This window comes from Aythya marila (genome assembly GCF_965140915.1).
Source record: "Aythya marila genome assembly, chromosome: 28".
In the NCBI taxonomy this organism is placed as follows: Eukaryota; Metazoa; Chordata; class Aves; order Anseriformes; family Anatidae; genus Aythya; species Aythya marila.
The window spans coordinates 1,117,270-1,239,787 of record NC_139069.1 but is presented as its reverse complement, the minus strand read 5'-3'; the positions used below and the strand labels follow the sequence as shown (position 1 = coordinate 1,239,787).

At 50.7% G+C, this 122,518-nt stretch overlaps 11 protein-coding genes and 1 pseudogene across 12 annotated transcripts; 6 read left to right on the top strand and 6 right to left on the bottom strand.

The window, feature by feature from the left end:
- Positions 1-5,886: 5,886 nt before the first annotated feature.
- LOC309888211 (olfactory receptor 14C36-like) lies at positions 5,887-6,843 on the bottom strand (the record flags this gene model as incomplete). Its single annotated transcript, XM_082780450.1, has 1 exon — positions 5,887-6,843. The coding sequence occupies one exon, from the start codon at positions 6,841-6,843 to the stop codon at positions 5,887-5,889; it is 957 nt and encodes a 318-aa protein (XP_082636576.1).
- An 11,150-nt stretch (positions 6,844-17,993) lies between these two features.
- Positions 17,994-18,935, top strand: LOC309888210 (olfactory receptor 14C36-like; the record flags this gene model as incomplete). The annotated part of the gene is made up of 1 exon (XM_082780449.1): positions 17,994-18,935. One exon carries the CDS (start codon positions 17,994-17,996, stop codon positions 18,933-18,935), a length of 942 nt encoding a protein of 313 aa, XP_082636575.1.
- A 4,618-nt stretch (positions 18,936-23,553) lies between these two features.
- LOC309888209 (olfactory receptor 14C36-like) lies at positions 23,554-24,492 on the bottom strand (the record flags this gene model as incomplete). Its single annotated transcript, XM_082780448.1, has 1 exon — positions 23,554-24,492. One exon carries the CDS (start codon positions 24,490-24,492, stop codon positions 23,554-23,556), a length of 939 nt encoding a protein of 312 aa, XP_082636574.1.
- A 6,158-nt stretch (positions 24,493-30,650) lies between these two features.
- Positions 30,651-31,643, top strand: LOC309888208 (olfactory receptor 14C36-like; the record flags this gene model as incomplete). Its single annotated transcript, XM_082780447.1, has 1 exon — positions 30,651-31,643. The coding sequence occupies one exon, from the start codon at positions 30,651-30,653 to the stop codon at positions 31,641-31,643; it is 993 nt and encodes a 330-aa protein (XP_082636573.1).
- Positions 31,644-43,081: 11,438 nt separating this feature from the next.
- On the top strand, positions 43,082-44,074 carry LOC309888207 (olfactory receptor 14C36-like; the record flags this gene model as incomplete). Its single annotated transcript, XM_082780446.1, has 1 exon — positions 43,082-44,074. One exon carries the CDS (start codon positions 43,082-43,084, stop codon positions 44,072-44,074), a length of 993 nt encoding a protein of 330 aa, XP_082636572.1.
- A 7,466-nt stretch (positions 44,075-51,540) lies between these two features.
- Positions 51,541-52,473, bottom strand: LOC309888206 (olfactory receptor 14C36-like; the record flags this gene model as incomplete). The annotated part of the gene is made up of 1 exon (XM_082780445.1): positions 51,541-52,473. The coding sequence occupies one exon, from the start codon at positions 52,471-52,473 to the stop codon at positions 51,541-51,543; it is 933 nt and encodes a 310-aa protein (XP_082636571.1).
- An 8,972-nt stretch (positions 52,474-61,445) lies between these two features.
- LOC309888204 (olfactory receptor 14C36-like) lies at positions 61,446-75,106 on the top strand (the record flags this gene model as incomplete). The annotated part of the gene is made up of 2 exons (XM_082780442.1): positions 61,446-61,988; positions 74,657-75,106. The coding sequence occupies 2 exons, from the start codon at positions 61,446-61,448 to the stop codon at positions 75,104-75,106; spliced, it is 993 nt and encodes a 330-aa protein (XP_082636568.1).
- LOC309888135 (olfactory receptor 14C36-like) lies at positions 67,007-67,945 on the bottom strand (the record flags this gene model as incomplete). The annotated part of the gene is made up of 1 exon (XM_082780377.1): positions 67,007-67,945. The coding sequence occupies one exon, from the start codon at positions 67,943-67,945 to the stop codon at positions 67,007-67,009; it is 939 nt and encodes a 312-aa protein (XP_082636503.1).
- Positions 75,107-83,308: 8,202 nt separating the features above from the next.
- LOC309888203 (olfactory receptor 14C36-like) lies at positions 83,309-84,250 on the bottom strand (the record flags this gene model as incomplete). The annotated part of the gene is made up of 1 exon (XM_082780441.1): positions 83,309-84,250. One exon carries the CDS (start codon positions 84,248-84,250, stop codon positions 83,309-83,311), a length of 942 nt encoding a protein of 313 aa, XP_082636567.1.
- A 13,352-nt stretch (positions 84,251-97,602) lies between these two features.
- Positions 97,603-98,523, top strand: LOC309888202 (olfactory receptor 14C36-like; the record flags this gene model as incomplete). The annotated part of the gene is made up of 1 exon (XM_082780440.1): positions 97,603-98,523. The coding sequence occupies one exon, from the start codon at positions 97,603-97,605 to the stop codon at positions 98,521-98,523; it is 921 nt and encodes a 306-aa protein (XP_082636566.1).
- Positions 98,524-105,839: 7,316 nt separating this feature from the next.
- On the bottom strand, positions 105,840-106,781 carry LOC309888200 (olfactory receptor 14C36-like; the record flags this gene model as incomplete). Its single annotated transcript, XM_082780434.1, has 1 exon — positions 105,840-106,781. The coding sequence occupies one exon, from the start codon at positions 106,779-106,781 to the stop codon at positions 105,840-105,842; it is 942 nt and encodes a 313-aa protein (XP_082636560.1).
- Positions 106,782-118,354: 11,573 nt separating this feature from the next.
- LOC309888199 (olfactory receptor 14A16-like) lies at positions 118,355-119,297 on the top strand (annotated as a pseudogene). Its single transcript has one exon. The product of its transcript is annotated as an olfactory receptor 14A16-like (transcript).
- The last annotated feature ends 3,221 nt before the right edge of the window (positions 119,298-122,518 follow it).

Here is a 122,518-nt window from a genome sequence, read left to right as displayed (position 1 = left end):
AGGGGCTCAGCGGCCAAGAGCCCAGCTGCCACATGCAGGAGCAGCCCTGGTGGTCCTCGGGGCTGCCCCTCACTGCCCGCTGGGCTCTGCCTCTCTGCTGCCTGTGGGTCGGGGCTGCTGCTTCCCTGGAGCCATGGCCATGGCCAGCAGCAGGACGTGGCCTTGTCACTGCTGCTCTCTTTCAGCTTCCACATTATGCTTCTTTCCGTGTTAGTCTTGAGGTCTCATATGCCTTGGTGACAGTCCTGTTGTGTCTCCAGTGGTATCCCTGTGGCTGCTGACAGCAGCAGGCACTGTGCAGCCCTGGGTCACTGCTGAGCAGGGGCTTGCAGTGCGGGATGGATGGGCTGTGCTCAGCCATTCCCCAGGAGATGACCTTGCTCTCTTCCTCCCCACCACTCCCCACACGGGGCAGGCCCTCAGGAAACACCCCTGAGCCTGGAGATGCACCAACCTGCTGCGGTGAGGTGCCACTACTGCAGGGGCAGAGGGGAGGGTTGGAGAGACACGTGGAGCCTGCAGGCAAGAGTGGTGTGGCCTGGGGAAGTGAGTGGAAAAGTTACCCTTATCCTGGGTAACTTATCCTGGGAAAAGTTACCCTGGAGCCATAGGAGCCATTCTGGAAAGAAAAGTTGTAGGCAGGAAGTGCACTTTTGTGATGGTGCCGAGCTGCTGGGCACATTGTGCAGGGTGTTTCAATGGACTTTTATGTCCTTTTCCATCATGTATTAAGTGCCACGTTTCTCAGGAATAGAGTACCCAACAGAGCAGTGACAGATACTCTGAGATCATGAAAGCCACCAGAAAGATATCCCTAAGAATATGACTGATACAGTGAGGTCAGGAGAAGCCCTGGTCAGGAGAAATGTGAGATTTGGAAGAGAGAATAGGACTATCCAGCAGAAACTAAAGTTTTTGTAAGAGGTAGCAGGGTTCAGGCTATGCGGAAGCTGCTGTAACCGTGTCTTAAAACACTTATATGAGGCTATTCCCCAGCTTCAAAGAGTAAACTTAATTCCTAAATTTAAATGCTACTCCACACCCAGACAGGAATCGACTACTCCTATGCCTGACCTCTAAGTATGCACTGAAACCAAAACTCAGCCCATAGCCTTTTTTCCTTACCCTTACTCTCTTGCTTACATTGATCCCTGTCCTTAACACTAGATTTAAATGCTCATTTTAAGCCTAGAATTATTGGAAAAACTAAACAAACCCCAAATCATGAAGCTTTTCCATACTTTAAGCACAGACCTGATACCAACGCAGAACACCAAACCCTCCCAATAAATCTTTCTTTAAACTCAAACTCAGAAAGTTGAGCCCTAGTGCCTGATCCCATGCATGAACACCTAACAGCTGATTCCCTTGTTCGTGTGCATTGACTTCCTCACCTTCAGCCCCTCTCCTAACCCTTACCTTTAGGTAGTGTACTGGGTCTGGCCCTTGGTGCAGGCCAAGAACTGTGAGGTTACTCTGCAGTCATATGGCATGCAAAGATGGATGTGAGGGGTCATGGGTCTGATCAGCTTCTGGGCCTCAAGGAGGTGGGTGGGAATGCTCTGAGGAGCTCAGCTCTGCCTCAGCATTTTCCTGCCCCAGCACGAGGAATGTGACTGTGGCAGGGACTGTGAGGTCACTTCTGTCTCTGCACTTGATAGGGCAGCAGCAGGAATGTGTCACAGAAAGGGACTGTGAGGTCACTTGTGTCTGGAGGTGGCAGGTCAGCCTTGACTTCTCCCTGGGAGCTGCACTTTTGAGCTGACATCTGGCAGTGGCCCTGCTAGGCCAGCACAAGGCACCTGCTTGGCATGCTGACTGGGGGATCCCCTCTGCCTCCAGAGCCAGGAGGACCCAGGCAGAAAGAAGGCCCCCAGATGGGTTGTCCTGTCCCTTCTGCTTGAGTCCATGAGTGGGCAGCAGGAGGCACAAGGCTTGGCTGTGTGTAGCCAAGAAGCTGCAAGGCCAGCAGCAGGCCCCTGGCTTGGAAGCTGTTGCTGAGGTGACTTGAGTCTGGTTGGCTGAGAAGCCTCAAGGAGCCTGCTGGGTTGGGATGCCTACTTCAGGAGTGCTTTCCACCCTGATGGAGCTTTCTGTGGTAGTAGGAAAGAGCAGGAGAGAAAAATGACCATGGAGTATACATTGGAAGTTACACATTGGCCACGAGGAGGAAGAAATTTCTCTCAAAGGGTTGTGCTGTGGTGCCAGAGGTCACCCTTTGATCAGACCCTGGCTTTGTGTTTCAAGGAACAGCTGGTGAGGGATGAGGAGACATTGGTGAAAGCAAGGGATGAGAGCAAGATGGTGAACAGAGATGGGTGTCTGCAGACGTCAAGGAAATAGGGGAAAGTGTGGGACAAAATAGGAAAGCCTTCAGAGGAGAAGGCAGAGTGCTGGTAAAAGTGGAAGGCCCCAACAGCCCTAAGGTTTTTGTCACCTTGGCTAGAGCTTATGAGGAGATATGCTATATTCATTGTGATGGGGCCTCATTGATTTCTTTCAACCCTGTGCATCAGCTTGGAATTGTCATACCGCTGTTCTTCTCATGGCATCACACTGCCCACCACATCCCACAGATCCCTAGGAAAAGCCCTGAGCCAGACGTGGGGGAGCAGGATCTTCTCTCCCAGTAGCTGGTGGCAGGCTTCAGCCCTTCTGCTTTATCAAAGCAAACAAAGACCTTTCTCTGCACAATGCTTTTGCCTGTCTGTAATCATGGCCTCCAATTATCTGCCCTAACAAGTCTCTGGGGAGGTTGTCTTAGTAATAACCCTCAGTGGCGCCCATTAATACTCCATGTAACTTCAACTTTTCCTTCTGACTTTACTTGCTCAAGCGGTTACATCATTGTCCTCTCAGTACCTGAGCGTCACAGGCTCAGCACCAAAATACAGCATGGACCTCATTAGAAGGAAGAAACTCCTAGCATCTCCTCTGTATTTTTGTCCAGGACTTCAAGACTTGTACAACTATTTGGAGAGTTTTCATGGTATATTTAAGGATGAAGATTGCATAAAGCACCTAATAAAAATCTCTTCTCATCTTAAAGGATACATTTAGTTGAATTTCAGTTTGAGGTACTACTCTCTAATTGGTATTGATCCAGGGTGTCTCCTTCGGAGATATGCTTGGGGAGGAAAAGTAGACTCTGGAGGTCTGACACTGCATGGACAACCTTGCTCCTCACCACCCCAGCCCTGCCATTTCTCTCAATGGCCACCTGGTGCTTGCTTCTCATTTCCTTACACCAGACTTCACTCAAGGCTGCAGCTGGATGCTACGGCCCCTTTGCAGCAGCTTCTACCTGCTTTCCTAAGAGATGTGGCTGTACACAGGTGCAGAAGGGTCTTTTAAATTTCCAAGCAAAGAAAATGAAAACATGCAGCAATTTAAAATAAAAATAAAATAAAATAAAATAAAATAAAATAAAATAAAATAAAATAAAATAAAATAAAATAAAATAAAATAAAATAAAATAAAATAAAATAATAAAACAACCTTCTCATCTTCTATTCCTTCTCTGAGGTTTACCTTCCCAAAAGATTGAATGTACAAGAAGTATTTTATAGTGATCGATATGAAATTATGAACAATAGTATTAGCATTGATCTATACCATATGACTTCAATGATGAAGTATGAGGTTCTTGCTAAGGAAAAAAATTACAGGCTGCTGATAGATGGGCAAGCTGGGCTGCTTCTACCTGAAGCTCAAAGCAGCAACTGGGTCAGTGAGAGCAGTCTGAATGATCAGATGAAGAGGAGGGCAAACCAGAACCATGGGAAGTGCATAGGTGCAGACAGGCATCTGGAAAAGCTACATTGAGCATTGTCTGTTTAATCAAAACTTGTGGATGTGCCTGGAAGATGAGGGAGCACATCGTGACAGACTATGAGAGGACAATGCAACTACAGATGAACAGCAGTATTTCTTCTCCTGCGATGAAAATACATCCTGAACATTCACATTTCTTCATGGTATAAACTACACCGTGTGACATTTTATGGAAGGGATTGAATCATTTGAAGTGATGAGTAGTTGCTCTATTAGTTAAGTACTAATGAAATTACTGGGTATTGACAAAGAACTTTGCTGTCTGACCATAAGCAATCAGGGAAAACCACCAGAGACCCGGTTGTATTTGAAGTAGTTCCCTGGATTTGCAGCTATCAAAAAGGGCTTTCAGGAGACCAGAGCCCTTTGGGGGATTCAGGTGGAACCAGGTGGAGTTCCCAGGGTACCTCTACTGCTGGCAGTGGTCTTTACCCCTGCAACTACAGTCCAGTCCAGCACACAAAACTTCTTCAAAGACAACACCCCTTCTTCAGTGAATTTCAGAGATTGACCTAAAGTTGAAATGACCATTGGGAACCCAAGATACTCTTCTTTCTTCTTAGTAGACAGCTGAGAATCCATTTACCATCTTGGGTCATCTGCAGCAAATTCAGGTTACAAGACTCAAGAACAGGAAACGTCCAATAGCCAGGATACAACCCGTCAGCTTGCTGCACTTTGGGAATCCATCCCCTTCCAACTATGGGTATGAAAGTGCAAAATAAGAGATGCCCCATCAGGTCAATGCACAGAGTAAGGGAAATTCATAGGTATTGTGCTGGAGTGGCAGAAGGCAAAAGGCATTGTGTTGGGCCTCAGACTAATCAAGGAGATGTAATCCAGTTCATCTCTGAGATAAAGCAAACACTTTAAGAATTGTGAAGGACACTGAATCATGGCCTAACATGAAGAAGGATGTACATCACTGGTGAAGGAACATTTTGTGCCATCAGAAAAGCAAACAAAAACTATAATACCTAAGGGTAATGTGTCCCACCCATGGCTGTCTTATCCCATGGGGTAGGGGAGAGGGCACTGACAGTCAAGGGACACATTTGGGTGGGGAAGGTGGGGCCCAGCAGAGACAAGGAGTCAAGGCAGTGGGCTGGGGGAGGCCAGCAGAAGCAGCCCAAGGGGTGGCGCTGCTTGTGAGGACACGTTTGTGGCAGCAGCCTGAGTGGGCAGCAGCTGTGCGCAGGGGGGGGGAGGCCAGGAAGCACATGCCAAAAGCGCTCCTGCCAGCAGAGCCAAGGCCAGGGCCAAGCCCAAGGGCAGAGGCAGGTCCAGGGCAGGGGGCTGCAAGGGCCCTGTACATTTTGGTACAAAATAATACAGACGAAACATGGAGTCCCTCAGCCCCATCTCTTTCTGCTGCTATGAAGTGACTGTGAGACATGGATTTGCTCTCAGATCTTTTCCTCTGACAGTCTCAGCAATGCACAGTGTTAGGACAAGACATGGGAATTGCACACAGGAAAACACTTTTACTGTGAGCAATATCAAGAACTGGATCATGTTTCCAATACCAAGCACTCGATCAGGTTTCCCCCAAAGTGGGGGAGTCCTCCTCAACTGGAGATACCCCAAACCCAACTGGAAATGGGCCTGGGCTGCCTGGTGTAGGTGTCCATGCGTGGCTAGTGGGGGTGGCTAGATGGGCTTTGGAGGTCCCCTCCAAAGGCTGCAGGGAGGGAGTGCCTGCCAGGGCAGAAAAGGGCAGCCCCAAAGGACACCAGGGCTTTCCACCACGTTGCAGCAGGGATCTTCATCCCACAACTACTGCTGTGCCTGAGAAGAGTGTATGAGAAATGAGATCCACAGAAACCGCCTACCTGATGGTTCCTTTATTTAGTTAGCTACAAAGAGCTTAACAGTACCTCTACATGAGGACTTTGGGTTAAAAGAAAATGTAGAAGTTAGAGGAATAAATATATCTTAAATTTATAAAGTAAAATCATAAGAAAATATTTAGCATATTGGAATAATATTGACAAGGATGAACAATTTTTGAAATATAGGAACAAAGATATTTCTGCCTTCTCCAAGTATCCTTCAGGGAATCAGATGCAGAAGACCAGTTCCTTTTTGAAATACTGAATATTGCAATAACATCCTCAGTGCCTCCTTGAGCTCTTTATACCTCATGCTGTAGATGAGGGGGTTCACTGCTGGAGGCAGCACTGAATACAGAAATGACACCACGAGATCCAGCAATGGAGAGGAGATGGAAGGAGGCTTCAGGTAGGCAAACATGACAGTGCTAAGAAAGAGGGAGACCACGGCCAGGTGAGGGAGGCACGTGGAAAAGGCTTTGTGCCGGCCCTGCTCAGAGGGCATCCTCAGCACTGCCCTGAAGATCTGCACGTAGGACAGCACAATGAAAACAAAACAACCAAAGCTTAAAGAAACATTAAATGCTAGTGCCCCAACTTCCCTGAGGTAGGCATCTGAGCAGGAGAGCTTGAGGATGTGGGGGATTTCACAGAAGAACTGGTCCACAGCATTGCCTTTGCAAAAGGGCAGGGAAAATGTGTTGGCCGTGTGCAGGACAGCATCGAGAAATCCACTGCCCCAGGCAGCTGCTGCCATCTGGGCACAAGCTCTGCTGCCCACGAGGCTCCCGTAGTGCAGGGGCTTGCAGATGGCAACGTAGCGGTCATAGGCCATGATAGTTAGAATTGAATACTCTGAGCCAAAGAAGAAGACAAAAAAGAGAACTTGAGCAGCACATCCTTGATAGGAGATGGTCCTGGTGTCCCAGAAGGCATTGGCCATGGTTTTGGGTAGAGTGGTGGAGATGCAGCCCAGGTCGAGGAGGGCGAGGTTGAGGAGGAAGAAGTACATGGGGGTGTGGAGGCGGTGGTCGCAGGCTATGGCTGTGAGGATGAGGCCGTTGCCCAGGAGGGCAGCCAGGTAGATGCCCAGGAAGAGCGCGAAGTGCAGGAGCTGCAGCTCGCGTGTGTCTGCGAATGCCAGCAGCAGGAACTCGCTCACAGAGCTGCTGTTCATCACTCTCTGACTTTGTACTTGCTTCTCTGTTGAAGAGGAGAAGGCAGAGCAATGTTAGAACAGACTTCTCTGAGGAAAATAGGAAATAGAAGGGTGGATAACTCAAATTCAGAAAAATGTCAGACCAATGAGTCTTGCAGTATTGTTGCAAACGACTGAGCTGATTGCAGAGCAAAGCTGCAACTATTTTCCTCACTTTATTTTATCCTAGTTGCCCGTATAACACATAGGAGAGGTATTGGATGGTGGAACTCCCTGACATTACTTCCACACTCCAGGTGATATCCTTTGGGTGCCAAGAGGCAAAGGACTTGTCCTCTGGCGAAGACTGAGCAGAGCAGCTCTGCCCATCAGTCCTGCTCTCTGCTGCCCTGGGCTACCCCTCTATGAGCTACAGGACCATCCCTCTCAGGTGCTGCCCTGAGAAGAAACAGGAGACAGCTGAGAGCAGAGAAGCCCCAGTCCAAGTGCAGCTGAACAGCATCTTGACTTTTCTCCAGGGGACTGATCAGGATCTCAGCTCTTCCCTCCTAGACAGGGCTGCAGAGGCCTCATTCCTGCTGCCCACAGACAGCCATCCAGCAGCATGGACATGATGTTAGTATGGAGGTGTCTTTTCCTTGGGCACCTGGATAACACAAGGATGCCACGAGAGAGCTGCATCCTGCTGGAGAGCAGCCTGCAGCCCAGGAGGATGCCCCACAGACAGAGCTGGATATCTGAAAGCTGGAGTGTCCCATATCCCAGCTGCACCCCCTACAGGGTCTAGAGGAGGCTTGGCCACTCCTCTTTTATCTGACCAGGGGTAGCTAGGTTATGACACTCCAAGGAGCTTTTGCCAGACTTCCTCACCTTGCACTGCAATGCAGCAGGACTCTCAAAGCCTACTGCATTGCCCACTGCCCTCCCAGAAACAAGACCCAGCACGAGACCCTTCCAGGACCTGCAGCTGCATGGCCCTGCAGCCAGGCACTCACCTTGTCAAGGGCTGTGCAGGTTTCTCCTGCAGGCAGCTCTCAGCATCCTCCCACTGCCAACTGCCTCCAAGCCCTCTCTCCTTTTCTTCTCTCTGTGTCTGTGCCTCTGTGTCTCTTTCCTGCTGCACTGTGCAGAGGAGCTGCTCCTGGGCACACCTGTCTCTCTGCACCAGGGCCCTCTTGCCACGAGCTCTCTCTGTCCCACGAGCCCGGCCCAGCTCAGCAGCACAGCACCAGCCCAAGCCACTGCAATCACCCCTCTGGGGGCTTTGCTGATGAGCCCACACACGAACCTCAGGCCCTCAGAGACAATTGAAGACATCTCTCCAGAAGTCCAAGTCAGAGGCAAGTTTCCTGCAGTGTCCCCCTGAGGGCCAGCACTGACACAGCCTCCCTTGGAGCTCGTTAGAGCAGAACCCTGGAGGCAGTGAGGACAAGGAGACAAAGGCAATGTGAAGGTGACACTGATGTGTAGGAAAACTGGATGTGTGTCACCAAGCACAAGGCCCATGTTCCCTAGGAAGGAGATCCTTTCTCTTCCCACATTGCTCAGGGTTCTTCGTGGGGCAGTAGGAGATGGGAATGTGCATGGCCAATGCAGGAGAATGGCACGACCTCTGCCTGGTTCATGGGTGCATGCACAGAGATAATGAGGACCTTGTGCTTATTATCAAGATGTCTCTTCACAGGCCTCAGTGGCAGTGAGTTTCAGTCAGGCCTCAGTGTTGGGACTTTCAGCCTTGGTAGAACCCTTGCTCCTTTCCACACCAGGCTGTCCTAGGGACTCCCAGACCTTCACGTCTTTACCAGCTAGTTGTAGGCACTTGTCCATGCGGTGTCACACCAGGTCTGAGCTGAGTATGATAACTCAGATCTTCTTGGTGGCCATGGTCCTCATAAGGCAGCACTGTAGGAAGCTGGCCTGGTTCCTGGTGAGCAGGCACCACTGCTTGTATGCACCGCACTGATGTTTCATTCTGTCAGGTGTTAATGTCTGTACACAGATGGTTCAACCTTTCTGTGATTGTGCTGTCTCTGACAAGACAACAGCAGCAGGAGTTGCAGGAAAGTTTGGATAACACAGGAATAACCAGTTGAATGGAACTGCAGCACAGAGTAACAGAAGCACAGGATATGGAAGGCTGCCAGGTTCCACCTCTTCTGTGCTTTCTTATCATGCAAGCTGTCAGTTTGTCTGGAGCTGGGTCCTGAATGTTACGGAGCTGTGCAGGTGAAAATTAGAAGGGCCAAAGTCCAGCTGGAGCTCCATCTGTATATTTATGTCAAAGACAATAAAAAGCTGTTTATATAAATACTTTAAATAGAGGAGGATTACGGAGAATCATCGTCCTTTATTAGATGTGAGGGGAAATCTGGTAATGATCTAGAGATAAGGTAAAGGCTGAGGTACTTAATTCCTTCTTTGCCTCAGTCTCCAGCAGCAAGACCAACTGTTCCCCTGGACATTTCTTCCTCCTTGTGACCAACGCTAAACTTCCAGGGCACACATTGTGGCAAGTTCTTCTCTCCAGCTCTTTCATATTACCAAAGAAAGCTCCATCAGGGTAGAAACCCCTCCTGAAGTAGGCATCCCAACCCAGCAGGCTCCTTGCGGCCTGGCAGCCAACCAGGCACAAGTCACCTCAGCAGCAGCTTCCAAGCCAGGGGCCTGCTGCTGGTCTTGCAGCTTCTTGGCTACACACAGCCAAGCCTTGTGCCTGCTGCTGCCCACTCATGGACTCAAGCAGAAGGGACAGGACAACCCATCTGGGGGCCTTCTTTCTGTCTGCGTCCCCCTGGGTTTGGAGGCAGAGAGGATCCCACAGTCAGCATGCCAAACAGGTGCCTTCTGCTGGCCTAGCAGGGCCACTGCCAGAAGTCAGCCCAAAAGTGCAGCTCCCAGGGAGAAGTCAAGGCTGACCTGCCACCTCCAGACACAAGTGACCTCACAGTCCCTTTGCGTGACACGTTCCTGCTGCTGCCCTATCATCTGCAGAGGCAGAAGTCGCCTCACATTCACTGCCACAGTCACATTGCTCCTGCTGGGGCAGGCAATCCTGAGGTAGGGCTCAGAGAATTCTCACCCATCTCCTTGTGGCCCACAAGCTGATCAGACCCATGGCCCCTCAAATTCAGCTTTGAATGCCATTTGACTACACAGCAACCTCAGTTCTTGCCTTGCCCCAAGGTGCCAAGCGCCTTAAGGGAAGGTTTAGGAGGGGTGTTGAAGGTGAGAAGGTTAATGCACAGGTACAGGGACTTTCGATGTTATTTGTTCATGTATGGTATTAGGGACTACGGCTCACCTATCTGAATTAAAGATTAAGGGATAATTAGTTTTTTGTGTTACCAAATGTTTGGTATTTTGTTTAAGGTGTGACATCTGTGGTTAGGGTATTGTCAAGCTTTGTGGTCTAGGGTTTGTTTAGCTCTGTTAAGAAGAATGAAGAGATCTTTAAGGTCCCTTTGAACCAAAACCATTCTATGATTCTGTGATCCCATGTTTCTATGATTACCTGTGACACTGCTACCATTGTCCTTACAAAGCTCATAATGTCTGTTATAAATGGCTCAGGATTCAAATTAGGATTAAATAAAAAATATAGGATTTATTAAAAGAATATAAAGGAATAGAGGTAAGCAAACAGCGCTGGGTGCACCAGGAGTCTCCGCTCCACCAGGACGCACACCAGTTACATCAAGCAGCTGATTTTTATGCTCCTAGACTAATACATATTCATTACTACTTCTAAAAAAATAGATTATTAATTAGCTTCCGGGGTGCAGTCCCTCCTACTGGAGCATGCGCAGTCTCCTCTGGGGGTCTCTTCTGGGGGTCTCTAGGGGTCTTTCATGCTGAAGGCTCGTAGTCTTCCTCTCCCCTTTGTACTCACTTGGCACCATACCAAGTTTATAGAACATTTTCTGCAGGTCTTGTCTCCCAGCCGTCCTTCAGCTTCTTTTTCCTTCCTCTTAATCTCTTGCCCCCCTGGCCAGATATCAAAGGTCTGCATAGTATCCCATAACAGTCACTAGTAGTTATCAGTTTTTCTGAAACTCCCAGACATCAAACACAAACAGCTTTCTTATTGACACTTCACGAGTAATTAAAACATTCTTCCCCAGCCATTCACAGGGACAGTCACATCTATAGCAGTGTTAAGTTAATCTCGAAGAAGACAGGAAAAAAGGCTGTAACTGTTAGAAATAGAAGTCTGGAATAACAAAAGAATAACAAAAGCAAACAGGTTCATAAATTTGAGGAGTATTTTCTGAAGACTTGATAAACTGACTAGAATGAGGGGGAGACTGGGACACACTGCATCTGTGGTTCAAGAATTAAATTGCCAGTGCAGGGCCCAGAGGCAGACAGGATTCAAACAGAATTGTTCTTTATGGATACGAATTGTTAAAACATTCCTCACGTCTCTCCTCAGAGATTTTGACCAAGATTTTCGGTTAGTCCAGCTGGCATCCTGTTACAAGTGGTGTCCCCCAGGGGTTGGTACTGGGACCTATCTTGTTTACTGATGACCTAGATCAGTAAGTCTACAGATGACACCCAGTTGGGAGGTAGTATTGATCTGCCTGAGGATCAGGGTCCTGCACTTTGGCCACAACAACTCCATGCAACACTATAAGCTTGGGGCAGAGTGGCTAGAAGACTGTGAAAAGGAAACAGACCTGGGAGTGTTGATGAATGCTTGGCTGAACATGAGCCAGCCGTGCGCCCAGGTGGCCAAATAGGCCAAGGGCATCCTGGCTTGTATTAGAAATAGTGCAGCCAGCAGGAGCAGGGAGGTGATCATCCCCCTGTATTCGTCTCTAGTGAGGCCACACCTCGAGCACTGTGTTCAATTTTGGACCCTTGTTACAAGAAGGATATTAGAATCATAGAATCATAGAATATCCTGAGTTGGAAGGGACCCTTAAGGATCATCAAGTCCAACTCTTGACACCGCACAGGTCTACCCAAAAGTTTAGACCATGTGCCTAAGTTCACAGTCCAATCTCTTCTTAAATTCAGACAGGCTCGGTGCAGTGACCACTTCCCTGGGGAGCCACTTCCAGTGTGCAACCACCCTCTCTGTGAAGAACCCCCTCCTGACGTCCAGCCTAAATTTCCCCTGCCTCAGCTTAACCCTGTTCCCGCAGGTCCTGTCACTGGTGTTAATGGAGAAAAGGTCTCCTGCCTCTCGACACCCCCTTACGAGGAAGTTGTAGACTGTGATGAGGTCTCCCCTCATCCTCCTCTTCTCCAGGCTGAACAGGCCCAGTGACCTCAGCCGTTCCTCGTACGTCTTCCCCTCCAGGCCTTTCACCATCTTTGTAGCCCTCCTCTGGACACTCTCCAACAGTTTCATGTCCTTTTTATACTGTGGTGCCCAGAACTGCACACAGTACTCGAGGTGAGGCCGCACCAGCGCAGAGTAGAGCGGGACAATCACCTCCCTTGACCTACTAGCGATGCTGTGCTTGATGCACCCCAGGACACGGTTGGCCCTCCTGGCTGCCAGGGCACACTGCTGGCTCATATTCAACTTGCTGTCTACCACGACCCCCAGATCCCTCTCTTCTAGGCTGCTCTCCAGTGTCTCATTGCCCAGTCTGTACATGCAGCCAGGGTTTCCCCGTCCCAGGTGCAGGACCCGGCACTTGCTCTCATTGAACTTCATGCGGTTGGTGATCGCCCAGCTCTCCAACCTGTCCAGATCCCTCTGTAAGGCCTTTACGCCCTCATTTGAGTCCACAACTCCTCCAAGTTTGGTGTCATCAGCAAACTTGCTCAAAATACCCTCTATTCCTACATCCAGATCGTTTATAAAAATATTGAAAAGTACCGGCCCTAAAATGGAGGCTTGAGGGACCCCACTGGTGACCGCCCGCCAGCCTGACGCAGCCCCATTTACCATAACCCTTTGGGCCCTGCCCTTTAGCCAATTGCTCACCCATGGTATAATGTTTTTATTTAGCTGTATGGTGGACATTTTGTCCAGTAGGATCCTATGGGAAACCGTGTCAAAAGCCTTGCTGAAGTCCAAAAAAATCACATCAGCTGGTTTCCCTTGGTCCACCCTACGGGTGATCTTATCATAAAAGGAAATCAGGTTAGTTAGGCAGGACCTACCCTTCACAAACCCATGCTGGCTGGGACCAATGACTGCTTTGTCTCCCAGGTGCGCCTCAATAAGTCCGAGAACCATCTTCTCCATGATTTTACCAGGCACTGACGTGAGACTGACAGGCCTGTAATTGCTAGGGTCTTCTTTCTGACCCTTCTTGAAAATTGGCACAACATTTGCCAGCTTCCAGTCTACCGGGACCTCTCCAAATTCCCAGGATCGTTGAAAAATAATTGAAAGAGGTTCCGCAATGACGTCCGCCAGCTCTTTCAGCACCCGGGGATGAATCCCATGCGGACCCATGGACTTGTAGGGATCCAGGTGGAGTAGCAAATCCCGCACACGTTCAGGGTCAGTTGGGAGTTTGTCATCCCCACCGTCCCGGTCCTCCAGCTCAGGGCACCCTGGGTCCCGAAGCCCATCATCGGCAGTGAAGACAGAGGCAAAGAAGGCGTTAAGCGTCTCTGCTTTGCCTACGTCATCGTCTGTGAGGAGACCTTCCCTATCAAGGAGCGGCCCTATGTATTCTTTAGTTCTCCTTTTTCCATTCACATATCTAAAAAAAAAACTTTTTATTTTCTCTCACAGACACAGCCAGCTTCAACTCTAGGTGTGCTTTGGCCACACAAACTTTCTCCCTTACAAACATGAACAGCATCCCTGTATTCTTTCCATGACGCCTGGCCCTCCTTCCAGTAGCGAAACACTCTCTGTTTCCGCCTAATCTCCATTAGAACATTCCTGGTCAGCCACGCCGGCCTCCTGCCCCGCCTGCCTGACTTGCGATATTTTGGAATTGCCTTATCTTGTGCTTCTAGGAGGCATCGCTTAAAGAGTGACCAGCACTGGTGGACATCGAGGCCTTCAAGAGCAGTTTCCCAGGGGACCTTGCTGACTAGTTCCCTGAGCAGCCTGAAGTCTGCTTTCCCCATATCTAGGGATGAGGTTTTGGTGGCACTTTTCCTTCTGTCACCGTAAATTTTGAACTCAACCACTTCATGGTCGCTATGACCGAGGCGGCCACCAATCACCACATCTCCCACCAGATCCTCTCTGTTTTCTAGCAACAGGTCTAGGAGGGCACCTTTCCTAGTTGGCTCCGTTAGCACCTGCACCAAGAAGTTATCATCTAGGTGCTTCATGAACCTCCTGGACTTGCTCGTGTCAGCCGTGTGGCACTCCCAGTTAACGTCTGGCAAGTTGAAGTCCCCCATAAGGACAAGGGGAGTTAATCTCGAGGCCTCTCTTAGTTCTGTAAAGAATAATTTATCGGCGCTATCGTCCTGGCCAGGCGGTCTGTAATAGACTCCCACAACGACATCCCCTTTATTCGTTCGTCCCTTGATCCTTACCCAGAGGCTCTCAACTTTGCCATTGCCGACCTGAAGTTCCACACAGTCCAGCCCCTGCTTCACATACATTGCCACTCCACCACCTCGCCTACCCTGCCTGTCCCTCCTGAAGAGCCTGTAACCATCTATCGCAACACCCCAGTCACAGGACTCATCCCACCAGGTTTCGCTTATGCCGATGATGTCGTAGTTGCAGGACTGGGCCAGGACTTCTAGCTCATCCATTTTATTCCTCATACTGCGTGCGTTTGTGTAGAAGCACTTCAGGTGCGTCTCCTTACACTCAGCACCTTGTGGATCTGACTGAAGGACCTCACTGGCACACAGCCCCTCTGATTCTAGCGTACCATCCCTTAGGTCTTCACCGGCATGCCTGGTTTTAGCCCCTTCCCCCTTCAACTCTAGTTTAATCATCCTGTCACTGGGCATGTGGGAGAAGAGACCAACCCCCACCCCTCTACAGCCTCCTTTGAGGTAGCTGTAGAGAGCAATAAGGTCACCCCTGAGCCTCCTCTTCTCCAGGCTGAACAAGCCCAGCTCCCTCAGCCCCTCCTCATAGGACTCCAGGCCTCTCACCAGCTTCGTCGCCCTTCCCTGGACCCGCTCAAGCACCTCCATGTCCTTCTTGTAGTGAGGGGCCCAAAACTGAACACAGTACTCGAAGTGTGGCCTCACCAGAGCCAAGTGCAGGGGGACAATCACTTCCTTAGCCCTGCTGGCCACACTGCTTCTGATACAAGCCAGGATGCCGTTGGCCTTCTTGGCCACCTAAGCACACTGCTGGCTCATATTCAGCTGACTATCCACTAATACTCCCAGGTCCTGTTCCGCCTGGCAGCTTTCCAACCACTCATCTCCCAGCCTGTAGCTCTGCTTGGGGTTATTGTGCCCCAGGTGCAGGACCCGGCACTTGGCCTTGTTGAAGTTCATACAGTAGACCTCAGCCCATCGGTCCAGCCAATCCAGATCCTACTGCAGAGCTTTCCTACCCTCGAGCAGATTGACACATGCACCTACCTTGGTGTCATCTGCAAATTTAGTGAGGGTGCACTCGATCCCCTCATCCAGATCATTGATAAAGATATTAAAGAGGACTGGCCTTAGTACTAAGTACTCATGCTAAATCCAAAACACAGCTTCATACCAGCTACTAGGAGGAAAATTATCTCGATCCTAGCCAACTCCAGTACACTCACAGAGTAAGGGCATGATATATCTGTGTGTATATCATCTGAGAAAAGGTGGTGGTGATTAACTGGAAAGTACTGGAGCTGAGCAAGGTGCAGATGGTATGGAATATGGGCTGGATATTGTCCATGTGTTGTCTGGGATGCAATTAATTTGTTTTCTATTAGATGATACAGTGCTGTGTTTTGTGTATAGGATGCAGTTCCAGACAAAGTAACAGCATGCATGAGAAGGAAGAACAGAAAAAGTGGAATCTGGCAGCCTTCTATCCCCCACCCTTCACTGATTCAAATTCCATTCAACTAGTTACTGCTGTATTATCCAAACTGTCCTGCAAACTCCTGCTACTGTTATCTTGTGAGAAACAGCATAGTCAGGGTGAGCCACCTGCCTGCAAACATTAACAGCAAACAGAATGGAGCATCAGTGTGGGGCAACCTTGAGAAACTGCGGGATTTTGCCTACACAAACCTCCTGACATTTACAAGGAGAAGAGCCCAATCCTGCACCAGAGGAAGAGGAACCATAGACATCAGGGAAGACTGGAACCCTGCTGAGTGAGCAGTGCCCAGGAGGAGGAGGGCCTGGGCACCACGAGGGATGCCATACGAGCAGTGCTGCCTGCTCACCAGGAGCCAGGCCAGCTCCCTACAGAGCTGCCATATGAGGAGCATGGCCACCAAGAAAATCTGAGTTATAAGACTCAGCTCAGATCCTATGTGACACTACCCACAGAAGGGTCTGCATCCAGCAGTATAAGATTTGGGAGTCCCTCAGACACTCTGGTGAGGAGAGGAGTAATGGCTGTGGCAATGCTGAAAGTCCCATCAGGACTCAGGTCTTTCTGTCCATGGGTATGGCTGTTGTCTCTGCCACTGAGGCCTATGAGGAGACAGCTAATTGTTAAAGCACCAGGGCCTCATTGCCTCTTCGCCCCCAACAATGAAGCAGGCAGGGGTTGTACCATTCTCCTGCACTTGGCCATGCACATCCCCATCTCCTACTGCCCCACAAAGAGCCCTGAGCAAGGTGTGACTGCTAAGGATCTCCTTTCCCAGGGGACATGGGTCAAGGCCTGGCCCATGTGCTTGCTGACACACATCCAGTTTTCCTACACATCAGTGTCACCTTCACATTGCCTTTGTCTCCGTGTCCTCACTGCCTCCAGTGTTCTGCTCTAACGTGCTCCAAGGGAGGCTGTGTGAGTGCTGGCCCTCAGGGGGACACTGCAGGAAACTTGCCTCTGACTTGGACTTCTGGAGAGATGTCTTCAATTGTCTCTGAGTGCCTGAGGTTCGTGGGCTCATCAGCAAAGCCCCCAGAGGGGTGATTGCAGTGCCTTGGGATGGTGCTGTGCTGCTGAGCTGGGCCGGGCTCGTGGGACAGAGAGAGCTCATGGCAAGAGGGCCCTGGTGCAGAGAGACAGGTGTGCCCAGGAGCAGCTCCACTGCACAGTGCAGCAGGACTGGGGGCTCTGACCGCAGCTGGCACACAGAGAGGAGAGAAGGAGAGGGCTTGGGGGCACTGAGGAGCGCAACAACAGAGGGCAGCGTGTGGCAAGACACATCTTCAGGCTCTTGACACCGGGAGGCTCTGGCAGCAGGTGGGGTTGCCAGAGGGGTCTTGTACAGCTGGCACATCATAAGCCTGATATAGCATATTTCAGGGTGGCTCTCACTCTACTTGTAATTTGGACTAGGAGAAACTTTAGAGTATGTCATTTATGAATGGGCATTTCAAGAGGAAGACTGAGGCTTGGTTAGTCTGAAGAGAAAGGCTTTTTTGGATTCTCTGCTTTAAGATTCTTGCAGTGGAGGGGAATCTGAGTGAGTGTGAGCACAAAGCTTGTGGGATGAGGTCTGTTAGCGTGGACAGGGAGGAGATGTGGGGACAGAGAACCAGTTCCCAGCAGGGCCATGGGCAGGCGGTGAGAGGGAGCTGCTGCCAGAAATGCTGTGCGAGGGAGGGCTCAGGCACCTCCCTGAGAAAATCGCTGCTCTTCTGTCCCACCAGCACAGGGCAGCACAGAAAGACCAGACACAGAGAGACACAGAGAGACCAGCACAGACAGACCAGACGTGATGGACAGACTGGCTGTGCTCTCTGAAGTACACTCTGTAATAGAGGAATCTGTGATTCTGAGGATCCACAAGGTTTTCAATGTAGAGCAGCAGGAATGACAGTATAGAAAAAAGAAATAGCCACAGCCCTTCTCTGCCGTTAGGTGATTTGGGAGCAACAATTTGTTCATAAGAATTAAAATAATCTGAGAATATGCAATGTTCCTCTTTACTTCTTTCTATAGGTAAGGACTGTTAACTACACTGCCCAAAGCAGAGTACCCTGCTCCCAGGGACACCCTCGGGAAGCAACAGACAGAGCTCATGAAATGGACCTGCTTAATATCTACTTAATAGGCTGAAACTGAATCAGATATCATCAGATAATTTTGTTGTATTTTCTTACTGCCTTTTCCCTCCTTGGGAGAACCCTATGGCCAAAACCAGCAAATGCCCAACAGCAGCTCTGTGAGCGAGTTCCTGCTGCTGGCATTCGCAGACACGCACGAGCTGCAGCTCCTGCACTTTGCGTTCTTCCTGGGCATCTACCTGGCTGCCCTCTTGGGCAACGGCCTCATCCTCAGCGCCGTAGCCTGCCACCACCGCCTCCACACCCCCATGTACTTCTTCCTCCTCAACCTCGCCCTCCTCGACCTGGGCTGCATCTCCACCACTCTGCCCAAAGCCATGGCCAATGCCCTCTGGGACACCAGGGCCATCTCCTATCAAGGATGTGCTGCACAGGTCTTTCTCTTTGTCTTCTTTATCACAGCAGAGTATTCCCTTCTCACTGTCATGGCCTATGACCGCTACGTTGCCATCTGCAAGCCCCTGCACTACGGAAGCCTCGTGGGCAGCAGAGCTTGTGCCCAGATGGCAGCAGCTGCCTGGGGCAGTGGCTTTCTCACTGCTGTCCTGCACACGGCCAACACATTTTCCCTGCCCCTCTGCCAAGGCAATGCTGTGGACCAGTTCTTCTGTGAAATCCCCCACATCCTCAAGCTCTCCTGCTCAGATGCCTACCTCAGGGAATTTGGGACACTTGTGTTTACTGTTTCTTTAGTCTTTGGTTGTTTTGTTTTCATTGTGTTGTCCTATGTTCAGATCTTCAGGGCAGTGCTGAGGATGCCCTCTGAGCAGGGCCGGCACAAAGCCTTTTCCACGTGCCTCCCTCACCTGGCTGTGGTTTCCCTGTTTGTCAGCACTGCCATATTTGCCTACCTGAAGCCCGCTTCCATCTCTTCCCTATCTCTGGACTTGGTGGTGTCACTTTTGTACTCAGTGGTACCTCCAGCAGTGAACCCCCTCATTTACAGCATGAGGAACCAGGAGCTCAAAGTTGCAGTGAGGAAGATGATTCTATATGTGCTTCTTAAGCATCAATGTTGTTAATATTATCGTGATTTGTATCATATCATTTTCATATTTAGTAGTATTATCATATTGTAATCATTAATAATAATCCTCTGAAGACTACCATTGTATCTGAGAAATGGACATGACAGATTTTTATATTATTTTTCTTTTTTATTTTTAAAATAATTTTTAATATTGATTTAAATTATTTAGTAATTTATTTACTTTGAATACATCTTCTAATCAACCAATTGAACTAGGCTTCCTCTGTAGGTATAGTCAATTAAGAAAAGAGCATAACTTCACTGGTCTCAGCTGCCATCTCTTCCCATTTCCTCTGGAGCTGGGGGAGCAGCTGCAGCACTCAGGAGGGGCTTGGGGCCAAGATCCAAGCTGACACATGCAGGAGCAGCCCTGCTGGCCCTCGGGGCTGCCCCTCACTGCCTGCTGGGCTCTGCCTCTCTGTTGCCTTTGGGTTGGTGCTGCTGCTTCCCTGGAGCCATGACCATGACCAGCAGCAGGACGTGGCCTTTTCCCTGCTACTCTCTTTTGGTCTCCACATTGTTCTCTTGTGCTCTTGTACGTGGGTTAGCCATCAGATCTCATGCACCTTGGTGAGTTTCCTGATGCCCCTAGAGTGGCATCTCCTCCACATCTCTGTACACCTCTTCTAAAGCTGGTGTCAGAAATACACCCAAGGAGCTCCTCCCTGAACAGCCCTCTTGTTTTTCTGGGCTTCAGGATGGATCAGATTCCCATAGTGATCGCTGAAGGACAAAGGGCTGGACTGGAATCTGACTTCTTGGTAGCATATGGCCCAGCAAACAGTAATAACTGGCCTTGACTGGCCTGGGAGTGTCCACTGGTGCTGGGTTTGATGGCAAATGGCAACCTGGAGAGGAATGTGGAGCTGCTCTGTGGCTGGGCCAGGCCTCTTGTGCTGGCCTGGGGAGCGGGGCTGGCCCTGCAGGGCACAGGCACTGTGTGCTGGGGATCTCCCAGGAAGAGAGCAGGGCTCCTGCAGCTTCACGGACCTCCACCTCCTGAGCTGGGGCTGGCCCCAGCGCAGGGGCTGCTGGGGAGGCCCAAAGCCACCTTTGTGCCAAAAGCTGCAGTGCCTTTGAGGGGCTGGGGCTGTGGTGGCCATGCCCAGAGCCCTGCAGCAGCCTGCGTTGGGCACTGCATTGGGGCCAGACCAGCCTGGGCTGCTGGGCTGGGGAGAGGGCAGGGAGGTGGGGAGAGGTGGGCAGGGGCTGGGCTGGGCTGGGCAGTTCCCAGCAGAGGGCAACAGCAGCGTCAGGGAGCGGTGGCAGCATGCAGGGGAGGGCTCCCAGCAGGGCTTGGCGCTGCAGAGCCAGGGCTGCACGAAGGGAGCCCAGAGCTGCAGGGGCAGGGGAGAGGAGGCCGAGGGCCAGGGAGGATGCTGCAGGGGCAGGGAGCTCAGCATGGCCCTTGCAGCCCCCTGCCTCTGCCCTTGGGCTCGGCCCCGGCCTTGGCTCTGCTGGCAGGAGCGCTCCTGGCATGCGCTTCCTGGCCTCCCCTGGCCTGCGCACAGCTGCTGCCCACTCAGGTTGCTGCCACAAACGTGTCCTCACAAGCAGCACCACCCCTTGGGCTGCTTCTCCTGGCCTCCCCCACCCCACTGCCTTGATTCCTTGTCTCTGCTGGGCCCCACCTTCCACACCCGAATGCATCCCTTTGCTATCAACACCCTCTCCACTGCACCATGGAATGACAGTGCCATGGTGGGACGTGTTTCCAGTGTCCTGTCTACCAGACACAGTAATAAATATGACGAGCAGGACTAGAGGGGTCCTCCTTCCAGCCAGGGGGAGGCAGGGAGGAAAGGGACAATGGGATTTACTGGAATGGATGTATTTAATGGCTGGGTACATCAGACCCACAAAATGTATCACGCTCTACTAGACACCGGTGCACAGAGTACCCTGATGCCATCAAGCTAGAAAGAGGTAGAACCCACCTGTATTTCTGGAGTGATAGGGGAATCCCAAGAGATAACTGTACTGGAGGCTGAAGTGAGTCGAACTGGGAAGGAATGGCAAAAGCATCCCATTGGGACTGGTCCAGAGGCTATGTGCATCCTTGGCATAGACTGCTTCAGGAGAGGGAACTTCAAAGTTCCAAGAGGGCACCACCAGTGGGGCTTTGGCAGAGCTGCCTTGGAGACAAAGGACATGAAACTGTTATCTACATTGCTTGGCCTTCCGCAGAATCCTTCTGTTGTGGGTTTGCTGAGGGTTGAAGAACAGCAGGTGCCAATGGCTACCATGGTGGAGCACCTGAGGCAGCATCGCGCTAACCGAGACTCCCTGATTGCCATCCATGAGCTTCGTTCATCGACTGGAGAACCAAGGTGTAGATGTAGAGCTTGGGAGCGTGGTTTAGTGATGGACTTGTCAGCACTAAGGTAAAGTTGCCTGACTTGGGTTACACGTCCCAGAGTAGTGTCAGGCACAATGCAATTCTTTTTGCCTTCTGCATCTATAGCACAGGAAGAAGGACTTTGCCCTACTCTATTGACTGGGGAGGTCTTTTCACATTACTCAATTTAGGTTTCCGTGGCTGAAAGAGAACAATTACCCAAAAGAGGCAAAGGTCATGGGTACATCTAAAGCCACTTGAAGATATATTTTTTTACTTTTCATCCTGAGTTTTTGACAGAAGACACAAGAGAACCATGTCCAGTTGTCTAATAAGATTTAACCAGAATTTCTCAAGTTCTGATGGTCATTTCAACTTTTTTATTATTTTATTTTATTTATTATTTTATTTTATTTTATTTTATTTTATTTTATTTTATTTTATTTTATTTTATTTTATTTTATTTTATTTTATTTTATTTTATTTATTATTTGCTTCATTATTTTACCCAAGGAATGCCTGACTTGTCTTTGAAAAGGTTTCATGCGCTGAGCTTGGCTGCACTTACAGGGACAAAGACCACTGCTGGCAGTAGAGATTTCAGACCTCCAGACTGTGCTTTTCTCTGCTCCCTATTGAAGTCTCCAAAGAAGTTTCCTTTGATCAATAGCAATAGAAGAATGATGCTGAAAACTAAAATGCAGCAAAATTTAGCCTTTAAAACAAGAAAAGATATGTACTAGGTGCTTTTTGAAATCTTCTTCCTTAAGAATATCACACAAGCTCTGTAATTAGCTGTACAAGTTTTGAAGTCATGAAGAAAAGTATTGAAGAGATCTTAGGAGTTTCTTCAATTTAATGAGTTCCATGGTGTATTTACGTGCACAGTCAATGAAGCTCAGGTACTGAGCTTCATGGACTGTGCACCAAAATATACCATGGAACTCCTCAGAGAGGAGAGCGATGCAATTGCTTAAGAATGTAAAGTCAGAAGGAAAAGTCAAAGTGACTTGGAGTATTAATGGGCCCCACTGAGGGCTGTTAGTAAGACAACTTCCCCAGGGACTTGTTAGGGCACATAATTGGAAGCCATGATTGCTGACAGGCAAAGGCAGCGTGCTGAGAAAAGTCTTGGTTTCCTTTGACGAAGCAGAAGGGCCAAGGCCTGACCCCAGCTACTGGAGGCGAGATCCTGTACCCCATGTCTGGCTCAGGGCTTTTCCAGGGGATCTGTGGGATGTGGTGGGCAGTGTGATGCCTTGGGAAGAACAATGGTACGACACCTCCATTTGCACAGGTTTGCAGGGAGGCAATGAGGCTCCAGTGCAATGACTACTCATGTCCTCATCAGACAAAGGAACAAAAACCTCAGGGCTGTTGGGGCCTTCCCTTTTTACCAGCACCCTCTGCCTTATCCTCTGCAGGCATTCCTGTGCTATCCTACTTTTGCCCTATTTCCTTGAAGTCTGCAGACGCCCATCTCTGTTCACCACCTTGTTCTCATCCCAGCATTTCCATCATTTCACCCATGTCTCACAAACCCTCATTAGCTGTTCCTTGAAACAGAAAGCTAGGATCTGATCACACTCTTTAGTTGACTTCTGGCACCACAGCAATATACTTTGAGGGACATTTCTTCCTCCTTGTGGCCAGTGCATAACTTCCAAGGTGCACTTTGTGGCAGTTTTTTCTCTCCTGCTCTTTCCTACAACCAAAGGAAGCTCCATCAGGGTGGAAACCACTCCTGAAGTAGGCATCCCAACCCAGCAGGCTCCTTGCGGCCTCTCAGCCAAGCACACACAAGTCACCTCAGCAGCAGCTTCCAAGCCAGGGGCCTGCTGCTGGCCTTGCAGCTTCGTGGCTAGACACAGCCAAGCCTTGTGCCTGCTGCTGCCCACTCATGGACTCAAGCAGAAGGGACAGGACAATCCATCTGGGGGCCTCCTTTCTGTCTTGGTCTTCCTGGGTGTGTAGGCAGAGGGGATCCCACAGTCAGCAGAATTTCTGTTTCTTCTTTTTTTTCTGTTTCTTTTGTCCAGTCATGGACTCAACAGAATTTCTGTTTCTTTATTGTCTTTATCTAAACAGGAAGCCTGGTTTGATATGTACATGAGAAAATAACATAATATATATATATAAATAAATAAAATTAAATTAAAAGGTAGGAGGCTGGGAAAAAAAATTAATCAGAAGCACTATTATTAAGAAATAGAAATACAAAAAATATATGAGATTGTCATAAACACATTTTAAACTAAAAGTACAGTTAGGTCTACTGGAATATTACTGTAACAGTGTATCCAAAGATTTTCTTCACTGTATCCTTGAGCTCCTGGTTCCTCATGCTATAGATGAGGGGGTTCAGTGCTGGAGGCACCACTGAGTACAGAAGTGCCATTATCAGGTCCAGGGATGTGGAAGAGATGGAGGGGGGCTTCAGGTAGGCAAACATGGAAGTGCTGACAAAGAGGGAAACCACAGCCAGGTGAGGGAGGCACGTGGAAAAGGCTTTGTGCCGGCCCTGCTCACAGGGCATCCTCAGCACTGCCCTGAGGATCTGCACATAGGACAGCACAATGAAAATGAAACAACCAAAGACTGAACAAAGAGTAAAGAAAAGTACCCTAGCTTCCCTGAGGTAGGCATCTGAGCAGGAGAGCTTGAGGATGTGGGGGATTTCACAGAAGAACTGGTCCACAGCATTGCCTCGACAGAGGGGCAGGGAAAATGTGTTGGCCGTGTGCAGGACAGCAGTGAGAAAGCCACTGCCCCAGGCAGCTGCTGCCATCTGGGCACAAGCTGTGCTGCCCACGAGGCTCCCGTAGTGCAGGGGCTTGCAGATGGCAACGTAGCGGTCATAGGCCATGATGGTGAGAAGAAAAAACTCTGAACCAAAGAAGAAGACAAAAAAGAAGAGTTGAGCAGCACAGCCTTGATAGGAGATGGCCCTGGTGTCCCAGAGGGCATTGGCCATGGCTTTGGGCAGAGTGGTGGAGATGCAGCTCACGTCGAGGAGGGCGAGGTTGAGGAGGAAGAAGTACATGGGGGTGTGGAGGCGGTGGTCACAGGCTACGGCACTGAGGATGAGGCCGTTGCCCAAGAGGGCAGCCAGGTAGATGCCCAGGAAGAGCACGAAGTGCAGGAGCTGCAGCTCGCGCGTGTCTGCGAATGCCAGCAGGAGGAACTCACTCACTGAGCTGATGTTGGACATTTTCTGACATTGGACACAGTTTTCTGTTGCAGAGGATAAGTCAGAACATAGTTAGTACACATTTCTCTGGCGGATACTTCTTGCAAGCCTTAGAGTACCCCCCAGCCTAGCCTCTTGCTTTGCAGGAGACCAGTTCTGAATCTCTCTTGCTTGAGCTGTGGCTGGTGCTGCCTTAGAGTGGCACTTGGAGCAGGAGCTGCTATGGGCTGCAGAGGAGTCCTTCCTTCTGTGCAGCAGGAGGGAGGCAGAAACATGGGGGACATGGAGTCCACCTGTCAGGACAATGAGATTTGCAGTACTGTTGCAAACAGCTCATCTGAATGCAGAGCAGATCTGCAGATGCCACTGCTGAACACCAGTGTTCTCAGCTGCCCTGTCACCTCTCTGAGAGCTGTAGGACCATCCCACTGTGGTGTTTCCCTGAGAAGAAACCGGAGACAGCTGAGAGCAGAGAAGTCCCAGTCCCAGTGCAGCTGGACAGAATCCTCACCTTGTCACCACGGGACTGAACAGGATCTCAGTTCTTCCCTCCTAACAAGGGGTGCAGAGGCCTCACTCCAGCTATGCACAGACTGCCATCCAGTAGCACAGACATGGTCTTACCAAGGAGGTGTCCTTTTCTTCGGGATCCTGGATAACACAAGGATGCCACAAGAGAACTGCATCCTGCTGGAGAGTAGCCTGCAATGCAGGAGAATGCCCCATAAACAGAGCTGGATATCCACAAGCTGGGGTGTCCCAGTATCCCAGCTGTACTCCCTACAGTGTCTGGTGGAGGCTTAGCCGATTGGCTCTTTTCTGACCAGGGGCAGCTGGGTTATGACACTCCGAGGGGCTTCTGCCAGACTTCCTCAGCTCGCACTGCAACCCAGCAGGACTCTCAAAGCCTACTGCATTGCCCACTGCCCTCCCAGAAACAAGACCCAGCACGAGACCCTTCCAGGACCTGCAGCTGCATGGCCCTGCAGCCAGACACTTACCTTGTCAAGGGCTGTGCAGGTTTCTCCTGCAGGCAGCTCTCAGAATCCTCCACTCCCAACTGCCTTCAGCCACTCTCTCCTTTTCTTCTCTCTGTGTCTGTGCCTCTGTGTCTCTTTCCTGCTGCGCTGTTTCCTGGGCACAGCTGTCTCTCTGCACCACGGCCCTCTTGCCACGAGCTCTCTCTGTCCCACGAGCCTGGCCCAGCTCAGCAGCACAGCAGCAGCCCAGGGCACTGCAATCACCCCTCTGGGGGCTTTGCTGATGAGCCCACGAACCTCAGGCACTCAGACACAATTGAAGACATCTCTCCAGAAGTCCAAGTCAGAGGCAAGTTTCCTGCAGTGTCCCCCTGAGGTCCAGCACTGACATAGCCTCCCGTGGAGCTCATTAGAGCAGAACCCTGGAGGCAGTGAGGACAAGGAGACAAAGGCAATGTGAAGGTGACACTGATGCGTAGGAAAACTGGATGTGTGTCACCAAGCACAAGGGCCAGGCCTTGACCCCTGTCCTCTGGGAAGGGAGATCCTTTCCCTTCACACCTTGCTCAGTGCTCTTTTTGGGGCAGTAGAAGATGGGGATGTGCATTGCCAAGTGCAGGAGAATGGCACGTGTCCTGCCTGCTTCATGGTTGGGGGTGAGGAGGCAATTGAGGCGCTGGTGCTTTAGAAATAAGCTTTCTCCTCGTGGGCCTCAGTGGCAGAGACAACAGCCATAGCCGTTGACACAAAGACCTGGGTCCTGTTGGGACTTTCAGCTTTGCCACAACCACTAGCCTTCTCCTCAACAGGCTGTCTGAGGGACTCCTGGACTTCCAAATCTTCCACTGCCAGATGCAGACACTTCTGTTGGTAGTTTCACATAGGATCTGAGCTGAGTCTGATAACTAGGATCTTCGTGGTGTTCCTGCTCGTCGTAAGGCAGCTCTGTAAGAAGCTGGCCTGGCTCCTGGTGAGCAGGCACCACTGCTCGTATGGCATCCCTCGTGGTGCCCAGGCCCTCCTCCTCCTGGGCACTGCTCACTCAGCAAGGTCCCAGTCTGCCCTCATGTGTGGGGTTCCTCTTCCTCTGGTGCAGGATTGGGCTCTTCTCCTTGTAAATGTCAGGAGGTTTGTGTAGGCAAAATCCCACAGTTTCTCAAGGTTGCCCCACACTGATGCTCCATTCTGTTTGCTGTTAATGTCTGCAGGCAGGTGGCTCACCCTGACTATGCTGTTTCTTACAAGATAACAGTAGCAGGAGTTTGCAGGACAGTTTGGATAATACAGCAGTAACTAGTTGAATGGAATTTGAATCCGTGAAGGGTGGGGGATAGAAGGCTGCCAGATTCCACTTTTTCTGTTCTTCCTTCTCATGCATGCTGTTACTTTGTCTGGAACTGCATCCTATACACAAAACACAGCACTGTATCATCTAATAGGAAACAAATTAATTGCATCCCAGACAACACATGGACAATATCCACCCTATATTCCATACCATTGTAGTGGGTTTACGTGGCAAGGTTTTGGTAGCAGGGAGCCATAGGGGTGGTTTCTGTGAGAAAGATCTAGAAGCTGCCCCATGTTTGGGAAGGGCCCCATTGTTTTCCAGATCCGAGCCAATAAGCGATGTTGTTTTGCGCCTCTGTGAGAGCATATTTAAGACAGGGAAAAAACGCTGCGCCACACAGCAGCCGGGAGAGTCAAGGGAGTGGGAGAACAGCCTTGCACCAAGGTCAGTGTAGAAGGAGGGGGAGAGGTGCTCCAGGCGCCGGAGCAGAAGTCCCCTGCGGCCTGTGGTGAGGACCATGGTGAAGCAGGATGTCCCCCTGCAGCCCATGGAGTACCACGGTGGAGCAGGGTTCCACGCTGCAGCCCGTGGAGGAGACCACGGTGGAGCAGGTGGCCCTGCACCGACGGAGGCTGCCGCCTGTGGAAGGCCCCTGCCGGAGCAGATTCCGGGCCGGACCTGTAGCCCGTGGAGAGGAGCCCACGCAGGAGCAGGTGATCTGGCAGGAGCTGCTGCCCGTAGGGGAGCCAGGTTGGAGCAGTTTTCTCCTGAGGGATGGACCCCGTGGTACGGACCCATATCTGGAGCAGTTCTGGAAGAGCTGCTGCCTGTGGGAAGCCCACGCCGGATCAGTTCATCAAGGACTGCATCCCGTGGGTGGGACCCCACAGCACAGGGGACGAGAGTGACCGAGAAGGAGCGGCAGAGAAGAAGTGCTGTAGACTGACCATAACCCCCATTCCCCGTTCCCCTGCGCCGCTCGGGGGGAGGAGGTGGAAAAGGGTGGATGGGGGGGGAAGGTGCTTTTGGTTTTTTTTTTCCTTTGTTTTCTCACTTCTCTCGCTTGTTAGTTGTAGGCAATAAATCTTACTATCTCCTTATGCCGAGTCTGTTTTGCCCGTTACAATAATTATTGCGTGATTTTCTCGTCCTTATCTCAATCCTTGAGCCCTTTTCACATATTTTCTCCCCATTCCTCTTTGAGGAGGGGGAGTGAGAGAGCGGCTGTGGTGGAGCTCGGCTGCCCACTCGAGCGGAACCACGACAGTTGTATAGCACATTACTTACTGCACGTGTTCCCATTGTGCTCTTTATCATTTCTGGGTCTGGTTTAAAGTTATTTTGCTGTGTTGTGTAACGCTGGCTTATGAGTCAGGAAATTACTGGTCATGTGACAAATCTGTTCTTTATACTGAGCATTGTCATCACCTCCATTCCTCAGGAACCATCACTCAGAAACTATTAAGAATTACACTCTTGACCATTTTGCTTCAGGGAGCCAATCTAGGGGAGGAAAAGGGATGTACACTTCTCCACTTCTACACCTCCCCCTTCTCCTCCAGGGTAATTACACTACCTCTACAAAGCTCAGAATATCCATGGGATGGGCCTACTGTGATGTCTCCTGAATGTGTTTCAACTTTTGTTTAAGGATAAACAGCTCTTGAAGAATGCCCTCCAGAGACCTGCCCCAAGGCAGGAGACTTAGGAGTGGCAGGGAGCATGGGAGGATCTGGGCAGGCACCTAGAGCAGTGGGCACCTCCAGTGCTTTGGAAGTTCCCCCCTGAGCACGTGCAGAATCCTTAAAAACTGCAGAAGTGCTTGAAAAGGAGGGGTTATCACCTTGGCAATTCCAAAGGGAATTCCAAAGGCAGCCTCAGTCAGTGCCGCTCCAACCCCTGGGACAGGCCCTGCAGCTACTCCAACACCTCTGACATGTCCTGCAGCCACTCCAGCCACTGTGACAGGCCCCAGACTAGACCAGACCCCCCAGGTCTGCTCTTGCTAGGCAAGAGCACAAACCTGTGCCAGGATCCGTTGCCTCTACATGCAGGAGAAAACAATGGGTGTGAAAATCAGGCTCCTGAGAATGGAAGAGAACTACTGCCTGGAAAAGAAAGGAGGGAGAGGAATGTTGATCTATGAAACCTTGACATAGACTTCCCCACGAGAGGGTACTTCCAAGATCCAAAAGGGTACAGCTGGAGTTTCGGGATAGCTGCCTTCAAGAGAGAGGATGTTAAAGAGCTGTCTACCTTGCCCAGTCCCTGGGAGGACCCTTCCATTTGTGGACTTGTTGAAGGTCAAAGAAGGTGTAGATGGTTACCAGAATGTTCTACCAGTTGGGGACAGGCTGGACATCAGTCAGTAATGATCAATTGCACTGTGCATAGCTTGCTGTGTACATAACAATAATAGTACTAAAAATAAGTGCTATTATAATTCTTTATCTACCATTTCAGTCCTTTCAACTGCCCTGACCTCAACCGATAAGCATGTGGGGGGGTTGGTGTGAGCTAACAGCTGTGTGGTGCTGAGCTGCCCGCCAGGATAAAGCACATCATGTTTGACAACCACAGTCCAACAGCACAAATCAAACTTCTAAAAATCTTGTGTTCAGAGAGGAGCAGTAGATGATCAGTTCAGTCTGCCTCAGTGAGCACACCCCAGGAGAGACCCTGCTGCCTTGGGGAGCTGTCAGCCCTGAGGGACACCTCGAGGGAGCCCAAGGGCACAGAGCAAGCGATGCCATGGTCGGGTGCTGTGCTGCTGAGCTGGGCCGGGCTCCTGGGCCCAAGGGAAGCTCCTGGCAAGCACTGCAGAGAGACAGCTGTGCCCAGGAGCAGCTCCTCTGCACAGCGCAGCAGGGCTGGGGGCTCTGACCGCAGCTGGCACGGGAGAGGAGAGAAGGAGAGGGCTTGGAAACACTCAGGAGTGCAACAACAGAGGGCAGAGTGTGGCAGGACACATCTGCAGGCTCTTGGCACCGTGAGGCTCTGGCAGCAGGGCGATGCAGGTGGGGTTGCCAGAGGGGTCTTCTACAGCTGGCACATCTGATGGCTGATAGCATCTGTGAGGATGGCTTTTACTCTACATTTAATGTGGAATAGAATGTGCTATACACAATGGCATTTAAAAAAGGGCATTTCCAGAGGAAATCTGAGGCTTGGTTAATCTGAAGAGGAAGGATTTTTTAGTTTCTGTGCTTTCCGAATCTTGCAGTGCAGTGGAAGCATGGATGTGGTCTGTGAGCATGGACAGGGAGGAGATGTGGGGACATAGAACCATCTCCCAGCAGGGAGGCAGCAGGGACTTGGGCAGGCGGTGAGAGGGAGCTGCTGCCAGAAATGCTGTGCGAGGGAGGGCTCAGGCACCTCCCCACAACCCCCTGCACAGCAGGCGCCTTCCCTGGGACACCCCCTGCTCTACTCTCCTACCAGCACAGCCTCTGCCCTCAAGCCCCTGCTGTCCCCAGCACAAGCTGCCTCCTCTGCAGGCAGAGCTGCAGTACAGGAGGGTCTGCTGAGTGTCCGTCTGTCCCTCCCTGGCCTTGCCTCCCCTGGCAGCAGCACGCTGGCATTCAATGTGCTTGGGGAAATGGGAGTATGGGGCCAGGGTGAGGGGTGTGCAGATGGGCACTTTGAGCCTGGATTCCTCTGCTCTCAGCAGTGTCTAGGTTCTTCTCAGGAGAACCTCCTTAGTGCAATTGCCCTGCAGCTCAAGGACACGCCAGCAGAGAACAACTGAAACCAATGAAGGAAAGGGATCTGCCAATTGTCTACACGCAGTTCGGCAAATGCTTTGAGAGGTTTAACTGAAAAATGAAATGTTTATTTCTCAGATAATCGTGATATATTATCACTCTATTTCTGTTCCTTTAGCAGGACAACATACACAAAACAAACAAATGCCCAACAGCAGCTCTGTGAGTGAGTTCCTCCTGCTGGCATTCGCAGACACGCGCGAGCTGCAGCTCCTGCACTTCGCGCTCTTCCTGGGCATCTACCTGGCTGCTCTCCTGGGCAACGGCCTCATCCTCAGTGCCGTAGCCTGCCACCACCGTCTCCACACCCCCATGTACTTCTTCCTCCTCAACCTTGCCCTCCTCGACTTGGGCTGCATCTCCACCACTCTGCCCAAAGCCATGGCCAATGCCCTCAGGGACACCAGGGCCATCTCCTATCAAGGATGTGCTGCACAGGTTTTTTTCTTTCTGTTCTTTATATCAGCAGAATATTTTCTTCTCACTGCCATGGCCTACGACCGCTACATTGCGATCTGCAAGCCCCTGCACTACGGGAGCCTCGTGGGCAGCAGAGCTTGTGCCCAGATGGCAGCAGCTGCCTGGGGCAGTGGCTTTCTGTATAGTATCCTGCACACGGCCACTACATTTTCCCTGCCCCTCTGCCATGGCAATGCTGTGGACCAGTTCTTCTGTGAAGTTCCCCAGATCCTCAAGCTCTCCTGCTCAGATGCCTACCTCAGGGAAGTTGGGCCACTTGTGTTTAGTATTTCTTTAGTATTTGTTTGTTTTGTTTTCATTGTTTTCTCCTATGTGCAGATCTTCAGGGCAGTGCTGAGGATGCCCTCTGAGCAGGGCAAGCACAAAGCCTTTTCCATGTGCCTCCCTCACCTGGCCGTCGTCTCCCTGTTTGTCAGCACTGGCATATTTGCCTACTTGAAGCCCCCCTCAATCTCTTCCCCATCCCTGGACCTGGTGATGGCTGTTCTATACTCACTGTTGCCTCCAGCAGTGAATCCCCTCATTTACAGCATGAGGAACCAGGAGCTCAAACATGCAGTGAGGAAACTATTTTATACCTCTTCCTTCAGTATTAATAATGTGCATAAAATACTAATAGGATTTCTGCAAACAAACACTCTTAATGCAAATTCTTGAAAGTAATTTTCTTTATTATTATTTCTTATAATTTGTGGCTTTGATTTAATGTTATTCTAAGCCTCCTAATTATTATTTTATTATTATTATTATGAAGTCAATAATTTCAAATACCTTTACAGTCAGTATTCTTGTTTAAATAAAACAAAAATGAAACTGGGACAATTTCATTAGTCTCTACTGCAGTCTGTTCCCATCGCCAGTGCCTCCAGCAGTGAACACACTCATCTAAAACGTGAGGAACCTGGAACTAACGGTTGCAGTGAGGACACTGATTGAATACATATTCTTCAGCTTCTTTGACTATAACAATAAGCTTATAATCAGAAACACCTATTTTTTAAAAACTTTAAGATACTTTTTTTTTCTTTTTATTTGTCTATGTTGTTATTTTCATTAGCTATTGTTTCAGATATAAATAATATTAATCTTAGCTTCCTACTTCTTAAAGATTTACCTATAGAACCAGGCTTCCTGTGTAGATAAACACAATAAGGAATCCAGAAGAAATTCATTGGTCTGAGCTGCCATCTCTTCCTATCCCCTCTGGAGCTGGGGGAGCACTTGTTGGGGCACTTGTGTTTTAGTATTTCTTTAGCCTTTAGTTGTTTTGTTTTCATTGTGCTGTCCTATGTGCAAATCTTCAGGGCAATGCTGAGGATGCCCTCTGAACAAGGCCGGCACAAAGCCTTTTCCACGTGCCTCCCTCACCTGGCCATGGCCTTCCTCTTTCTCAGCACTTCCGTGTTTGCCTACCTGAAGCCCGCTTCCATCTCTTCCCCATCTCTGGACTTGGTGGTGTCACTTTTGTACTCAGTGGCACCTCCAGCAGTGAACCCCCTCATCTACAGCATGAGGAACCAGGAGCTCAAGGTTGCAGTGAGGAAACTGTTTCTATATGTGCTTCTTAAGCATCAGTGCTGTTAACATTATTGTTATTTGTATCATATCATTTTTTGTACTTAGTATTATTATCATATTGTAATAACAATAATAATCCTTTAAATGCTACCATTCTATTTTAAGTAACTGACGAGAGATTTTCATTTCATTTTTCATTTTGATTATTTTCATAACTTTTGACATTGTTTTAATTTATTAAGTAATTTATTTACTTTGACTATGTCTTCTAATCAATCATATTGAACTAGGCTTCCTCTGTAAGTACAGACAATAAAGAAGACAGCATAAATTCATTGGACTCAGTATCCCTCTCTTCCCATCTCCTCTGATTCTGGGGGAGCAGCCCCAGCATGCAGGAGGGGCTCAGGGCCAAGAGGCTCACCGCCCGCTGGGCTCTGCCTCTCTGCTGCCTTCGGGTTGGGGCTGCTGCTTCCCTGGAGCCATGGCCATGGCCAGCAGCAGGATGTGGTCTTGTCACTGCTACTCCCTTTGGCTTCCTCATTGTTCTCTTGTGCTTTCACATTCAACTAAGTCTTCAGATCTCATGTATCTTGCTGTCTGTACAGTGGCATCTCTTTCATTGCACAGCTCTTCCAAAGCTGGTGGAAGGAATATACCCAAGGAACTGCTGCATGAACGGACCTCTTGCTTTTCTGGCCTTCACTGTGGATCAGAATTTCAGAGTGCTCAGTGTAGTGCTGGACTGGGAGTTCCCTTCTTGGCTGGCCATGGCTCAGCAAACAATAACTGGCCTTGACTGGCCTGGAACTGTCCCGGTTGTGCTTAGTCTGATGGCAAATAACATGCTGGAGAGGAATGTGGAGCTGCTCTGTGGCTGGGCCAGGCCTCTTGTGCTGGCCTGGGGAGCGGGGCTGGCCCTGCGGGGCACAGGCACTGTGTGCTGGGGATCTCCCAGGCAAGAGAGCAGGGCTCCTGCAGCTTCACAGACCTCCATCTCTTGAGCCGGGTCTGGCCCCAGCGTGGGGACTGCTGGGGAGGCCCAGAGCTGCCTTTGAGGCAGCAGCTGCGGTGCCTTGCAAGGGGCTGGGGCTGTGGTGGCCGTGCCCAGAGCCCTGCAGCAGCCTGTGGTGGGCACAGCCCTGGGGACAGCACAGTCTGGGCTGCTGGACTTGTCTGGGGAGAGGGCAGGGAGGTGGGGAGAGGTGGGCAGGGGCTGGGCTGGGCTGGGCAGTGCCCGGCAGAGGGCAACAGCAGCGTCAGGGAGCGGTGGCAGCATGCAGGGGAGGGCTCCCAGCAGGGCTTGGTGCTGCAGAGCCAGGGCTGTGCGAAGGGAGCCCAGAGCTGCAGGGGCAGGGGAGAGGAGGCCGAGGGCCAGGGCGGCTGCTGCAGGGGCAGGGAGCTCAGCATGGCCCTTGCAGCCTCCTGCCCTGGGCCTGCCTCTGCCCTTGGCCTCGGCCTCGGCCCCGGCCTTGGCTCTGCTGGCAGGAGCGCTCTTGCCATGCACTTCCTGGCCTCCCCTCGCCTGCGCACAGCTGCTGCCCACTCAGGCTGCTGCCACAAACGTGTCCTCACCAGCAGCACCACCCCTTGGGCTGCTTCTGCTGGCCTCCCCCAGCCCACTGCCTTCACTCCTTGTCTCTACTGGGCCCCACCCCACCTTCCCCACCCAAATGTGTCTCTTGACTGTTGGCTCCATTCCCCTGCCCCATGGAATTACTGTGCTATGGCAGAACGTGTCTCCATTGGGCCGTCTACCAGGCACAGCAATGAATACTATGAGCAGGACTAGAAGGGTCCTGCTTCAAGCCAGGGGGAGGCAGGGAGGAAAGGGAGAAACAGGTTTACTTGACTGTATATATTTAATGGCCTGGCACATCACACCCACAAATGTATCAGGCTCTACTGCACAACAGTGCACAGAGTACCCTAATGCCATCAAGCTAGAAAGAGGTAGAACACACCTGTATTGCTGGAGTGACAGGGGGAACCCATTAACTTTACTGGAGGCTGAAGTGAGTCTAACTGGGAAGGAATGGCAAAAGCACCCCACTGGGACTGGCCCAGAGGCTATGTGCATCCTTGGCATAGACTGCTTCAGGAGAGGGAATTCTGAGTTTCAAGAGGGCACCACCGGTGGGGCTTTGGCATAGCTGCCTTGGAGACAAAGGACATGAAACTGTTGTCTACCTTGTGGGCACATCACACCCACAAATGTATCAGGCTCTACTGCACAACGGTGCACAGAGTACCCTAATGCCATCAAGCTAGAAAGAGGTAGAACCCACCTGTATTTCTGGAGTGACAGGGGCATCCCAACAGTTAACTGTACTGGAGGCTGAAGTGAGTCTAACTGGGAAGGAATGGCAAAAGCACCCCACTGGGACTGGCCCAGAGGCTATGTGCATCCTTGGCATAGACTGCTTCAGGAGAGGGAATTCTGAGTTTCAAGAGGGCACCACCGGTGGGGCTTTGGCATAGCTGCCTTGGAGACAAAGGACATGAAACTGTTGTCTACCTTGTTTGGCCTTCCACAGAATCCTTCTGTTGGGGGTTTGCTGAGGGTTGAAGAACAGCAGGTGCCAATGGCTACCATGGTGGCACACCTGAGGCAGCGTCACGCTAACCGAGACTCCCTGATTGCCATCCATGAGCTCAGTCATCGACTGGAGAGCCAAGGTGTAGATGCAGAGCTTGGGAGCATGGTTTAGTGATGGACTTGTCAGCAGTAAGATAAATTTGCCTGACCTGGGTTACACGTCCCAGGGTAGTGTCAGGCACAATGCAATTCTTTTTGCCTTCTGCATCTATAGCACAGCAAGTAGGACTTTGCCCTACTCCATTGACTGGGGAGGTCTTTTCACATCACTCAATTTAGGTTTCTGTGTCTGGAAGGGGAAAATTTTCCCAAAGAGGCCAAGATCATGGGTACAGCTACAGCCAATAAAAATATATTTTCTTTAGTTTTCACCTTGAGTTTTCCACAGACGATCCAAGAGAGTCCATGGATGTCCAGGTGTCTACTGAGATTCAGGCTGAATTTCTCAGGATTCAATGGTCATTTCAATCTTTTTATTTTATTTTATTTTATTTTATTTTATTTTATTTTATTTTGTTTTGTTTTGTTTTGTTTTGTTTTGATTTATTTTATTTTAATTATCTGAACACAACCCTGACTTCTCTCAGAAAGGGTTTCATGTGCTAGGCTGGGCTGCAGTTACAGGGACAAAGACCACTGCTGGCAGTGGAGCTGTCAGACCTCCAGTCTCTGCTTTTCCTCCTGATGCAGGTCTCCATAGAAGTCACCCTGGATGAAGAACAATAGGAGAATGATCATCCAAACTGAAATGCAACAACATTCAGCCTTTGAAACAGGAAAATATATTTATTATTTGCTTTGTGAAATCTTTTCCCTTAACTACGTCATGGAAGCTCTGCAGTTAACAGCACAAAGCATGAAACCTTGAAGAAAACTATGGAGGAGATGTTAGGAATTTTTGCATTTTAATGAGTTCCATGGTGTATTGTGGTGCTGAGTCTATGAAGCTCAGGTACTGAGAGGAGAATGATGCAACTGCTAGAGAAAGTAAAGTCAGAAGGAAAAGCTGAAGTGACTTGGAGTATTAATGGGCCCCACTGAGGGCTGTTACTAACAAAGCCTCTCCAGGGACTAGTTAGGGTAGATAATTGGAGATCATGATTGCAGATAGGCAAAGCACTGTGCTGAGAAAAGTCTTTCTTGGTTTTGGTGATGCAGAAGAGCCAAGGCCTGACCCCTGGAACAGGGAGAGGAGATCCTGCACCCCCACGTCCGGCTCAAGGCTCTTGCTGGGGTCTGTGGGCTGTGGTGGGCAGTGGGATGTCATGAGAAGAACAGTGGTATGACACCTCTGAGCTGCTGCACAGGGTTGCAAGAAATCAATGAGGCCCCATCACAAGGAATATAACATATCTCCTCCTAAGCTACTGCCAAGGGGAGAAAAACTTCACAGCTGTTAGGGCCTTCCTTTTTTACCAGCACCCTCTGCCTTCTCCTCTGCAGGCTTTCCAATGCTGTCCCACATATTGCCCTATTTTATTGAAGTCTGCAGGCACCCATCTCTGTTCGCCATCTTGCTTTCATGCCTTGCTTTTACTGATGTCTCGTCAGCCCTCACCAGCTGTTCGTTGAAACACAAAGCCAGGGTCTGATCAGAGGGTGACCTCTGGCACCACAGCATGACCCTTTGAGATACATTTCTTCCTCCTCGTGGCCAATATGTAACTTCCAATGTATACTCCATGGAAGTTTTTCTCTCAAGCTCTTTCCTACTACAAAAAGGAAGCACCTTCAAGGAAAAAAACCCTCCTGAAGTAGGCATCCCAACCCAGCAGGCTCCTGGCGGCCTCTCAGCCAAGCACACACAAGTCACCTCAGCAGCAGCTTCCAAGCCAGGGGCCTGCTGCTGGCCTTGCAGCTTCTTGGCTACACACAGCCAAGCCTTGTGCCCCCTGCTGCCCACTCATGGACTCAAGCAGAAGGGACAGGACAACCCATCTGGGGGCCTTCTTTCTGCCTGGGTCCTCCTGGCTCTGGAGGCAGAGGGGATCCCCCAGTCAGCGTGCCAAGCAGGTGCCTTCTGCTGGCCTAGCAGGGCCACTGCCAGCTGTCAGCCCAAAAGTGCAGATCCCAGGTCTATGTCAATGGTGACCTGCCACCTCCAGACACAAGTGACCTCACAGTCCCGTTGCGTGACACATTCCTGCTGCTGCCCTATCAAGTGCAGAGACAGAAGTGACCTCACAGTCACTGCCACAGTCACATTGCTCCTGCTGGGGCAGGAGATCCTGACGCAGAGCTCACCTCTCTCTTGTATCGTAGGGAGTAGAATTTACCATTCTTTGTTAGAGATTAAGCAAAGTTTATGTTGGAAGATTTAGTGTTCTGTTTTTGGTGTCATGTTTCTGGTTACGGTATGGGCAAGCATTAAGGTTTAGGGTTTTGTTTAGGTCTGGCAAGAAGGCTAGGGATAAACAGAGCATTTTGATGGTAGTGTTAAGGGCAGGGATCATGGTGATCAAGAGAGTAAAGGGAAGGAAAGGGGACTATGGGCTGAGTTTTTCTTCAGGTGATATTTTGAGTTCTGCTTTCCAATAGTGGATTCCTGTCAGGATGTTGCACTAATGTTTAGGTTTAAGGATTATTGGTTTTTTTTTGAAAATAGTTTACAAGCCCTACAAGAATTTCTGAAATCAGTTTTACAGCAGCATCAACATTACAGGAACCCTCTTATCTCTACAAAGTTAAGTTTCTGAGCTCCTCTTCCCTTCCTCTTCCCTCCTCCAAATCTCACATCTCTCCTGGCCAGGATACTCCTGACCTCGCTATATCAGTCATTTAACTGAGATCAGATTTCTGATGGCTGCTATTATATCAGAGTACCTGTCTCATCTCTGTTGGCTACTCTATTCTGTGGTATTAGACTGCTCTAGACTCTATATTCCAGACTCTGTTGGCTATTCTAGTCTGTTACTATGAAAGCCTCCCATGGGAATTGTTTGGGCAGATAACTGCAAGCCATGATTATAGACAAGAAAAGGCACTGTGCTGAGAAATCTTGGTTTGTTTTGGTGAATCAGAAGGTGAAGGCCTAACCCCAGCCACTGGAGGGGAGATTTTGCACCCCCAGCACCCCCATGTCTCACTCTTCCTGGGGTCTGTGGGGCAGAGGGTGATGCCCACAATATCATGTGAAGGACAATGGTATGACACTTTCCCGCATTTGCGAAGGGTTGAAAGGAGAATTCATAGTCCCAATGCCATGAGTAAAACACATCTTCTCATAAGCCATGGCCAAGGGGACAAAGATGTCAGTGCTGCTGCAGCCTTCCATTCTTGTCAGAGCCCTCTGCCTTCTCCTCTGCACGCTTTCCTGTGCTGTCCCACACTTCCCTGAAGGCTGCAGACAGACACTTCTCTTCCCCACCTTGCTCTCACTCTGGTATTCCCATGATTTCACTGCTGCCTCTCCACTCTCACCAGCTGTTCCTTCAAACACAAGGGCATGGGCTGATCCAAACTCCCTCTGGGTGACCTCTGGACCCACAGTACAAGTGCCAGTGCCTTACCTCCAAGTCAAGAATTTCATCTGACTATCGAATCTAAATCTACCCTCTTGAAGTTTAAAACCATTCCCCTTGTCCTATGATAGAGTCATCAAAATCATAAAAACACAAATTTGGAAAGGACCTACAAGACCATTTAGTCCAACCTTCCTATCACTAATACTACTCACTAAGCTACTAAGCCATATCTCCTAGCAACTTGTCCTGGTGCTTCTTGAACACTGAGGGTCAGTGATTCCACCATGTCCCTGAGCAGACCATTCTAGTTCCCGACTACTCTTTCAGAGAAAAAGTTTTTCATGATATCTAATCTAAACATCCCCAGGCACAACTTGTGGCCATTTCCTCGAATCCTATCATTAGTTAGTTATCTGAGAGAAGAGGCTGACCCCCACTTCATCACAACCTCTCTTCAGGAAGTTGTAGAGTGCAATGAGGTGTCCCCTGATCCTCCTCTTCGCCAAAGGAAATAATCCTAGTTCTCTTAGCCTCTTCTCATAAGACCTGTGCTCTAGCCCCCTCAACAGTTTGGTTTCCCTTCTCTGGACATATTCCAGGACCTCGATGTCCTTCTTGTAATGAGTGGCCCAAAACTGAACACAGTGCTCGAGGTGTGGCCTCACCAGAGCCGAGTACAGGAGGATCATCACCTCCCTGCTCCTGCTGGCTGATCTATTTCTAATACAGGCCAGAAAACCCTTGGTCTTCTTGGCCACCTAGGCACACGGCTGGCTCATGTTCAGCCGAGCATCCATCAACACTTCCAGGTCCTTTTCCTCTTCACAGTCTTCTAGCCAGTCTGCCCCAAGCCTATAGTGTTGCATGGAGTTATTGTGGCCAAAGTGCAGGACCCTGCACTTGGCCTTGTTGAACCTCATCCCATTCACCTCAACCCAGAAATCCAGCCTATCCAGGTCCCTCTGAAGGGCCACCTACATATCCTCAGACAGATCAACACTTCCTCTCAACTTGGTGTCATCTGCAGACTTACTGAGGGTACACTCAATCCCCTCATCTAGGTCATCAATAAAGATATTAAACAAGACAGGTTGTAGTACCAACCCCTGGGGGACACCACTTGTAAGGATGCCAGCCGGACTAACCAAAAATCTTGTTTAAAATCTCTGAGGAGAGCCTTTATGAGCTTCACAAGGACAACGGTAGCAGTGTCACAGATAATCATAGAAACATGGGAACATAGAATCATACATATAGAATGGTTTGGGTTGGAAGGGACCTTAAAGATCCTCTTATTCCAACCATCCTCCTGCTAGACCTGGTTGCTCAAAACTCATTGCAACCTATTTGAACACTTCCAGGGATGGGACATTCACAGCTTTCCAGGAAACCTGTTCCAATGCCTCACCATCCTCAGAGGAAAGAATTTCTTCCATATATCTAATTTAAACCTGCCCTCTTTTAGTTTAAAGTCATTACTCCTTGTCCCTTCACTACACTCCCAGACAAAGACTGTCTCCCCAGCTTTCCTGTAGGTCCTCTCTAAGTACTGGAAGGTTGCTCTAAGGTTTCTCCGGTGCTGAGTAGTACCAGTTCTCTCAGCACGCCTTCATAGCAGAAGTGCTCCAGCCCCTTGATCGCCTTTGTGGCCCTCCTCTGGACCTCTTCAAATAATTCCATGTACTCGAACTGCCGCGTTAAACCACAGAAGTCTTTTTGGCACACGGTGTGGGGCACAAAGGGTTGAGATAAGGACAGATCTTACCACAGAGTGCTAAAGTTAAATTGTTATAAACATTAGACCAGTTTAATAGTTGCTGATCACAAGGTCGACATTTTGGATTTCAGGTCTGTTGGGCTTGTTTTCAGAAATGTGTTGTATAGCACATTACTTACTGCACGTGTTCCCATTGTGCTCTTTATCATTTCTGGGTCTGGTTTAAAGTTATTTTGCTGTGTTGTGTAACGCTGGCTTATGAGTCAGGAAATTACTGGTCATGTGACAAATCTGTTCTTTATACTGAGCATTGCCATCACCTCCATTCCTCAGGAACCATCACTCAGAAACTATTAAGAATTACACTCTTGACCATTTTGCTTCAGGGAGCCAATCTAGGGGAGGAAAAGGGATGTACACTTCTCCACTTCTACACCTCCCCCTTCTCCTCCAGGGTAATTACACTAGCTCTAAAAAGCTTAGAATATCCATGGGATGGTCCTACTGTGATGTCTCCAGAATGTCTTTCAGCTATTGTTTATGGATAAACAGCTCTTGAAGAATGCCCTCCAGAGACCTGCCCCAAGGCAGGAGACTTAGGAGTGGCAGGGAGCATGGGAGGATCTGGGCAGGCACCTAGAGCAGTGGGCACCTCCAGTGCTTTGGAAGTTCCCCCCTGAGCACGTGCAGAATCCTTAAAAACTGCAGAAGTGCTTGAAAAGGAGGGGTTATCTCCTTGGCAATTCCAAAGGGAATTCCAAAGGGAGCCTCAGTCAGTGTCACTCCAAGCCCTGGGACAGGCCCTGCAGCTACTCCAACACCTCTGACATGTCCCGCAGCCACTCCAGCCACTGTGACAGGCCCCAGACTAGACCAGACCCCCTCAGGTCTGCTCTTGCTAGGCCAGAGCACCAACCTGTGCCAGGATCCGTTGCCTCTACATGCAGGAGAAAACAGAGGGTGTGAAAATCAGGCTCCTGAAAATGGAAGAGAACTACTGCCTGGAAAAGAAAGGAGGGAGAGGAATGTTGATCTATGAAACCTTGACATAGACTTCCCCACGAGAGGGTACTTCCAAGATCCAAAAGGGTACAGCTGGAGTTTCGGGATAGCTGCCTTCAAGAGAGAGGATGTTAAAGAGCTGTCTACCTTGCCCAGTCCCTGGGAGGACCCTTCCATTTGTGGACTTGTTGAAGGTCAAAGAAGGTGTAGATGGTTACCAGAATGTTCTACCAGTTGGGGACAGGCTGGACATCAGTCAGTAATGATCAATTGCACTGTGCATAGCTTGCTGTGTACATAACAATAATAGTACTAAAAATAATTACTGTTATAATTCTTTCTCTACCATTTCAGTCCTTTCAACTGCCCTGACCTCAACCGATAAGCATGTGGGGGGGTTGGTGTGAGCTAACAGCTGTGTGGTGCTGAGCTGCCCGCCAGGTTAAAGCACATCATGTTTGACAACCACAGTCCAACAGCACAAATCACACTTCTAAAAATCTTGTGTTCAGAGAGGAGCAGTAGATGATCAGTTCAGTCTGCCTCAATGAGCAAACCCCAGCAGAGACCCTGCTGCCTTGGGGAGCTGTCAGCCCTGAGGGACACCTCGAGGGAGCCCAAGGGCACAGAGCAAGCGATGCCATGGTCGGGTGCTGTGCTGCTGAGCTGGGCCGGGCTCCTGGGCCCAAGGGGAGCTCCTGGCAAGCGCTGCAGAGAGACAGCTGTGGCCAGGAGCAGCTCCTCTGCACAGCGCAGCAGGGCTGGGGGCTCTGACCGCAGCTGGCACAGGAGAGGAGAGAAGGAGAGGGCTTGGAAACACTCAGGAGTGCAACAACAGAGGGCAGAGTGTGGCAGGACACATCTGCAGGCTCTTGGCACCGTGAGGCTCTGGCAGCAGGGCGATGCAGGTGGGGTTGCCAGAGGGGTCTTCTACAGTGGGCACATCTGATGGCTGATAGCATCTGTGAGGATGGCTTTTACTCTACATTTAATGTGGAATAGAATGTGCTATACACAATGGCATTTAAAAAAGGGCATTTCCAGAGGAAATCTGAGGCTTGGTTAATCTGAAGAGGAAGGATTTTTTAGTTTCTGTGCTTTCCGAATCTTGCAGTGCAGTGGAAGCATGGATGTGGTCTGTGAGCATGGACAGGGAGGAGATGTGGGGACATAGAACCATCTCCCAGCAGGGAGGCAGCAGGGACTTGGGCAGGCGGTGAGAGGGAGCTGCTGCCACAAATGCTGTGCGAGGGAGGGCTCAGGCACCTCCCCACAACCCCCTGCACAGCAGGCGCCTTCCCTGGGACACCCCCTGTTCTACTCTCCTACCAGCACAGCCTCTGCCCTCAAGCCCCCGCTGTCCCCAGCAGGAGCTGCCTCATCTGCAGGCGGAGCTGCAGATCAGGAGGGTCTGCTGAGTGTCCGTCTGTCCCTCCCTGGCCTTGCCTCCCCTGGCAGCAGCACGCTGGCATTCAATGTGCTTGGGGAAATGGGAGTATGGGGCCAGGGTGAGGGGTGTGCAGATGGGCACTTTGAGCCTGGATTCCTCTGCTCTCAGCAGTGTCTAGGTTCTTCTCAGGAGAACCTCCTTAGTGCAATTGCCCTGCAGCTCAAGGACACGCCAGCAGAGAACAACTGAAACCAATGAAGGAAAGGGATCTGCCAATTGTCTACATGCAGTTCGGCAAATGCTTTGAGAGGTTTAACTGAAAAATGAAATGTTTATTTCTCAGATAATCGTGATATATTATCACTCTATTTCTGTTCCTTTACCAGGACAACATATACAAAACAAATGCCCAACAGCAGCTCTGTGAGTGAGTTCCTCCTACTGGCATTCACAGACACGCGCGAGCTGCAGCTCCTGCACTTCGCGCTCTTCCTGGGCATCTACCTGGCTGCCCTCCTGGGCAACGGCCTCATCCTCAGTGCCGTAGCCTGCGACCACCGCCTCCACACCCCCATGTACTTCTTCCTCCTCAACCTCGCCCTCCTCGACCTGGGCTGCATCTCCACCACTCTGCCCAAAGCCATGGCCAATGCCCTCTGGGACACCAGGGCCATCTCCTATCAAGGATGTGCTGCACAGGTTTTTTTCTTTCTGTTCTTTATATCAGCAGAATATTTTCTTCTCACTGCCATGGCCTACGACCGCTACATTGCCATCTGCAAGCCCCTGCACTACAGGAGCCTGCTGGGCAGCAGAGCTTGTGCCCAGATGGCAGCAGCTGCCTGGGGCAGTGGCTTTCTGTATAGTATCCTGCACACGGCCACTACATTTTCCCTGCCCCTCTGTCTAGGCAATGCTGTGGACCAGTTCTTCTGTGAAGTTCCCCAGATCCTCAAGCTCTCCTGCTCAGATGCCTACCTCAGGGAAGTTGGGGCACTTGTGTTTAGTATTTCTTTAGTCCTTGGTTGTTTTGTTTTCATTGTTTTCTCGTATGTGCAGATCTTCAGGGCAGTGCTGAGGATGCCCTCTGAGCAGGGCCGGCACAAAGCCTTTTCCATGTGCCTCCCTCACCTGGCCGTGGTCTCCCTGTTTGTCAGCACTGGCATGTTTGCCTACCTGAAGCCTCCCTCCATCTCTTCCCCATCCCTGGACCTGGTGGTGGCTGTTCTATACTCAGTGTTGCCTCCAGCAGTGAATCCCCTCATTTACAGCATGAGGAACCAGGAGCTCAAACATGCAGTGAGGAAACTATTTTATACCTCTTCCTTCAGCATTAATAATGTGCGTAAAATGGTAATAGGATTTCTGCAAACAAACACTCTTAGTGCAAATTCTTGAAAGTAATTTTCTTTATTATTATTTCCTATAATTGGTTGCTTTGATTTAATGTTATTCTAAGCCTCCTAATTATTATTTTATTATTATTATTATGAAGTCAATAATTTCAAATAACTTTACAATCATTATTCTTGTTTAAATAAAGACAATAAAGAAACTGGGACAATTTCATTAGTCTCTACCACAGTCTCTTCCCATCGCCAGTGCCTCCAGCAGTGAACCCACTCATCTAAAACATGAGGAACCTGGAACTAACGGTTGCAGTGAGGACACTGATTGAATACATATTCTTCAGCTTCGTTGATTATAACAATAAGCTTATAATCAGAAACACCTATTTTTTCAGAAATCATTAAGATACTTTTTTTTTTTTTCTTTTTATTTGTCTGTGTTGTTATTTCCATTAGCTATTGTTTCAGATATAAATAATATTAATCTTAACCTCCTACTTGTTAAAGATTTACCTATAGAACCAGGCTTCCTGTGTAGATAAACACAATAAGGAATCCAGAAGAAATTCATTGTTCTGAGCAGCCATCTCTTCCTATCCCCTCTGGAGCTGGGGGAGCACTTGTTGGGGCACTTGTGTTTTAGTATTTCTTTAGCCTTTAGTTGTTTTGTTTTCATTGTGCTGTCCTATGTGCAAATCTTCAGGGCAGTGCTGAGGATACCCTCTGAACAGGGCTGGCACAAAGCCTTTTCCACGTGCCTCCCTCACCTGGCCATGGCCTTCCTCTTTCTCAGCACTTCCGTGTTTGCCTACCTGAAGCCCGCTTCCATCTCTTCCCCATCTCTGGACTTGGTGGTGTCACTTTTGTACTCAGTGGCACCTCCAGCAGTGAACCCCCTCATCTACAGCATGAGGAACCAGGAGCTCAAGGTTGCAGTGAGGAAACTGTTTCTATATGTGCTTCTTATGCATCAGTGCTGTTAACATTATTGTTATTTGTATCATATCATTTTTTGTACTTAGTATTATTATCATATTGTAATAACAATAATAATCCTTTAAATGCTACCATTCTATTTTAAGTAACTTATGAGAGATTTTCATTTCATTTTTCATTTTGATTATTTTCATAACTTTTGACATTGTTTTAATTTATTAAGTAATTTATTTACTTTGACTATGTCTTCTAATCAATCATATTGAACTAGGCTTCCTCTGTAAGTACAGACAATAAAGAAGACAGCATAAATTCATTGGACTCAGTATCCCTCTCTTCCCATCTCCTCTGATTCTGGGGGAGCAGCCCCAGCATGCAGGAGGGGCTCAGGGCCAAGAGGCTCACCGCCCGCTGGGCTCTGCCTCTCTGCTGCCTTCGGGTTGGGGCTGCTGCTTCCCTGGAGCCATGGCCATGGCCAGCAGCAGGACGTGGTCTTGTCACTGCTGCTCCCTTTGGCTTCCTCATTGTTCTCTTGTGCTTTCACATTCAACTAAGTCTTCAGATCTCATGTATCTTGCTGTCTGTACAGTGGCATCTCTTTCATTGCACAGCTCTTCCAAAGCTGGTGGAAGGAATATACCCAAGGAACTGCTGCATGAACGGACCTCTTGCTTTTCTGGCCTTCACTGTGGATCAGAATTTCAGAGTGCTCAGTGTAGTGCTGGACTGGGAGTTCCTTTCTTGGCTGGCCATGGCTCAGCAAACAATAACTGGCCTTGACTGGCCTGGAACTGTCCCGGTTGTGCTTAGTCTGATGGCAAATAACATGCTGGAGAAGAATGTGGAGCTGCTCTGTGGCTGGGCCAGGCCTCTTGTGCTGGCCTGGGGAGCGGGGCTGCCCCTGCGGGGCACAGGCACTGTGTGCTGGGGATCTGCCAGGCAAGAGAGCAGGGCTCCTGCAGCTTCACAGACCTCCATCTCTTGAGCCGGGTCTGGCCCCAGCGTGGGGACTGCTGGGGAGGCCCAGAGCTGCCTTTGAGGCAGCAGCTGCGGTGCCTTGCAAGGGGCTGGGGCTGTGGTGGCCGTGCCCAGAGCCCTGCAGCAGCCTGTGGTGGGCACTGCCCTGGGGACAGCACAGTCTGGGCTGCTGGGCTGGGCTGGGGAGAGGGCAGGGAACTGGGGAGAGGTGGGCAGGGGCTGGGCTGGACTGGGCAGTGCCCGGCAGAGGGCAACAGCAGAGTCAGGGAGCAGTGGCAGCATGCAGGGAAGGGCTCCCAGCAGGACTTGGTGCTGCAGAGCCAGGGCTGCACCAAGGGAGCCCAGAGCTGCAGGGGAAGGGGAGAGGAGGCTGAAGGCCAGGGCAGCTGCTGCAGGGGCAGGGAGCTCAGCATGGCCCTTGCAGCCCCCTGCCCTGGGCCTGCCTCTGCCCTTGGGCTCGGCCCCGGCCTTGGCTCTGCTGGCAGGAGCGCTCTTGCCATGCGCTTCCTGGCCTCCCCTCACCTGTGCACAGTTGCTGCCCACTCAGGCTGCTGCCACAAACGTGTCCTCACAAGCAGCACCACCCCTTGGGCTGCTTCTTCTGGCCTCCCCCAGCCCACTGCCTTCACTCCTTGTCTTTGCTGGGCCCCACCTTCCACACCCAAATATGTCCCTTGGCTGTTGGCTTCCTTTCCCCTGCCCTGTGGGAATGCCAAGCCAGGGTGGACAGGTTACCATTAGATGTGGTGGTGCTTGTGTAATTCACATTGGTGATGGCACAAATGACGGTTCCTTCACCAGTGATGCACATCCTTCTTCATGTTAGGCCAAAATCAACGTCCTTCTCTCTCTGCTTTTCCCCATGGATGAACTGCATTAGGTCTCCTTGATTAGTCTGAGGCCCAATACAATGCCTTTTGACTTCTGCTACTCCAGCACAATACCGATGACTTTCCCTTACTCTGTGCATTGACCTGATGGGGCATCTCATATTTTACTCTTTCATTCCCATAGTTGGAAGGGGATGGATTCCCAAAGTGCGGCAAGCTGATGGGTTGTATCCTAGCTATTTGACATTTCATGTTCTTGACTCTTGCAACATGAATTTGCTGCAGACGTTCCAGGACGGTAAACGGATGCTCAGCTGTCTACTAGGAACAAAGGAGAGTATCCTGGGTTCCCAATGGCCATTTCAATTTTAGGTCAATCTCAGGAATGCACTGAAGAAGGGGTGTTGTCTTTGAAGAGGTTTCTTGTGCTGGGCTGGACTGTAGTTGCAGGGATAAAGACCGATGCCGGTAGCAGAGGTGCCCTGGGAACTCCACCTGGCTCCAACTGAATCCCCCAAAGGGCTCTGGTCTCTCCTGCAGGCTCTTTCTGACAGCTGCAAATCCAGGGAACTACTTCAAATACAACTGGGTCTCTGGCGGGTTTCCCTGATTGCTTAAGGTCAGACAGCAAAGCTCTGTGTCAATACCCAGTAATTTCGTTAGTACTTAACTAATAGAGCAATTACTCATCACTTCAAATGATTCAATCTCTTCCACGAAATGTCACACGGTGTAGTTTATACCATGAAGAAATGTGAATTTTCAGGATGTATTTTCATCTCAGGAGAAGAAATACTGGTGTTCATCTGTTGTTGCATTGTCCTCTCATAGTCTGTCACGATGTGCTCCCTCATCTTCCAGGCACATCCACAAGTTTTGATTAAACAGACAATGCTCAATGTAGCTTTTCCAGCTGCCTATCTGCACCTATGCACTTCCCATGGTTCCGATTTTCCCTCCTCTTACTCTTTGATCATTCACACTACAGTTGCTGCTTTGAGCATGAGGTAGAAGCAGCCCAGCTTGCCCATCTATCAGCAATCTGTATTTTTTTTTCTTTTAGCAAGAACCTCAACCTTTATCATTGAAATAATATGGTATGGATCAATGCTAACACTATTGTTCATAATTTCATATCTATCACTATAAAATATTTCTTGTACATTCAATGTTTTGGGAAGGTAAACGTCAGAGGAGGAAGAGAAGATGAGGAGTTTTTTATTATTTTATTTTATTTTATTTTATTTTATTTTATTTATTTTAAATTGTTGCCTGTTTTCAGTTTATTTGGTTGGAAATAGGAAAAACCCTTCTGCACCTGTGTACAGCCACATCTCTTAGGAAAGCAGGTAGAAGCTGCTGCAAAGGTGCCGTAGCATCCAGCTGCAGCCTTGAGTGAAGTCTGGTGTAAGGAAATGAGAAGCAAGCACCAGGTGGCCACTGAGAGAAATGGCAGGGCTGGGGTGGTGAGGAGCAAGGTTGTCCATGCAGTGTCAGACCTCCAGAGTCTGCTTTTCCTCCCCAAGCATATCTCCGAAGGAGACACCCTGGATCAATACCAATTAGAGAGTAGTACCTCAAACTGAAATTCAACAAAATGCATCCTTTAAGATGAGAAGAGATTTTTATTAGGTGCTTTATGCAATCTTCCTCCTTAAATATACCATGAAAACTCTCCAAATAGTTGTACAAGTCTTGAAGTCCTGGACAAAAATACAGAGGAGATGCTAGGAGTTTCTTCCTTCTAATGAGGTCCATGCTGTATTTTGGTGCTGAGCCTGTGACGCTCAGGTACTGAGAGGACAATGATGTAACCGCTTGAGCAAGTAAAGTCAGAAGGAAAAGTTGAAGTTACTTGGAGTATTAATGGGCGCCACTGAGGGTTATTACTAAGACAACCTCCCCAGAGACTTGTTAGGGCAGATAATTGGAGGCCATGATTACAGACAGGCAAAGACACTGTGCTGAGAAAGGTCTTTGTTTGCTTGGATAAAGCAGAAGGGCCAAAGCCTGCCAGCTACTGGGAGAGAAGATCCTGCTCCCCCACGTCTGGCTCAGAGCTTTTCCTAGGGATCTGTGGGATGTGGTGGGCAGTGTGATGCCATGAGAAGAACAGCGGTATGACAATTCCGAGCTGATGCACAGGGTTGAAAGAAATCAATGAGGCCCCATCACAATGAATATAGCATATCTCCTCATAAGCTCTAGCCAAGGTGACAAAAACCTTAGGGCTGTTGGGGCCTTCCACTTTTACCAGCACTCTGCCTTCTCCTCTGAAGGCTTTCCTATTTTGTCCCACACTTCCCCCTATTTCCTTGACGTCTGCAGACACCCATCTCTGTTCAACATCTTGCTCTCATTTTTTGCTTTCACCCATGTCTCCTCATCCCTCACCAGCTGTTCCTTGAAACACAAAGCCAGGGTCTGATCAGAGGGTGACCTCTGGCACCACAGCACAACTCTTTGAGAGAAATTTCTTCCTCCTCGTGGCCAATGTGTAACTTCCAATGTATACTCTATGGTCATTTTTCTCTCCTGCTCTTTCCTATTACCAAAGCAGGCTCCATCAGGGTGGAAACCACTCCTGAAGTAGGCAGCCCAACCCAGCAGGCTCCTTGACGCTTCTCAGCCAAGCAGACTCAAGTCACCTCAGTAGCAGCTTCCAAGCCAGGGGCCTGCTGCTGGCCTTGCAGCTTCTTGGCTACACACAGCCAAGCCTTGTGCCTGCTGCTGCCCACTCATGGACTCAAGCAGAAGGGACAGGACAACCCATCTGGGGGCCTTCTTTCTGTCTGGGTCCTCCTGGGTGTGTAGGCAGAGGGGATCCCCCAGTCAGCATGCCAAGCAGGTGCCTTCTGCTGGCCTAGCAGGGCCACTGCCAGATGTCAGCCCAAAAGTGCAGCTCCCAGGGAGAAGTCAAGGCTGACCTGCCACCTTCAGACACAAGTGACCTCACAGTCCCTTTCTGTGACACGTTCCTGCTGCTGCCCTATCAAGTGCAGAGACAGAAGTGACCTCAGAGTCCCTGCCACAGTCACATTCCTGCTGCTGGGGCAGTACACCCTGAGGCAGAGCTGAGCTCCTCAGAGCATTCCCACCCATCTCTTTGTGGCCCACAAGCTGATCAGACCCATGACCCCTCACATCCATCTTTGAATGCCATGTGACTGCAGAGTAACCTCACAGTTCTTGGCCTGCACCAAGGGCCAGACCCAGTATGGTACCTAAAGGTAAGGGTTAGGAGAGGGGCTGAAGGTGAGGAAGTCAATGCACACGAACAAGGGAATCAGCTGTTAGGTGTTCATGCATGGGATCAGGCACTAGGGCTCAACTTTCTGAGTTTGAGTTTAAAGAAAGATTTATTGGGAGGGTTTGGTGTTCTGCGTTGGTATCAGGTCTGTGCTTAAAGTATGGAAAAGCTTCAGTCTGGGTGTGGAGTAGCATTTAAATTTAGGAATTAAGTTTACTCTTTGAAGCTGGGGAATAGCCTCATATAAGTGTTTTAAGACACGGTTACAGCAGCTTCCGCATAGCCTGAACCCTGCTACCTCTTACAAAAACTTTAGTTTCTGCTGGATAGTCCTATTCTCTCTTCCAAATCTCACATTTCTCCTGACCAGGGCTTTTCCTGACCTCACTATATCAGTCATATTCTTAGGGATATCTTTCTGGTGGCTTTCATGATCTCAGAGTATCTGTCACTGCTCTGTTGGGTACTCTATTCCTGAGAAACGTGGCACTTAATACATGATGGAAAAGGACACAAAAGTCCATTGAAACACCCTGCACAATGTGCCCAGCAGCTCGGCACCATCACAAAAGTGCACTTCCTGCCTACAACTTTTCTTTCCAGAATGGCTCCTATGGCTCCAGGGTAACTTTTCCCAGGATAAGTTACCCAGGATAAGGGTAACTTTTCCACTCACTTCCCCAGGCCACACCACTCTTGCCTGCAGGCTCCACGTGTCCCTCCAATCCTCCCCTCTGCCCCTGCAGTAGTGGCACCTCACCGCAGCAGGTTGGTGCATCTCCAGGCTCAGGGGTGTTTCCTGAGGGCCTGCCCCGTGTGGAGAGTGGTGGGGAGGAAGAGAGCAAGGTCATCTCCTGGGGCATGGCTGAGCACAGCCCAGCCATCCCGCACTGCAAGCCCCTGCTCAGCAGTGACCCAGGGCTGCACAGTGCCTGCTGCTGTCAGCAGCCACAGGGATACCACTGGAGACACAACAGGACTGTCACCAAGGCATATGAGACCTCAAGACTAACACGGAAAGAAGCATAATGTGGAAGCTGAAAGAGAGCAGCAGTGACAAGGCCACGTCCTGCTGCTGGCCATGGCCATGGCTCCAGGGAAGCAGCAGCCCCGACCTGAAGGCAGCAGAAAGGCAGAGCCCAGCGGGCAGTGAGGGGCAGCCCCGAGTACCACCGGGGCTGCTCCTGCATGTGGCAGCTGGGTTCTTGGCCCCGAGCCCCTCCTGCGTGCTGGGGCTGCTCCCCCAACTCTGGAGGGGATGGGAAGAGATGTCAGCTCAGACCAGTGAGGTACTCATGGATGTTTTATTGTCTATATCTACTGAGGAAGCCTAGTTCTATAGGTAAATTAGACTACCTGATTATAGCAATTAAAATAAATAACAGGCAGTCTGCTAAAATTAATATTTAACTCAAAATGTTATCACGTATTAGCAAAACTAGTTCTAAAGTACATTAGAAATGAAAGATTCTCTGAACTCTTTTTGGATATGCTACAAGAATGGATAAATTGATGAGAACTTTAGTGATGCTTTAACAAATGTGTAAATTGTTTCTTTATAACATGCTTCACTTCCTGGTTCCTCATGCTGTAGATGACGGGGTTCAGTGCTGCAGGCACCACTGAGTATAAAAATGACATCACCAGGTCCAGGGATGGGAATGAGTTTGATGGACGCTTCAGGGAGGCAGATGTGACAGTGCTGACAAAAAGGGAGACGACGGCCAGGTGAGGGAGGCACGTGGAAAAGGCTTTGTGCTTGCCCTGCTCAGAGGGCATACTCAGCACTGCCCTGAAGATCTGAACATAGGAGAAAACAATGAAAACAAAACAACCACGGACTAAAGAAACACTAAACACAAGGATGCCAACTTCTCTGAGGTAGGCATCTGAGCAGGAGAGCTTCAGGATCTGGGGGATTTCACAGAAGAACTGGTCCACAGCATTGCCTTGGCAGAGGGGTAGGGAAAATGTGTTGGCCGTGAGCAGGACAGCAATGAGAAAGCCACTGCCCCAGGCAGCTGCTGCCATCTGGGCACAAGCTCTGCTGCCCACGAGGCTCCCGTAGTGCAGGGGCTTGCAGATGGCAACGTAGCGGTCATAGGCCATGACAGTGAGGAGGAAATACTCTGCTCCAATCATAAAAACAAAAAAGAAGACCTGTGCAGCACAGCCTTGATAAGAGATGGCCTTGTTGTCCCAGAGGGCATTGGCCATGGCTTTGGGCAGAGTGGTGGAGATGGATCCCATGTCGAGGAGGGCGAGGTTGAGGAGGAGGAAGTACATGGGGGTGTGCAGGCGGTGGTGGCAGGCTACGGCGCTGAGGATGAGGCCGTTGCCCAGGAGGGCAGCCAGGTAGATGCCCAGGAAGATCGCAAAGTGCAGGAGCTGCAGCTCGCGTGTGTCTGCGAATGCCAGCAGGAGGAACTCAGTGATGGTGCTTCTGTTGGACATCTGCTTTTTTCAGGATGTGATCCTGAAAAAAGAAGAGGATGAGAGTAATAAAGTACAAGAAATGTATCAGAGGGAAACGAATTCTCTTTCTCATTTAAAATCATCACCTATATTGTGACATTTAGCAGATCCCTTTCATGCATCATGATTCATTCTGCCTGAAGGCGTTTGTTGGAACAGGGGGCTCTACTGTGGGCAGTGCAGGAGTCAGCCCTGTCCTTCAGCAAGAGGTGAAGAGGAACATGTGGTAATGTTGGTTTCACTTCCTTCTTGATCACAAAATGTTTTGCCCCAGTATTGCTCCCAGTTCACCAAACTGCAGAGCAGAGTTGTGGAGCCTTATTTATTGATTGATTGATAGATTGATTGATTTATTTGATTTTTTTGTTTCCTCTGTCCCACCACTCCTGAGGAGTGTTTCCAAGTCACAAACCCTGGCTATTTGTGCTGAACTCAAAGGGAATCCTTGCAGATCATTATCAGAGAAAAAGGGACTGTCACTTTAGTGCACAGTCTTCTTCAGGCCAGTCTGTCCACCAAGTGTGGTTTCAGCTGCCCTGTGAGAGCTGCAGGAAAGTTCTATTCACATGTTTGATTGAAAAGAACAAAGACCCTGCTGAGAGCAGAGACATCCAGGCTCAAAGTGCCCATCTCCACACCCCTCACCCTGTCCCTCGACCCAAGCACACCGAGGGCACACGCCATGGGCATGTGAAACCCCCATTCCCAGCCAGCCTGGGAACAAGACCAGCAGCAGCACGGCCAGCTGGAGAAGCCAGGAGGGATGCCAGCGTGCTGCTGCCAGGGGAGGCAAGGCCAGGGAGGGACAGACGGACACTCAGCAGACCCTCCTGTGCTGCAGCTCTGCCTGCAGAGGAGGCAGCTCCTGCTGGGGACACCAGGGCAGAGGTTGTGCTGGTGGGAGAGGAGAGCAGGGGGTGTCCCAGGGAAGGCGCCTGACCTGCAGGGGATGGCAGGGAGGTGCCTGAGCCCTCCCTCGCACAGCATTTCTGGTAGCAGCTCCCTCTCACTGCCTGCCCATGTCCCTGCTTGTATCTATGTCCCTACTGGGAGCTGGTTCTGTGTCCCCACATCCCCTCCCTGTCCATGCTCACAGACCCTATCCCACAAGCTGTGTGCTTCCTGAGTACAGGACATCACAGGGGTTGCAGCTCCTGAAGACCTGATAAGCCCTGAGGAGAAAACAAACATTGTTGTTTCAGTCTTTAGGCTGAGATGCCTGAAGGGATTTGATCACATTAATTGCTGCCATGTTGATCTCTCCCTGCAATACTCTTGGAGTCTCAGTCTCCTGTACAATCCAGACAATTCATTGTCATGAACCCTCCCTTCCCTCCACACCAAGAATCTGAAAGCACAGAATCCAAGCAAGTCTTCCATTTCAGATAAACCAAGCCTCGGTCTTCCTGTTAAAATGCCCCCTCAAAAATACCATTCTCTAAAACATCTTCTATGCCACATTACAGGTAGAATATGACCCATCCTGACAGATACTATCAGCCATCAGATGTGCCAGCTGCAGAAGACCCCTCTGGCAACCCCACCTGCATGGCCCTGCTGCCACAGCCTCATGGTGTCAAGAGCCTGCAGATGTGTCCTACCACATGCTGCCCTTTGTTGTTGTGCTCATCAGTGCCTCCAAGCCCTCTCTCCTTCTCTCCTCTCTGTGTGCCAGCTGCGGTCAGAGCCCCCAGCCCTGCTGCGCTGTGCAGAGGAGCTGCTCCTGGCCACAGCTGTCTCTCTGCACCACGGCCCTCTTGCCACGAGCTCTGTCTGTCCCACGAGCCCAGCCCAGCTCAGCAGCACAGCACCAGCCCAAGGCACTGCAATCACCCCTCTGGGGGCTTTGCTGATGAGCCCACGAACCTCAGGCACTCAGAGACAATTGAAGATATCTCTCCAGAAGTCCAAGTCAGAGGCAAGTTTCCTGCAGTGTCCCCCTGAGGGCCAGCACTGACACAGCCTCCCTTGGAGCTCGTTAGAGCAGAACCCTGGAGGCAGTGAGGACAAGGAGACAAAGGCAATGTGAAGGTGACACTGATGTGCAGGAAAACTGGATGTGTGTCACCAAGAAAAAGGGCCAGGCCTTGACCCTGAAGCTGTGGGAAGGGAGATCCTTTCCGTTCACACCTTCACACCTTGCTCAGGGCTCTTTATGGGGCAGTAGGAGATGGGGATGTACATGGCCAAGTGCAGGAGAATGGTACAACCCCTGCCTGGTTCATGGGTGTGGGCAAGGAGGCAATGAGGCCCTTGTGCTTTAATTATAAGCTGTCTCCTCATAGGCCTCAGTGACAGAGACAACAACCATAGCCATGGACACAAAGACCTGAGTCCTGCTGGGACTTTCAGCCTTGTCATAGCCCTTGATCCTCTCCAAACCAGGATACCCTAGAGACTCCCAGACCTGTACCTCTTTATTGGCTATTTGTAGACACTTGTCCATGTGGTGTCACATCACATCTGAGCTGAGTCGGATAACTCAGATTTTCTTGGTGGCCATGCCCCTCGTAAGGCAGCTCTGTAGGAAGCTGGCCTGGTTCCTGGTGAGCAGGCACCACTGCTCGTATGGCATCCCTCATGGAGGGTGTTCACAAGTCTATAGAGCAAGATGAAATATATCCGAGGGTGCTGAGGGAGCTGGCAGAAGTGCTCACCAAGCTGCCTTCCATCATTTATCAGCAGTCCTGGCTATCAGTCAACTGGTGACTAGCAACTGTGATGCTCACCTACAAAACGGCTGGAAGGAGGATCGTGGAACTACAAGCCTGTCAGTCTGAACTCGGTCCTGGGGAAGCTCTTGGAGCAGATTATCTTGAATTCCATCACACAACGTTTCCAGAACAACCAGGTGATCAGGCCCAGTCAGCATGGGTTTGTCAAAGGCAGGTCCCGCTTGGCAAATCAGATCTCAAGGTGTGACAAGGTGATGCTCGCAGTGGATGAGGGAAAGGCTGTGGATGTGCTCTACCTAGACCGCAGTAAGGCTTTTCTGTCTTTTCCCACAACATTCTCCAGAGAAACTGGCTGCTCAAGGCTTGGACGGGTGTACGCTTTGTGGGGTTAAAAACTGGACCAAAATCATGGTAAATGCGAATAAATGCAGATGGAGGCCTGTCCTTAGTGTCCCGCAGGGCCCAGTACTGTGGCCAGGTCTCTTCAGTATCTCCATCAATGATGTGGATGAGGGGATCGAGTGCACCCTCAGTAAGTTTGCAGATGACACCAAGTTTGGAGTGAATGTTGATCTGGTAGAAGGGCTTGTGAGGCCACAACTCGAGTACTGTGCTCAGCTCTGGGGCCCCAATAAGGATGTGTATCTATTAGAAGGAGTCCAGAGGAGGGCCATGAGGACGATCAATGGGCTGCAGCCCTTTTCCTAGGAACATGCTGAGGAAGATGGGTTTGTTTAGCCTGGACAAGAGAAGGCTCTGGGGAGACCTTAAAGAGCCCTTCCAGTACCAATAGGGGGCCTACAGCTAGGGAGGGACTCTTCATCAGTGTCATGATAGGATGAGCGGTAATGGTTTTAAACTGAAAGAGGGTAGATGTAGATTAGCTATTAGAAAGAAGTTCTTGACTTAGAGGGTGGTAAGGCAGCGGAACAGGCTGCCCAGGGAAGCTGTGGATGCCCTATCCCTGGAAGTATTTAAGGCTAGGTTGGATGGGACTTTGAGCAACCTGGTCTAGTGGACGCCGACTCGATGGTGAGGCAGAGTGAGAAGCAGAGAAGGCCTTGATGCTGTGCAAACACTGCACAGGAACAGCGACTACAGCCGTGGGTGACCAACGGTGCTCTGGTCACACATTAAAAACACAGCACTGCAGTGTTGCAGGAAGCACGGCCAAAAGCACAACAGACACCAGTAGAGTCAGATCATGCTCCATTTTATTGCCCGAATAGCCTAACTTTTATAGAGAACTTAACAGGGGTGGACAGTGTTTCACACAAATTATTGGTCAAAGCACTCAGAAAAACAACAAGAAGAAAACAACCCCACCTGCAAGAAAACAATCCCCTTGTGATTAGTAGTCACGTAGACCTTATCCTTGATACCCGCTGCTGGTAACAATATTTTCCTGCATTCCTCAGTTGGGCGATGTGGGAACACTGTCATAGATGCTTCTCACAGTTATCCTGGTATCTTGGTTTGCTCAGCTGCAGCAGGCCGTGGGATCTATGCTGTTTCCAGATTCCCTCAACACTGCAGGGGTTGCTCTGCAGAGGAACTCTGTCCCAGCCAGAATCAGTGTCCCCACAATGGACAAGAAGCTCTGGAAGGAGGCAGGAAGGTGCTAATAAACACCAGGACAATTGAGGAAGCCCAAAGGCCCTTCCGAAGGGTCACTGAGTGCCACCTGAGAGGCAGTGCTGGGCAGTGGGGAGGGCCAAGAGAAAGACTTGGGTGAAGGCTGTGAGAAACAGAGACACTCAGGGCTTTAGCAGCTGTCTGTAGATGGAGTAGGAGGACGAGGTCACTCCTGGGACTGGGGCAGGGCTGAAGTTCCTGCATGAAGCTGGGATGATGGAGAAGTGTCCACCTTGCATGTGTGCCTCAGCCTGGGAGCAGGGGCCTGCCCACGGTGCAGGATGGCTGGGCTGTGCTCAGCCATGCCCCAGGAGATGACCTTGCTCTCTTCCTCCCCACCACTCCCCACACGGGGCAGGCCCTCAGGAAACACCCCTGAGCCGGGAGATGCACCAACCTGCTGCGCTGAGGTGCCACTACTGCAGGGGAAGAGGGGAGGGTTGGAGAGGCACGTTGGGCCTGGGGGCAAGAGTGGTGTGGCCTGGGGAACGTAGTGCCTGGGAAAAGTTACCCTGGAGCCATAGGAGCCATTCTGGAAAGAAAACTTGTAGGCAGGAACCGTACTTTTATGGCACTGCAGAGCTGCTGGGCACATTGTGCAGGGTGCTCTGATGGACTTTTGTGTCCTTTTCCATCGTGTCTTAAGTGGTGCTTTTCTCAGAAATAGAGCAGCCAACAGAGGTGTGATGGATACTCTGAGATCATGAAATCCATCAGAAAGCTGATCCCAATGAGATGTCTGATATGGGGAGGTCAGGAGAAGGCTGGACAGGAGAGATGTGAGATTTGGGGGAGGGAATAAGGGCTTGGCCATTAGAAATTAAGGATTTTGTAGAGGTAAATTGGTTCAGGTTATGCTGATGCTGCTGTAACCGTGACCTAAAACAGTCATATGCGGCCCTTCCCCACTTTCAATCAGTAACCTTAAGTCACAAATCTAAATGCTGCTCCACACCCTGACAGGAATCCACTACTCCAACGTCTGAACTCAAAGATTCCCTTGAAGTCAAAACTCAGCCCATACCCTCTTTCCCTTAACTTTCCTCTATTGCTCACCCTGATCCCTGACCTTAACACTAGCATTAAAAGGCTCTCTTTAACCCTGGACTTCTAGGCAGACCTGAACAAAATCGTAAATCACAACACTTGCCAATAATTTAACCACAGGCTTGACACCCCAGGCAGCACACAAAAGTCTTCCACTAAAATTTTGCCTAAACTCTAACTCAGAAAGGTGAGCCTTGTTCCCTAATGCCATACATGAACAGCTAACACCCAAAGCCCCTGTTCCTGTGCATTAACCTCATCACCTTCAGCCCCTCTCCACAACCTTAACTTCAGGTGCTTGGCCCCTTGTTGCAGGAGAAGAACTGTGAGTCTGCTGTGCAGTCGCTTGGCATTCAACGATGAATGTGAGGGGCCATGGGTCTGATCAGCTTGTGGGCCACAAGGAGGAGATGGGTGGGAATCCTATGAACCCTACCTCAGGATCTCCTGCCCCAGCACGAGGAATGTGACTGTGGCAGGGACTGTGAGGTCACTTCTGTCTCTGCACTTGATAGGGCAGCAGCAGGAACGTGTCACAGAAAGGGACTGGGAGGTCACTTGTGTCTGGAGGTGTCAGGTCACCCTTGCCTTCTCCCTGGGAGCTGCACTTTTGGGCTGACTTCTGGCAGTGGCCCTGCTAGGCCAGCAGAAGGCACCTGCTTGGCATGCTGACTGGGGGATCCCCTCTGCCTACACACCCAGGAGGACATGGACAGAAAGAAGGCCCCAACATGGGTTGTCCTGTCCCTTCTGCTTGAGTCCATGACTGCACAGCAGCAGGCACAAGGCTTGGCTGTGTCTCCACAAGAAGCTGCAAGGCCAGCAGCAGGCCCCTGGCTTGGAAGCTGCTGCTGAGGTGACTTGTGTCTGCTTGGCTGAGAGGCCGCAAGGAGCCTGCTGGGTTGGGATGCCTACTTCAGGAGTGGTTTCGTACCTGATGGAGTTTACTTTGGTAGTAGGAAAGAGCAGGAGAGAAAAAACTGCCACAAAGTGCACCATGGATGGTTGGCACTGGCTACAAGGAAGAAGAAATATCCAGGGGAACAACTGGTCTTGCTGCTAGAGTCTGAGGCAAAGAAGGCATTAAGTACCTCAGCCTTTACCTTAGCTCGAGATCATTACCAGATTTCCCCCGTGTCCAATGAAGGATGATGATTCTCCTTAATCCTCTTTTATTTAAAGTATTTCTATAAGTAGTGTTTGTTGTCTTTGACAGTGATAGACAGATGGAGCTCCAGCTGGGCTTTGGCCCTTTGAACTTTGACCTGCACAGCCCCATAACATTCAGGACCCAGCTCCAGACAAACTGACAGCATGCATGAGAAGGAAGAACAGAAAAAGTAGAATCTGGCAGCCTTCCACCCACTGTTTTTCTGTGACTCTGTGATACAGTTCCATTCAACTGGTTACTCCTGTATTATCCAAACGTTCATAATGCTCGTAATGTTACTATCTTGTCAGAGATAGCACAGTCACACAAAGGTTGAAGCATCTGCCTGCAGATATGAACGGCTGACAGAAAGGAGCATCAGTGTGGGGGAATGTTGAGAAACTGCAGGATTTTGCCTAAAGTAACTTCTTGATGTTTACAAGGAGAAGGACCCTGTCCTGCACCAGAGGAAGAGTAACCCCATGCATTAGGGCAGACTGGGACCCTGCTGAGTGAGCAATGGCAAGGTGGAGGAGGGCTTGGGCACCACGAGGGATGCCATACGAACAGTGGTGCCTGCTCACCAGGAACCAGACCAGCTTCCTACAGAGCTGCCTTATGAGGAGCATGGCCACCAAGAAGATCTGAGTTATCAGACTCAGCTCAGGTCTGCTGTGATACCAGACGGACAAGTGTCTACAACTAACCAGTAAAGAGGTACAGGTCTGGGATTCTTTAGGCCATAATGGTTTGGATACGAGCAAGGGCTATGGCAAGGTTCAAAGTCCCAGCAGGACCCAGGTCTTTGTGTCCATGGCTATGGCTGTTGTCTCTGACACTGACGCCTATGAGGAGACAGCTGATCGTTAAAGCACCAGGGCCTCATTGCCTCCTCACCCCCACCCATGAAGCAAGCAGGGGTCGTACCATTCTCCTGCAATTGGACATGCACATCCCCATCTCCTACTGCCCCACAAAGAGCCCTGAGCAACCTGTTAATTGAAAGGATCCCCCTTAAAATTGGATGGATATCAAGTCCTGGCCCTTCTGCTTGGTGACACACATCAACTTTTCCTAAACAACAGTGTCACCTTAATATTGCCTTTATCTCCTTGTCCTCACTGCCTCCAGTGTTCTGCTCTAATGAGCTCCAAGGGAGCCTGTGTCAGTGCTGGCCCTCAGGGGGACACTGCAGGAAACTTGCCTCTGACTTGGACTTCTGTCAAAATGTCTTCAATTGTCTCTGAGTGCCTGAGGTTCGTGGGCTCATCAGCAAAGCCCCCAGAGGGGTGATTGCGGTGCCTTGGGCTGGTGCTGTGCTGCTGAGCTTGGCCAGGCTCGTGGGACAAAGAAAACACATTTCAGAAAGTCCCATGAAGCAGAGAGACAGCTGTGCCCAGGAGCAGCTCCTCTGCACAGCGCAGCAGGGCTGGGGGCTCTGACCGCATCTGGCATGGGGAGAGCAGAGAAGGAGAGAGGGCTTGGAGGCAGTTGGCAGGGGGAGGATGCTGAGAGCTGCCTGCAGGAGAAACCTGCACAGCCCTTGACAAGGTAAGTGCCTGGCTGCAGGGCCCTGCAGCTGCAGGTCCTGGAAGGGTCTCCTGCTGGGTGTTGTTTCTGGGAGGGCAGTGGGCAATGCAGTAGGCTTTGAGAGTCCTGCTGGGTTGCCCTGCGATGTGAGGAAGTCTGGTAGAAGCCCCTTGGAGTGTCATAACCTAGCTACCCTTAGTCAGCCAAGAGTGTGATGGCCAAGCCTCTATCAGACACTGCAGGGGATGCAGATTGGATATTGGGACACCCCAGATTGCAAATATCCAGCTCTGTCTGTGGGGAATCCTCCTGGGCTGCGTGCTGCTCTCCAGAAGGATGCAGGGCAGCTGGAATGAAGCCTCGGCACCTCTGGCTAGGAGGGAAGAGCTGAGAACTTGCTCACAACCCATAGACAATGTGAGGGTTCTGTCCAGCTGCATTGGGACTGGGACTTCTCTGCTCTCAACTGTCTTCAGTTTCTTCTCAGGGAAACACCTGTGTGGGATGGTCCTGAAGGTCACAGATGGGTTACACAGGGCAGCCGAGAACGGCAGTGTTCAGCAGTGGCATCTGAAGCTCTGTTCTGCATTGAGATGCATTGTTTGAAACAGCACTGCAAATTCCATTGACCTGATCGGTGAACTGAACTAGAGTTTCCCCCATATTCCTGCTTCCCCCTGCTGCACAACAGGAAGGAGTCCTGTGCAGCCCACAGCAGTCCCTGCTCCCAGTGCCACTCTCAGCCAGCACCAGCTGCAGCTCAAGCAAGAGAGATGCAGAAAGGTTCAGCTGCATAGACAGGGATTGGGCTGGGTGGTGCTCCTAAACTTGCAATAGGTTTTCCTCAGAGAAGCCTCTTCTAACTTTGTTCTCCCTTCTCGTCTTCAGCAGACAGCTGTGTCCAGAGTCAGGAAATGCCCAACAGCAGCTCCGTGAGTGAGTTCCTCCTGCTGGCATTCGCAGACACACGCGAGATGCAGCTCCTGCACTTCGCGCTCTTCCTGGGCATCTACCTGGCTGCCCTCCTGGGCAACGGCCTCATCCTCAGCGCCGTAGCCTGCCACCACCGCCTCCACACGCCCATGTACTTCTTCCTCTTCAACCTCGCCCTCCTCGACCTGGGCTGCATCTCCACCACTCTGCCCAAAGCCATGGCCAATGCCCTCTGGGACACCAGGGCCATCTCCTATCAAGGATGTGCTGCACAGGTCTTTCTCTTTGTCTTCTTTATCACAGCAGAGTATTCCCTTCTCACCATCATGGCCTATGACCGCTACGTTGCCATCTGCAAGCCCCTGCACTACGGGAGCCTCGTGGGCAGCAGAGCTTGTGCCCAGATGGCAGCAGCTGCCTGGGGCAGTGGCTTTCTCAATGCTGTCCTGCACACGGCCAACACATTTTCCCTGCCCCTCTGCCAAGGCAATGCTGTGGACCAGTTCTTCTGTGAAATCCCCCAGATCCTCAAGCTCTCCTGCTCAGATGCCTACCTCAGGGAATTTGGGACACTTGTGTTTACTGTTTCTTTAGTCTTTGGTTGTTTTGTTTTCATTGTGTTGTCCTATGTTCAGATCTTCAGGGCAGTGCTGAGGATGCCCTCTGAGCAGGGCCAGCACAAAGCCTTTTCCACGTGCCTCCCTCACCTGGCAGTGGTTTCCCTGTTTGTCAGCACTGCCATATTTGCCTACCTGAAGCCCGCTTCCATCTCTTCCCTATCTCTGGACTTGGTGGTGTCACTTTTGTACTCAGTGGTACCTCCAGCAGTGAATCCCCTCATTTACAGCATGAGGAACCAGGAGCTCAAAGTTGCAGTGAGGAAGATGATTCTATATGTGCTTCTTAAGCATCAATGTTGTTAATATTATCGTGATTTGTATCATATCATTTTCATATTTAGTAGTATTATCATATTGTAATCATTAATAATAATCCTCTGAAGACTACCATTGTATCTGAGAAATGGACATGACAGATTTTTATATTATTTTTCTTTTTTATTTTTAAAATAATTTTTAATATTGATTTAAATTATTTAGTAATTTATTTACTTTGAATACATCTTCTAATCAACCAATTGAACTAGGCTTCCTCTGTAGGTATAGTCAATTAAGAAAAGAGCATAACTTCACTGGTCTCAGCTGCCATCTCTTCCCATCTCCTCTGGAGCTGGGGGAGCAGCTGCAGCACTCAGGAGGGGCTTGGGGCCAAGATCCAAGCTGACACATGCAGGAGCAGCCCTGGTGGCCCTCGGGGCTGCCCCTCACTGCCCGCTCGGCTCTGCCTCTCTGCTGCCTTTGGGTCGGGGCTGCTGCTTCCCTGGAGCCATGACCATGACCAGCAGCAGGATGTGGCCTTTTCCCTGCTACTCTCTTTTGGTCTCCACATTGTTCTCTTGTGCTTTTGTACGTGGGTTAGCCATCAGATCTCATGCACCTTGGTGAGTTTCCTGATGCCCCTAGAGTGGCATCTCCTCCACATCTGTGTACACCTCTTCTAAAGCTGGTGTCAGAAATACACCCAAGGAGCTCCTCCCTGAACAGCCCTCTTGTTTTTCTGGGCTTCAGGATGGATCAGATTCCCATAGTGATCGCTGAAGGACAAAGGGCTGGACTGGAATCTGACTTCTTGGTAGCATATGGCCCAGCAAACAGTAATAACTGGCCTTGACTGGCCTGGGAGTGTCCACTGGTGCTGGGTTTGATGGCAAATGGCAACCTGGAGAGGAATGTGGAGCTGTTCTGTGGCTGGGCCAGGCCTCTTGTGCTGGCCTGGGGAGCGGGGCTGGCCCTGCAGGGCACAGGCACTGTGTGCTGGGGATCTCCCAGGAAGAGAGCAGGGCTCCTGCAGGTTCACGGACCTCCACCTCCTGAGCTGGGGCTGGCCCCAGTGCAGGGGCTGCTGGGGAGGCCCAAAGCCACCTTTGTGCCAGAAGCTGCAGTGCCTTTGAGGGGCTGGGGCTGTGGTGGCCATGCCCAGAGCCCTGCAGCAGCCTGTGGTGGGCACTGCCCTGGGGACAGCACAGTCTGGGCTGCTGGGCTGGGGAGAGGGCAGGGAGGTGGGGAGAGGTGGGCAGGGGCTGGGCTGGGCTGGGCAGTGCCCGGCAGAGGGCAACAGCAGCGTCAGGGGGTGGTGGCAGCATGCAGGGGAGGGCTCCCAGCAGGGCTTGGTGCTGTAGAGCCAGGGCTGCACCAAGGGAGCCCAGAGCTGCAGGGGCAGGGGAGAGGAGGCCGAGGGCCAGGGAGGATGCTGCAGGGGCAGGGAGCTCAGCATGGCCCTTGCAGCCCCCTGCCTCTGCCCTTGGGCTCGTCCCCGGCCTTGGCTCTGCTGGCAGGAGCGCTCCTGGCATGCGCTTCCTGGCCTCCCCTGGCCTGCGCACAGCTGCTGCCCACTCAGGTTGCTGCCACAAACGTGTCCTCACAAGCAGCACCACCCCTTGGGCTGGTTCTGCTGGCCTCCCCCACCCCACTGCCTTGATTCCTTGTCTCTGCTGAGCCCCACCTTCCACACCCGAATGCATCCCTTTGCTATCAACACCCTCTCCACTGCACCATGGAATGACAGTGCCATGGTGGGACGTGTTTCCAGTGTGCTGTCTACCAGACACAGTAATAAATATGACGAGCAGGACTAGAGGGGTCCTCCTTCCAGCCAGGGGGAGGCAGGGAGGAAAGGGACAATGGGATTTACTGGAATGGATGTATTTAATGGCTGGGTACATCAGACCCACAAAATGTATCACGCTCTACTAGACACCGGTGCACAGAGTACCCTGATGCCATCAAGCTAAAAAGAGGTAGAACACACCTGTATTTCTGGAGTGATAGGGGAATCCCAAGAGATAACTGTACTGGAGGCTGAAGTGAGTCGAACTGGGAAGGAATGGCAAAAGCATCCCATTGGGACTGGTCCAGAGGCTATGTGCATCCTTGGCATAGACTGCTTCAGGAGAGGGAACTTCAAAGTTCCAAGAGGGCACCACCTGTGGGGCTTTGGCAGAGCTGCCTTGGAGACAAAGGACATGAAACTGTTATCTACCTTGCTTGGCCTTCCGCAGAATCCTTCTGTTGTGGGTTTGCTGAGGGTTGAAGAACAGCAGGTGCCAATGGCTACCATGGTGGAGCACCTGAGGCAGCATCGCGCTAACCGAGACTCCCTGATTGCCATCCATGAGCTTCGTTCATCGACTGGAGAACCAAGGTGTAGATGTAGAGCTTGGGAGCGTGGTTTAGTGATGGACTTGTCAGCACTAAGGTAAAGTTGCCTGACCTGGGTTACACATCCCAGAGTAGTGTCAGGCACAATGCAATTCTTTTTGCCTTCTGCATCTATAGCACAGGAAGAAGGACTTTGCCCTACTCTATTGACTGGGCAGGTCTTTTCACATTACTCAATTTAGGTTTCCGTGGCTGAAAGAGAACAATTACCCAAAAGAGGCAAAGGTCATGGGTACATCTAAAGCCACTTGAAGATATATTTTTTTACTTTTCATCCTGAGTTTTTGACAGAAGACACAAGAGAACCATGTCCAGTTGTCTAATAAGATTTAACCAGAATTTCTCAAGTTCTGATGGTCATTTCAACTTCTTTATTATTTTATTTTATTTATTATTTTATTTTATTTTATTTTATTTTATTTTATTTTATTTTATTTTATTTTATTTTATTTTATTTTATTTTATTTTATTTTATTTATTATTTGCTTCATTATTTTACCCAAGGAATGCCTGACTTGTCTTTGAAAAGGTTTCATGCGCTGAGCTTGGCTGCACTTACAGGGACAAAGACCACTGCTGGCAGTAGAGATTTCAGACCTCCAGACTGTGCTTTTCTCTGCTCCCTATTGAAGTCTCCAAAGAAGTTTCCTTTGATCAATAGCAATAGAAGAATGATGCTGAAAACTAAAATGCAGCAAAATTTAGCCTTTAAAACAAGAAAAGATATGTACTAGGTGCTTTTTGAAATCTTCTTCCTTAAGAATATCACACAAGCTCTGTAATTAGCTGTACAAGTTTTGAAGTCATGAAGAAAAGTATTGAAGAGATCTTAGGAGTTTCTTCAATTTAATGAGTTCCATGGTGTATTTACGTGCACAGTCAATGAAGCTCAGGTACTGAGCTTCATGGACTGTGCACCAAAATATACCATGGAACTCCTCAGAGAGGAGAGCGATGCAATTGCTTAAGAATGTAAAGTAAGAAGGAAAAGTCAAAGTGACTTGGAGTATTAATGGGCCCCACTGAGGGCTGTTAGTAAGACAACTTCCCCAGGGACTTGTTAGGGCACATAATTGGAAGCCATGATTGCTGACAGGCAAAGGCAGTGTGCTGAGAAAAGTCTTGGTTTCCTTTGACGAAGCAGAAGGGCCAAGGCCTGACCCCAGCTACTGGAGGCGAGATCCTGTACCCCATGTCTGGCTCAGGGCTTTTCCAGGGGATCTGTGGGATGTGGTGGGCAGTGTGATGCCTTGGGAAGAACAATGGTATAACACCTCCATTTGCACAGGTTTGCAGGGAGGCAATGAGGCTCCAGTGCAATGACTACTCATGTCCTCATCAGACAAAGGAACAAAAACCTCAGGGCTGTTGGGGCCTTCCCTTTTTACCAGCACCCTCTGCCTTATCCTCTGCAGGCATTCCTGTGCTATCCTACTTTTGCCCTATTTCCTTGAAGTCTGCAGACGCCCATCTCTGTTCACCACCTTGTTCTCATCCCAGCATTTCCATCATTTCACCCATGTCTCACAAACCCTCATTAGCTGTTCCTTGAAACAGAAAGCTAGGATCTGATCACACTCTTTAGTTGACTTCTGGCACCACAGCAATATACTTTGAGGGACATTTCATCCTCCTTGTGGCCAGTGCATAACTTCCAAGGTGCACTTTGTGGCAGTTTTTTCTCTCCTGCTCTTTCCTACTACCAAAGGAAGCTCCATCAGGGTGGAAACCACTCCTGAAGTAGGCATCCCAACCCAGCAGGCTCCTTGCGGCCTCTCAGCCAAGCAGACACAAGTCACCTCAACAGCAGCTTCCTAACCAGGGGCCTGCTACTGGCCTTGCAGCTTCTTGGCTAGACACAGCCAAGCCTTGTGCCTGCTGCTGTGCAGTCATGGACTCAAGCAGAAGGGACAGGACAACCCATCTGGGGGCCTTCTTTCTGTCCATGTCCTCCTGGGTGTGTAGGCAGAGGGGATCCCACAGTCAGCAGAATTTCTGTTTCTTCTTTCTTTTCTGTTTCTTTTGTCCAGTCATGGACTCAACAGAATTTCTGTTTCTTTATTGTCTTTATCTAAACAGGAAGCCTGGTTCTATATGTACATGAGAAAATAACATAATATATATATATAAATAAATAAAATTAAATTAAAAGGTAGGAGGCTGGGAAAAAAAAATTAATCAGAAGCACTATTATTAAGAAATAGAAATACAAAAAATATATGAGATTGTCATAAACACATTTTAAACTAAAAGTACAGTTAGGTCTATTGGAATATTACTGTAACAGTGTATCCAAAGATTTTCTTCACTGTATCCTTGAGCTCCTGGTTCCTCATGCTATAGATGAGGGGGTTCAGTGCTGGAGGCACCACCGAGTACAGAACTGCCATTATCAGGTCCAGGGATGTGGAAGAGATGGAGGGGGGCTTCAGGTAGGCAAACATGGCAGTGCTGACAAAGAGGGAAACCACGGCCAGGTGAGGGAGGCACGTGGAAAAGGCTTTGTGCCGGCCCAGCTCAGAGGGCATCCTCAGCACTGCCCTGAGGATCTGCACATAGGACAGCACAATGAAAATGAAACAACCGAAGACTGAACAAAGAGTAAAGAAAAGTACCCTAGCTTCCCTGAGGTAGGCATCTGAGCAGGAGAGCTTGAGGATGTGGGGGATTTCACAGAAGAACTGGTCCACAGCATTGCCTCGACAGAGGGGCAGGGAAAATGTGTTGGATGTGTGTAGGACAGCATTGAGAAAGCCACTGCCCCAGGCAGCTGCTGCCATCTGGGCACAAGCTCTGCTGCCCACGAGGCTCCCATAGTGCAGGGGCTTGCAGATGGCAACGTAGCGGTCATAGGCCATGACTGTGAGAAGAAAAAACTCTGAACCAAAGAAGAAGACAAAAAAGAAGAGTTGAGCAGCACATCCTTGATAGGAGATGGCCCTGGTGTCCCAGAGGGCATTGGCCATGGCTCTGGGCAGAGTGGTGGAGATGCAGCTCACGTCGAGGAGGGTGAGGTTGAGGAGGAAGAAGTACATGGGGGTGTGGAGGCGGTGGTCACAGGCTACGGCGCTGAGGATGAGGCCGTTGCCCAGGAGGGCAGCCAGGTAGATGCCCAGGAAGAGCACGAAGTGCAGGAGCTGCAGCTCACGCGTGTCTGCGAATGCCAGCAGGAGGAACTCACTCACTGAGCTGATGTTGGACATTTTCTGACATTGGACACAGTTTTCTGTTGCAGAGGATAAGTCAGAACATAGTTAGTACACATTTCTCTGGCGGATACTTCTTGCAAACCTTAGAGTACCCCCCAGCCTAGCCTCTTGCTTTGCAGGAGACCATTTCTGAATCTCTCTTGCTTGAGCTGTGGCTGGTGCTGCCTTAGAGTGGCACTTGGAGCAGGAGCTGCTATGGGCTGCAGAGGAGTCCTTCCTTCTGTGCAGCAGGAGGGAGGCAGAAACATGGGGGAAACTCTAGTTCATTCCACCTGTCAGGACAATGAGATTTGCAGTACTGTTGCAAACAGCTCATCTGAATGCAGAGCAGATCTGCAGATGCCACTGCTGAACACCAGTGTTCTCAGCTGCCCTGTCACCTCTCTGAGAGCTGTAGGACCATCCCACTGTGGTGTTTCCCTGAGAAGAAACCGGAGACAGCTCAGAGCAGAGAAGTCCCAGTCCCAGTGCAGCTGGACAGAATCCTCACCTTGTCACCACGGGACTGAACAGGATCTCAGTTCTTCCCTCCTAACAAGGGGTGCAGAGGCCTCAATCCAGCTATGCACAGACTGCCATCCAGTTGCACAGACATGGTCTTACCAAGGAGGTGTCCTTTTCTTCGGGATCCTGGATAACACAAGGATGCCACAAGAGAACTGCATCCTGCTGGAGAGTAGCCTGCAATGCAGGAGAATGCCCCATAAACAGAGTTGGATATCCACAAGCTGGGGTGTCCCAGTATCCCAGCTGTACTCCCTACAGTGTCTGGTGGAGGCTTAGCCGATTGGCTCTTTTCTGACCAGGGGAAGCTGGGTTATGACACTCCAAGGGGCTTCTGCCAGACTTCCTCACCTCGCACTGCAACCCAGCAGGACTCTCAAAGCCTACTGCATTGCCCACTGCCCTCCCAGAAACAAGACCCAGCAGGAGGAGACCCTTCCAGGCCCTGCAGCTGCATGGCCCTGCAGCCAGACCCTTACCTTGTCAAGGGCTGTGCAGGTTTCTCCTGCAGGCAGCTCTCAGAATCCTCCACTCCCAACTGCCTTCAGCCACTCTCTCCTTTTCTTCTCTCTGTGTCTGTGCCTCTGTGTCTCTTTCCTGCTGCGCTGTTTCCTGGGCACAGCTGTCTCTCTGCACCACGGCTCTCTTGCCACAAGCTCTCTCTGTCCCACGAGCCTGGCCCAGCTCAGCAGAACAGCACCAGCCCAAGGCACTGCAATCACCCCTCTGGGGGCTTTGCTGATGAGCCCACGAACCTCAGGCACTCAGAGACAATTGAAGACATCTCTCCAGAAGTCCAAGTCAGAGGCAAGTTTCCTGCAGTGTCCCCCTGAGGGCCAGTACTGACACAGCCTCCCTTGGAGCTCGTTCGAGCAGAACAGTGGAGGCAGTGAGGACAAGGAGACAAAGGCAATGAGAAGATGACACTGAGGTGTAGGAAAACTGGATGTGTGTCACCAAGCACAAGGGTCAGGCCTTGACCCATGTCCCCTGGGAAGGGAGATCCTTTCCTTTACAGGTTGCTCAGTGCTCTTTGTGGGGCAGTAGGAGATGGGGATGTGCATGGCCAAGTGCAGGAGAATGGTACGACCCCTGCCTGGTTCATGGGTGGGGGCGAGGAGGCAATTGAGGCGCTGGTGCTTTAGAAATAAGCTTTCTCCTCATGGGCCTCAGTGGCAGAGACATCAGCCATAGCCATGGACACAAAGGCCTGGGTCCTGTTGGGACTTTGAGCTTTGCCACAACCATTACTCTTCTCCTCACCAGGCTGTCTGAGGGACTCCTGGACTTCCAAATCTTCCACTGCTTGATTCAGACCCTTCTGTTGGTAGTGTCACATAGGATCTGAGCTGAGTCTGATAACTAGGATCTTCGTGGTGTTCCTGCTCCTCGTAAGGCAGCTCTGTAGGAAGCTGGCCTGGCTCCTGGTGAGCAGGCAGCACTGCTCGTATGGCATCCCTCGTGGTGCCAGGCCCTCCTCCTCCTGGGCACTACTTACTCAGCAGGGTCCCAGTCTGCCCTCATGTGTGGGGTTCCTCTTACTCTGGTGCAGGATTGGGCTCTTCTCCTTGTAAATGTCAGGAGGTTTGTGTAGGCAAAATCCCACAGTTTCTCAAGGTTGTCTCACACTGATGCTCCATTCTGTCAGCTGTTAATGTTTGCAGGCAGGTGGCTCACCCTGACTATGCTGTTTCTCACAAGATAACAGTAGCAGGAGTCTGCAGGACAGTTTGGATAATACAGCAGTAACTAGTTGAATGGAATTTGAATCAGTGAAGGGTGGGGGATAGAAGGCTGCCAGATTCCACTTTTTCTGTTCTTCCTTCTCATGCATGCTGTTACTTTGTCTGGAACTGCATCCTATACACAAAACACAGCACTGTATCATCTAATAGGAAACAAATTAAGTGCATCCCAGACAACACATGGACAATATCCACCCTATATTCCATACCATTGTAGTGGGTTTACGTGGCAAGGTTTTGGTAGCAAGGAGCCATAGGGGTGGTTTCTGTGAGAAAGATCTAGAAGCTGCCCCATGTTTGGGAAGGGCCCCATTGTTTTCCAGATCCGAGCCAATAAGCGATGTTGTTTTGCGCCTCTGTGAGAGCATATTTAAGACAGGGAAAAAACACTGCGCCACACAGCAGCCGGGAGAGTCAAGGGAGTGAGAGAACAGCCTTGCACATGCCAAGGTCAGTGTAGAAGGAGGGGGAGAGGTGCTCCAGGTGCCGGAGCAGAAGTCCCCTGCGGCCTGTGGTGAGGACCATGGTGAAGCAGGATGTCCCCCTGCAGCCCATGGAGTACCACGGTGGAGCAGGGTTCCACGCTGCAGCCCGTGGAGGAGACCACGGTGGAGCAGGTGGCCCTGCACCGACGGAGGCTGCCGCCTGTGGAAGACCCCTGCCGGAGCAGATTCCGGGCCGGACCTGTAGCCCGTGGAGAGGAGCCCACGCAGGAGCAGGTGATCTGGCAGGAGCTGCTGCCCGTAGGGGAGCCAGGTTGGAGCAGTTTTCTCCTGAGGGATGGACCCCGTGGTACGGACCCATATCTGGAGCAGTTCTGGAAGAGCTGCTGCCTGTGGGAAGCCCACGCCGGATCAGTTCATCAAGGACTGCATCCCGTGGGTGGGACCCCACAGCACAGGGGACGAGAGTGACCGAGAAGGAGCGGCAGAGAAGAAGTGCTGTAGACTGACCATAACCCCCATTCCCCGTTCCCCTGCGCCGCTCGGGGGGAGGAGGTGGAAAAGGGTGGATGGGGGGGGAAGGTGCTTTTGGTTTTTTTTTTCCTTTGTTTTCTCACTTCTCTCGCTTGTTAGTTGTAGGCAATAAATCTTACTATCTCCTTATGCCGAGTCTGTTTTGCCCGTTACAATAATTATTGCGTGATTTTCTCGTCCTTATCTCAATCCTTGAGCCCTTTTCACATATTTTCTCCCCATTCCTCTTTGAGGAGGGGGAGTGAGAGAGCGGCTGTGGTGGAGCTCGGCTGCCCACTCGAGCGGAACCACGACAGTTGTATAGCACATTACTTACTGCACGTGTTCCCATTGTGCTCTTTATCATTTCTGGGTCTGGTTTAAAGTTATTTTGCTGTGTTGTGTAACGCTGGCTTATGAGTCAGGAAATTACTGGTCATGTGACAAATCTGTTCTTTATACTGAGCATTGCCATCACCTCCATTCCTCAGGAACCATCACTCAGAAACTATTAAGAATTACACTCTTGACCATTTTGCTTCAGGGAGCCAATCTAGGGGAGGAAAAGGGAGGGACACTTCTCCACTTCTACACCTCCCCCTTCTCCTCCAGGGTAATTACACTACCTCTACAAAGCTCAGAATATCCATGGGATGGTCCTACTGTGTTGTCTCCTGAATGTGTTTCAACTTTTGTTTAAGGATAAACAGCTCTTGAAGAATGCCCTCCAGAGACCTGCCCCAAGGCAGGAGACTTAGGAGTGGCAGGGAGCATGGGAGGATCTGGGCAGGCACCTAGAGCAGTGGGCACCTCCAGTGCTTTGGAACTTCCCCCCTGAGCACGTGCAGAATCCTTAAAAACTGCAGAAGTGCTTGAAAAGGAGGGGTTATCACCTTGGCAATTCCAAAGGGAATTCCAAAGGCAGCCTCAGTCAGTGCCGCTCCAACCCCTGGGACAGGCCCTGCAGCTACTCCAACACCTCTGACATGTCCTGCAGCCACTCCAGCCACTGTGACAGGCCCCAGACTAGACCAGACCCCCCAGGTCTGCTCTTGCTAGGCAAGAGCACAAACCTGTGCCAGGATCCGTTGCCTCTACATGCAGGAGAAAACAGAGGGTGTGAAAATCAGGCTCCTGAGAATGGAAGAGAACTACTGCCCAGAAAAGAAAGGAGGGAGAGGAATGTTGATCTATGAAACCTTGACATAGACTTCCCCACGAGAGGGTACTTCCAAGATCCAAAAGGGTACAGCTGGAGTTTCGGGATAGCTGCCTTCAAGAGAGAGGATGTTAAAGAGCTGTCTACCTTGCCCAGTCCCTGGGAGGACCCTTCCATTTGTGGACTTGTTGAAGGTCAAAGAAGGTGTAGATGGTTACCAGAATGTTCTACCAGTTGGGGACAGGCTGGACATCAGTCAGTAATGATCAATTGCACTGTGCATAGCTTGCTGTGTACATAACAATAATAGTACTAAAAATAATTGCTATTATAATTCTTTCTCTACCATTTCAGTCCTTTCAACTGCCCTGACCTCAACCGATAAGCATGTGGGGGGGTTGGTGTGAGCTAACAGCTGTGTGGTGCTGAGCTGCCCGCCAGGATAAAGCACATCATGTTTGACAACCACAGTCCAACAGCACAAATCAAACTTCTAAAAATCTTGTGTTCAGAGAGGAGCAGTAGATGATCAGTTCAGTCTGCCTCAGTGAGCACACCCCAGCAGAGACCCTGCTGCCTTGGGGAGCTGTCAGCCCTGAGGGACACCTCGAGGGAGCCCAAAGGCACAGAGCAAGCGATGCCATGGTCGGGTGCTGTGCTGCTGAGCTGGGCCGGGCTCCTGGGCCCAAGGGAAGCTCCTGGCAAGCACTGCAGAGAGACAGCTGTGCCCAGGAGCAGCTCCTCTGCACAGCGCAGCAGGGCTGGGGGCTCTGACCGCAGCTGGCACGGGAGAGGAGAGAAGGAGAGGGCTTGGAGGCACTGAGGAGTGCAACAACAGAGGGCAGAGTGTGGCAGGACACATCTGCAGGCTCTTGGCACCGTGAGGCTCTGGCTGCAGGGCGATGCAGGTGGGGTTGCCAGAGGGGTCTTCTACAGCTGGCACATCTGATGGCTGATAGCATCTGTGAGGATGGCTTTTACTCTACATTTAATGTGGAATAGAATGTGCTATACACAATGGCATTTAAAAAAGGGCATTTCCAGAGGAAATCTGAGGCTTGGTTAATCTGAAGAGGAAGGACTTTTTAGTTTCTGTGCTTTCCGAATCTTGCAGTGCAGTGGAAGCATGGATGTGGTCTGTGAGCATGGACAGGGAGGAGATGTGGGGACATAGAACCATCTCCCAGCAGGGAGGCAGCAGGGACTTGGGCAGGCGGTGAGAGGGAGCTGCTGCCACAAATGCTGTGCGAGGGAGGGCTCAGGCACCTCCCCACAACCCCCTGCACAGCAGGCGCCTTCCCTGGGACACCCCCTGTTCTACTCTCCTACCAGCACAGCCTCTGCCCTCAAGCCCCCGCTGTCCCCAGCAGGAGCTGCCTCATCTGCAGGCGGAGCTGCAGCACAGGAGGGTCTGCTGAGTGTCCGTCTGTCCCTCCCTGGCCTTGCCTCCCCTGGCAGCAGCACGCTGGCATTCAATGTGCTTGGGGAAAGGGGAGTATGGGGCCAGGGTGAGGGGTGTGCAGATGGGCACATTGAGCCTGGATTCCTCTGCTCTCAGCAGTGTCCAGGTTCTTCTCAGGAGAACCTCCTTAGTGCAATTGCCCTGCAGCTCAAGGACACACCAGCAGAGAACAACTGAAACCAATGAAGGAAAGGGATCTGCCAATTGTCTACATGCAGTTCGGCAAATGCTTTGAGAGGTTTAACTGAAAAATGAAATGTTTTTTCTCAGATAATCGTGATATATTATCACTCTATTTCTGTTCCTTTAGCAGGACAACATATACAAAACAAACAAATGCCCAACAGCAGCTCAGTGAGCGAGTTCCTCCTGCTGGCATTTGCAGACACGCGTGAGCTGCATCTCCTGCACTTTGCGCTCTTCCTGGGCATCTACCTGGCTGCCCTCCTGGGCAACGGCCTCATCCTCAGCGCCGTAGCCTGCCACCACCGCCTCCACACCCCCATGTACTTCTTCCTCCTCAACCTCGCCCTCCTCGACTTGGGCTGCATCTCCACCACTCTGCCCAAAGCCATGGCCAATGCCCTCTGGGACACCAGGGCCATCTCCTATCAAGGATGTGCTGCACAGGTCTTTTTCTTTCTCTTCTTCATGTCAGCAGAATATTTTCTTCTCACTGCCATGGCCTACGACCGCTACATTGCCATCTGCAAGCCCCTGCACTACGGGAGCCTCGTGGGCAGCAGAGCTTGTGCCCAGATGGCAGCAGCTGCCTGGGGCAGTGGCTTTCTGTATAGTATCCTGCACACGGCCACTACATTTTCCCTGCCCCTCTGTCTAGGCAATGCTGTGGACCAGTTCTTCTGTGAAGTTCCCCAGATCCTCAAGCTCTCCTGCTCAGATTCCTACCTCAGGGAAGTTGGGGCACTTGTGTTTAGTTTTTCTTTAGTATTTGGTTGTTTTGTTTTCATTGTTTTCTCCTATGTGCAGATCTTCAGGGCAGTGCTGAGGATGCCCTGTGAGCAGGGCCGGCACAAAGCCTTTTCCACGTGCCTCCCTCACCTGGCCGTGGTCTCCCTGTTTGTCAGTACTGGCATATTTGCCTACCTGAAGCCCCCCTCCATCTCTTCCCCATCCCTGGACCTGGTGATGGCTGTTCTATACTCACTGTTGCCTCCAGCAGTGAATCCCCTCATTTACAGCATGAGGAACCAGGAGCTCAAACATGCAGTGAGGAAACTATTTTATACCTCTTCCTTCAGTATTAATAATGTGCATAAAATACTAATAGGATTTCTGCAAACAAACACTCTTAATGCAAATTCTTGAAAGTAATTTTCTTTATTATTATTTCCTATAATTTGTGGCTTTGATTTAATGTTATTCTAAGCCTCCTAATTATTATTTTATTATTATTATTATGAAGTCAATAATTTCAAATACCTTTACAGTCAATATTCTTGTTTAAATAAATCAATAATGAAATGGGGACAATTTCATTAGTCTCTACTGCAGTCTGTTCCCATCGCCAGTGCCTCCAGCAGTGAACCCACTCATCTAAAACGTGAGGAACCTGGAACTAACGGTTGCAGTGAGGACACTGATTGAATACATATTCTTCAGCTTCTTTGACTATAACAATAAGCTTATAATCAGAAACACCTATTTTTTAAAAACTTTAAGATACTTTTTTTTTCTTTTTATTTGTCTATGTTGTTATTTTCATTAGCTATTGTTTCAGATATAAATAATATTAATCTTAGCCTCCTACTTCTTAAAGATTTACCTATAGAACCAGGCTTCCTGTGTAGATAAACACAATAAGGAATCCAGAAGAAATTCATTGGTCTGAGCTGCCATCTCTTCCTATCCCCTCTGGAGCTGGGGGAGCACTTTTGTGGGCACTTGTGTTTTAGTATTTCTTTAGCCTTTAGTTGTTTTGTTTTCATTGTGCTGTCCTATGTGCAAATCTTCAGGGCAATGCTGAGGATACCCTCTGAACAGGGCCGGCACAAAGCCTTTTCCACGTGCCTCCCTCACCTGGCCATGGCCTTCCTCTTTCTCAGCACTTCCGTGTTTGCCTACCTGAAGCCCGCTTCCATCTCTTCCCCATCTCTGGACTTGGTGGTGTCACTTTTGTACTCAGTGGCACCTCCAGCAGTGAACCCCCTCATCTACAGCATGAGGAACCAGGAGCTCAAGGTTGCAGTGAGGAAACTGTTTCTATATGTGCTTCTTAAGCATCAGTGCTGTTAACATTATTGTTATTTGTATCATATCATTTTTTGTACTTAGTATTATTATCATATTGTAATAACAATAATAATCCTTTAAATGCAACCATTCTATTTTAAGTAACTGACGAGAGATTTTCATTTCATTTTTCATTTTGATTATTTTCATAACTTTTGACATTGTTTTAATTTATTAAGTAATTTATTTACTTTGACTATGTCTTCTAATCAATCATATTGAACTAGGCTTCCTCTGTAAGTACAGACAATAAAGAAGACAGCATAAATTCGTTGGACTCAGTATCCCTCTTTTCCCATCTCCTCTGATTCTGGGGGAGCAGCCCCAGCACGCAGGAGGGGCTCAGGGCCAAGAGGCTCACCGCCCGCTGGGCTCTGCCTCTCTGCTGCCTTCGGGTTGGGGCTGCTGCTTCCCTGGAGCCATGGCCATGGCCAGCAGCAAGACGTGGCCTTGTCACTGCTGCTCCCTTTGGCTTCCTCATTGTTCTCTTGTGCTTTCACATTCAACTAAGTCTTGAGATCTCGTGTATCTTGCTGACAATCTTGTTGTCTGTACAGTGGCATCTCTTTCATTGCACAGCTCTTCCAAAGCTGGTGCTAGGAATATACCCAAGGAACTGCTGCATGAACGGGCCTCTTGCTTTTCAGGGCTTCACTGTGGATCAGAATTTCAGAGTGCTCAGTGTAGTGCTGGACTGGGAGCTCCCTTCTTGGCTGGCCATGGCTCAGCAAACAATAACTGGCCTTGACTGGCCTGGGACTGTGCTTAGTCTGATGGCAAATGGCAACCTGGAGAGGAATGTGGAGCTGCTCTGTGGCTGGGCCAGGCCTCTTGTGCTGGCCTGGGGAGCGGGGCTGGCCCTGCGGGGCACAGGCACTGTGTGCTGGGGATCTCTGAGGCAAGAGAGCAGGGCTCCTGCAGCTTCACAGACCTCCATCTCCTGACCTGGCGCTGGTCCCAGCACGGGGGCTTCTGGGGAGGCCCAGAGCTGCCTTTGTGCCAGCAGCTACGGTGCCTTACAAGGGGCTAGGGCTGTGGTGGCCGTGCCCAGAGCCCTGCAGCAGCCAGTGGTGGGCACTGCCCTGGGGCCAGCACAGCCTGGGCTGCTGGGCTGGGGAGAGGGCAGGGAGCTGGGGAGAGGTGGGCAGGGGCTGGGCTGGGCTGGGCAGTGCCCAGCAGAGGGCAACAGCAGCGTCAGGGAGCGGTGGCAGCATGCAGGGGAGGGCTCCCAGCAGGGCTTGGTGCTGCAGAGCCAGGGCTGTGCAAAGGGAGCCCAGAGCTGCAGGGGCAGGGGAGAGGAGGCCGCTCTGGGCCCTTGCTGGCCTGGGCAGAGCAGGAAGGGGGCCCAGGGCATTTATCCCCTCCTCACAGCCTGCCAGCACATCTGCTGAGGGCCAGAGCGGCTGCTGCAGGGGCAGGGAGCTCAGCATGGCCCTTGCAGCCCCCTGCCCTGGGTCTGCCTTTGCCCTTGGCCTCAGCCGTGGCCTTGGCTCTGCTGGCAGGAGCTCTCTTGACATGTGCTTCCTGGGCTCCCCTTGCCTGCACACAGCTGCTGCCCACTCAGGCCACTGCCACAAATGTGTCTTCACCAGCAGCACCACCCCTTGGGCTGCTTCTGCTGGCCTCCCCCAGCCCACTGCCTTGACTCCTTGTCTCTGCTCGGCCCCACCTCTGAGGGCTGCTTCTCCTAGTGTTCCTGGACAATCGGGTTTACTGGACTGTGTATATTTAAAGGCCTGGCACATCAGACCCACAAATGTATCAGGCTCTACTGCACACCGGTGCACAGAGTACCCTAATGCCATCAAGCTAGAAAGAGGTAGAACCCACCTGTATTTCTGGAGAGACAAGGGGATCCCATTAACTGTACTGGAGGCTGAAGTGAGTCTAACTGGGAAGGAATGGCAAAAGCACCCCATTGAGACTGGCCCAGAGGCTATGTGCATCCTTGGCATAGACTGCTTCAGGAGAGGGTACTTCAAAGTTCCAAGAGGGCACCACAGGTGAGGCTTTGGCAGAGCTGCCTTGGAGACAAAGGACATGAAACTGTTGTCTACCTTGCTTGGCCTTCCACAGAATCCTTCTGTTGGGGGTTTGCTGAGGTTTGAAGAACAGCAGGTGCCAATGGCTTCCATGCTGGCGCACCTGAGGTAGCGCTGTGCTATCCAAGACTCTCTGATTGCCATCCATGAGCTGGGTCATTGACTGGAGAGACAAGGTGTAGATGCAGAGCTTGGCAGCATGGTTTAGTGATGGACTTGTCAGCACTAAGGTAAAGATGTATGACCTGGGTGACATGTCCCAGAGTAGTGTCAGGCACAATGCAAGTCTTTTTGCCTTCTGCATCTATAGCACAGGAAGTAGGACTTTGCCCTACTCTATTGACTGGGCAGCTCTTTTCACTTTATTCTATTTAGGTTTCTTTGTCTGGAAGGGGACAATTTCCCCAATGAGGCCAATCTCATGGGTACAGCTACAGCCAATAAAGATATGTTTTCTTTATTTTTCACCCTGAGTTTTCCACAGATGACCCAAGATAGTCCGTGGATGTCCAGGTGTCTACTGAGAGTCAGGCTGAATTTCTCAGGATCCAATGGTCATTTCAGTCTTACTTTATTTATTTTATTTTATTTTATTTTATTTTATTTTATTTTATTTTATTTTATTTTATTTTATTTTATTTTATTTTATTTTATTTTATTTATTACTTTAATTGTTTCCCGAGGAACCCCTGACTTGTCTTAGAAAGGGTTTCATGTGCTGGGCTGGGCTGCAGTTACAGGGACGAAGACCACTGCTGGCAGTGGAGGTGTCAGACCTTCAGACTCTCATTTTCCTCCATATGGAGGTCTGCAAAGAAGTCACCCTGGATCAATAGCAATAGGAGAATGATGTTCAAAACTGAAATGCAGCAAAATTCAGCCTTTGAAATAAGAAAATCTTTTTATTAGGTGCTCTTTGAAATCTTCTTCCTTAATTACATCTTGCAAGCTCTGCAAGTAGCTGCACAAGGCATGAAGTCTTAAAGACAACTATGAAAGAGATGTTAGGAGTTTCTTCATTTTAATGAGTTCCATGGTGTATTTTGGTGCTGAGTCTATGAAGCTCAGGTACTGAGAGGAGAGTGATGTAACCGCTTGAGCCAGGAAAAGTCAGGAGGAAAAGTTGAAGTGACTTGGAGTATTAATGGGCCCCTCTGAGGGCTGTTACTAACAAAGCCTCCCCAGGGATTTGTTAGGGTGGGTAATTGGAGGCCATGATTGCAGACAGGCAATGCACTCTGCTGCTAAGTGTCTTGGTTGCTTTTGGTGATGCAGAAGGGCCAAGGGTTGGCCCCAGCCACTGGAACAGGAGATCCTGAACCCCCACATCTGGCTCAAGGCTCTTCCTGGGGTCTGTGGGATGTGGTGGGCAGGGTGATGCCAAGGGAAGAACAGTGGTATGTCACCTCTGAGCTGCTGTACATGGTTGCAAGGAATCAATGAGGTCCCATTGCAACGAGTATAACATCTCTCCTCATAAGCTCTAACCAAGGAGACAAATATCTCAAGGTTCTTAGCACCTTCCTGTTGCGAAGCACGGACGAAAGCACGACAGACACCAGCAGAGTGAGATCATGCTTCACCATTTTATTGCCCGAATAGCCCAACTTTTATAGTGAATTTTACAGGGGTGGACAGTGTTTCACAGAAGATTATTGGTCAAAAGCACTCAGACAAACCGTTAAGAAAATAACACCACCTGCAAGAAAAGAACCCCCCTTTTGATTAGAAGTTAGGAAAACAACCCCCTTTGTGCTTAACGGCCACGTAGACCTAGTCCTTGAGGCCAGCTGTTGATAACAATATTATCTGAATTCCTTAATTGGGTGATGTGGGAGTCATTGCAGTGGGAGCTTCTCAGAGTTACTCTGGCAGCTTGGTTTGCTCAGCTACAGCAGGCCCTGAGATTTCTAAGGCCTACCCCTGGTTGCTTAAAGCAAGCTTAGATCGAACAATTATGCCAATTCCCAACACCTTCCCTTTTTACCAGCACACTCTGCCTTCTCCTCTGAAGGCTTTCCTATGCTGCCCCACAATTTATCCTATTTCCTTGAAGTCTTCATACAGCCATCTCTGTTCACCAATTTGCTCTCAACTCTGGCTTTCTCTAATGTCTCGTCAACCCTCACGAGCTGTTCCTTGAAAGACAAAGCCATGGTCTGATCAGAGGGTGACCTGTGGGACAACAGCATGACCCTTTGAGTGACATTTCTTCCTCCTCGTGGCCAGTTCCAACCTTCCACGGCACACTTTGTGGCAAGATTTTTTCTCCTGCTCTTTCCTACTACCAAAGAAAGATCCATCAGGGTAGAAACCATTCCTGAATTAGGCATCCCAACCCAGCAGGCTCCTTGCAGCCTCTCAGCCAACCAGACACAAGTCACCTCAGCAGCAGCTTCCAAGCCAGGGGCCTGCTGCTGGCCTTGCAGCTTCTTGGCTAGACACAGCCAAGCCTTGTGCCTGCTGCTGTGCAGTCATGGACTCAAGCAGAAGGGACAGGACAACCCATATGGGGGCCTCCTTTCTGTCTGGGTCCTCCTGGCTCTGGAGGCAGAGGGGATCCCCCAGTCAGCATGCCAAGCAGGTGCCTTCTGCTGGCCTAGCAGGGCCACTGCCAGATGTCAGCCCAAAAGTGCAGCTCCCAGGGAGAAGGCAAGGGAGACCTGCCACCTCCAGACACAAGTGACCTCACAGTCCCTTTCTGTGACACGTTCCTGCTGCTGCCCTATCAAGTGCAGAGACAGAAGTGACCTCACATTCACTGCCACAGTCACATTCCTCGTGCTGGGGCAGGAGATGATGAGGCAGAGCTTAGCTCCTCAGAGCATTCCCACCCATCTCCTCCTTGTGGCCCACAAGCTGATCAGGTCCATGGCCCAACATATTCATTTGGAGTTAGGGTTTTGTTTAGGTCTCTTAAGCAGTTTTCTAGTGTTAAATAGACCATTTTAGTGCTACTATTAAGGGCAGAGATCAGAGTGATTAAGAGAGTAAGAGCTAGGATGAATCAGCTATGGGCTGAGTTTTGTCTTCTAGGGATACTTTGGGGTCAGTCATTAGAGTAGTGGATTCCTGTCAGGGTGCTGAGTAGCAATTAGGTTTAGGAAATAAGTTTACATGTTGAAGATGGGCAATAGCCTCATATAACTATTTAAAGTCACAGTTACAGCAGCATCAGCATAACCTGAACCCTCTTACCTCTACAAAATCCTTAATTTCTGCAGGCCAAGCCCCTGTTCCCTCCTCTCAGTCTTACATTTCTCCTGGCCAGGCTTCTCCTGATTTCCCCATATCAGTTATCTTTTTAGGGGCATGCTTATGATGCCTTTCATGATCTTAAACTATCTGTCAGTGTTCTGTTGGCTACTCTATTCCTGAGAAAAGCGCCAGTTAAGACACGATGGAAAAGGACACAAAAGTCCATCAGAGCACCCTGCACAATGTGCCCAGCAGCTCTGCACTGCCACAAAAGTGTGGTTCCTCCCTACAACTTTTCTTTCCAGAATGGCTCCTATGGCTCCAGGGTAACTTTTCCCAGGCACTCAGATCCCCAGGCCACACCGCTCTTGCCCGCAGGCTCCACGTGTCTCTCCAACCCTCCCCTCTGCCCCTGCAGTAGTGGCACCTCAGTGCAGCAGGTTGGTGCATCTCCAGGCTCAGGGGTGTTTCCTGAGGGCCTGCCCCGGGTGGGGAGTGGTGGGGAGGAAGAGAGCAAGGTCATCTCCTGGGGCATGGCTGAGCACAGCCCAGCTATCCCGCACCACGGACAGGCCCCTGCTCCCAGGCTGAGGCACACATGCAAGGTGGACACTTCTCCATCATTCCAGCTTCACGGAGGGCCTTTCAGCCCTGCCCCCCATCCGGGACTCACCACTTCCTTCTCGTCAACCCAGACATAGATTGCTTTCCATTTGGGGACTCAGGCAGGACTTTAAGGATCTGCTAAAGCCCTGAGTGTCCTTGTTTCTCACAGCCTTCTCATCCATTGTGGGGACAAAGACTGGCTGGGACTGCATTTCTCTCTGCAGATCAGGCCGTGTGGTGCTGTGTTTTTGATACGTGACCAGAGCAGTTTTGGTCACCTGTGGTTCTGATCGCTGTTCCTGAGCAGTGCTTGCACAGCATCAAGGCCTTCTCGGCTTCTCATTCTGCCCCAGGAGTCATTTGGCTGCAGGTGGGCAAGAGGCTGGGAGGAGAACCTGCAGTGACAGCTGACCCAGCCTGAGCAGTCTGAGCTGCCCATGCACTCCTCAGATTCACCTTGTTTGTTACCTGAAACGACCTTGCACAGTCATTTCATGAGGTTCTAATCACTACCCACTGAGCACCCTGTCCCTGGAGATCCCCTGACATCTCCTGGAAGCTCCAGATTCCTCTCCAGGTTGGCATCAGCACAGTCCCAATCAGATGAGTTGTCATCTCCTTAGGCAAGTGCTGCCCCAACGGGAGTGCTTAGTCCTGCGCTTGGTTGCTCACAGACCACTCTGGGACTTTCAGCCTGTGTCCCTCACTCCATGAAGAACCCCAGAAAACAGAAGAGCAGGGAGCAACCCCTTGGCTGTGTTCCTGATAGCACATTTGGAAGAGGTGTCCAGAATTCTGGGATTGCACTGAGCAAGACCCTCTTGTTATTGTGGTGCAAGCAGGGAGGCCAGCTGTGACCCAGGGCTGCACAGTGCCTGCTGCTGCCTGCAGCCACAGGGATGCCACTGCAGAGACAACAGGACTGTCACCAAGGCATATGAAAACTCAAGACTAACACAGAAAGAAGTACAGTGTGGAAGCTAAATGAGAGCAGCAGTGAAAAGACCACATCCTGCTGCTGGCCATAGCCATGGCTCCAGGGAAGCAGCAGCCCCGACCTGAAGGCAGCAGAGAGGCAGAGCCCAGCGGGCAGTGAGGGGCAGTCCCAAGGGCCACTGAGGATGCTCCTGCATGTGGCAGCTGGGCTTTTGATCCAGAGACCCTCCTGCATGCTGAGGTTGCTCCCCCAGCTCCAGAGGAGATAGGAAGAGACTGACACCAGTGAATTTCTGATGGATTTCTTTTTGGGTTTACCTACACAGGAAGCCAACTTCAACTGGAAAATAATTGACTTCTACGGTGCTAGGAAAAAATATTATTTAAACAAAAGTGAAATAATGAGAGAAAATAACAATACAGATATTTAATAATTGAAGATATCAGGTTATTTTCTTTCTTAGAAAAGCCTGGATTTCTAATATTAGGCATAGTATTACAGGTGAATTTGCTGAAGATGTGTGTATTCAAGTAGAGTCCTGATGGAATCCCTTAGTTCCTGTTTCCTCATGCTGTAGATGAGGGGGTTCGCTGCTGGAGGAACCACAGTGTACAGAACTGTAACCACCAAGTCCAGGGATGGAGAGGAGATGGAGGGGGGCTTCAGGTAGGCAAACATGGCAGTGCTGACAAACAGGGAGACCACGGCCAGGTGAGGGAGGCACGTGGAAAAGGCTTTGTGCCGGCCCTGAGAAGAGGGAATCCTCAGCACTGCCCTGAGGATCTGAACATAGGACAGCACAATGAAAACAAAACAATCAAAGCCTAAAAAAGCACTAAACACAAGTGCCCCGACTTCCCTGAGGTAGGCATCTGAGCAGGAGAGCTTGAGGATGTGGGGGATTTCACAGAAGAACTGGTCCACAGCATTGCCTTGGCAGAAGGGTAGGGAAAATGTGTTGGCCGTGTGAAGGACAGCATTGAGAAAGCCACTGCCCCAGGCAGCTGCTGCCATCTGGGCACAAGCTCTGCTGCCCACGAGGCTCCCGTAGTGCAAGGGCTTGCAGATGGCAACGTAGCGGTCATAGGCCATGACGGTGAGAAGGGAATACTCTGCTCCAACCAAGAAGAATATGAAGAAGACCTGTGCCGCACATCCTTGATAGGAGATGGCCCTGGTGTCCCAGAGGGCATTGGCCATGGCTTTGGGCAGAGTGGTGGAGATGCAGCCCATGTCGAGGAGGGCGAGGTTGAGGAGGAAGAAGTACATGGGGGTGTGGAGGCGGTGGTGGCAGGCTACGGCACTGAGGATGAGGCCGTTGCCCAGGAGGGCAGCCAGGTAGATGCCCAGGAAGAGTGCGAAGTGCAGGAGCTGCAGCTCACGTGTGTCTGCGAATGCCAGCAGGAGGAACTCAGTGATGGTGCTTCTGTTGGACATCTGCTTTTTTCAGGATGTGATCCTGAACAAAGAAGAGGATGAGAGTAATAAAGTACAAGAAATGTATCAGAGGGAAACGAATTCTCTTTCTCATTTAAAATCATCACCTATATTGTGACATTTGGCAGATCCCTTTCATGCATCATGATTCATTCTGCCTGACGGTGTTTGTTGGAACAGGGGGCTCTACTGTGGGCAGTTCAGGAGTCAGCCCTGTCCTACAGCAAGAGGTGAAGAGGAACATGGGGAAATGTTGGTTTCACTTCTTGATCACAAAATGCTTTGCCCCAGTATCGCTCCCAGTTCACCAAACTGCAGAGCAGAGCTGTGGAGCCTTATTTATTGATTGATTGATAGATTGATTGACTTATTTGATTTTTTTTTTTTCCTCTGTCCCACCACTCCTGAGGAGTGTTTCCAAGTCACAAACCCTGGCTATTTGTGCTGAACTCAAAGGGAATCCTTGTAGATCATTATCAGAGAAAAAGGGACTGTCACTTTAGTGCACGGTGTTCTCCTTCAGGCTAGTCTGTCCACCAAGTGTGGTTTCAGCTGCACTGTGAGAGCTGCAGGAAAATTCTATTCACATGTTTGACTGAAAAGAACAAAGACCCTGCTGAGAGCAGAGGAATCCAGGCTCACAGTGCCCATCTGCACACCCCTCACCCTGTCCCTCCACCCAAGCACACCAAGGGCTCACGCCATGGGCATGTGAAACCCCCATCCCCAGCCAGCCTGGGAAAAAGACCAGCAGCAGCACGGCCAGCTGGAGAAGCCAGGAGGAATGCCAGCGTGCTGCTGCCAGGGGAGGCAAGGCCAGGGAGGGACAGACGGACACTCAGCAGACCCTCCTGTGCTGCAGCTCTGCCTGCAGAGGAGGCAGCTCCTTCTGGGGATACCGGGGGCTTGAGGGCAGAGGCTGTGCTGGTGGGAGAGGAGAGCAGGGGGTGTCCCAGGGAAGGCGTCTGCCCTGCAGGGGATGGCAGGGAGGTGCCTGAGCCCTCCCTCGCACAGTATTTCTGGTAGCAGCTCCCTCTCACTGCCTGCCCATGTCCCTGCTTGTATCTATGTCCCTGCTGGGAGCCGGTTCTCTGTCCCCACATCCCCACCCTGTCCATGCTCACAGACCCCATCCCACAAGCTGTGTGCTTCCTAAGTACAGAACATCACAGGGGTTGCAGCTCCTGAAGACCTGACAAGCCCTGAGGAGACAACAAATATTGTTGTTTCAGTCTTCAGGCTGAGGTGCCTGAAGGGATCTGATCACATTAATTGCTGCCATATTGATCTCTCCCTGCAATACTCTTACAGTCTCAGTCTCCTGTACAATCCAGACAATTCATTGTCATGAACCCTGCCTTCCTTCCACACCAAGAATCTGAAAACACAGAATCCAAGCAAGTCTTCCATTTCAGATAAACCAAGACTCGGTCTTCCTGCTAAAATGCCCCCTCAAAAATACCATTCTCTAAAGCATCTTCTATGCCACATTACAGGTAGAACAAGACCCATCCTGACAGATGCTATCAGCCATCAGATGTGCCATCTGTAGAAGACCCTCTGGCAACCCCACCTGCAGTGCCCTGCTGCCAGAGCCTCACGGTGTCAGGAGCCTGCAGATGTGTCCTGCCACATGCTGCCCTCTGTTGTTGTGCTCCTCAGTGCCTCCAAGCCCTCTCTCCTTCTCTCCTCAATGTGTGTCAGCTGCGGTCAGAGCCCCCAGCCCTGCTGAGCTGTGCAGAGGAGCTGCTCCTGGGCACAGCTGTCTCTCTGCTTCATGGGACTTTTTGAAATACGTTTTTTTTCATGTCCCACGAGCCTGGCCAAGCTCAGCAGCACAGCACCAGCCCAAGGCACTGTAATCACCCCTCTGGGGGCTTTGCTGATGAGCCCACAAACCTCAGGCACTCAGAGACAATTGAAGACAGCTCTCCAGAAGTGCAAGTCAGAGGCAAGTTTCCTGCAGTGTCCCCCTGAGGGCCAGCACTGACACAGCCTCCCTTGGAGCTTGTTAGAGCAGAACATCGGAGGCAGTGAGGACAAGGAGACAAAGGCAATGTGAAGGTGACACTGATGTGTAGGAAAATTGGATGTGTGTCACCAAGCACAAGGGACAGGTCTTGACCCCAAGTGCTTCGGAAGGTAGATCCTTTCCTTTACAGGTTGCTCAGGGCTCTTTGTTGGGCAGTAGGAGATGGGGATGTTCATTGCCAAGTGCAGGAGAATGGTGCAACCCCTGCCTGGTTCATGGGAGGGGATGAGGAAGCAATGAGGCCCTGGTGCTTTAACGATCAGCTGTCTCCTCTAAGGGCTCAGTGGCAGAGACAACAGCCATAGCCATGGACACAAAGACCTGGTCCTGTTGGGAATTTAAGCCTTATCACAGCCCTCTATCCTGTCTAAACATGGCTTTCCTAGGGACTCCAAGACCTCCACATCTTTCTTTTTTGACTGCAGACCCTTATCTCTGTGGGGTCACAGCAGATCTGAGCTGAGCATGATAACTCAGATCTTCTTGGTGGCCATGCTCCTCATAGGGAAGCTCTGTAGGAAGCTGACCTGGTTTCTCGTGAGGAGGCACCACTGCTCTGTGGCATCCCTCGTGGTTCCCAGGCTCTCTCCTCCTGGCCACTACTCACTCAGCAGGGTCCCAGGCTACCCTGATGTGTGGGGTTCCTCTACCTCTGGTACAGGGCTGGGCTCTTCTCCATGTTAAAGTCAAGAGTTTTCTGAAGTGAAAATCCTGCATATTCTCAAGGTTCACCCACAGTGATGTTCCATTCTATCAGCTGTTAATGTCAGCAGGCAGACAGTTCAACCTTAGTGTAATTGTGCTATCTCTGACCAGACAGCAGCAGCAGCAAGAGTTGCAGGGAAATTTGGATAATTCAGGAGTAACTGACTAAATGGAATTGCAGCACAGTCACTCAAGGGCAGGGGATGGAAGGCTGTCAGGTTCCACATTTGCTGTGCTTTCTTCTCATGCATGCTGTCAGTTTGTCTGACAATGTTATGGGACTGTGCAGGTCAAAATTGGACGGGCCAAAGCCCAGCTGGAGCTCAATCCATCTATTAATGTCAAAAAAATTAAAAAATATAAAATAAAATAAGACAGAAATGGTATAAATAGTTTAAATGAAGGAGGATTAGGGAGAATCATAATGCTTTACTGGATTTTAGGGGGAAAACTCAGTGACAAGGGATGAGGTAAAGGCTGAGACACTTAATGCCTTCTTTGCCTGTGCTATTAGCAGCAAGACCAGCTTTTTCCCCTGGATATTTCTTCCTCCTCATAGCCAGTGCCAACCTTCCAATGCAAACTTTGTAGCATTTTTTTCTCTCCTGCTCATTCATAATAACAAAAGAATCTCCATCAACGTGGAAACCCTTTCTGAAGTAAGCATCCCAACCCAGCAGGCTCCTTGCGGCCTCTCAGCCAAGCAGACACAAGTCACCTCAGCAGTACCTTCCAAGCCAGGGGCCTGCTGCTGGCCTTGCAGCTTCTTGGTTAGACACAGCCAAGCCTTGTGCCTGCTGCTGCCCACTCATGGACTCAAGCAGAAGGGACAGGACAACCCATCTGGGGGCCTTCTTTCTGCCTGGGTCCTGCTGGGTCTGGAGGCAGAGGGGATCCCCCAGTCAGCATGCCAAGCAGGTGCCTTCTGCTGGCCTAGCAGGGCCACTGCCAGATGACAGCCCACAAGTGCAGCTCCCAGGAAGAAGTCAAGGCTGACCTGCAGAATTTCCAGACACAAGTGACCTCACAGTCCCTTTCTGTGACACGTTCCTGCTGCTGCCCTTTCAAGTGCAGAGACAGAAGTGACCTCACAGTCCCTGCCACAGTCACATTCCTCGTGCTGGGGCAGGAAATGCTGAGGCAGAGCTGAGCCCTTCAGAGCACTCCCATCCATCTCCTCCTTGTGGCCCACAAGCTGATCAGACCCATGACCCCTCACATCCATCTTTGCATGCCATGTGACTGCAGAGTAACCTCACAGTTCTTGGCCTGCACTAAGGGCCACACCCAGTATGGTACCTAAAGGTAAGGGTTAGGAGAGGGGCTGAAGGTGAGGAAGTCAATGCACAGGAACAGGGGAATCAGCTGTTAGGTGCTCATGCATCAGGGGACTAGGGCTCACCTTTCTGGGTTTGAATTTAAAGAAAGATTTTTTGGGAGGGATTGGTGTTCTGCTTTGCGTATCAGGTCTGTGGTTAAAGTGCGGACAAGCTTAGTGATTTAGGGTTTGTTTAGTTTTTCCAATAATTCTAGGCCTAAATAGAGCATTTAAATCTAGCATTAAGGGTAGGGATCAAGGTAAGCAAGAGAGTAAGGGTAAGGGAAAGAGGCGATGGACTGAGTTTTGGCTTCAGTGCACACTTAGATGTCAGGCATAGGAGTAGTTGATTCCTGTTTGGGTGTGGAGTAACATTTAAATGTAGGAATTAAGTTTGCTCTTTGAAGCTGGGGAATAGCCTCATATAAGTGTTTTAAGTCACAGTTACAGCAGCTTCCGCATAGCCTGAACCAACTTACCTTTCAAAAAACTTCAGTTTCTGCTGGATAATCCCTATTCCCTCCTCCAAATCTCACATTTCTCCTGACCAGGGCTTCTCCTGACCTCACTATATCCGTCATAATCTTAGGAGCATCTTTCGAGTGGCTTTCATGATCTCAGAGTATCCATCACACCTTTGTTGGCTACTCTATTCCTGAGAAAAGTGGCACTTAATTCATGATGGAAAAGGACATAAAAGTCCATCAGAACACCCTGCACAATGTGCCCAGCAGCTCTGCACTGCCACAAAAGTGTGGTTCCTGCCTACAAGTTTTCTTTCCAGAATGGCTCCTATGTCTCCAGGGTAACTTTTCCCATGCACTCACTTCCCTAGGCCACACCACCCTTGCTCTCAGGTCCCACGTGTCTCTCCAACCCTCCCTTCTGCCCCTGCAGTAGTGGCACCTCACTGCAGCAGGTTGGTGCATCTCCAGGCTCAGGGGTGTTTCCTGAGGGCCTGCCCCATGTGGGGAGTGGTGTGGAGGAAGAGAGCAAGGTCATCTCCTGGGGCATGGCTGAGCACAGCCCAGACATCCCACACCGCGGTTAGGCCCCTGCTCCCAGGCTGAGGCACACATGCAAGGTGGACACTTCTCCATCAGACCAGATTAACGCAGGACCCTTTAGCCCTGTCCCAGTCCCAAGATTTGGCTACTTCTCCACCCACAGACATACCCTGCTTTCCATTTGGGGACTCAGGCAGGACTTTAAGGATCTGCTAAAGCCATGGGTGTCCCTGTTTCTCACAGCCTTCTCACAAGTCTTTCTCCTGGCCCTCCCCACTGCCCAGCACTGCCTCTCAGGTGGCACTCAGTGACCCTTCAGAAGGGCCTTTGGGCTTCCTCAATTGTCCTGGTGCTTATTAGCACCTTCCTGGCTCCTTCCCGAGCTTAGAGGGAATCTTCTTGTCCGTCAGGGGCCCTGTACTGGCTGTGGCTGGGACAGAGTTACTCTATGCAAAGCAGCCCCTTGTGGTACAGTGTTTTGGTTGTGTGACCAGTGATGGTCACCCACAGTTGTGGTTGCTGTTTTTGAGCAGTTCTTGCACAGCATCAGGGCATTTTGTGGCTCACAATTTCTGAGTTTTATTTGGTTTTGCTATTCTGTCCCCAGTTCCTCTAGAAGAAGAGAAAGCAGGTGGCCAATAGGTGTTTATCTGCTGGATGCATGGAGCAAGGGGGTGTCCGTGGTGCCAGGAGATGGAGGTCCATGAAGCTGCAGGAGCCCTGCTCTCCTGCCTGGCAGATCCCCAGCACACAGTGCCTGTGCCCCGCAGGGCCAGCCCCGCTCCTCAGGCCAGCACAAGAGGCCTGGCCCAGCCACAGAGCAGCCTGCCCCGAGCAGGGGCCTGCACAAAGAGCTTTCCCTTTGCCCTTTCCCCATCAGTGCAGGCCCAGCAATGCTGCCCTGCTCTTCCCTAGGGCCATCCCTGCTCCCAGAGAGCCTTGCCCAGGGCAGTGTGTCTGTGCTAGCCTGGCTGGCCATTGCTGCTTCCTTCTCCGTGCTCCCTGCAGGGCCCCAAGCTGGTGGTGCTGCTGTGAGAGCCAGGGGCTGTGGTGCCCTGGGACCCCCGCGGGTCTCCCCCCCTGCCCGTGTTGCTCAGGGTGGGCAGCAGACCTATATCCATGGGGATCTCTGCTGCTGAGCCTTTTCCATCTGCCCTGATGGCTCAGCAGCACAGGGCAGTGCTGGGCAGAGCCATGGGGTGTCTCTAAGGGCACAAATGACAGGCGAGTGCTGCACCAGATCTTGCCCACGGCACTTCAAAATGCATATCCTCAGTTACTCTGCAGTCTTATGGGCCTTTGCCTGCTGACTCTTCAACACCTCTTGTGGCATTGCACAGCCCTCCTTTAGACCATGGACTCCTCAGATTCCCCTTTTCCTTTACCAGACCCTTCTTTGGGTGATCACACATTTTAGGAGGTTCTAATCACTACCCACTGAGCACATTGTCCCTGCAGATCCCCTGCCATCTCCTGGAAGCTCCAGATTCCTCTCCAGGCTGCAATCTGCCATCTGCCCCACTGCAGGGGGTGCAGTCCCATGCAGATAAATTTAAGATCAGTTGTCATCTCCTTAGGCAAGTTCTGCCATAATGGAAGCTCTTGGTCCTGCCCTTGGTTCCTCAGGGACCACCCTGGAACTTTCAGCCTGTGTCCTTCACTCCATGAAGAATCCCCAGAGCAGGGAACAGCCCCTTGGTTTCTAGGCTCCTGGGTTTGCCTTCAGCAGCCCCTCTTGTTACTGTGGTGCTAGCAGGAAGGCAGCTGTGACCCAGGGCTGCACAGTGCCTGCTGCTGCCTGCAGCCACAGGGATGCCACTGTAGAGACAACAGGACTGTCACCAAGGTACATGAGATATCAGGGCTTACCCAGAAAAAAGGAAGCTCAATGTGGAAGCCAAAAGAGAGCAGCCACATCCTGCTGCTGGCCATGGTCATGGCTCCAGGGAAGCAGCAGCCCCGACCCGAAGGCAGCAGACAAGGCAGAGCCCAGTGGGCAGTGAGGGGCAGCCCCGAGGGCCACCGGGGCTGCTCCTGCATGTGGCAGCTGGGCTCTTGGCCCTGAGCCCCTCCTGAATGGTGGCGGTGCTGAGACCAGCTGCAGAGGAGATGGGAAGAGAGAGGATCTGAGCGCAATGAACTTCTTATGACTTCCTTATTGGGTGTATTTATACAGGAAACTGCCATGTTTCCTGTAAATGAGTAACAAAATGATTAACAAGTAGGAGGATAAGAAATATATTATTTATATCAGAAACAATATCTTCTGAATATAATAAGAGACCAATATGAAGAAAAAAAAATCAAAAGCCTTAGGCCCCAAACCAGGCCTAAACTGAAGTCCTCAAAGCTTGCCCTTATTCTAAACCCTGAGCAGGATCCTTAGACACAACACCAAACAATTCCTTGAAGCCCTTGTCATTCCTTTAACCCTGGCATGTGACCTCTAATTCCTAAACATTAACCTGAACACCTAACTCCCAAAGCCCTCCACCATGCACACAGCACATCTCAGCCTCAACCCCACTCCTACCCCTACCTTGTATGGTTTATATGCTTGGGGTAGGGCAGGGACTGTGAGGTCCTGCAGCAGTCCCACAGCAGTGGAAGAGGCATGTGAGGTGACAGGTATGTAATCAGATCACAGGCCACAAGGAGGAGCTAGACAGGAATGATGTGATGGGATCAGGTGTGCCTCAGGATCTGTTGGGCATGCAGGAGGCATGTAGATGTGAAGGAGGCTGTGAGGTCACTTCTGTCTCTGGAGGTGACAGACCTGTAGGAGTAATGTGGCACAGATAGGGACCGTAAAGGCCAGAAGCATGCAGTTGGCCTTCTGTTATACAAGCGCAGAATGTACTGTCTCACTCTCGATCTCACAGTCTGTCATAAATAAAGATATTAAACAGCACCAGTCCCAGGACAGACCCCTGAGGTACAACACTTGTCACCAGCCTCCACTTGGACATAGAGCCATTGAGCACCATGCTCAGGGTGTGACCGTCAAGCTAACTCCTTATCCACTGAATGGTGCACCCATCAAATGCGTATCTCTCCAATTTAGAGACAAGGATGTCATGTGGGACAGTGTCAACGGTCTTACTGAAGTCCAAGTAGATGACAGAGGTCGGTCTTCTGTTGTTGTCTGATGTGATCACTCCAATGTAGAAAGCCAGCACACTGTTCAGGCATGATTTCCTCTTTCGTGAAGCCATTCTGGCTGTGTGAGATCACCTCTTTGTCTTGCATGTGCCTTGACATCGATTCCAGGAGGATCTTTTCCATGATCTTGCCAGGCACAGGGGTGAGGCTGACCATTCAGTAGTCCCATGGGTTCTCATTTCTACCCTTTTTAAAAATGGGAGTGATATTTCCCTTTTTCAAGTCACCAGGGAGTTCACCTGACTGCCAGGACTCTTCAAATATGATGGAGAGAGGATTGACAACTACATCAGCCAGCTCCCTCAGGACCCTGGGTTGCATGTCATCAAGCCCCATAGACTTGTACTTGTTGGGTTTCTGCAGGTGGTCTCAAACCTGCTCTTCACTTACAGCAGGTGGGAATTTGCAAGCCCAGCCACCAACTATGGGTTCAGGGAAACAAAAGACTTGGGAAGCCTGACTGGCAGGGAAGACTGAAGAAAAGAAGTTGTTGAGTCCCTCAGCCTTTTCCATGTCTGTCATTACCAGTTCACCCTTCTATCTTCACAGGGGGTACAATGTCCTTGGCCTTCCTTTTCTGAGCAAGGTACCTACAGAATCTCTTCCTGTTATTCTTTTCATCCCTTGCCAAGATCAGTTCCATCCATGCATTGCTTTCCTTTTCCCATCCATCCACATCCAAAACTGAAACATGTTTGAGGGCTTGGGAAAAGTAACGCTGGATGCATAGAAGCCACTTGGGAAACAAAACTTGTAGGTAGGAAGCACAGTTTTGTGGAGGTGCAGAGCTGATGGGCACATCGTGCAGGATGCGCCTAAAGACCTTTATACCCTTTTCCCTCCTGACTACAATGCCACTACCTTCTCAGGAATGGAGGAGCCAACAGAGGTGAGACAGATACACTGAGATGGTAAATGTCATCAGAAAGCTGATCCAAGTAAAATATGGGGAGGTCAGGAGCAGCCTGAACAAGAAACATGTGAGATTTTGGGGTGGTAAGAGGAGCATGGCCAGCAGAAATTAATGATTCGGTAGAGGTAAGAGGGGTCATTTAAAGTAGATGCTACAGTAACACTGACTTAAAACAGTCATGTATTGCCCTTTCCTTATTTGAACCGGTAATTTCAATCTTTAAACCTAAATGTTACTCCACCACTCTGAGAGGAATCCACTACTCTAATGCCTGAACTCAAAGTATCCATTGAAGCAAAACTCAGCCCCTTTCCCTTACCTTTACTCTCCTCCTTACCATATTCCCTTCCCTTAACACTAGCATTAAAATGCACTGTTTAGCCCTAGAGAAGTTGTTGGCAGGCCTAAATAAAGGCCTATACCCTTATGACAGACCTGATAGCCACCGAAGAACACCAAAGGTTCCCATTAAACCTGTGTTTATCCTCTAACATAGAATGGTGAGCTCTAGTCCCTAAAGGACTAGAGAGAGGTCAACCCTACCTCAGGATGTCCTGACCCAGGAGGAGGAATGTGACTGTGAGGTCACTTCTGTCTCTGCACTTGATAGGGCAGCAGGAGAAACGTGTCACACAGAGGGACTGTGAGGTCACTAGTGTCTGGAGGTGTCAGGTCAGCCTTGACATAGACCTGGGATCTGCACTTTTGGGCTGACGTCCGGCAGTGGCCCTGCTAGGCCAGCACAAGGCACCTGCTTGGCATGCTGACTGGGGGATCCCCTCTGCCTCCAGACCCAGGGGGACCCAGGCAGAAAGAGACAACCCAGACATGGGTTGTCCTGTCCCTTCTGCTTGAGTCCATGACTGCACAGCAGCAGGCACAAGGCTTGGCTGTATCTCCACAAGAAGCTGCAAGGCCAGCAGCAGGCCCCTGGCTTGGAAGCTGCTTCTGAGGTGACTTGTGTCTGCTTGGTTGAGAGGCTGCAAGGAGCCTGCTGGGTTGGGATGCCTACTTGACGAGTGGTTTCCACCCTTATTGAGCTTTTTTTGGCAGTACAAAAGAGCAGGAGAAAAAAACTGCCATGAAGCGTGCCCTGGAACTTCGGCACTGGCCATGAGGAGGAAGAAATATCCAGGGGAAAAAGCTGGTCTTGCTGATGGAGACTGAGGCAAAGAAAGCATTAAGTACCTCAGCCGTTACCTCCTTTCTTGTCACCAACTTTCCCCCCACATCCAATAAAGGCTGATGATTCTCCCTAATCTTCCTTTATGTGAAGTATTTCTATAAGCAGTTTTTATTGTCTTTGACAGTAATATACAGATGGAGCTCCATCTGGGCTTTGGCCCTTCTAACTTTGACCTGCACAGCCCCATAACATTCAGGACACAGCTCCAGACAAACTGACAGCATGCATGGGAGGAAATCACAGAAGAGGTGGAACCTGGCAGCCTTCCATCGCGTACACTTCTGTGACTCTGTGCTGCAATTCCGTTCAACTGGTTACTCCTGTATTATCCAAACTTTCCTGAAAGTCCTGATGCTGCTGTCTTGTGAGAGATAGCACAATCACATGGAATTAGAACTGTCTGCCTGCAGACCTTAACGCCTGACAGAATAGAGCGTCAGTCCACGGCAACCTTGAGAAACCTCAAGATTTGTCTAAAGAAACATCGTGCCCTTTACAAGAAGAAGAGCCCAGTCCTGCAATGATGAAGAGTAACCCCACATATCAGGGCAGCCTGGGACCCTGCAGAGTGAGCAGTGCCCAGGAGGAGAAGGTTCTGGGCACCACGAGGGATGCCATACGAGCAGTGGTGCCTCCTCACGAGGAACCAGGGCAGCTTCCTATAGAGCTGTCTTACGAGTAGCATGGCAACCAAGAAGATCTGAGTTATCAGACTCAGCTCAGATGTGTAAGCGATCACCAACAGAAGGGTCTGCAGCCAGCAGGGAAAGAAGTAGAGGTATGAGAGTCCTTAGGTAAGGCTGCTGTGGAAAGGATTAAGGGCTGTGACAAGACTGAGAGTGCCAGCAGGACCCAGGTCTTTGTATCCAAGGCTATGGCTGTTGCCTCTGCCACTGAGGTTTATGAGGAAACAACTGACTGTGAAAGCACCAGGGCCTCATTGCCTCCTCGCCTCCACCCATGAACCAGGCAGGGGTTGTACCATTCTCCAGCACTTGGCAATGCACATCCCTCTCTCCTACTGCCCCACAAAGAGCCCTGAGCAAGGTGTGGAGGGAAAGGATCTCCCTTCCCAGAGGACAGGGGTCCCTTCCCTGGCCCTTGTGCTTGGTGAAAGAAAAACAGTTTTCCTACACATCAGTGTCACCTTCACATTGTCTTTGTCTCCTTGTCCTCACTGCCTCCAGTGTTCTGCTCTAACGAGCTCCAAGGGAGCCTGTGTCAGTGCTGGCCCTCAGGGGGACACTGCAGGAAACTTGCCTCTGACTTGCACTTCTGGAGAGCTGTCTTCAATTGTCTCTGAGTGCCTGAGGTTCGTGGGCTCATCAGCAAAGCCCCCAGAGGGGTGATTGCAGTGCCTTAGGCTGGTGCTGTGCTGCTGAGTTGGGCCAGGCTCATGGGACAGAGAGAGCTCGTGGCAAGAGGGCCCTGGAGCAGAGAGACAGCTGTGCCCAGGAGCAGTTCCTCTGCACAGCGCAGCAGGGCTGGGGGCTCTGACCGCAGCTGGCACGCAGAGAGGAGAGAAGGAGAGAGGGCTTGGAGGCACTGAGGAGCGCAACAACAGAGGGCAGCGTGTGGCAGGACACATCTGCAGGCTCTTGACACCGTGAGGCTCTGGCAGCAGGGCACTGCAGGTGGGGTTGCCAGAGGGGTCTTCTACAGCTGGAATATCTGATGGCTGACAGCATCTGTCAGGGTGGGTCTCTCTGTTTCTCCAGGTAGGAGTAGAAGATGTTTTAAAGAACGGTATTTGTGATTGGATTTTTCAAGAGAAAGACCAAGGCAGAGTCTACCTGAAAAGCAAGACTTTTTCTGCAGTCTGTGCTTTCAGGTTACTGCAGTGGAGGGGAGGCAGGTTTCATGGTAATCCGTTGTCAGGATTGTACAGGAGACTGAGACTCCTGGAGCATAGCACTGAGAAATTGATATGTCATTGATGAAATTTGAAAACTACCTTCCCAAACCTCATCTCACAGACTGCACCAATATCATCAAAAATTGGTCTTCTCACGTTTTATCCTAGATGATCTTTACGAGCTACAAACCCACTGAAATCTCCTGTGTTTGGGAGGTGTCTACAGGCCAAAGCAGAGCAGAAAGCATTTGCAATGAGCAGGAGCTGCATTGTCTGCAGGCAGAGCTGCAGCACAGGAGGGTCTGCTGAGTGTCCGTTTGTCCCTCCCTGGCCTTGCCTCCCCTCGCAGCAGCATGCTGGCATTCCTCCTGGCTTCTTCAGCTGGCCGTGCTGCTGCTGGTCTTTTTCCCAGGCTGGCTGGGGATGGGGGTTTCACATGCCCAGGTAGTGAGGCCTCGGTGTGCTTGAGTGAAGGGGAGTACGGGGACAGGGTGAGGGGTGTGGAGATGTGCACTTTGAGCCTGGATTCCTCTGCTCTCAGCAGTGTCTTTGCTCTTTTCAATCAAACATGTGAGTAGAACTTTCCTGCAGCTCTCACAGGGCAGCTGAGACCGTATTTCATGGACAGACTGGCTGTCATACCTGAAGAACACTGTGCACTAAAGTGACAGTCCCTTTTTCTCTGATAATGATCTACAAGGATTCCCTTTGAGTCCAGCAGAAATAACCGGGATCTGTGGCTTAGAAACACTCATCAGGAGTGGTGGGACAGCTGAAACAAAAAACTCAAAATACAAAAATTTAAAATAAAATTTAAAAAAAGCCTCCACAACTCTGCTTTGCAGTTTGGTGAACTGGGAGCAACACTTGGGAAAAACTGTTTGAGATCAGGAGGGAAGTGAAACTGACATTTCCCCATGTTCCTCTTCACCTCTTTCTGTAGGACAGGACTGATTCCTGCACTGCCCACAGTAGAGCCCCCTGATCCAACAGACACACTTAGGCAGAATGAATCAGGATGCATGAAAGGGATCTGCAAAATGTCTGCCAGAAAGTGCACAATATATGTGATAATTTTAAATGAGAAATTGAATTTGTTTTCCTCTGATGCATTTCTTGTACTTTATTACTCTCACCCTCTTCTTTGTTCAGGACCACATCCTAGAAAAAGCAGATGTCCAACAGAAGCACCATCACTGAGTTCCTCCTGCTGGTATTCGCAGACACACGCGAGCTGCAGCTCCTGCACTTCGCACTCTTCCTGGGCATCTACCTGGCTGCCCTCCTGGGCAACGGCCTCATCCTCAGCGCCGTAGCCTGCCACCACCACCTCCACACCCCCATGTACTTCTTCCTCCTCAACCTCGCCCTCCTCGACCTGGGCTGCATCTCCACCACTCTGCCCAAAGCCATGGCCAATGCCCTCTGGGACAGCAGGGCCATCTCCTATCAAGGCTGTGCTGCTCAAGTTCTCTTTTTTGTCTTCTTCTTTGCTTCAGAGTATTCAATTCTAACTATCATGGCCTACGACCGCTACATTGCCATCTGCAAGCCCCTGCACTACGGGAGCCTCCTGGGCAGCAGAGCTTGTGCCCAGATGGCAGCAGCTGCCTGGGGCAGTGGCTTTCTCTACTCAGCCCTGCACACGGCCAACACATTTTCTCTCCACCTCTGCCAAGGCAACGCTGTGGACCAGTTCTTCTGTGAGATTCCCCAGATCCTCAAGCTCTCCTGCTCAGATGCCTACCTCAGGGAAGTTGGGCCACTTGTGTTTAGTTTTTCTTTAGCATTTGGTTGTTTTGTTTTCATTGTGTTGTCCTATGTGCAGATCTTCAGGGCAGTGCTGAGGATGCCCTCTGAGCAGGGCAAGCACAAAGCCTTTTCCATGTGCCTCCCTCACCTGGCCGTGGTCTCCCTCTTTCTCAGCACTGTCATGTTTGCCTACCTGAAGCCGCCCTCCATCTCCTCTCCATCCTTGGACATGGTGATGGCAGTTCTGTACTCGGTGCTGCCTCCAGCACTGAACCCTCTCATCTACAGTATGAGGAACCAGGAGCTGAAAGCCACACTGAAAAAACTGATTCTATTTACTTAGCAATAAATTGGCTATCTCACTTTTCTGGTTTTACTCACATTAATCTCAGGCAGTTTGTGACCTTTAGGTTTAGCATTCTTTAAAATTCTTTTTCCAGTTAGATGTTTGCTTTCATTCCTCTTTTCCAGATGACCAGTCCTCTGTGAACCCAGAGGCTTTCTCTGAATGTGTTTATCCCTAAATGACACCTGGCCTCTGTTCTGGTATCTTGTTAATAAAATGAAGTTGCTCATGCTTAGTGCTCTTCTTCCCAATCTGGAGTGCAGAAGACAATCAGGGAATGCCAGGCTTAAGGCATCGGTCTTGTACTTGGGTTTCACCTGGACACAGGGACATGGGGGCACCAGGTTTTGGGTGAGGGAGTGAGGGCTGGACTGAGTTGTCACTGGTGGATGCCCAGTGCCCCTGGAGAACCTGACCCTTCAAGAAGCAGCTTCTTGGGATTGAAACGTGAGAGGACCGGTGGCATCAAGGAGGTATTGTAAGCCACCAGGATATCCTAAGGCTTCTCCTGGGATATTGAGTGCCTTGTGTTGGGTGGGCAGTGAGTGGATCTTCACAGTAAAGCTAAGCCAAAGGATGGATTTGCTGATGGGAGCTCTGCAATGTCAGGGCACACAGCTGGGTCACAGTGCAAAGGTCTCAGAGGCCTTCAGTTGATAGGGCCAAAAGGGTGAGCAGGCAAGAGCAGGAAGGTGGGGAGAGGTGGGCAGGGGCTGGGCTGGGCTGGGCAGTGCCCAGCAGAGGGCAACAGCAGCGTCAGGGAGCAGTGGCAGCATGCAGGGGAGGGCTCCCAGCAGGGCTTGGTGCTGTAGAGCCAGGGCTGCGCCAAGGGAGCCCAGAGCTGCAGGGGCAGGGGAGAGGAGGCCGCTCTGGGCCCTTGCTGGCCTGGGCAGAGCAGGAAGGGGGCCCAGGGCATTTGTCCCTTCCCCGCAGCCTGCCAGGACCTGCAAGGCGCTCATGGAGTGTCCAGGGCCAGGCTGTACCCCATGGCCACGAGCCCTGCCTGCCCTCCTCCTGTTACACTGTGTGCACTGGCTGCAGCAGAGGGGACCACCAGCCAGCCCCTGCATGGAGCTCTGCCACCCGCCTGGCCCCGGCCCTCTCCAGCGCCCTCCTTACTGCTCTCTGATGCACGCCAGCACCTCCCCGTGCGTGCCCGCCAGCACATGTGCTGAAGGCCAGGGCGACTGCTGCAGGGGCAGGGAGCTCAGCATGGCCCTTGCAGCCCCCTGCCCTGGGCCAGCCTCTGCCCTTGGGCTCGGCCCCGGCCTTGGCTCTGCTGGCAGGAGCGCTCTTGCCATGCGCTTCCTGGCCTCCCCTCGCCTGCGCACAGCTGCTGCCCACTCCGGCTGCTGCCACAAACGTGTCCTCACAAGCAGCACCACCCCTTGGGCTGCTTCTGCTGGCCTCCCCCACCCCACTGCCTTGACTCCTTGTCTCTGCTGGGCCCCAACTCCTGCACCGAAATGCATCCCTTGGCTGTCAGTGCCCTCTCCCCTACCATGGTTGGATGTTTTTCCAGTGGGTCATCCACCATGCACCATAATGAATACTATGAGCAGGACTAGAGGGGTTCTGCTTCCAGCCAGGGGGAGGCAGGGAGGAAAGGGACAATCAGGTTTACTGGACTGTGTATATTTAATGGCCTGACATATCACACCCACAAATGTATCAGGCTCTACTGGACACTGGTGCACAGAGTACCCTAATGCCATCAAGCTAGAAAGAGGTAGAACCCACCTGTATTTCTGGAGTGACAGGGGGATCCCAACAGTTAACTGTACTTGAGGCTGAAGTGAGTCTAACTGGGAAAGAATGGCAAAAGCACCCCATTGGGACTCGCTCGGAGGCTATGTGCATGCTCGGCATAGACTGCTTCAGGAGAGGGAACTTCAAAGTTCCAAGATGGCACCACCAGTGGGGATTTGGCATAGCTGCCTTGTGAAAAGACCTGCCCAGTCAATAGCAACTCTATTTGAGTAATGTGACTTTTCACATTACTCAATTTAGTTTTCAGTGTCTGGAAGGGAACAATGTCCCCAAAGAGGCCAAGCTCATGGGTACAGCTACAGCCACTTGAAGAAATATTTTCTTTAGTTTTCATTCTGAGTTTTCCACAGCAGACCCAAGAGAGACCGTGGATGTCCAGTTTTCTAGTAAGATTCGGGCTGTATTTCTCAGGTTCCAATGGTCATTTCGAATTTATTTTATTTCAATTTTATTTTATTTTATTTTATTTTATTTTATTTTATTTTATTTTATTTTATTTTATTTTATTTTATTTTATTTTATTTTATTTTATTTTATTTTATTTTTATTTTTATTTTTATTTATTTTTTTTTTTCCCAAAGAACCCCGGACTTGTCTTATAAAGGGTTTCCCGTGCTGGGCTGGGCTGCATTTACAGGGACAAAGACCACTGCTGGCAGTGGAGGTGTCAGACCTCCAGTCTCAGCTTTTCCTCCCTATGGAGGTCTCCAAAGAAGTCACCCTGGATCAATAGCAAGAGGAGAATGATGCTCAAAATTGAATTGCAGAAAAATCAACCTTTAAAACTAGAAAAGATCTTTTTTAGGTGCTTTTTGAAAACTTCTTCCTTAACTACAGCATGCAAGTTCTGCAATTAGGTGCAAAAGCTGTGAAGACTTGAAGAAAACTATGGAGGAGATGTTAGGAGTTCCTTAATTTTAATGAGTTCCATGGTGTATTGTGGTGCTCAGTCTATGAAGCTCAGGTACTGAGAGGAGAATGATGCAACTGCTTTAGCAAGTAAAGTCAGGAGGAAAAGCTGAAGTGACTTGGAGTATTAATGGGCCCCACTGAGGGCTGTTCCTAACAAAGCCCCCCCAGGGCCTTGTTAGGGCAGATAATTGGAGGCCATGGTTACAGACAGGCAAAGCACTGTGTTGAGAAATGTCTTTGTTGGTTTTAGTGAAGCAGAAGAGCCAAGGCCTGACCCCTGGAACTGTGAGAGGAGATTCTGCACCCCTATGTCCATCTCAGGACACTTCCTGGGGTCTGTGGGATGTGGTGGGCAGTGTGATGCCATGAGAAGAACAGTGGTACTACACCTCTGAGCTGCTGCACAGGGTTGTAAGGAATCCATGAGACCCCATCACAATGAATATAACATCTCTCCTCCTAAGCTCTAGTCAAGAGGACAAAAACCTCAGGGCTGTTGGGCACTCCATTCTTGCTAGCACCCTCTGCCTTCTCCTATGTAGCTTTTCCTACGCTGTCCCACAATTTGTCCTATTTCCTTGAAGTCTTCAGACACCAATCTCTGTTCACCACCTTGCTCTCATCGCTTGCTTTCACCGATGTCTCGTCAACCCTCACCAGCTGTTCCTTGAAACATGATGCCATGGTCTGATAAGAGGGTTACCTCTGGCACCACAGCATGACCCTTTGAGGGACATTTCTTCCTCCTTGTGGACAGTGCGCAACTTCCATGGTGCACTTTGTTGAGTTTCTTCTCCCCTGCTCTTTCCTACTAACAAAGGAAAGTTCCATCAGGCTGGAAACCACTCCTGAAGTAGGCATCCCAACCCAGCAGACTCCTTGCAGCCTCTCAGCAAACCAGACACAGGTTACCTCAGCAGCAGCTTCCAAGCCAGGGGCCTGCTGCTGGCCTTGCAGCTTCTTGGCTACACACAGCCAAGCCTTGTGCCTGCTGCTGCCCACTCATGGACTCAAGCAGAAGGGAGACGACAACCCATCTGGGGGCCTTCTTTCTGCCTGGGTCCTGCTGGGTCTGGAGGCAGAGGGGATCCCCCAGTCAGCATGCCAAGCAGGTGCCTTCTGCTGGCCTAGCAGGGCCACTGCCAGATGTCAGCCCAAAAGTGCAGATCCCAGGTCTATGTCAAGGCTGACCTGCCACCTCCAGACACAAGTGACCTCCCAGTCCCTTTCTGTGACACGTTCTTGCTGCTGCCCTATCAAGTGCAGAGACAGAAGTGACCTCACAGTCCCTGCCACAGTCACATTGCTCCTGCTGGGGCAGGAGATGCTGAGGCAGAGCTGAGCTCCTCAGAGCATTCCCACCCATCTCCTCCTTGTGACCCACAAGCTGATCAGATCCATGGCCCAACACATTCATTTGGAGTTAGGGTTTTTTAAGGTCTCTTAAGCAGTTTTCCAGTGTTAAATAGACCATTTTGATGCTAGTATTAAGGGCAGAGATCAGAGTGATTAAGAGAGTAAGAGCTAGGATGAATCAGATATGGGCTGAGTTTTGTCTTCTAGGGGTACGCTGAGGTTACTCATTAGAGTAGTGGATTCCTGTCAGGGTGCTGAGTAGCATTTAGTTTTAGGAATTAACTTTACAGGTTGAAGCCAGGGAATAGCCTTGTATGACTATTTTAAATCACGGTTACAGCTGCATCAGCATAACCTGGACCCTCTTACCTCTACAAAATCCTTAATTTTAGCTGGCCAAGCCCCTATTCCCTCCTCTCAGTCTTACATTTCTCCTGGCCAGGCTTCTCCTGATTTCCCCATATCAATTATCTTTTTAGGGGCATGCTTATGATGCCTTTCATGATCTTAGACTATCTGTCAGTGCTCTGTTGGCTACTCTATTCCTGAGAAAAGTGGCACTTAAGACATGATGGAAAAGGACACAAATGTCCATCACAGCACCCTGCACAATGTGCCCAGCAGCTCTGCAGTGCCACAAAAGTGTGATTCCTGCCTACAAGTTTTCTTTCCAGAATGGTTCCTATGGCTCCAGGGTAACTTTTCCCAGGCACTACGTTCCCCAGGCCACACCACTCATGCATGCAGGTCCCACGTGTCTCTCCAAGCCTCCCCTCTGCCCCTGCAGTAGTGGCACCTCAGCGCAGCAGGTTGGTGCATCTCCAGGCTCAGGGGTGTTTCCTGAGGGCCTGCCCCATGTGGGGAGTGGTGGGGAGGAAGAGAGCAAGGTCATCTCCTGGGGCATGGCTGAGCACAGCCCAGCCATACTGCACCGTGGGCAGGCCCCTGCTCCCAAGCTGAGGCACACATGCAAGGTGGACAGTTCATCATCCCAGCTTCACGCAGGGACCTTCAGCCCTGCCCCAGTCCCAAGATTTGGCTACTTCTCCACCCACAGACATACCCTGCTTTCCATCTGGGGACTCAAACAGGACTTTAAGGATCTGCTAAAGCCATGGATTTCCTTGTTTCTCACAGCCTTCTCAAAATTCTTTCTCCTGGCCCTCCCCACTGCCCAGCACTGCCTCTCAGGTGGCACTCAGTGACCCTTCAGAAGGGCCTTTGGGCTTTCTCAATTCTCCTGGTGCTTATTACCACCTTCCTGGCTCCTTCCCAAGCTTAGAGGGAGTCTTTTTGTCCATCAGGGTCCCTGTACTGGCTGTGGCTGGGACGGAGTTACTCTCTGCAAAGCAGTCCCTTGTGGTACAGTGTTTTGGTTGTGTGACCAGTGATGGTCACCCACAGTTGTGGTTGCTGTTTTTGAGCATTTCTTGCACAGCATCAGGTCCTTCTGTGGCTCACAATTTCTGAGTTTTACTTGGTTTTGTTATTCTGTCCCCAGTTCCTCTAGAAGAAGAGAAAGCAGGTGGCCAATAGGTGTTTATCTGCTGGATGCATGGAGCAAGGGGGTGTCCGTGGTGCAACGAAATGGAGGTCCGTGAAGCTGCAGGAGCCCTGGTGTCTTGCCTGGCAGATCCCCAGCACACAGTGCCTGTGCCCCGCAGGGCCAGCCCCGCTCCCCAGGCCAGCACAAGAGGCCTGGCCCAGCCACAGAGCAGCCTGCCCCGAGCAGGGGCCTGCACAAAGAGCTTTCTCCTTCTCATTTCTCCTTTTATATAGGCCCAGCAATGCTGCCCTGCTCTTCCCCAGGGCCATCCCTGCTCCCAGGGAGCCTTACCCAGGGCAGTGTGTCCGTGCTGGCCTGGCCAGCTGTTACTTCTTCCATCCCTGTGCTCCCCACAGGGCCGCAAGCTTGCAGTGCTGCTGTGAGAGCCAGGGGCTGTGGTGCCCTGGGACCCCCGGGGATCTCCCCCGTACCCGTGATGGTCAGGGTGGGCAGCAGACCTACGTCCATGGGGATCTCTGCTGCTGAGCCCCTTTCTATCTGCCCTGATGGCTCAGCAGCACAGGGCAGTGCTGGGCCGGGCCATGGGGTGTCTCTGAGGGCACAAAGGGCAGGCGAGTGCTGCACCAGACCTCGCCACAGCACTTCAAAATGTATATACGCAATTACTCTGCAGTCTTACAGGCCTTCACCTGCTGGCTCTTCACCACGTCTTCTGGCATTGCAGAGCCCTCCTTTAGCCCATGGACTTCTCAGATTCCCCTTTTCCTTTAACAGACCTTTCTGTGGATGGTCACACATTTTATGAGGTTCTAATCACTACCCACTGAGCACATTGTCCCTGCAGATCCCCTGACATCTCCTGGCAGCTCCAGATTCCTCTCCAGGCTGGAATCTGCCATCTGCCCCGCTGCCGGGGGTGCAGTCCCATGCAAATAAATTTAAGATCAGTTGTCATCACCTTAGGCAAGTTCTGCCGTAACGGAAGCTCCTAGTGTTGCCCTTGGTTCCTCAAGGACCACCCTGGGACTTTCAGCCTGTGTCCTTCACTCTATGATGAACACCCAGAATAGAGAAGAGAAGGGAGCAACCCTTTGGCTGTGTTCCTGATAGCACATTTGGAAGAGGTGTCCAGGGTCCTGGGTTTGCCCTCAGCAGCCCCTCTTGTTACTGTGGTGCTAGCAGGGAGGCAGCTTTGACCCAGGGTTGCACAGTGCTTGCTGCCGCCTGCAGCCACAGGGATGCCACTGCAGAGACAACAGGTCTGTCACCAAGGTACTTGAGATCTGAGGGCTTACCCAGAACAATGTGGAAGCCTAAAGAGCAATAGTGAAAATGCCACATCCTGCTGCTGGCCATGGCCAGGGCTCCGGAGAAGCAGCAGCCCCAAACCAAAGGCAGCAGACAGGCAGAGCCCAGCGGGCAGTGAGGGGCAGCCCCGAGGCCACCGGGGCTGCTCCTGCATGTGGCAGCTGGGCTCTTGGCCCTGAGCCCCTCCTGAGTGCTGGGGCTGCTCCCCCAGCTCCAGAAGAGATGGGAAGAGATGGCAGCTGAGACCAGTGAAGTTCTAATGGCTTTATTATTGGGTTTATCTACACAGGGAGCCGTCTTCAATAGGAAAATAATTGATTCTAGGGGGGGTTAAAAATAATATTATTTAATTCAAAAGTGAAATACTGAGAGAAAATAATAATACAGACATTTAATAACAGAAGACATGATATTATTTTATTTCTGAGAAAAACTAGGATTTCTAATATTAGGCGTAGTTTTATAGGTGAATTTGCTGAAGATGTGTGTATTCAAGTAGAGTCCTGATGGAATCCCTTAGTTCCCAGTTCCTCATACTGTAGATGAGTGGGTTCACTGCTGGAGGTACTATTGAGTACAGAGGTGACACCACCAAGTCCAGGGATGGCGACGAGATGGAGGGAGGCTTCAGGTAGGCAAACATGGCAGTGCTGACCATCAGGGAGACGATGGCTAGGTGCGGGAGGCATGTGGAAAAGGCTTTGTGCCGGCCCTGCACAGAGGGCATCCTCAGCACTGCCCTGAAGATCTGCACATAAGATACCACTATGAAGACAAAACAACCAAAGGCCAAAAAAATACTAAACACAAGTGCCCAAACTTCCCTGAGAGAGGCATCTGAGCAGGAGAGCTTGAGGATCTGGGGGATTTCACAGAAGAACTGGTCCACAGCATTGCCTTGGCAGAAGGGCAGGGAAAATATGTTGGCCGTGTGCAGGACAGCATTGAGAAAGCCACTGCCCCAGGCAGCTGCTGCCATCTGGGCACAGGCTCTGCTGCCCACGAGGCTCCCGTAGTGCAGGGGCTTGCAGATGGCAACGTAGCGATCGTAGGCCATGACAGTTAGAATTGAATACTCTGAACCAAAGAAGAAGACAAAAAAGAGAACTTGAGCAGCACATCCTTGATAGGAGATGGCCCTGGTGTCCCAGAGGGCATTGGCCATGGCTTTGGGCAGAGTGGTGGAGATGCAGCCCAGGTCGAGGAGGGCGAGGTTGAGGAGGAAGAAGTACATGGGGGTGTGGAGGCGGTGGTGGCAGGCTATGGCTGTGAGGATGAGGCCGTTGCCCAGGAGGGCAGCCAGGTAGATGCCCAGAAAGAGCGCGAAGTACAGGAGCTGCAGCTCGCGCGTGTCTGCGAATGCCAGCAGGAGGAACTCGTTCACAGAGCTGCTGTTGGGCATTCTCTGACTTTGTACTTGTTTGTCTGTTGAAGGGGAGACGGCAGAAAAACGTTAGAATGAACTTCTATGAAGAAAAGTGGAAATAAAACAAAAGGCTGGCTAACTCATATTCAGACAAATGTCAGATCAATGAGCTTTGAAGTATTGCTGCAAAAGACTGAGCTGAATGCAAAGCAGAGCTGCAACTATTTCCCTCACTTTATTTTATTCTAGTTGCCCTATCCTAGTTGAGGTATTGGATTTTGACACTCCCTGACATTACTTGTACACTCACGGTGAAATCCTGTGTTTGCCAGGAGGCAAAAGGGCTGTCCCTAGGTGAAGACTGAGCAGAGCAGCTCTGCCCAGTGGTCCTGTTCTCAGTTGCTCTGTGTCACCTCTCTGAGCTGCAGGACCATCCCACTCAGATGTTTCCCTGAGAAGAAACAAAAGAAAACTGAGAGCAGAAAAGCCTGAGTCTAAGTGCATCAGGACAGAATCTTCACCTTGTCTCACGGGGTCTTAGCAGGATCTCAGCTCTTCCCTCCTAACCAGGGCTGCAGAAGCCTCACTCCAGCTTCCCAGAGACAGCCATCCAGCAGCACATCCAGGCATGGCCTTAACACGGAGGTGTCTCCTCCTTCAGGTACCTGCATGCTGCAAGGGCACAAGGATGCCACGAGAGAGCTGCATCCTGCTGGAGAGCATCATGCAGACCAGGAGGACACCCCTCAGACTGAGCTGGATATTCACAAGCTGGGGTATCCCAATATTCAAACTGCATCCCCTGCAGTGTCTGGAGGAGGCTCGGCCACCACACTCCTGGCTGACCAGGGGTAGCTAGGTTATGACATTCCAAGGGGCTTCTGCCAGACTTCCTCAGCTCGCACTGCAACCCAGCAGGACTCTCAAAGCCTACTGCATTGCCCACTGCCCTCCCAGAAACAAGACCTAGCAGGAGGAAACCCTTCCAGGACCTGCAGCTGCATGGCCCTGCAGCCCGACCCTTACCTTGTCAAGGGCTGTGCAGGTTTCTCCTGCAGGCAGCTCTCAGCATCCTCCCACTGCCAACTGCCTTCAGCCCCTCTCTCCTTTTCTCCTCTCTGTGTCTGTGCCTCTGTGTCTCTTTCCTGCTGCACTGTGCAGAGGAGCTGCTCCTGGGCACAGCTGTCTCTCTGCACCACGGCCCTCTTGCCACGAGCTCTCTCTGTCCCATGAGCCTGGCCCAGCTCAGCAGCACAGCACCAGCCCAAGGCACTGCAATCACCCCTCTGGGGGCTTTGCTGATGAGCCCACAAACCTCAGGCACTCAGAGACAATTGAAGACATGTCTCCAGAAGTCCAAGTCAGAGGCAAGTTTCCTGCAGTGACCCCTGAGGGCCAGCACTGACACAGCCTCCCTTGGAGCTCGTTAGAGCAGAACCCTGGAGGCAGTGAGGACAAGGAGACAAAGGCAATGTGAAGGTGACACTGATATGTAGGAAAACTGGATGTGTTTAACCAAGCTCAAGGGCCAGGCCTTGACCCCAAGTCCTTTGAAGGGAGATCTTTCCCTTGACAGTTTGCTCAGGGCTCTTTGTAGGGCAGTAGGAGATGGGGATGTGCATGGCCAAGTGCAGGAGAATGGTACGACCCCTGCCTGGTTCATGGGTGGGGGCGAGGAGGCAATGAGGCCCTGGTGTTTTAACGATAATCTGTCTCCTCATAAGCCTCAGTGGCAGAGACAACAGCCATACCCTTGGACACAAAGACCTGGGTCCTGTTGGGACTTTCAGCCTTTCCACAGCCCTCTATCCTGTCTAAACCTGGCTCTTAAAAGGACTCCCATACCTGCACATCGTTCACTGCTGGCTGCAGACCCTTGTCCGTGTGGTGTCACACCAAGTCTGAGCTGAGTCTGGGAACTCAGATCTTCTTGGTGGCCATGCCCCTCGTAAGGCAGCTCTGTAGGAAGCTGGCCTGGTTCCTCGTGAGCAGGCACCACTGCTCGTATGGCATCCCTCGTTGTACCCAGGCCCTCCTCCTGCTGGACATTACTCACTCAGCAGTGTCCCAGTCTGCCCTGATGTGTGGGGTTTCTCTTCCTCTGGTACAGGACTGGGCTCTTCTCCATGTAAAAGTCAAAAATTTTCTGAAGTCAAAATCCTGCAGATTCTCAAGGTTCACCCGCAGTGATGCTCCATTCTATCAGCTGTTAATGTCAGCAGGCAGACAGTTCAACCTTACTGTAATTGTGCTATCTCTGACTAGACAGCAGCAGCAGCAAGAGTTGCAGGGAAATTTGGATAATTCAGGACTAACCATCTGAATGGAATTGCAGCACAGTCACAGAAGGTAGGGGATGGAAGGCTGTCAAGTTCCACATTTGCTGTGCTTTCTTCTCATGCATGCTGTCAGTTTGTCTGAAGCTGTGTCCTGAATGTTATGGGGCTGTTCAGGTCAAAATTAGAAGGGCCAAAGCCCAGCTGGAGCTCAATCCATCTATTACTGTCAAAGACAATTAAAAAAATAAAATACGATAAGATAAAAATGATATAAATAATTTAAATGAAGGAGGATTAGGGAGAATCATAATCCTTTATTGGATTCTGGGGGGAAAACCCAGTGACAAGGGATGAGGTAAAGTCTGAGGCACTTAATGCCTTCTTTGCCTCTGTTACTAGCAGCAAGACCAGTTGTTCCCCTGGACATTTCTTCCTCCTCATGGCCAGTGCCAACCTTCCATTGTACACTTTGTGGCAGTTTTTTTTTTCTCCTGCTCTTTCCTACTACCAAAGAAAGCTCCACCAGGGTGGAAACCACTCCTGAAGTAGGCATCCCAACAAAGCAGGCTCCTTGCAGCCTCTCAGCCAAGCAGACACAAGCCACCTCAGCAGCAGCTTCCAAGCCAGGGGCCTGCTGCTGGCCTTGCAGCTTCTTGGCTAGACACAGCCAAGCCTTGTGCCTCCTGCTGTGCAGTCATGGACTCAAGCAGAAGGGACAGGACAACCCATGTTGGGGCCTTCTTTCTGCCTGGGTCGTCCTGGCTCTGGAGGCAGAGGGGATCCCCCAGTCAGCATGCCAAGCAGGTGCCTTCTGCTGGCCTAGCAGGGCCACTGCCAGCTGTCAGCCCAAAAGTGCAGCTCCCAGGGAGAAGTCAAGGCTGACCTGCCACCTCCAGACACAAGTGACCTCACAATCCCTTTCCGTGACATGTTCCTGCTGCAGGTTTATCAAGTGCAGAGGCAGAAGTGACCTCACAGTCACTGCCACAGTCACATTCCTCCTGCTGGGCCATGAGATCCTGAGGTAGAGCTGAGCTTTCTCTAGCCCCTTTGGTATCTCTTTTTCACTTTCTGGGTTAGAGATTAAACCAAGTTTTAGTAGGAGTTTTTTTTGTCTGCTTGTGCTGTCAGGTCTGTGGTTGAGGTATGGACAAGCTCTGTGGTTTACGGGTGCTTTTTGTCTGTCAAGGAGTCTAGGGTTAAATAAGGCATTTTAATATATGTGTTAAGTGAAAGGATTACAGTTATCAAGAGAGAAAATGTATTTCTTTCAGTTTGTTGTAGTAGCATTTAGGTTTATTTAGCGTTAAAATTACTAGCTCAAGTAAAGTAAGGGCCATATATGACTGCTTTAAGTCAGTCTTACTGCACTACCGGCATTGCATGAATGCTCTTACCTCTATGAAATCATTAATTTCTTCTGGCCATGCTCCTATTCCCACCCCAAAATCTCACATGTTTCTTGTTCAGGCTGCTCCTGACCTCCCCATATTTTACTTGGATCAGCTTTCTGATGACATTTACCATCTCAGTGTATCTGTCTCACCTCTGTTGGCTGCTCCATTCCTGAGAAGGAAGTGGCATTGTAGTCAGGAGGGAAAAGGACACAAAAATCTTTAGGTGCATCCTGAGCAATATGCCCATCAGCTCTGCACCTCCACAAAATCATGCTTACGACCTACAAGTTTTGTTTCCCAAATGGCTTCTGTGGATCCAGGGTTACTTTTCCCAGGCCCTCTCACATGCTTCAGTTTTGGATGTGCAGGGATGGGATAAGGAAAGCCAAGGCATGGATGGAACTCAGCTTATCTGGGGATGAAAAGCATAACAGGAAGAGATCCTATAGGTACTTTGCTCAGAAAGGAAAGGCCAAGGAGAGTGTACCCCCCTCTGATGGATGAGAAGGGTGAACTGGTAATGACAGACATGGAGAAGCCTGAAGGACTCAACAACTTCTTTGCCTCAGTCTTCCCTGCCAGTCAGGCTTCCCAAGTCTTTCATTCTCTGAACCCATAGGTAGAGGCTGGGGGTGCAAATTCCCACCTGTTGTAAGTGAAGAGAAGATTTGATGCCACCTGAAGAAGCTCAAGAAGTACAAGTCTATGGGGCTTGATGACTTGCCTTCCAGGGAGTGGAATGCTGTGGCTGAGGCTGTGGATATTCCATCCCTGGGGGTGTTCAAGGCCACGTTAGATGAGGCCCTGAGCAACCTGATCTAGGGGGTGGTGTCCCTGCCTCTGGCAGGGGGGTTGGAACTAGATGATTGTCGAGGTGCTTTCCAACTCAACCGTTGTATGATTCTCTGATTCTGTGATTGTGCTTCAGAGGGAAAGTAATAATAATAATAATAATAATAATAATAACAACAACAACAACAACAACAACAACAACATGGTATTGGGCTTCAGAATACTCAGTGATCCTTTGTGATATGGTTTAGTGGAGGACTTGTTAGTGGTAGGTCAGAGGTTGGACTAGGTGATCTTGGAGGTCTCTTCCAGCCTAGATGATTCTGGGATTCTGTGATCCAGTTCATCCATGAGACAAAACCCTGCCAGCAGCACGAAGGACACTGAAATGTGGCCTCACATGAAGGAGGCTCCAGATCGCTGGTATAGAAACAGCATTTTTGTGCCATGACCAACGTGGTATATGCTGCAGGAAAAGGCCTCCATCTGAAGTAAAAGGCCCAGGCCAGCACCGGTGTGGCACAGGCTTGAGATTTGGGTGTTTGTGAACATTATGGAACCACGGGCTCTTTAAGGTCCCTTCCAACATGAGCAGTTCTATGATTCTGTGCTTAGCAGCCCTGTACAGCTCCTGTAGGGCCTAGCCTCAGTTCATGCCCCTCAGCTTGTGCTCCAAAAGTGCTCCCTCATGTCACTTGTCCCATCTGCGTTCCTTGGCTACCCCAGGGCATCCTGGAGTCAGTGGCCACCTCTGAATAGAGAATGGAAACCAGCCATGAAAGTAGATCTAGGAAACAATGGGAACCTGTGCGTAAAAGGACTCTAAGTAACAGCTGAAAGAGTCTTTTATGGCAACACCACCAGCTTTTTATTTTTCTATGAATTCTCTTGATTTAGTCTCATAGGTTTTTTATTATTATTATTTTATTTGTTTATTTATTTATTTTATTTATTATTGACAGCACTGTGGACAAGGATTATCTACCAATGTATGCTTTTTCTGTGAATAGTCTTATGCAAACATTTACCAAAAGATATTTCCCAACTTTTTTTTTTCTTTTTTCTTCTTCCTCCACCTCTTCTGTCTTCAAGCAGAACTCCAAGGGAAGAAGTCACTGAATTAAAGAATAACTCATGTTGATGAGATGATGACTTGGAAAAGTGCTCCATGCCATCATAAAGGGAGATAAAAAAGGGTCAAACGTGTTGGTCCAAGTGCCCATGACTGAAGGGTGCTGCTGGTAACTGGCTGGCAGGAGGACTTTGTACCACTAATGTCCAGCCAACTTCTCCCCCCCCAACTTCATCCCCTTCTTCAGTGTGAATATCAGCAATGTGGCTAAAGGGAGACTCCAGGAGACTATGGCAAAGGCCTTGCCAAATCCAGGTTCACCACATTCCCTTCTCTGCCCTCCCCTACTGCTTCACCTGCGGCAGGACTTTCTCCATCACGTTCCCATGGGCAGAGGTGACAACTGCAAATCTTCCTGTCCTTTTTCTTGTGCTTCCTGAAGACGAGTTTGCTGTCTGCTTTTTCCAAGTCCCCAGAAATCTCTCTGATCCAAACGCTTGATGGCCTGGTCCAGAAAGGCAGGGTAGTGTGACATAGCAGAGAGGGGCATTTGCAATGAGCTTGTGAGAGGGGGGTTACAGAAATCTCACAGAGACACTGGGGGTTGGTTCGGGAGTCACACAGGGCAACGGCAGCGCTCTATGAGATGTCCACATCTGAGCTGGCCTCCCACGCTCCTCATACACACAGGGCTGTTGAGAGACACGAGTCTCTGCCTTGCACACCACACACAGTGCACTGCAGTGTCTGCAGTGTCCCTCTGGCTCCTGCAGCCACTGCCAGAGGCTGGGAGGCACCTCAGCCCTGCAGTGCTTTGCCCTGCTCTGCCCTCCTCTGAGATGCCCCACGGCATGAGGAATGGTCACAGGGACCTTGCTTCAAGGAAGCATATCTCAGAGCTGGATTCAGGTGCCTTCCCAGGGCATGTTACTTAACCTTGTGACACTGTCTGCCCTGTCACAGCATTGCCTTGGCAGAGGGGAAGGGAAAATGTAGTGGCTTGTGCAGGACAGCATTGAGAAAGCCACTGCCCCAGGCAGCTGCTGCCATCTGGGCACAAGCTCTGCTGCCCACGAGGCTCCCGTAGTGCAGGGGCTTGCAGATGGCAACGTAGCGGTCGTATGACATGACGGTGAGAAGGGAATACTCTGCTCCAACCAAGAAGAAGAAAAAGAAGACCTGTGCAGCACAGCCTTGATAGGAGATGGCCCTGGTGTCCCAGAGGGCATTGGCCATGGCTTTGGGCAGAGTGGTGGAGATGCAGCCCAGGTCGAGGAGGGCGAGGTTGAGGAGGAAGAAGTACATGGGGGTGTGGAGACGGTGGTCACAGGCTACGGCGCTGAGGATGAGGCCGTTGCCCAGGAGGGCAGCCAGGTAGATGCCCAGGAAGAGCGCAAAGTGCAGGAGCTGCAGCTAGCGCGCATCCAGCTCTCAGCATCCTCCCACTGCCAACTGCCTTCAGCCCCTCTCTCCTTCTCTCTATGTCTGTGCTTCTGTGTCTCTTTCCTGCTGCTCTGTGCAGAGGAGGTGCTCCTGGGCACAGCTGTCTCTCTGCACCACGGCCCTTTTGCCACGTTCTCCCCTTGAGCCCAGGAGCCCGGCCCAGCTCAGCAGCACAGACCTAGCCCAAGGCACAGTAATCACCCCTCTGGGGGCTTTGCTGATGAACCCACGAACCTCAGGCACTCAGAGACAATTGAAGACAGCTCTCCAGAAGTCCAAGTCAGAGGCAAGTTTCCTGCAGTGTCCCCCTGAGGGCCAGAACTGACACAGCCTCCCTTGGAGCTCGTTAGAGCAGAACCCTGGAGGCAGTGAGGACAAGGAGACAAAGGCAATGTGAAGGTGACACTGAGGTGTAGGAAAAGTGGATGTGTTTCACTGGGCACCAGGGTAAAGACAATAAGGAATGATTTAATATTTGAAAAGATAGAAAAGAAAGATAAAATAGTAACAATAACTATAACTAGAACAATATAATAATACTATGTACAAGGCAAGTGATACACCATGCAGTTGCTGAGAAGCCCCTCACCAATGCTCAACCTGTCTCTGAGCTTTGGTCCCACTGACCCTGGCCAGCCTGCATTGGGATCTCTTGTGCACGTCCCTTGTACTTAATTTCTTTTAGTGCAAAATCAGCTTTCAGTGGAAGTTGAAGTATTTTCTTCACTTTCTCAAATGCTCCCTCTGCTGTGTCACCCCACCCAGTGATGCCATCGATGTAGTGCAGGTGCTCAGGAGCTTCCTCCTCTTCCAGGGCAGTCTGGATCAGTCCATGGCAAAAGGTAGGTCTGTGTTTCCTGCCCTGGGGCAGTTGGTTCCAGGTTGCAAGCAGGCTTTGGCCTTCACTCTGCTGGCAAACGAATGGAGAAAAATGCATTAGTGGTATCAGTTGTCGCAAAACACTTGGGTGCCTCTGATTCCAGTTTGCACGGAAGCTCTACCGTGTCCGGCATGGCAGCAGTCAGCATTGCGTGACTTTATTCAGGCCACGATAGGCCTCTGTTAGTGCACTCGGTTGCTGCTATACTGACTCAGGTGCACAGCTGTGGTAGGGATTGGCACCAGCTGTCCTTCAGCCCTCATCAACCCCACAACAGTATAATGTCCTCTGTCTCCAAGGCAGCTATGCCAAAAGCCCACCGATACCCTTTTGGGTCCCTGAAATATCTATCCTCTCCTGAAGCAGTCTTTCCAAGGATGCACAGAGTCTCTGGGCTAGTGCCAATGGGGTGCTTTTGCCACTCCTTCCCACTTAGACACACTTCAGCCTCCAGTACAGTTCAGAGTTGGGATCCCCCTGTCACTGCAGACATACAAATGGGTTCGACCCTCTGTAGCTTGATGGCATTAGGGTACACTGTGCAGTGGTGCCCACTAGCTCCTGATACTTCTGTGGGTCTGATGCGCAAAGCCATGGAATCCTCACAGTCCAATAAACCCGACTGTCCCCTTCCTCCCCCTGGCTGGAGGCACAGCCCCTCTAGTCCTGCTCATAGTATTCAGTACTGTCTCTGCAGGACAGCCTGCTAGAAATTGGAGCAGCAGTTCTCTAAGAACCCCTTTTAGTGATTGTTTTTCCTTGCCACTCACATACCCGTGCCCGTTGACATAGATCTGGGAGCTGCACTTTTGGGCTGACATCTGGCAGTGGCCCTGCTAGGCCAGCAGAAGGCACCTGCTTGGCATGCTGACTGGGGGATCCCCTCTGCCTACACACCCAGGAGGACCCAGGCAGAAAGAAGGCCCCAACATGGGTTGTCCTGTCCCTTCTGCTTGAGTCCATGAGTGGGCAGCAGCAGGCACAAGGCTTGGCTGTGTGTAGCCAAGAAGCTGCAAGGCCAGCAGCAGGCCCCTGGCTTGGAAGCTGCTGCTGAGCGACTTGTGTCTGCTTGGCTGAGAGGCCACAAGGAGCCTGCTGGGTTGGGATGCCTACTTCAGGAGTGGTTTCCACCCTCATGGAGCTGTCTACGGTAGTAGGAAAGAGCAGGAGAGAAAAAAAATCAATGCAAAACACCCTAGAAGATTGGCACTGCCCATGAGGAGGAAGAAATTTCCAGGGGAAAAACTGGTCTTGCTGCTAGAGTCTGAGGCAAAGAAGGCATTAAGTGCTTCAGACTTTACCTCATCCCTTGTCACCATGTTTTCCCCCAAAAATCCTATAAAGAATGATGATGCTCCTTAATCCGCCTTTATTTTAGGTATTTATATAAATATTTTTTTTTTAATTGTCTTTGACAGTAATAGATGGATTGAGCTCCAGCTGGGCTTTGTCACTTCTAATTTTCACCTGCACAACCCCATCACATTCAGGACACAGCTTCAGACAAACTGACAGCATGCATGAGAAAAAAGCACAGCAAATGTGGAACTTGACTGCCTTCCATCCCCTGCATTCAGTGACTGTGTTGCAATTCCATTCAAATAGTTACTCCTGAATTATCCAAATATCCCTTCAACTCTTGCTGCTGCTGCTGTCTGGTCAGAGATAGCACAATTACACGAAGGTTGAACTGTCTGCCTGCTGACATTAACAGCTGATAGAATGGAACATGACTGTGGGTGAACCTTGAGAATCTGCAGGATTTTGACTTCAGAAAATTTTTGACTTTTACATGGAGAAGAGCCCAGTCCTGTACCAGAGGAAGAGAAACCCCACACATCAGGGCAGACTGGGACCCTGCTGAGTGAGCAGTGCCCAGGAGGAGAAGGGCCTGGGCACCACGAGGGATGCCATACGTGCAGTGGTGCCTGCTCACGAGGAACCAGGCCAGCTTCCTACAGAGCTGCCTTACGAGGGGCATGGCCACCAAGAAGATCTGAGTTATGAGACTCAGCTCAGATCTGCTGTGACACCACATAGATAAGGGTCTGCAGCCAAAAAGAAAAGATGTGGAGGTCTCGGAGTCCCTAGGAAAGCCATGTATAGACAGGGTAGAGGGCTGTGACAAGGCTGAAAGTCCCAGCAGGACCAGGTCTTTGTGTTCATATCTATGACTGTTATCTCTGCCACTGACGCTCATGAGGAGACAGCTTATCATTAAAGCACCAGGGCCTCATTGCCTCCTCACCCCACACCTATGAACCAGGCAGGGGTCGTACCATTCTCCTGCACTTGGCAATGCACATCCCCATCTCCTACTGCCCTACAAAGAGCCCTGAGCAAACTGTCAAGGGAAAGGATCTCCCTTCCCAGGGGACATGGGTCAAGGCCTGGCCCTTGTGCTTGGTGACACACATCCAGATTTCCTACACATCGGTGTCACCTTCACATTGCCTTTGTCTCCTTGTCCTCACTGCCTCCAGGGTTCTGCTGTAACGAGCTCCAAGGGAGGCTGTGTCAGTGCTGGCCCTCAGGGGGACACTGCAGGAAACTTGCCTCTGACTTGGACTTCTGGAGAGCTGTCTTCAATTGTCTCTGAGTGCCTGAGGTTTGTGGGTTCATCAGCAAAGCCCCCAGAGGGGTGATTGCAGTGCCTTGGGCTGGTGCTGTGCTGCTGAGCTGGGCCGGGCTCGTGGGACAGAGAGAGCTGCTGGAAAGAGGGCCGTGGTGCAGAGAGACAGCTGTGGCCAGGAGCAGCTCCTCTGCACAGCGCAGCAGGGCTGGGGGCACTGCCTGCAGAGACAGAGTGCTTAAAGGCAGGCAGAAGTGGCAGGATGCACAGAGCTCACTGGGGGAGAACATTTCCCAGCCCTGAACCCGGTAAGTCTCTGGATGGAGGGCAATGCAGCTGCAGGTCCTGGAGGAAGGAGAAGCCGGGGGTGCAGACAGGGGTGTGCAGGGCTGTGGTGCAGAGCAGGGTCCCTGCTGTACCCCAGGGGCTGTGTGCCAGGGCAGGGCTTGTGCTGCTTGCCAGGCTCAGCACTCAGCCTGCCTGAGGAGCTGCCCAGGGGCTTGGGCAGAAGAAGGGCAGGGCAGGAGCTGCCTGCAAAGAGAAGGCACTTTCTGCACTCTCTGCCTGCCTCTTCCTGCTCTGATTGTGGGGTAGGCTCTATATTAACAGGGTAGTGGGGCAGCCTCTATGTTATCGGCGTAGTTGGATTTGCACTGGTGACTGAGCTTCCTATTCCATTGAATTGAGACACAAACAAGTTAGTGATGCACCTGAGAATATCCCTTCTCTTCTCTCTGCTTACAGACTGCACCAGGGCTTTTCTGAGCGGTTCTTTAGGACTTGCAGACAAGGGGATGTGGTTTTTCAACACAACCTCTGTGTGCATCCATCCCGCAGGTGAATGCTGCAAGCAGCCAGCAGCTGGGCACCAGGGAATGGACAGAGCAGCCCTCCTGGATGTGCCCTCTGGTTTAGGTGTGCCTCCACAGCAACGACATTAACCATTTCACTGGATTAGAGGTGTCCCACTGGGGACAGATGGGCAGAAGTGGTTGCTGTGTACAGGACGCTCAGCAAACAGAAAGCAGGACTCCAGACAAGGAGATAGACAAAGGTCCTCTTGGAAACGGGTAATGTAAGGTTTTACTGGGAATTTTAGTCAGAGACTTTACTCATAAGAGTTTATACTTTATATTTTCTTTCATTTCGCAGGCTCTATGTCCAAAATCAGCAAATGCCCAACATCAGCTCTGTGAGCGAGTTCCTGCTGCTGGCATTCGCAGACACACGCGAGCTGCAGCTCCTGCACTTCGCGCTCTTCCTGGGCATCTACCTGGCTGCCCTCCTGGGCAACGGCCTCATCCTCAGTGCCGTAGCCTGTGACCACCGCCTCCACACCCCCATGTACTTCTTCCTTCTCAACCTCGCCCTCCTCGACCTGGGATCCATCTCCACCACTCTGCCCAAAGCCATGGCCAATGCCCTCTGGGACAACAGGTCCATCTCCTATCAAGGGTGTGCTGCCTAACTCTTTCTCTTTGCTTTCTTGGTTGGAGCAGAATATTACCTTCTCACTGTCATGGCCTATGACCGCTACATTGCCATCTGCAAGCCCCTGCACTACGGGAGCCTCGTGGGCAGCAGAGCTTGTGCCCAGATGGCAGCAGCTGCCTGGGGCAGTGGCTTTCTCAATGCTGTCCTGCACACGGCCAACACATTTTCCCTACCCTTCTGCCAAGGCAATGCTGTGGACCAGTTCTTCTGTGAAATCCCCCACATCCTCAAGCTCTCCTGCTCAGATGCCTCTCTCAGGGAAGTTGGGGCACTTGTGTTTAGTGTTTTTTTTAGGCTTTGATTATTTTGTTTTCATTGTGGTGTCCTATGTTCAGATCTTCAGGGCAGTGCTGAGGATTCCCTCTTCTCAGGGCCGGCACAAAGCCTTTTCCACGTGCCTCCCTCACCTGGCCATGGTCTCCCTGATGGTCAGCACTGCCATGTTTGCCTACCTGAAGCCCCCCTCCATCTCCTCTCCGTCCCTGGACCTGGTGGTTACAGTTCTGTACACTGTGGTTCCTCCAGCAGCGAACCCCCTCATCTACAGCATGAGGAAACAGGAACTAAGGGATTCCATCAGGACTCTACTTGAATACACACATCTTCAGCAAATTCACCTGTAATACTATGCCTAATATTAGAAATCCAGGCTTTTCTAAGAAAGAAAATAACGTGATATCTTCAATTATTAAATATCTGTATTGTTATTTTCTCTCATTATTTCACTTTTGTTTAAATAATATTTTTTCCTAGCACCGTAGAAGTCAATTATTTTCCAGTTGAAGTTGGCTTCCTGTGTAGGTAAACCCAAAAAGAAATCCATCAGAAATTCACTGGTGTCAGTCTCTTCCTATCTCCTCTGGAGCTGGGGGAGCAACCTCAGCACGCAGGAGGGTCTCTGGATCAAAAGCCCAGCTGCCACATGCAGGAGCATCCTCAGTGGCCCTTGGGACTGCCCCTCACTGCCCGCTGGGCTCTGCCTCTCTGCTGCCTTCAGGTCGGGGCTGCTGCTTCCCTGGAGCCATGGCCATGGCCAGCAGCAGGATGTGGTCTTTTCACTGTTGCTCTCATTTAGCTTCCACACTGTACTTCTTTCTGTGTTAGTCTTGAGTTTTCATATGCCTTGGTGACAGTCCTGTTGTCTCTGCAGTGGCATCCCTGTGGCTGCAGACAGCAGCAGGCACTGTGCAGCCCTGGGTCACAGCTGGCCTCCCTGCTTGCACCACAATAACAAGAGGGTCTTGCTCAGGGCAATCCCAGAAGTCTGGACACCTCTTCCAAATGTGCTATCAGGAACACAGCCAAGGGGTTGCTCCCTGCTCTTCTGTTTTCTGGGCTTCTTCATGGAGTGTGGGACAGAGGCTGAAATTCCCATGGAGGTCTGTGAGGGACCAAGAGTAGGACTAAGCACTCTCGTTGGGGCAGCACTTGCCTAAGGAGATGACAACTCATCTGATTGGGACTGTGCTGATGCCAACCTGGAGAGGAATCGGGAGCTTCCAGGAGATGTCAGGGGATCTCCAGGGACAGGGTGCTCAGTGGGTAGTGATTAGAACTTCATAAAATGACTGTGCAAGGTCGTTTCAGGTAACAAACAAGGTGAATCTGAGGAGTGCATGGGCAGCTCAGACTGCTCAGGCTGGGTCAGCTGTCACTGCAGGTTCTCCTCCCAGCCTCTTGCCCTCATGCAGCCAACTGACTCCTGGGACAGAGTGAGAAGCCGAGAAGGCCTTGATGCTGTGCAAGCACTGCTCAGAAACAGCGATCAGAACCACAGGTGACCAAAACTGCTCTGGTCACATATCAAAAACACAGCACCACACGGCCTGATCTGCAGGGCGAAACGCCATCCCAGCCAGTCTTTGTCCCCACAATGGATGAGAAGCTCTGCAAGGAGCCAGGAAAGTGGTAATAAGCAGTAGGACAATTGAGGAAGCCCAGAGGCCCTTCTGAAGGGTCACTGAGTGCCACCTGAGAGGCAGTTCTGGGCAGTGGGGAGGGCCAGGAGAAAGACTTGTGAGAAGGCTGTGAGAAACAAGGACACTCAGGGCTTTAACAGATCCTTAAAGTCCTGCCTGAGTCCCCAAATGGAAAGCAATCGATGTCTGTGGGTTGACGAGAAGGAAGTGGTGAGTCCCGAATGGAGGACAGGGCTGAAGGGCCCTGCGTGAAGCTGGGTGGATGGAGACGTGTCCACCTTGCATGTGTGCCTCAGCCTGGGAGCAGGGGCCTGCCCGTGGTGCGGGATGGCTGGGCTGTGCTCAGCCATGCCCCAGGAGATGACCTTGCTCTCTTCCTCCCCACCACTCCCCACACGGGGCAGGCCCTCAGGAAACACCCCCGAGCCTGGAGATGCACCAACCTGCTGCAGTGAGGTGCCACTACTGCAGGGGAAGAAGGGAGGGTTGGAGAGACACGTGGGGCATGTGGGCAAGAGTGGTTTGGCCTGGGGAAGTGAGTGTCTGGGAAAAGTTACCCTGGAGCCATAGGAGCCATTCTGGAAAGAAAACTTGTAGGGAGGAACCACACTTTTGTGGCACTGCAGAGCTGCTGGGCACATTGTGCAGGGTGCTCTGATGGACATTTGTGTCCTTTTCCATCGTGTATTAAGTGCCACTTTTCTCAGAAATAAAATAGCCAACGGAGCACTGACAGATAGTCTAAGATCATGAAAGGCATCATAAACATGCCCCTAAAAAGATAAGTGATATGGGGAAATCAGGAGAAGCCTGGCCAGGAGAAATGTAAGATTTGGAGGAGGGAATAGTGGCTTGGCCAGCCGAAATTAAGGATTTTGTAGAGGTAAGAGGGTTCAGGTTATGCTTATGCAGATGTAACCGTGACTTAAAATAGACATACAAGGCTATTCCCCGGCTTCAACCTGTAAACTTCTTTCCTAAACCTAAATGCTACTCAGCACCCTGACAGGAATCCACTACTCTAATGAGTGACCTCAACATATCCCTAGAAGACAAAACTCAGCCCGTAGCTGATTCATCCTAGCTCTTACTCTCTTAATCACTCTGATCTCAGCCCTTAATACTAGCACTAAAATGGTCTATTTAACACTAGAAAACTGCTTAAGAGACCTAAACAAAACCCTAACTCCAAATGAATTTGAGGGGCCATGGATCTGATCAGCTTGTGGGCTACAAGGAGGAGATGGGTGGGAATGCTCTGAGGAGCTCAGCTCTGCCTCAGCATCTCCTGCCCCAGCAGCAGGAATGTGACTGTGGCAGTGACTGTGAGGTCACTTCTGTCTCTGCACTTGATAGGGCAGCAGCAGGAATGTGTCACGGAAAGGGAATGTGAGGTCACGTGTCTGGAGGTGGCAGGTCACCCTTGACATAGACCTGGCATCTGCACTTTTGGGCTGACATCTGGCAGTGGCCCTGCATGGCCAGCAGAAGGCACCTGCTTGGCATGCTGACTGGGGGATCCCCTCTGCCTCCAGACCCAGGAGGACCCAGGCAGAAAGAAGGCCCCCATATGGGTTGTCCTGTCCCTTCTGCTTGAGTCCATGACTGCACAGCAGCAGGCACAAGGCTTGGCTGTGTGTAGCCAAGAAGCTGCAAGGCCAGCAGCAGGCCCCTGGTTAGGAAGCTGCTGCTGAGGTGTAGTGGGTTTACGTGGCAAGGTTTTGGTAGCAGGGAGCCATAGGGGTGGTTTCTGTGAGAAAGATCTAGAAGCTGCCCCATGTTTGGGAAGGGCCCCATTGTTTTCCAGATCCGAGCCAATAAGCGATGTTGTTTTGCGCCTCTGTGAGAGCATATTTAAGACAGGGAAAAAACGCTGCGCCACACAGCAGCCGGGAGAGTCAAGGGAGTGGGAGAACAGCCTTGCA